This window comes from Thrips palmi, unplaced genomic scaffold (genome assembly GCF_012932325.1).
Source record: "Thrips palmi isolate BJ-2018 unplaced genomic scaffold, TpBJ-2018v1 HiC_scaffold_10, whole genome shotgun sequence".
Lineage (NCBI taxonomy): Eukaryota > Metazoa > Arthropoda > Insecta > Thysanoptera > Thripidae > Thrips > Thrips palmi.
Window position 1 is genome coordinate 2,974,865 of NW_023144621.1, and position 136,564 is coordinate 3,111,428.

At 53.3% G+C, this 136,564-nt stretch overlaps 11 protein-coding genes across 17 annotated transcripts in view; 8 read left to right on the forward strand and 3 right to left on the reverse strand.

The window, feature by feature from the left end:
• The first annotated feature begins 14,756 nt into the window (after window positions 1-14,756).
• LOC117654122 (cytochrome P450 4C1-like) lies at window positions 14,757-17,807 on the forward strand. Its single transcript, XM_034400315.1, has 2 exons — window positions 14,757-15,837; window positions 16,713-17,807. Exons 1-2 carry the CDS (start codon window positions 14,774-14,776, stop codon window positions 17,173-17,175), a joined length of 1,527 nt encoding a protein of 508 aa, XP_034256206.1. The 5' UTR covers window positions 14,757-14,773; the 3' UTR covers window positions 17,176-17,807.
• A 10,696-nt stretch (window positions 17,808-28,503) lies between these two features.
• LOC117654130 (troponin C-like) lies at window positions 28,504-36,325 on the forward strand. 3 transcript variants are annotated; one of them, XM_034400331.1, is made up of 7 exons: window positions 28,504-28,677; window positions 33,669-33,693; window positions 34,411-34,554; window positions 34,721-34,840; window positions 35,250-35,323; window positions 35,424-35,481; window positions 36,064-36,325. In XM_034400331.1, the coding sequence occupies exons 1-7, from the start codon at window positions 28,675-28,677 to the stop codon at window positions 36,090-36,092; spliced, it is 453 nt and encodes a 150-aa protein (XP_034256222.1). In that variant the 5' UTR covers window positions 28,504-28,674; the 3' UTR covers window positions 36,093-36,325. The 3 variants fall into 3 exon arrangements, with proteins under 3 accessions (XP_034256222.1, XP_034256221.1, XP_034256220.1); XM_034400330.1 differs by having other exon boundaries at window positions 28,505-28,677; window positions 35,250-35,316; window positions 35,417-35,481; XM_034400329.1 differs by having other exon boundaries at window positions 28,505-28,677; window positions 35,250-35,313; window positions 35,414-35,481.
• A 4,631-nt stretch (window positions 36,326-40,956) lies between these two features.
• On the forward strand, window positions 40,957-43,222 carry LOC117646004 (protein CNPPD1). Its single transcript, XM_034386613.1, has 6 exons — window positions 40,957-41,164; window positions 41,397-41,493; window positions 41,581-41,786; window positions 41,878-42,006; window positions 42,081-42,248; window positions 42,341-43,222. The coding sequence occupies exons 1-6, from the start codon at window positions 41,117-41,119 to the stop codon at window positions 42,914-42,916; spliced, it is 1,224 nt and encodes a 407-aa protein (XP_034242504.1). The 5' UTR covers window positions 40,957-41,116; the 3' UTR covers window positions 42,917-43,222.
• Window positions 43,187-47,209, reverse strand: LOC117646006. Of its 2 annotated transcripts, XM_034386627.1 has the most exons (8): window positions 46,754-47,209; window positions 46,411-46,536; window positions 46,293-46,304; window positions 46,165-46,176; window positions 45,884-45,925; window positions 45,726-45,793; window positions 45,413-45,616; window positions 43,187-45,325 (listed from the first exon to the last, which is right to left on the reverse strand). In XM_034386627.1, exons 1-8 carry the CDS (start codon window positions 47,040-47,042, stop codon window positions 45,191-45,193), a joined length of 888 nt encoding a protein of 295 aa, XP_034242518.1. In that variant the 5' UTR covers window positions 47,043-47,209; the 3' UTR covers window positions 43,187-45,190. The 2 variants fall into 2 exon arrangements, with proteins under 2 accessions (XP_034242518.1, XP_034242526.1); XM_034386635.1 differs by lacking the exons at window positions 46,165-46,176; window positions 46,293-46,304 and having other exon boundaries at window positions 46,754-47,205.
• Window positions 47,210-47,244: 35 nt separating this feature from the next.
• On the forward strand, window positions 47,245-52,868 carry LOC117645996 (DNA-directed RNA polymerase II subunit RPB2). The gene is made up of 19 exons (XM_034386599.1): window positions 47,245-47,440; window positions 47,638-47,861; window positions 47,944-48,148; window positions 48,238-48,365; window positions 48,447-48,605; window positions 48,684-48,848; window positions 48,931-49,127; window positions 49,213-49,332; window positions 49,416-49,602; window positions 49,681-49,795; window positions 49,891-50,090; window positions 50,292-50,527; window positions 50,615-50,837; window positions 50,912-51,373; window positions 51,457-51,675; window positions 51,764-51,871; window positions 51,954-52,228; window positions 52,325-52,520; window positions 52,608-52,868. The coding sequence occupies exons 1-19, from the start codon at window positions 47,422-47,424 to the stop codon at window positions 52,698-52,700; spliced, it is 3,531 nt and encodes a 1,176-aa protein (XP_034242490.1). The 5' UTR covers window positions 47,245-47,421; the 3' UTR covers window positions 52,701-52,868.
• An 829-nt stretch (window positions 52,869-53,697) lies between these two features.
• On the forward strand, window positions 53,698-80,554 carry LOC117654383 (sodium- and chloride-dependent GABA transporter ine-like). The gene is made up of 12 exons (XM_034400984.1): window positions 53,698-54,526; window positions 54,577-54,902; window positions 70,743-70,930; window positions 73,545-73,683; window positions 74,059-74,256; window positions 74,732-75,061; window positions 75,508-75,775; window positions 76,279-76,507; window positions 77,170-77,423; window positions 77,725-77,925; window positions 78,226-78,402; window positions 79,244-80,554. The coding sequence occupies exons 1-12, from the start codon at window positions 53,891-53,893 to the stop codon at window positions 79,418-79,420; spliced, it is 3,123 nt and encodes a 1,040-aa protein (XP_034256875.1). The 5' UTR covers window positions 53,698-53,890; the 3' UTR covers window positions 79,421-80,554.
• On the reverse strand, window positions 80,481-85,318 carry LOC117639084 (condensin-2 complex subunit D3). The gene is made up of 12 exons (XM_034374477.1): window positions 83,452-85,318; window positions 83,193-83,369; window positions 82,957-83,114; window positions 82,723-82,885; window positions 82,407-82,646; window positions 82,156-82,330; window positions 81,872-82,067; window positions 81,499-81,787; window positions 81,243-81,414; window positions 80,962-81,155; window positions 80,736-80,870; window positions 80,481-80,655 (listed from the first exon to the last, which is right to left on the reverse strand). The coding sequence occupies exons 1-12, from the start codon at window positions 85,075-85,077 to the stop codon at window positions 80,539-80,541; spliced, it is 3,642 nt and encodes a 1,213-aa protein (XP_034230368.1). The 5' UTR covers window positions 85,078-85,318; the 3' UTR covers window positions 80,481-80,538.
• A 28-nt stretch (window positions 85,319-85,346) lies between these two features.
• Window positions 85,347-92,588, forward strand: LOC117639085 (dyslexia-associated protein KIAA0319-like protein). The gene is made up of 18 exons (XM_034374478.1): window positions 85,347-85,488; window positions 86,247-86,560; window positions 86,640-86,791; window positions 87,099-87,378; window positions 87,521-87,704; window positions 87,787-87,978; window positions 88,066-88,294; window positions 88,377-88,602; window positions 88,693-88,837; window positions 88,926-89,037; window positions 89,124-89,281; window positions 89,372-89,562; window positions 89,683-89,782; window positions 89,863-90,005; window positions 90,129-90,306; window positions 90,392-90,493; window positions 90,593-90,766; window positions 90,845-92,588. Exons 2-18 carry the CDS (start codon window positions 86,255-86,257, stop codon window positions 90,994-90,996), a joined length of 3,024 nt encoding a protein of 1,007 aa, XP_034230369.1. The 5' UTR covers window positions 85,347-85,488; window positions 86,247-86,254; the 3' UTR covers window positions 90,997-92,588.
• Window positions 92,589-110,208: 17,620 nt separating this feature from the next.
• Window positions 110,209-130,901, forward strand: LOC117654384 (protein atonal homolog 8-like). Its single transcript, XM_034400985.1, has 3 exons — window positions 110,209-110,543; window positions 128,493-128,699; window positions 129,202-130,901. Exons 1-3 carry the CDS (start codon window positions 110,532-110,534, stop codon window positions 129,568-129,570), a joined length of 588 nt encoding a protein of 195 aa, XP_034256876.1. The 5' UTR covers window positions 110,209-110,531; the 3' UTR covers window positions 129,571-130,901.
• Window positions 130,902-131,046: 145 nt separating this feature from the next.
• LOC117639066 (E3 ubiquitin-protein ligase RNF34) lies at window positions 131,047-136,369 on the reverse strand. Of its 4 annotated transcripts, none has more exons than XM_034374443.1 (8): window positions 136,226-136,369; window positions 135,574-135,733; window positions 135,259-135,451; window positions 134,939-135,178; window positions 134,649-134,843; window positions 134,389-134,546; window positions 134,102-134,282; window positions 131,047-134,023 (listed from the first exon to the last, which is right to left on the reverse strand). In XM_034374443.1, exons 2-8 carry the CDS (start codon window positions 135,688-135,690, stop codon window positions 133,848-133,850), a joined length of 1,260 nt encoding a protein of 419 aa, XP_034230334.1. In that variant the 5' UTR covers window positions 135,691-135,733; window positions 136,226-136,369; the 3' UTR covers window positions 131,047-133,847. The 4 variants fall into 4 exon arrangements, with proteins under 4 accessions (XP_034230334.1, XP_034230331.1, XP_034230332.1 ...); XM_034374440.1 differs by having other exon boundaries at window positions 134,649-134,846; XM_034374441.1 differs by having other exon boundaries at window positions 134,649-134,846; window positions 136,208-136,343.
• The window catches only part of LOC117639065 (coatomer subunit gamma-2), a 4,717-nt gene continuing 4,514 nt past the window's right edge, over window positions 136,362-136,564 (forward strand). The window contains exon 1 of the mRNA XM_034374439.1: window positions 136,362-136,518. Within this exon, the coding sequence (XP_034230330.1) occupies window positions 136,482-136,518 (37 nt within the window). The 5' untranslated portion in view covers window positions 136,362-136,481. The remainder of the gene's footprint in view (window positions 136,519-136,564) is intronic.

Genomic DNA, 136,564 nt, shown 5'->3' on the forward strand with positions numbered 1-136,564 from the left:
CATTGCTCGCCCTAGCGAGGCCCACAGCGCAACGTTCAAAGCGCCGCGAGGTGCGCGGTTACAGGTGCTGGCGGGGTCGCGCATCCTGAGCCGGGAGCGTTGTTTGGCTCCCTCGCAACCGTCGCAACCGTCTGTCACAGTAGACTATCCCTACACTTAAAAATGGGAAAAGCACCTAATCTCTAGATTGTATGCGTGCATTTGAACCGTCTTTCGAACGGTTCGATCATCCACGCCACGGGCCCCAAGCCTTTGAACGCTGCTACTCGAGACCGGCCCTGTCTTCTCATTTATCGTCTCTGCGTCGGGAAATTATTTAGTCGTGTTCACCACCCAATACTATAGCATGGCGGTCAAAGAGAGGCCCGTCCTCGCCGTGTACCCGCAAGGCGCTAAAAAGTTGTGCGCTACACTGGAGTAAAATGTCCTGACGTGCAGTGGGAGACGTGACTTCAACGGCATTGCGCCGTGCAACCTCGAAGAAGCCGATGGCCGGCTTCTGGTATACACGTCGCGGACGCAGTGTCACGGGGCTGCAGCAAGGTGATGGTTCGGACAGTGGGCACCAAGGTCCTTGTGCTGGCAGTCCTCTTTCCGTCACATTCAGGGCATCGAGGAGCTGTGGGTGTCCATGGGAGCAGACAGCGCCACAAGATGATACCAACACAGGATTTTGCCCAGCTGTGCACATAGTTCTATCAAATATAATGTGACGGAAAGAGGACTGCCAGCACAAGGACTTCGGTTGTCCACTGTCCGAACCATCACCTGCTGCAGCCCCGTGACACTACGTCCGCGACGTGTATACCAGAAGCCGGCCATCCGCTTCTTCGCGGTTGCACGGCGCAATGCCGTTGAAGTCACGTCTCCCACTGCTCGTCAGGACATTTTACTCCAGTGTAGCGCACAACTTTTTAGCGCCTTGCGGGTACACGGCGAGGACGGGCCTCTCTTTGACCGCCATGCTATAGTATTGGGTGGTGAACACGACTAAATAATTTCCCGACGCAGAGACGATAAATGAGAAGACAGGGCCGGTCTCGAGTAGCAGCGTTCAAAGGCTTGGGGCCCGTGGCGTGGATGATCGAACCGTTCGAAAGACGGTTCAAATGCACGCATACAATCTAGAGATTAGGTGCTTTTCCTATTTTTAAGTGTAGGGATAGTCTACTATGACAGACGGTTGCGACGGTTGCGAGGGAGCCAAAGAACGCTCCCGGCTCAGGATGCGCGACCCCGCCAGCACCTGTAACCGCGCACCTCGCGGCGCTTTGAACGTTGCGCTGTGGGCCTCGCTAGGGCGAGCAATGCCGCAGACCACTCGATGGAAAGCTGATAAAACAGCGCACATTTTGGGTTTCCACTTGGTAGAAGGTTTTCCGAGGGAACAGCGGTCAAAATCGCCCATTTCCCGTTAAGTGCCCCTGGAAGTAGGCAACCCGCCTGGCAGCATGTCTCTATAGGCGACTCGATGGAGGAGTCAGTGAGTGACCCCCCTGCCAAATTTCAAATTGATATCTTAAAATTTAGGGTGTTTTTCCGGAGGAAAACCGTCGTGGCCGGTCCGCTCCATTGCAGCCGCCTGCCGCCACCGGCCGCGGCCGGCCAGGCGAGCGCGTCGGCAGAGCGGCGGAACTGCCGCCGCGCGGCACTAAAATCGCTGTAGATCGAGAACCACTGCTCCTATTTGCAATCCGAAACACTCCACGGACGGGCAAGAGAACAGCGCATCTGATGGTACAAAAATATTTGTACGGTGTGTAAGCAAAAAGTTCAAATAACTGCAATTATAGAAACTAGAAACACATTTTTTGCTGTGGACGCCACAATTCTCAAGATTTAAGCGCGCCAATTTAATTGAAGCTTCTCCCTGTGTGTCCGAACACTCCGCCGCTTGAACGGGTTCGATGCGACTTCTTGTTCCCAAATTATAAATGTTTCGCCTGTAGGTAGGCAACCCGTTTTTCACCCTGTTCCGGCGAGTTGGCGGAATGTCTCCATAGCCAGTTCTCATCAGGGCCGTCTAAACTACCGATTCCCGTTTGAAAATCGTTTCGATCATATTTTGAAGATAAACGCTCCTTATTGACGTTATTCCCCGCACTACTGCAGACTGATGCCGAGAGTCGTTTCCGTCGCTCTGTCTCTCTCGCACTCATAAGGCACTCCCTGTCCAGGTGCGAGAAAGACAGAGCGACGAAGACCACTCTCGGAACCAGTCTGCTGCGGCTGGCGGTGGTGGTCCCAGGGGACTTTGTGTCTTTCTGGAGCACCCACCATTCAGCGACCCAGGATTGAGCCCTCAGGAGCAAGGCTTGCATTGAACGATAAAGAATGAAAATATTTTCTCGTCCAGCATGTCAAAAATGTGACAAAAGGCAGTGAGCAAGAGGTTCTTTCGAGGGTGTTTCCCCCTAAATCAGTAACTGAGGCGCCAGATCACCGCATTAAAAGTCGAGGAGGGATAAATTCAGCGTTTAACGTCGACGGCCGAGCGTCTTTGTCCTTCGCTCCCAATTCACATTCCGAGTGGCGACAGGTCCATTTCTGTATCGGCCGACGAGGTCCTACGGGGACGAACGAGGCCGAACGAGGTCGAACGAGGTCGAACGAGGTCCAACGAGGTCCAACGAGGTCCAACGAGGTCGAACGAGGTCCAACGAGGTCCAACGAGGTCCAACGAGGTCCAACGAGGTCCAACGAGGTCCAACGAGGTCCAACGAGGTCCAACGAGGTCCAACGAGGTCCAACGAGGTCGTACATGGGTTGGGTGAGGTTTGGACAGGGCGACGTGAGTACGAGATCGTAGGAGGTTGGACAAGGTCTACGAGGTTAGACGATATTGCACGAGTTCGTCCAGCACGCTTAAAACCTTTACGAAGTATTTTGAACATACACACAGTACAAAATAATTTTGTTATACGAAGAAAGCTCGTCGTAAATTACGAAGTATTTTCTTTGCAAGCTTTTGTATGCTCAAAATACTTTGTTATAACAATCTGCTTTTCTTTGTAAGGCCTATGAAATAGTTTGTAAGGTTTTGAGAGTGATGGGTGAGAAATGGAGCGAGGAGCAATCACTGTCCTTGCGCGTCCTGCTCGGGGGAGGGGGTCTCGGCCTGCTGCGGGCCTCTGGTGCCGAGCTCGGCGCTGCGACGCCACGCGGTCTGGCCGGGGCCTCCGCCGCCGGGCCGCCGGGCCGCCGCCGGGTTGTCTGCTGCTTGCTTGACGGTACGGTTCGGTACGGAGCGGCGCTGCGGCGCTGAGGCGCTGCCCTGCATGTAGGACCGCCCAGCCCAGCGGGAGAGCGGTTGCCCCACGCCTTCGCAATTAAGGTCGATAACAATCAAAATCTATCTTTCCTGTGACTTGATGAGGAAGTATCTCCTCTGTAGGCGCGTGAAAAAAAAAAAAGAAGTTACGAACTGTGTGTGAATTCATTTTGCACGTGGCTCACGCGTCGTGTCGTCCTGGTGACTGCGGCGGGGGCGCAAGCTAATGCAATCCGCTCACCTGTCGTTTATCGTTTTGAAGGCACTACAAAAATAAACGACGCCGACAAAGCCTCTGTTGTGATCCGAATATCCCCCTTTCCTTTTTGTGTCTTACAGTGAGGTCGCAGGGAGGGACCGTCACTGGAATGTGCCTGGCAGCAGTGCCTAGCAGTGCCGCCGCGTCGCACCAGTCACAAGCAAGTGTGAGCCGAACACGTTCAGAATTTTAAATGTCCGCTGCGATCGGCCGTCGCCCGTTCCCCTTGCGGCACCGCGCGGCACCGCCCCGACGGCCTTCGCCGCCTCGGACGGGCGGGCCTGCTGGCGGCACCGTGGCGGCGAGGCGGCCACCCCAAAGCCAAGCAAAGCCAGGCCGGGGCGCCCCGCGGGCTTACATATGTCGGTCTGTCACCTGGGCGGTGCGCAGCGGTGCGGCCCGGGGACCACCTCCTAGACCGCATTAATATCGGGACTGGCCGCGGCGGGGTACCACGAACACGGCCAGCCAATCGCGCGGCCCCAGCGTCAGCGTGTGTGTGTGTGTGTGTGTGTGCGTGCGCGTGTGCGTGCGCTTGCGTGTGAGTATCCATCCATCCATCCATCCATCCATCCATCCATGCATCCATCCATCCATCCATTTATCTGTTTTTCTTTGTCTTTTCCGCCCTTTTTGCAAGTTAGGAGTCACTTGATGCTCAGTGACCCTTACTCGGCCACTCCCGGCTACAACAAAATACGAAAAATCCGGACCCCGATTTGGAATAACTGTAGCCCCACACTCCTCGTTTCAATCTGTCACACACACAGACACACCGGGAGAAAAACGGGTGCTCGCTGCGCAGGTATAAGCGGCTGCTCTTAGATCCGTACCGCTTCCATACAACCACGAAAAACGTGATGTTACCGAGCTAAAAGACTCGGACTATTTGAGATAATCCGACCTCGTGCCGCCCCGCCCCGCCCGGCCCACTGTCGGTTTGAGCTACTCCGCCACCAAAAGAAGCCGAAAAGTCACACGATACATATACCCTAACAGAAGAACGGAAAGCAGTTCCGAGCTTGGCCTAAAATATACAAATATACACCATTCGTGTCGCGATGAATTTCGGCTATTGTTGTCAACACAGGAGAGAAAAAATCTTTGTTGCGGTAATCGATTTTGATCAAGAGGCTGAATTCGATAGCTGGAATCGGAAATACGCGACCCACAACCAATACCTGGTTGCAAGGACTTGTGCGACACAATTGCTCTGCAAATTCAGGTGTAGGACAAGTATGCGCACCACACTCTCATTCCAGGAACGTGACATCACGTTGAAACGAACGTGACATTCTGTCACGTTCGTTTGAGCATTGTGTCACGTTCGTTTGAATGTGAACAAGCTAAATTTTGGCCGATTCACATCCAAACAAATGTGACACAACGCGCTCAAACGAACGTGACATTTTGTCATGACATTTTGTCACGTTCGTTTCAACGTGATGTCACGTTCCTGGAATGAGAGTGCATTTGGAGTGTACCAAAAAAGTCTCTTACTTCCAGGCATAGCCCTCTCTTATCCCACACTTGCATGCATAAGACACTGTGGTCTTGGCTTGGTAGAGCGGGACACAGTTTGTCCTACGCTTGTAATCATACGCCAACAACAGGATTGCGTTAGAACGCCAAAGTTTGTTCAAAATTACTATCCAAATCAAAGCAGTGTGTGAATTTATACTACAATCATAAAACAATTTGACTTATGAAACAAAGAGAGTGGGGTATGGTGGGGGGTGGGCGGGGGCAGGGCGGGAGCGTGGCGGGGCTGGGCCCTGGGCGGGACGGGGTAAACTGCCTGTTGACAGTCCGTCCGGGGCAGCAGGCTGATTCCGAAGAGTCGTTGTTCCGTCTTGTCCCTGTGTCACCCCGTCGGGGTGCGAGTGAGACAGAGCGACGGAGCACTGGGAACCAGCCCAGAGGAGCAGCCGCAGCATTTCAAGGCCTTCCCTCGCAACGATTCCAAATCCTGGAAACGCGCTGATTGCTCCAGGATCCTGCCGCAGCTGGTCGGAGCAGGCTGAAGCCTAAAGCGGGCTGGGCTTCCCTCCGCATCGAAGGGAAGTGGAGTGCTGCGGCAATCGCGTTGGTCTCGCGCTCGAAAGCCTCGTTAGCCGCGAGGCTGTGCCGCCGTCGGCCGTAATCCCGCGGCAGCGCGGCAGGCCTTCCGGGCTGCACACCGATTCCGGGAGTCGTCGCCCTGTCTCTCTCGCACCTGCACGGGGCCCCTCGTGAGCGCGAGAGAGACAGAGCGACGAAAACGACTCTCGGAATCGTCGGCCTGCCGGGCGGCTCGGCGGCGCGGTGCGTGCGGAATGGGATATGCACGACGTGCCGCCGAGACGAGCGAGGCATCAGAATGCGACTGTCAATCAGCGTTTTTCCGCGCGTGGCGCGACGCTTTTCTCCCGGTTTTGGTTCTTTTGCAGTGGAGCGCGCCCCCGATTTGCGTGCAGTGTCGTGGACAAGAGAAGGGGATGCACGCGGTGGCGGTGGTTGTGGAGGTCGCCGTTTGGCAGCCTTGAGCCAGCGCCCCGTGTGTTGGAGCACTCCATGTAGGGTCCAAGATAGGCCACCGACGCCGGCGGATCTTCCCCGTCGGTGCCCACTGCCCAGTGCACGTGAGTCATGCCTGTCCGTCGGGGTGCCCTTCTGGACTGCACACCGTTTCACCGCAGCGTTTCTCGTCGCTCTGTCTCTCTCCGCGGGACACCCCGTCAGTGCGAGGCAGACACAGAGGCGACACCGCCCCGCCCCCAGCGGTGTTTACACCCCGCGGCACTTGAGGCTGACGGGGCGGAGCGGGGCGGGGCGGGGCGGGGCCTACTGGAGTCCGCGTCGTCGGCGGCCTTTTGGCGTCGCCGGCGGCCCCTCTGTCCCAGTGTGCCCCCGTCACTCTGCGGCCGCGGCCTCCCTTGCGTTTCGCCTCAGGTGGTCGCCGCCGCACTGTAGGGCCCGGGGCCCGGGGCCCGGCCCCGCCCTGTCCACACATTGTAATCACAACCTTCCCTGTCGACATACTGTAACTACCGCCGGCCGGCCGGGCCCAGGCCGGGCACAATGCGACTGGGACACTGGGCCGGGACATACGTCACGGCGACCTCTGGCTCTGCCAGCTCTGCCAGGCTCTGCCACCGGCGGAGAAATCACGGGATGAATCGGAGCAGCGGGCTGATGCCGAACAGTCGTCGCATCGTCACTCTGTCCCTCTCGCACTCGTAGGGCGCCCCGCCTTGGCCCCGCCGGGGTGCGAGAGAGACAGAGCGCCGCTCAGACTGCGGCGCGGCCAGGGCGGCAGGGACACGCCGCCGTGCCGCCGCCCCCATGGACCCCACCTTTGTGGCCACTCAATGGGGCCACGCGGGAGGCCTCTGTCACCCTCGCCGCCCCGGGGCGTGGCGGGGCGTGGCGGGGCGTGGCGGGGCGTGGCGGGGCGTGGCGGGGCGTGGTGGGGCGTGGCGCGGCGACCCCACAACCGTCGGATGCCGCCGCCAACCCCTTCCGAAGATTAAAGGAACCCGAGCCCCGGCCGATGCAGCACTCGTCAGAGCGCCAATCAATGATTCAATCACGGGGAAATGGAAGAAAAATCGCTGTTTTCCACTCTAAGCCTCCTTGTACTAGCGCGGATTTATTGGGAGCAACAGGCCCTTCTCCCCTTCCCCTCCTTTCGCATTGGCCCTGCAGCCGCCTGAAAGTCAGGCTAAACGCAACACTTTGCCCATCGAGTCGCATCTGGCCGCATTTGTCGTCGAGGCCGCGCTCTTTTGGGTCCTTTGGGCGAACGTCTCTCGCGTGCAATTCTCCCGCTTTGAAACCAAAAATTGGCAAGCTTGGCCAGGAAATACCCCCAATTTGGCAAGCTAATGCTAATGGAGATTTTCGACCAAAGCTTGCCAAATTTTGGCATTCAAAACGGTTTGCCAAATTTGCAGGAAGCACACTCACCACTCCACTGTTATTCAACGAATGTGACGTCACGTTTCTTTGAATGTGAAAACTGTCACGTTCCTTTAAACGTGACAAGTCACACTCAAAGGAACGTGACAGGCTTGGTTCATTTGTCATATTAATTTAAGTGTGACACTAGCCAGCTGGAAAGCAGTCACGTTTCTTTCAACGAGACAAATGCAATGCTCATTTTGACGAGACAATTGTAATCAAATTGGGCGGCAAAGGCTAGACTCATCAGAGAAACCGTTCACGAGAACAGCAGTCTTCTTGGCTTACATAAAAACTGAGCGGTGAAACTTATCACCAGTATGTTGGTCATTTCCGCCCAACTCCGCTCTCACATGGACTGGTTTCTAATTTTAGTTCAAAGCCACCATCACTTCATACCCAGTCTTTTGTTTAAAATGTACTAACCTTATTAGGTACTCTGGGCAGCCCCTCTGCATCAATTTTTGGACAGGGTGACTGCTTCTGATGGTATCCAATGTTGAAAGCAAACCAAAACATTGCTTTCTGTAGTGGCAGACACATACTTGGTGTTCATAAACTTGTATGATTTTCACAGTACTCCAAGCAACAGGCGTTCCACTGGGTATTCAGATATTAACACACAAAAAGTCTCCAGCGCACCGACGATTCATGAAGAATCACCATCACACACCACAAGAAACAAACTTAATTTTATCATGACACACTGCTGTTCCCAAACAACGTGTGGCCATTTTGTCTCCACCACGCGACGCCCCGCCACGACTGCCCATAGTCAACCGACTGCCAATAACGACTGAAGGCGCTTTTTGAGCTTCTTTTGTTTTCCTCAAGGTATTTGCAGTTTTAAAATGGTCGCTTGCCTGTCTTGTTGTCAGCTGTTCGACGCAATTAAATTACAATTTTTCTTGTACTGTGTTACGACGACTCTTCGAGAACGATCTGTGCGTTGGAGACTTTTCGTGTGTCGTGGAGGGGGGCGGGGTAGAGCGAGGGTTAGTACGTGTACAGCTAGACATCCCTAGAGAGTCGGAAAGACTGCGCGCCGGATTGGCTGCCTACCTTCACGGAGCGTCTCAGCCGATTCGCGCGCACAGGTTCAGTAAAATTGAGAATTCTTGTGTTTAGAGGCCGAAACCCAACTTTTTCTATATACCAATTGAAAGCTTATGAAATTTTGCGTAAGTGAGACCACATTTGACAAGTTTAAATGCTGCCGTTTACTTATTTTCTCAATTGGAAAACATGAAGTGCAAATTTTGAGTTTCAGCGGCATTTTTTCGAAGTTTGGCATCCACTTACCCGAACGTGACTGCTTCCCAGCTAGCCTGTCACGTTCCTTTGAGTGTGACTTGTCACGTTTAAAGGAACGTGACAGTTTTCACATTCAAAGGAACGTGACGTCACATTCGTTGAATAACAGTATGGCTTTGGAGTGGTCCCTTGATAGCCACCTGAAGGGTGCGGAGGTGAAAAGACGCCACACGTTTGCCCTAGCAAGCAGGCAAAAAGAGGTACTTTCCCTCGGCCGGATCTGGATTCCGCCTCTGCCCAGGCCCAGTAATGAAACCCCGTACTGTTGTTGGCTCGGATGCCACTAGACTGCGATTCCGAGAGTCGCTTTCGTCGCTCTGTCTCTCTCCCACTCGCAGAGCATCCCCTTCAGGTGCGAGAGAGACAGAGCGACGGTGGCGACTCTCAGTCTGCTGGCTCGGCTTCCCGCAAAGGACTTCCTCGCCGCCGCGCTGTGGAGTCGGCCGGAAGGATTTGCCGCCCTTCTGCCTTCCGAATCCGGGACTTCCAGGATAAAGCAGTCGCTCCGCAGCAAACTGATTCCGAGAGTCGTTTTCGTCACTCTGACTCTCTCGCACCGATTGGGGACTTCCCTGTCGGTGCGAGAGAGACAGAGCGACGAAAACGGCCTTCCGAATCAGTCTGCATGCTGCGGCCTGACCCAGGGGGCCTTGGCCGGAAGTGGGAGCGGGACTGCTCGCTGCGAAAAGGGGGAGAAATAAAGAAATGCATAGAGACTTTACTAAGCGTCGCGTCGAGCTTCGTAAAAAAAGTGTTTCAACTTGCACCAGTTCCAGCCAGACCCGCCGCCCGCCGTGCAGGGAGGATTAAACGTATGTATAATTCTTCGATGAAACTTGCAGACATTTTCGTTGCTAAAATAAACAACCAGCTGAATTTCTGAGTGCGGTGCTGCACAATGGAATGCGATGTCGTGTTGGCGGCCGGGCCCACAGTGCCGGGCACAACGCCCCCGCCCTCCCCCTCCCCCAGGCCCGCCCCTGCCGCTTGTTTCTAGAGGAACAAACGCTCATCAAACAGGCTTATTGCGGTCGGGTCACGCGGTATGAGAATCTTGGCGCTCTCATTGTGCTGCCGTCCGTGCTTTATGGCAGGTGCGGATCCGGGGGGGGGGGCACAATTGATCACCCCCTACCCTTTAACCCCTAGCTAGCTGCCTGGAACGTAGGCGGAAAGCTATAACTTTGCCCCTGTAAGTGGGCAAAACGGGCTACATTGCCCCCTCCCCAGGCCGCGTCTGGATCCGCCACTGCTCTCTCTCCAGGTCGTCCTGGCGTCAACCAAACTACTTAGCAAACACTACATACTGTAGACGTCCAAATCTCCTTTCCAGGGCCCAAGAAAGTCTTGAAGCGTACGCTTGAATGAAGCGTATGAGTGCAGACAGAATACGTTCGTTTAGTTTCACGTACTACTTCGTAAACTTATAAATCGTAAGCCTCCTGCCGTCTTAAAATACTGCAAAACCAACTAAGTGTACGATTTGCAGTCGAAAAAGAGACAGGGAATTCCAGAAGTATAGTCCCCAGCATTGCGTCGCCCCGGCCGCGCCGCCGCTAGTTCAGCCACTCGCCGCCTGCAGAGCAGCACCGCCTGGTCCAGAGCGAGGAGCGCCTGCCATGGGCGGAGTAGGCAAACCCTTCAGCCCTCCTGCCAGATGGGCTGCCTACGCTGCAGGCGCTCGCTCACGGGTGCCGGATACCGGTCACTTACAGACGCCGGTGCGTTTTCGGCTGGATCTCCCAACACTCCATTAGTCACACGTGTTGCCCTACAGCTAACAGACTCAGACTCGGTCAAGCTGAGGATGGGTGTCGCAGTGGCCCGCATAAGCAAGCTTGACATCGGATTTTTCGACTTTTTAACATGTCAACATTGAGAGAACAGCGTTCCAAACTAGGCGGCGTGCAAATATTACGTCACCTCTTTGAGGCCTCTTTTTGACCCTTTCCCCCATGTCCATCGGTTTAACCTAACCTTCCCATGCACTTAAGATAGGACCGTCATCAGAGGCCGTACGCCCTCCCCCCCCCAAAAGTGATGACGTAATATTTGAACGCCACCTAAGTGCGGTCCAGGGGAGTCCAAGGCGGGGTTCCAACAAGTTGGGTCCCAAGAGCATCGGGCTGTTGTCTAAACTGGATGCAGTTGTCACCCAAAGACAGCGTATTTTTCAACTTTCTACCCGTCTTGTTCGCGGGGCCCTGACCACTGCACGAAGGTGTGCCTACCCACTCGGCGCTCGAAAAAGAGATCTCTAAAAGGCGATGGGTTAACACTTCGAGCATACAAGTACCGACTACTCGGTATCAGGCGGTATTACGGTGGTATTAGATGCGTATTACAGAATGAGAATGCTTTAATTTTGTCACATCTGACCCGAAAATGGTGCTCGGCATAAAACATAGTTAATAAGTTATAATGAAGCATACTAATCAGTGTGGACAATTATATAACTGACGAGCAAAGCCACCGTCCCGAGTGGGGCAAAAGAATGCGCGCGTGAGCTTCCGGACCGCCCAAACCACTCGGCCGCAGTTTTTTGCTGGGTGGACTGGGGTTCTGCGGTCGCGCGGAAACCACATGAAGAACACGTTCACCTTCAAGCAGAGGGAGTCTGGAGTCTAGGGCCCGGCGTCTGGTCCACGCATCATAGGATCATTCACCGGCCGGACGGATGAGCATAGTGCACTCTGAAAGAGGAATTCTTGTGGCAATCCTTTATGTATTCAAATATTTTGATCTGATTGATACATTCAAATCCTATTGAGATACGGTTTAAATTGATACGGTTTAAATTAAGACGTGTTTTTCTCACTTTCGAGCTAGAATTGATTTCGTGCTCAACTTAAAAAATGAACGTCCTATCAAAGGTGACGACATTTTAATAGCCACTGAATGGAAATGCCGCCGCTCGCCGGCCACGACTCCAATAGTGTCGCTGCGTTCGGTGGATGGGCCTTCCGGAGCCGACTCGAGCAGTCGAAGAAATTATGAGGTGGGGAACTCGCGACCCGTCATCAGCTGATGAAGCTGCAACGCTCTGCCGTAGCGTAACCGGTCAGAGGCTGCGGCGGCCGCCGCTCAGAGAAGGACCGAAGCCACCCAAAGCGAGCGGCCGGCCGGCTGGGTCTGCTTTGCGTTCGAAGCGCGGTCGTCTCTGTCGCACAGCGGCGCGCGGCTCAGACCTCTCTGTTCCAACCGGCTGTTCCGAGCGCATACCCGAAGGCGTCGTGCCGCCACCCGCGTCTGTCTGTCTTCTTCAGTGGCACATCCCGAGACAACCTTTGGTCCGGGGGAGGGGTAACAACGTAGCAAGCAGATGATACTTTTACACATTAAAACATACATACAGACTAGTGCAAGACACTGCTTTTTGCCTGCTTTCAGGGGCAAATCATGGCTTCCTCTACTTCTCAGTGGTGACCATCAAGGTATCATGGGAAAGGAAAAGGGGGGGGAGGGGGTCCTCTTTCCTTCCGTCCCCTCCCCTCCTGTATCCGCGCCTGTTCTTTCCTGCCCCCTGCCCCTGGCGTGCGGTGAGACTGACGCACAAACGAACCCGAGGCGTTGGGCACATGCGTTCGGCCACCCTCTATGACATTCAGCAATCGGTTTCCGGGCCAGGTTTGACTTTCTCGGACAAGGGGTCTGCCCTTGCACTCGTATGCGTCCAGCCTACACTCACTCCCACTCACTTGAAAATTGGCTGAACGGGTCAGACAGTGGCTTGTAACAGGCTTCGCGATGCTTTGCCAGTTCCGACAATCCACTCCTGGCGTTTGCACCCATCTTGGCCTGCGGCAGGCTCCTTTGCAACACATCGGCCCACATAGAGACTTGATCGCATGCCGAAACGGCATTTGCTTTTTGCATTTATGCTTGGGGGCCCGAGCCCAGACCCCACTTCAAGTACGGAGTGACAGTGTTCACTGGTCAAACCTTATGACATCTCTGGGTTGACACACTCGGAATTCTGGTGAAATAATTTCCTATGGGGGCAGCAAGCACCCTCTAAAACCAACGAAATGATGTAAAACTTGGAATGAGAACGTAAGTCATTGAAAAGTTGACTTTTTCTGCCGTCTTTTGTGCTTTTTTTAGCTCGAATGACCAAATGAATGGAGGTAGGAAGCTGAATTTCAGCATGTGAAATCTCAGCCAGATCGGTCCAGCCGTTCCGAATGAGTAGTGCTGACAGACAGACAGACAGACAGACAGACAGACAAAACTTTCTGACCCCGGCCAAGTAATGGGCTTCGCTATCGCTCAGCCAAAAATGCCTGTAAGTAGGCTATTGAGTGGAAACTAACACTGACACTGAATTCTTCATACACTGAAAATCAATCTGTTCTCAGTACACACTTCAGTGCTCTATGTGTGTACTCAGTACGAGGGGCAAACAACTATTGAATTTTGGTGTACATTCCCTTTGAAATAACGTGAAATAACGGTGAAATAACGCGAAATAACGTGAAATAACGCGAAGTAACTTTACAATATCCTTGAAATAACGTTGAAGTAACACTGAACTAACGTCAAATAACGTGAATTTGAAATAACGGTGTAGTTTTGAGGAAGTTGTCTGCCCCTTGACTCAGTACACACGTAAATGCTCCTGTGTGTACTCAGTACACTCTCAAGTTTTCAGTGTACTTTTAGTCAGAGGCAGACCTCGCGGACAACTCGCTCCCACAGTGGGCTTGTGACTCATCTCTAGCAGTCAAGCCGCTTTGCCCGGATCCGTGGCGACCGCCTGGCCGGTCTCTGGTATAGCGGTCTGTTCTGACGCTTTCAGCTGACGTGCTCTAAACTTGCGATTCCACTTATTTCGTTTGTTTGTTTGACGTCTTGACCCCGGTCCAGCACCCACCGACTGAAGATCCGAGTCCCGGCCCAGCAGCCATTCCGGCCAGGGGTCAAGACCTGCGTGACCCGTAAAAAACCATTGAAATTTACCACAACGGAAGTAAGCCCGGGGCGGTTGGACTAAGTAGAAGCCGTTCTCGTCATCAGTGCCCTCTTTAAATGGAAAACGGCGGAAAAGTAAGCATTAACGTGAAATCACCCAAAAAGGTTGTTGCTTTTCTTTCTTTAAAGTGCTTTTTCTATTGGTTTTAGATTAAATGTTACGTACAGTGTTCGAGTTTGGGACAAAATCGCGTATTAATTCGAACGTTAAGTTCACCTCAATCCACGATCACGATCCACAAATAACTGCAACGTCCGAGGGTTGAATCACTAGTGTACTATCATGTGTACAAATTGGCCCGTACTCAGTGGACTCATAAGTTTGAAAAGAGCAAAATTGGCGTTGTGTGTCGTCTCAACAGCTAAATGAAGCCGAAGAACGTTTCAAAATATGAGTATTGAAAGGTGTACGTACACCATACGTTGGTTGATTCACCCCACGCCAACGTCTCCAAGATTGGTTTGAAAAGAACATTTAGTGTGCAGACTATGCTCATGAAGAATTTTGTGCGTTTAACTTTGCACGCGTGGAATTTGCATAATATCATGCGTAAAATTTATACATTTATGCAAATTTAAGAACAATTTTAAGCAGGTGCGTGTTTTGTAGGCTCCGGAGGCCATACATTTTGACCTAGTTCGAAAAAAGATTGTCTTGAAGTTCTTTTTACCAAAAGCCATTTGACCACCACAATTTGAGCCAAAACAAAAAGTAGTCATTTTTGAGGGGTTTTCCTTTGATATGGAAACACTCCGATTTAAAATCATCCAACACCACTAACAAAATTGTTCGGAATTGTTCGGCGAGCGTAGTTTGGAGTAGCAGGACGCTGAGATGCCCGATATCTGCCGCGCGGCTACTGGACGGCGTGGGACAGCGCCGGGGTCCCCCCCTCCCTCCCTCCATGCCGCCCGGAGCCGCCCGGGGCCGCCCGGGCCCGGAGAGCCATCCTACAAATAGGAAAACGAGGCATCCTCTCGGATTAGTTTTCCGCGAGTGGACGAGGGTCGCAGACATGACTGTGGTGACTGAAGTGATGGTGCTGGCGGCGCTGGCCGGCGTCGCCGTGCTGCTGGTTCGATTCCTCAGCAGCTACCAACACTTCAGGAAGCTGGAGCTGGCTATCCCTGGGCGGCCGACGCTGCCGCTCCTGGGAAACGCTCTGGACTTCGCCACCGCCACCCCGGACACGGTGCTGCAGACCGTGCTGTGGGCAGTGGACGGCCGCAGGCAATTGACCCGGGCCTCCATCTTCAACAACCTGCTTGTGGCGATCCAAGACCCCGTGGAAATCGAGGAGGTGGTGCGACGCAAAGAGTTCAACGACAAGTCCTATTTCATTTACAACCACATTCGCTCCATTATCGGCGAGAGGGGCCTCATCCAGCTCGGCGGCCCCGAGTGGAAGGCGCACCGTAGGTGGCTTCAGCCCGGCTTCAACCAGAACGTTCTGGACCGCTTCGTGAGCGTCTTCAGCGAAGAGGCCAGGGGCTTTGTGGACCGCGTCGAGGACACTGAGAAGGCGGTGTGCGTGCAGGAGAACCTCAGGAGGACGGTTATGAGAGACTTCATCCGTACGTCCATGACCGCGGAGGGCTCGCAGTTCGACGACGAACTCATGGACGTGGTGGAGTTTGTGGAGGCGGCCGTGCGCACCATCAACAGCCGATCCTTCAACCCCATCCTGTGGTCGGACCGCGTCTTCGCGCTCACGCCACTGGGCAGGAAGTTGGCGAGCTTAAAGGGCAGTCTGGACTCGTTGAGCAAGAGGATGATCACGGCAAAGCGGGAACAACTGGCCGACAACAAGGAATTCGAGTACGAGCGGGCGCGCAAGACTCTCATGGACATCATGTTGGGGACCGAGGATGGCGACAAGCGCCACCACGTGGAGGAAGCCGCCGTCATTGAAGAGTTCAAGACCTTCTTGGGCGCGAACGTGGAGACGACGGTGTCCGGGCTCAGCTGGATGCTCAAGGTGCTGTCGATGCAGCCCGAAGTGCAGGACCGACTGCACGCCGAACTCGTTTCCGTGTTCGGGGACAGCGACCGGGACGTCACCCCGGAGGACCTTCTCGAGTGAGTACAGTGGCAACACTGAGAATGAAAAAGTTAGAACCGGACTAAAATTTTGAGCAACATTCATTGCATTACCTTAATGCAAGCTTTAATGCGGATGATGTAGTTTTCCTCACTAAAGTGCGGCTACATCTAGATTTACAGCTAGCGGATACAGCCCTTTTCACCCAAATTCGGGTGATGAAATAAACTTCACTGACACTTGTGATGAAGTTTACCTTGCCCAAAATATACTAGTGATCAGAACTCGTTCATTCTCAGTGAATGCGAGTTCCGTATTCGACTTCGTAGGAATCAATCTTATTCTCGTTGACCCCATACGCGAGATACTATTATACCAGCTTTGTTCTTCCTCTTTGATTTCTTCGGAGGCGGTGGCCTGAATGCACACTCCATTTGTTTATTTTTTTACGTGTTTCCACACCATTTTGAAAATGCGTGCTCTCAGTCCAAATTTGAGAAAAGTTGTGCACGACTTTGTACAATTTGACGCCCATGTTTGCATTAGACAATTCATCTTTTCAAAATTTTGAGGCCACGCACACAAAACTGTACAAAATGCAGCTCAAAATTTTAAGCACCACCCAATCGAGGAGCGGTGAAACTTCTGAGACAACATAGGAGGATGCAAAATGCATTTGAATTTGATAAACTCTGGGTACGCAGGAACTTCTTAAATTGGTCGATTGTACTACACTCTTTTGCATCCATTTGGGGATGTATTTTACATTTTCTGTGCCAAAGGTGATGGCATTCGTGCGTGCATTTCACTTTAGAAAAATACTCGAAAAATTAGTTTTTTCTCGGATAGTGCGAAAAAGAACGGTATTGACGGAATGACGCAGCCACGGTAATCTTTTTGTTCTTCCTTTCAGGCTCAAGTACCTCGACCGCGTGATCAAGGAGGTGATGCGCATGTTCCCGCCCATCCCCATCACCGCGCGCCAGTGCTACGAGGAGACCAAGCTGTGCGGCCACACCATCCCCGCCGGCACCACCATCGCGCTCAACATCTTCAGCGCGCACCGCGACCCGATGCACTGGGACAAGCCCGAGGTGTTCGACCCGGACCGCTTCCTGCCCGAGCGCAGCAAGGGCCGCCACCCCTGCGCCTACATCCCCTTCAGCACGGGCGCGAGGAACTGCATCGGCGGCAAGTACGCCCTGATGAACATGGCGTCCTTCCTCGCCACCACGCTGAGGGCCTTCAGGCTGCTGCCCGTCGACGACCACAAGGACCTGGAGAGCCTCGCCAAGAACATGACGTTCGACCTCTCGTCGCACCTGGTGGGCGGGACGCGGGTCAGGTTCCAGCGCAGGGGAGCTTTGGGTGCTTGAACACGACGTTCGATCTCTCGCAACACCTGGAGGGCGGGACGCCGGTCAGGCTCCAGTGCCTTGGGTGCTTGAACATTTTGCGCAGAACCAAAGTTTAGAAGCGAGCATGTTGCGTTCAAACGTAGAAAAAGGTGTGGGGACTTTTTTTTTGTCCACTCCTTTTTAGCCAGATATTACTCCCGTTTTGGAAGTGAATGAAGGATTGTTAAGTTATGTGATAGTAGTATTTATATAAATTATTGGAAGTTATGTGGTATAAGTCAGTCTGAGTCTGGGTGACACAGCCACCCTGAGGGCTTCCAGAGAGGTTTGGAGAAGTACATATGTGGCCGCAAACTTGTCAAATATTTCAGCGCTGGTGTCGGCCATATTAATATGTGTGCTGTATTTGTACATTTTCTACGGTTTAGTGAGAACTCTGATGCAATCTCCTTTCCGTAGATTGAGAAAATTGACTTAGTTGTGAGATAATTCAACGGATAATAACTTTCCGTAGCAGGGTTAGCTCCCAAATTTTGTCGTTCTCCTTATTTGTGAAGCACATTTGTACTTTAAACTAGTCCTCTAAGACCTCAAATCAAAGAAGCCTGTATGTATTATACTAATTATAATTAAAAAATCGTTAACTATAACAAATTGAGTTCATCACAGACTCTTTACCATGCCATTTCCTCATACTAATCCAAATAGCGGGCACACTTAAAGTCTGCCTGGCGTGGCCGTGCGGCTGCAGGGCTGCGGATTTTCCACTGGAGCGTGTGTGACGTAGCCAAATAGCGAATGGACAAGCAAAAAGCACAAGTCAAGGAACGAGTGGACGCCAGAGACAGGTCAAAGTTTTCGTGAGGTCCGGTTTCTTCCTAGCTGCCCAGCGGCACGGCGTGCCACGCGCAGCAAGAGCTAACACGGCAGGCTAGGCGCCGCGGCGCGCCGGTCACGCAACTCGGAAATGACGCTAATTTGGCTTTTGTTTTGGCTGCTCTTATTCGTCTAGCTGGGCCATCTGTCTGCAGCAGCTCCAACAGTCTCTCTCCCCTTTTTTGGAAACCTGTCGTAAATTTACGACTTTCTTTCAACACAGTGTTCATCTTTTTGGGTACTATCCCATGCTTCTGTTCTGACTTTTCAATCACCCATCTCAAATGCCATCCTATGAAAAACTTCTATTTTTTGTCTTATTGAGTCCACATTGACATTTCTTTACACTAACGGTTTGGTCTGAACAAAACAAGCAAAAAATGGCACATGCTAGGATCCAATCTGAAAGAGTTCATTAAGAAACTTAGTCGGGTTTAGTGGTATCGGATAAAATGACCCAGAGAAAGAGCGGCGGTAAGAAAACCCACAAAGAGGTCGTCGGTGTCTTTGTGAGGGCTCGTGCTTGTGTGTGTGTGTGTGAGAGAGAGAGAGAGAGAGAGAGAGAGAGGAGAGGAGAGAGAGAGAGGGAGGAGAGGGGGGGGGGGAGGAGAGAGGAGGGGGGGGAGAGAGGGGGCAGCAGATGCTGCTCGCGTCTCTCAAGGTTATTAAGTGGTTCCTTTTGGACCTTTTATCTCCAGCCCACCTTCCTTGTCTACTGGCTGATTCCGGACTCGTCGCTCTGATTCCTTTCGCACCCCTACCGAACGGCTCGTGAGAGCGAGAGAGAGAGGGCGACGAAGCGCGGCGCGGGCTCTGCCGTGCCTGCTCCTAACACTCCATCCGACAACCCGAGCTCCGACGAGAAGACGCGCGAGGAGCTAACTACGCCTTATCCACCTGCTGTGGGACTGCTACTGCAAAAAAGGGGATACACAGAAAAAAGAGAAGGGAGGGGGGGGGGTGCGGAGGAGGAAGGAGGAAGCAGTGTGTGAAGCCTGTACGCTTTTTTTGTGCAGATGGACTTTTTGTATCAATTCGTACGCAATAACGCACACTTTCGTGCTAACTCTGCAAACTCAACAGTGTACTCAGTACACTCTAGTTAGAGTGTACTCAGTACACTCTAGTTAGAGTGTGCTCATGAGTACACTCTAACTAGCGTGTGCTCGGATGAGTACACTCTAACTAGCGTGTACTCAGATGAGTACACACCAAATCACGCCTGGCAATTTATGCAGCTGAAAGTGTGTACTCATCTGAGTACACGCTAGTTAGAGTGTACTTATCCGAGAACACGCTAGTTAGAGTGTACTCATGAGCACACTCTAACTAGAGTGTACTGAGTACACTGTTGAGTTTGCAGAGAAGCTATGCACAAATTCGTGCATGTTCAAAACGCATGCATAATTTTGTGCAAAACTCATGCACAATTTTGTGAAAAGCTCGTGCACAAAAAGTACATAGTAATTTAGTGTGAAAATGAGGTCCTTATCTGATTTCGGAATGTTTCGATATGACATCAACATGTCATCCTCAGACCTGATTATGACTTCACTTTGACCTGCTGGAATTCGGTACGCGTCCGCAGAGAGCCGTTATTTCCCGCGGCAGGTTGCACACACTAAATGTTGGGTACAATTTTGTACGAGACATCACAGTATTTTGGGCACACGAACTTTTCGTACAATTTTTGTACGAAAAACTGCAGATGTTTCCTTGTTTTGGTACGAAACCGCGTACAAATTTGTACAAAAATTTCATGTGCACAAAAAATTGTGATGTATCGTTCAAAATTTGTACAAAAACATTTAGGGAGCACTGCACCTTGTCTGTAGGACGAGGGGAACAACGAAGTGGACCAGGATGCTCACGAGAATCTGAAGGACTACGACGATGAACAAGGTAAGCTGAAGTAAACCTGTATGCTTGAAATGAAGCATTCACTAGAAATTCTTCCATGCTTTTAGATAGGGGTCTGAGCCCGTTACGCTCCATCTCGAGCATAAACGGGCCACGCTTGGAACTAGAGGGCAATACCGCGCTTTAGTTTTACCTGTGGAGGATCGCATCTTGTGACGGTGGCGAGAAACCCCAACAATTCCCCCTCGTCTCTCCCCCTTTCCCCTTTCTCTGTCCACTCGCGGCATCCCAGGATGACTCTGGCTGCCAAACCGGTCTCCCTCTAATTTTCCCCTTCCAAATAACAGGAAAATTAGTGATACAAATCGACGACTTAGGCCCACCGTAACCTTTTTTTTTGTTCCTCGCTTCTCGTCGCTTCCTTGCTTCCATTTTCTTCCTGTTATCACGCATGTAGTAATCATTCACAAACTGTTTTCTTTTTTCTTCTTTTTTTGGCCCATCGCATAATATTTCTGAAGTAAATACGGGTGGACGGGCATTGCGTAGTGTGCGTCCGTCCGTCCGTCCGTCCGTCCGAGGGACATCTTGTGGTCCGATCTTCGCCAAATCTTGGCCTCCTAGAGTGCGAATCTTAGAACCACCCCATGACGGCTTTTACGATCGACGAAATGAGGTCAACGGTCCCGATCATGCCAATCCCAACCTTTGGACCCAAGTGATACATGGGTGTCTCACAACCGTGGCGGGTCAACCGTGGTTTACGAGACACGGCAAATGGTGTGAGACTGTCCCACACTTGGAATTGCAGTGTAGCTAAGGTGTTAGTTAAGCTATGGTTCATCCCCCAAATTACGTAAACTTTCTGTCTTTATTGCGCTCACTGGCTGTCCATAAGGAGTAACGACTTCGCTACGGAAAAATGTTACGTAATATGTGGACTGTGAGCGCTTTTCGTTGAGGGGCTGATAGGCCCGCAGTGCAGGTCGCTGTTAGGAGTCACGCACGCTTCGCGTACTCGTTGTGACTGCACGCTCATTCCTGCAGCTCTTTTCTTGTCAACCTCTCCTTCCTTCCTCCTTGGACGACAAAGAGGCCGGCAGGGCGGCCGGCAGGGCAGCAGGCAGACAGACACAAATAAATCGCCGCCTAGATTGTGTTTCTGTTTGGCCGGTAGCGCTGGCAGGGGGCGGGCAGGGGGCCAGGAGTATCGTTAGGCCGATATCACGAGGTAAGACAAGCGTGGCCAGGGGGCGTGGGCCAAACACCTGCCACACACACATTCACACACACATACACAGAGCTACACACACACACACACACACACACACACACACACAGGCCTTGCAGCGTCAGTCCGCCATTCTTTCACATTAGAGTGACACACGTTAGACCCGCGGGCCTCCGCGTTTCCACCTGAGGCAGAGCCTCCCCGCCCATCTTCACACCTGCGATCTAGGACCAAGCGTCCGTCACAACGCTGCGACCTTGACCTTGATAGGGAGAAAAGTACTGTCTGCTCAAAGACGTTTTTAAAAAATGAAATCCGATTGAGAAACATGGCCATTGCTGATTTCGTCCCCCTTTATCCCTCACGGTTCCAGGGAAAGCCTATGATATTGGGGTTCAGAAGCGTGTGGTTTAAACTCTATAAAGGATTTTCATGACACTCATGGCACCTCGGCACCTCACCCCACACAAGCTACGAAACGTGAAGAAGCCGCCTCCTTAACGCCTGCGAACTGGAAGGTAGGCACGCCCGCCACGCACTAATCCGTGGCTGGCTGCCAGCCCGCCATCATTACCATTACCATTACGGGCTAGACCTCGAGGCGCTCCCTGCACCATTCTCCCACAACTCCGAGAAGAGGGCCCCACCCATACGACCCAGCCTACAATTCCGTCCAACTGTAGCGTGAGTATAATCCGGGCGGAGTCCTTCGTGACTCCCGACGGACCGGACGGATTTGCGGAAAGAATCCTGCAAGAACACTTCCGCTAAATGCGATCGCTCCACCTCGTGACTGCAGTCACTTACGTCATGACGTAAGATATTTTTCGAAATAAAGGATGGAGATGGTTCCCACAAGGAAGTAATTCCTTTTTAGACTTATTGTCAACGCAATAAAAAGCACACACGCTCATGTATCAGAATATGTCAATGTCCAAAAACAACAAAAGTGGCTCGGAGACGCCGCGAGGAACGGTTGGCGATGTTTGTAGATCCTGAGCCGTTTTTTGAGGATGCTTGGGGGATAAATAAAAGTCTGGATCTATTTTCCTTCCCTGGATCGTCCGTTCTTACCAGCTACGGAAATTCCGTATTTGTTTTCCACACCCGTTTACATGACAATATGAAGCAAGTACAGTTCCTTACTTTTTGCCGTGTTTCCGTACCCGATTCTTGTGTACATTCTCCGTACCAGAGTACAGAATTTTTCACAGTGTGTCCCCTTTCAGTTTCTACCGAATGAGGTCTGAGTTTTGAAAACTATTACCGCTACATGGGACACCAAGTGAGTCTCCAAAGGCTCCCCGAGTCCGCTACTGGACGTCGCTTCAGAGCAGCCCCATGCCGACGATGCACTTCACAGGGAATATCTCATAGCGACCGGGACGCTGCCATATATCACGGTAAAACCATGTCCTGGCAATTGACCCCTGGATATTTTCCCGGGAATGGACTCCAGAGAATCTCAGAAGATTTCCCCGGGACTCGACTCCAGAGAATCCCTAGAGTTTTTCCTTAGAACTGACTCCAGAGAATCACAGGAGATCTTCCTAAAAGTTGACTTCAGAGGATCCCAGGAGATTTTCCTGGAAATTGGACAATATTCCTGAGAATCTCAGGAGATTTTCCGGGAATTGGCCGATATTCCTGAGAATCCCAGGAAATAGTTGAACCGTGTAGCGGCCAACCCGTTTCGAAGCTTTGCCGCGCAACCCTCATTGAACGTCCGAATTGGGCCATAATTACAACTTTTCCTTGTCCAATTCTGACAACCTTTGTCTCGCTTGTTGTTCTGTCATGGCATGGAATGTCCTTGTGACGCCGCGGCCGTTTTCGGCCCGTGATGTGCGTCACGTCGTCGCTAGACGCGCACCGCGGGCTACGCGCGCACCGCCGCCGAATTCGCAGACTCGGCCCGGCACTGCCCTTGGCATCTTTGGCGTCAGAGGATCCGCACGCAACATGACGCGGTCCACTGGAATAGTGACCGGCGGATCCTGCCGCCGTGACGTCACACACAGACGCCGTGACGCAGTGGAGTGAGCAGAAAATCTTCAAGTGGGTGTGCGTTCGTGTGTGAAGCCATAAGGCCACTATTTATGCCTTTCGTCGGGCCTCTTTATGCCTACCTTCGAGGTGTCTTTCCAGCTCAGAGAATGAAGGAGTCTAGGGAGGAGGAGTTAGACTAGAACTTTAGGCAAGGTATGATTGTCACACAAATTTTGAGATTTTTTTACCGCCGTGACGAGGCACCCGTGACTCATACGAAGCGTCTCGTCTGTAGTGTGAGCCACTGACACTGTGACACTGACCCTGTGACACTATGACACTGTGACACTGAACCTGTGACACTATGACACTGTGACACTGACCCTGTGACACGATGACACTGTTTCACTGACCCTGTGACACTGTAACACTGACACTGTGACACTGGACCATGTGACATTGTGATTTTGTGACACTAGGACACTGTGACACTGACCCTGTGACACTATGACACTGTGACACTGACCCTGTGACACTATGACACTGACTATGGCCCTCTGACACTGACCGTCCCTATGACGCTGACCATGTGACACTGACTCTATGACTCGGTGACACTGAACCTGTGACACTGAACTGTGACACTGTGGCCGTGACACTGTGACCCTTTGACTGGGGAGAGAATGCGAAGGTCGGATAGCCGCAGTCACCGTGATGGGAACGACGCGAGCTTCATTAAGCCTGCTTTCTTTCAGAGCCCCCTCCCCCTGTCATCCTGTCGTCTGCTTCCAATCTTGCCCCGTGTGTGTGTGTGTGTGTGTGTGTGTGTGTGTGAGAGAGAGAGAATGTGTGTGTGAATGTGTTGAGGTTTGTGTTGTGAATGTTGGTGTGTGTGTGTGTGTGTGTGTGTGGTGTGTGTGTGTTTGTGTGTGTGTGTGTGTGTTGTGCTGGGCGGGGGCAGGGGTTTCGGTCTGTGTGAGTGTTGGTGTGTGTATGTGACTGTGTGTGTGTGTGTTTGTGTGAGTGTTTTCTGCTGAGAGTGTGTCAGTGTGTCGGTGACAGTGGCCAGAATGACCGCGGCTGGGGGGCCGCGGGGCGTATCGCGGAAAGTCGTTAATTTACGGCATATTATTTGAGCTGAGACACTGTCGTAGTTTTTATAGCCCACCCGCGTAGATCTGGGACACTGGGGGCTAAGAGGCTCGCCGAAGGAAAAGTTGCAGTAGTAACTTCTGTCAAATATTCGTCAATCTTCGTTATAGATAATGAAAGTACAGTACGTATTCAGTAAAGAGAGTTTTGCTCATTGCTTTGGTAACTTCATGATAACCTTGCCGTCATGGCCGAAAAACTGGTCACGGGCTAAAGTACTTGAAGATGTCCTAAGACTTACCTGCAATGCCCAATTTGACCCATCGGACCTACTTCCACCCCGCGGGCGGGTCCAAAGTAGGGTCTGTGAGGCAAAACCGTCACTGTTTCACTTATAGCGGCCGAACCATGCATCATATCCAAGACGGCCACAGTCAGGAAGATGCGGAATATTTAATTACGAAGATAATGGTATCTGATTGAAAACTGTGGGACATCCTGCGCTTGGCCTGACGCAAGTGAAAAGCGACGAAATTTCAACGAAAATCCCACTTTGACCAGGCCGTATCTCAGTAATTATAGGTTCCCGACAAAAATGTTCAAAGTAAAACCTTCTTGCCTCGTCAAATTATACAGAAGGGTGTGATTTGGGACCACTGTGGGCTGATCTGGGTCTAAGAAAATGAATATTTTCGCTTAAAATCCGTCGCATTTTACTATAAATCGCGTTTGGCCAAGCGTAGGACACTGTGGCAAAAAGGTACGGAAAATTCTGTTAATTTTTTTGCCAGGATTCTCCGTAGCCCTCTTATCAATATTCTCCGTAGGCTCTTACAGTATTCTCCGTGGGCCGTCTATGCTCTGTAAGTCCGCACAGTCTTTCCGTAGGACCTGGAAGACTGTATAGTCTACGGACATCACGAAGGTCTTACGAGAACTGTGCGGTCCTACGGAAATACGTAAGAGCCTACGGAGAATATTGATCAGGGGGTACGGAGAATCACAAGTGTTACAGAATTTTCTGTAGCTTTTTGCCACAGTGGATGTTGTCGTACAGTTTTCAATCATATACCATTCTCTTCGTAATTAAATTCCGCATCTTCCTTACTCTGTCCGTCTTGGATATGATGCCTGGTTTGGCCGCTATAAGTGAAAAAGTTTCAACTTTGCCTCACAGACCCCACTTCGGATCCCCCCGGGGGGTGGAAGGAGGTCCGATTGGTCAAATTTGGCATTGCAGCTAGTCTTAGGACATCTTCAAGTGACTCGTGACCAGTTTTTCGATCCCAGATTTTCACTCCACCCTAATGGCCATTGAGGGCTGAGTTAGAAAACAATAAGAATTTCAGTTGAGTGATTTCCCTTCACGACCTTGTCCTACGACGTTCGGCATGTTTGCCAACACGGCTGGCGGGGCGTGGCGACGCGTGGCGATGCGTGGCGGTGGGGTGGGCCTCCACGCCCTCCACGCCCGCACGCCTAATTGGGGTGCTGACGCTTCGCTGACGCGTTGGCAAGCAGGCCGAGGCAGGCCCTGCGCTGCAGGCCGATTTCAAACAGTTATATTTCTTCTGTCTCCCTCGCACTTATGGAACACCCCTCATGTCAGCACTGTAAAAAATAAATCTTTGGAATTAACGAAGGCATCAGCTCTAAACAAATGTTGCCGTAAGAACTTTTGTAAAACGATGACTCTTGGTCATTAACGAAGATTCATCGAAAAAAATAAACATTCTTCGAAAATTTGTGCGTTAACAAAGGAACTTTTGGCAAAATAAAATCTTTGTAAATTTTCAATGTATTTCTTACAGAGAGAGGGAGAGAGAGAGAGAGAGAGAGAGAGAGAGAGAGAGAGAGAGAGAGAGAGAGAGAGAGAGAGAGAGAGAGAGACTCCGCTGACGGGCGGGGCCCGTTGACGACGGGAGTGATTACTTGGCGCGCACCACAGAAACACGGAGAATGAAGAACGGGAGGCGGTGTCACGCCAGTACACCTTGAATGTGCTAGTTCAAACTTTGTACGAGTTCTCACTTTTTAAAACATGCACACAAGGAATCCGTAAAAGATCGTCCACGAATTAGCATATTATTGTGCGATATGTCGTTAGAAAAATTGTTTGAAAAATTTCGTATGTTTAAGAAAACTAACACATGTCACACCTTATTGCGGTGAGCCATTATGCGACTTTCTTGGCGACACTTTCAGGTCAAACTGGACAAGACTTTTCGTCCCACCTCTGGAGTGACGAGAAGTCTGACCTTTGGATTTGTTGTGGGGAGCCAGATGGAGGATCAAACTGTCAAGATAAATGCTCCCTGACGCATCCCCCAAAATAAATGTAGTGTTCGTATGCGACCGCTGGAGTACCTCACCACATTTATCGCTTGGTTCATAATTCTTAATATTCAAGATGTTTTTTTTTTCAACGCTATGACGCGTGGTGTTTATAAAAATCACGGTTTCGCCCAGCACACCTCGGAAGCCGATTGAGAAAAATACTTAGGTGGATCCCGCTAATTGCATGCCAGCTTTGACTGTGAGGCATAGGATTCACCGTTCTTTTTTGACAGTCGCCTACGCATTTTGACGTGTGGCGATCCAAGGACATGTCTGCCACTGAAAATCAGAGCTCGAGACGGTGAAACACTTTGTGTGGCCACAGAAAGGGTGATGCCGTGAAAAATGTTTGTCTGACTGAAAAAAGGTGATACTAAAATGGACAATCGTAAGGGTCATACTTTCTTGTACCACCGAGAAAGGGTGAGAGCGGAATGCTAGGGCCAGTCTGACTTGCGTATTGTGTTTAACCTTCTTCCAGTGACCCTATTTTATCGACGAACATTGGCCAGGTGTCCCACCTATTGAATTGCAGTTATGACCCTGCAAAATAGCAGACGGATCGGACGAGCCATTCAAGAAGAATGGTGCTCACACACAAACACAAACACACACACACACACACACACACACACACCTCTACACAGACACACACACACGCGCGCGCGCGCGCGCGCACACACACACCTCTACACAGACACACACACACACACGCACCCAAGTAGACAGACGTACTCAAAGTTTATTGACCCCGCTCGAGTAACTGTATTCGCCATCGCTCTCGCTCAAACTAGGCCTCGATTCACATTCATGAACGTGACATGATTCACGTTCAAACGAATGGAATAAGAGTGTACAAGCCTGAGAGTCTGGACGCGTCTGGAAGAGGGAGCGGAGATGGCATGGCGCCCGGGGGAAACCGCGCTCAGAAGAAACCTTAGTTTAATTGACGAGTTTCTGGCGTTGTGGAAAAGAATAAAAATGAAGAGCCGGCGGCACGGCGCTGACAGAGGATAACGCGAGCGACGCACAAGTCCGTCCTCTGCGAGCCGAGCGGGTCGCGGAGCAGTAGGCCGATTCTGAGAGTCGTTTTCGCAGCACTGTCTCTCTCGCATCCATACGGGCCGCCCTGAGCGTGCGAGAGGGACAGGCCCGACTCGCGGGATCGGTCTGCTGGCCTGCGTCGAACAGAAACTGGTTGTGAGCACTTCGCCGGACGGACGCACACGACGCGTCCGTCGTACAGTAGGCACTACGGGTTCGATGTTCGGCGTGCCCAACGAACGCATGTCATCGTCGGAGGAGACACACACACACACACACACACACACGTTTTGTGAGGTAATATGGTAATAATGTGCTTCCCAATCGTCGAGATGGTTCTGAATGGTCGTGATAACTTCCACGCCTCACCGGTCGGGTCGGCCGCCCTAAAAATCGGAGGCCGGACCAGCCCGCAGCCCGGGCCGGCGGTGGCAGCGAGGCGGCGGCGTGAGTAACCAGCCAGTCCGTGGCTCGGCGCGCGGCGAGCCTTCTAGCCCGTTTGCGTCCGTGTAAATCCACCACACCCCGTCGTCGCCCCCCTGAAGGCTGAACCTTGCTCTCGTCTCTCATAGGGGTGTTCGGCGGGGTGAGGGAGGGGAGAGGGGGAGGGGTGAGAAAGGGGGAGGAGACACTTGTTCGGAATCAAACTTACCGCCCCTCCTTCGCGAGCCAGTCACTCTCACTAGCCCCTTTCTCCTCCCTCCGAACGCCCTTCCCCCCCCCCCTTTCTGTAGAACACATGGGTGCCGCCAAGCTTCACCATGATGCCTTCCAATGCGTTTCGGAGCTGGGGCCGGGCGGGGGGGGGGGGGGGGGGCCGGCCCACCCTCTGCTCGGCGGGGCGCGGGGTGGGCCGTGGCGGGCCGTGGTCCGCGGGGCGCAGGGATTGTAGCCGCTTGTCTAGCTCCCTCCGCTAGCTCGGCCGGCTCACTCCCCCTCGGGCCGCCGCCGCCGAGTCACCGACCGTGTTCGACGCGTGTCGCGTGTCGTGTCGCTGCCGTGTCGCTGCCGTGTCGCTCGCGTGTCCGCCGTGTCGCTGGACCGTCGCGAACCTCGAACATCGGGGATCCCCAACTCGAATAAGCACCATGGTAAGAGAATAATTGCACTCTGGTAAAGCAAAGGAATGTGTACTATACCCTCACAGGGTGTCAGGAATTCACGCCCCTGAACGGCTCAGATCGTCTGATGCCGGGGGAAGTGTGAATTGGAAAAGGACCTCCAGGCAAAATTTTAATACCCTTTCAAAGGCATTACCCTATTGGGTATGGAACTCGTAGCACTGAAAAACCTTACAAACTATTTTGGGCCTTACAGAGAAAGGTAGTTTGCCTAACAAAGTATTTTGAGCATATATAAGCTTACAAAGAAAATACTTCGTAATTTACAAACTATTTCCTGGTATAACAAAGTATATTAGTTTGTTTATGTATGCTCAAAATACTTCGTAAGGTTTTAAGGGTGGGATTTTCAAGATTGAAATCCAATACATTGATCTAGGATCGATCAACCCCCTTCTTCTGCTTTATCTATACCCACGCCTGCAGACCTTACGTCACATTCCACAAAATCCCGTACTTTTGTACGGAAAATGTACAGACGCGTCCGTACTTGCTCTATATGAACTCATGCAATCGGGTTCGGAAGAAAAGTACAGAAGCTCCATAGTTGGGCTGTAACGGACGGTCCAGGCAAATTATTGACCAGACATGTTCCGTACTTTTTCTGTACTTTTTTCTCGCAGTGTATCCACCTTCCCCCCCTCAAAACAAAAAAGGCATTTGGATAAGAGGAAAGAAGCGGAGAAGCTGATGTACGCTTTAGGAAGAGCGTTACTGACTGTGCGCCTCGCGAAAGGCTGCATATCACGCCTCAGTCTTAGTGCAGCAGAGCGCCTGGAGGGTAGGCTGTGCCGCCAAACACTGCAGCGCTGCAGTACGGCCTAGGCTGGCTCCAGCGGGCGTCAAGGCTCTTCGGCTCCCGGAGCGCCCAGCCAGCAGCCAGCCCAGCCGGGCTCACGTCGCCCACGTGTACACTTTAAATGCCTTAAATGACATAATGCCCCAAAAAACCGACAAGGTGCAAAAGAGTTTTCCAAACACTCTCAGCCTTTTACTGACTATTTCTCATTAGCAGACGTATTTCTGTAAGCAACCATAATACTTAGTATTAAGTTCTTAAATACGTAAAAATTTCTTTGTAATTTACTAAGAAAACGGTAATATCAGTACAGTAATTAGCAATTGCTAAGCAATACTGACAAAAAATACTAAGTATTATGGTTGCTTACAGAAATGCGTAAGCTGATGAGAAAAAGTCAGTAAAAGGCTGAGAGTGAAGTGCAATAAGTCAGCTGCGTCACTGCTAGGCGAAAACAGTGTCCGGGTTTCCCAGGCCCACCCTGGAAAAATGACCCAATAAGACTTTTGGAGTGTGGTGGTGCGGCCGGCTGCGTTTTTGGCTGCGTTCCGAAGTCACGGACTTGCCCGCGGGGCCGCGGCACTGTACGGCCGTGCTGCGTAGCGCCATGTTTGGCCCGCTGCACCTTAGCACCTGAGAATACCTGTGCGCCTCGGTGTCCGTCCTGGCGGTGCTGGCGGTGCTGGCGGACGCCATGCGGCACGCCTCAACGTGCCAACCCATCCGACACCCGTCGTTTCACTCGTTATTGGTAGCCGTCTCCTAGAGCCGCGGGGGGGAGGGGGGAGGGCAACGAGATGGACAGGGAGTGCCGCCGCCGTGGCGCGCCACCCCTCCAAGTAGAGCATGTGAATCTGGCGGGGAGCCACGCGCCCCGAGACAAACTTGCGTGCGAGAGAATAGATTAGTAGGGAAGTTTCTCTCTCGGCCAGAGGAGTCAAGGAGTCGTCATCGCCTGGCGGCCGGAAAAAAAATACAGGAAAAGGGGCGATGCGATCATTGGCAACTTTGGCCCGTCCCGTAAAACATTCGCGAATTTTGTTCGTATTTTACACCAATGTGATTCGATATCTCAGGCAAGGTCTGGATGGTCGACATCAGTCCTCATCAAAACGTTCGAAACTATGTCAAAGTCGAAATAAAATTTCGGTAGTAGGCCTATTTGCCTCTTTTGGGATTCAAACCTGAGTCTGGGCTCAAAACGGATGTCATTTTCATTATTAGCACCCTCGAAAACGTACAAAACGATACCAAACTCGATATTAAGATTTCGGTCGTCCGTATTCCTTGCCGGGATTCGAACCTACGTTCATACTTTTCCGATTAGCCCGAAGTTAGCACCGCTGACCGCGAATCGTTGCCCCGATTCCATAAATATACCCCTATTAGCTAAGCACTGTTGGCTCAGGGGATCCTCCTCGAGCCCATGTAGGCCCTGTTGTACCTGCAGCGACGGCCCCCGGGTCTCGGATCGGATTTACTGCCGCCGGGTGGTTCTTGGGGTGACCCAAAGAGGCTGCATGCCAAAGTCGGTGAAGATGGGAACACGAGGAACAAGTCCTCGCCCGGACGGATGGACGGACAGACGGACGGACGGACGCACAGCACGCGTCACACTCTATGTGCCCGTACTCCTTTTTTTGGGACGGACCAAAAAAACGGTCAAAGTGTTTGTTCGACACGAATGGCTTCGGCGGCCGGGCGGCACGCGTGGGTGAGGCAATTGCTGACCTTGTGAGGGGTTACCCACTTGTTGTTTTGGCGTTCACATTCCGGATGTCCGCGGACCCCGAACTCCACAGTCCTCTCCAGAAATACAGGTCAAACTGGAGCGTGACTACTCAAGCATACACTCTCAGCATGTTATTGACTTTTTGCTCATTTTGCCCGTGCTTACACAAGTAATTGTGCTACCATAATACGTGCTTTTCCTTTTCTAAATAACTATTTACGAAAGATTAAATAATGTGCTGACAATTTGGCTTTGTACATAATTTTACAAAGGAAATGAGTCATACTTACTTAGAAAATACTAAGTATTTGTTGCTTATACAAATACGAAATTAATTAGAAAAATATCAGTAACGTGCTGAGAGTGTAGAGTTACGCTTGAACACGTTACGCTTGAAATGAAGAATACACTGGGAATTTCTCCATGCATTTAGATAGGGGGAATCCTCGTGGATAAGCTTGATCAAGCTCATCTACGTATCCATACGCTCGCAAAGTGTAAACTGATTGAGCTTGAAAACAGAGAAGGTGATAAGCTTTATTTTTACCTGTGGAAGTTCAGACATTTGACGGATTGATGTCAACCACTCCTATTGATCAATCGAGAGACTTTTGATCCACATTTGCGTGAGTAACGCCATTAACACTTTACTTTTCCTTTTTGTGAGAGGCCTTGAGTTCGGAGAAAAGGGGGAAGTTTTCCTATTTTTCTTTAATCTTATTTCTGTGATCATAACTGACCCTACCCACTTTCAACCCCAACTGACCCTACACACTATTCCCCCAGTAGGTGCACGTGGACGAGACCCTTGTCGCCTGGGGCGTGCCACGGGCGTTCCACGGGCGTGCCAGAGGCGTGCCAGGGGCGTGCCAGGCACCCCCGCCACGCCTTTCCGCGCGGCTACACTGTTACACCGCGATCCACACCACAGAGGGCGCCACCCTTGCATAACGCCGCCAAGGAATAACTGTCGTCGGCTGCGGCGGGGCGTGGCATGGTGGGGGCGTGGCGGGGCGTGGCGGGGCGTGGCGGGCGGGGCGTGGCGGGGCGTGGCGGGGCGTGGCGGGGCGTGGCGGGGCTGCCAACAATAACACGCAGCGGGCCGTATTTCATCGAGTACCGCGACGCGCCGCCTCGTGCCGCCTGCCGTGGCTGCCGTGGCTGCGGCCGCAGGACAGACACTGCGAGTCGTACCACAAGGACCGGGCAGGGCAGGGCCGGGCAAACCGCGGGCCGGGCGCCACATACTTAAAATTAGCTTCTGATTCAAGATGCAAGCAGCTGGCCGAAGCGCCCTGGCATCCTCTCACCACAGCGCCTCCAAGCGACCGATGAATGGGCGTTCACAATGCGACTTTCCCCTCCCCCCCCCCTTTTCCAACACGGTTCTTTTCCCGCCGCCCCTTTTGAATGGGCTGCGGGAGGAGCAAATTGCAACACGTTGTGGCTCAGCGTGCTGCCAATTGTGTGTGTTCCCCTCTCTCTCTCTCTCTCTCTCTCTCTCTCTCTCTCTCTCTCTCTCTCTCTCTCTCTCTCTCTCTCTCTCTCTGAGCGTGTGTGAGCGCACCCCTGCCGGTGCTTTGGTGCTTCGGCATCCCTGAGGAGAGACAGTCGGCGAAGCTGCGCCGCGTTTCCGTGAACGTATGCACGTTTAATTTTAGCGGCAGGATGCCTGAAAAGAGTGTACACGCGCCGTGCCGTGCCGTGACGTGCCGTGCTGCGCCGTGTCGTGCCGCGCCATGCCGTGCCGTGCCGTGCCATGCCGCGCCGCGCCGTGCCGCCTCGAAGTGCCCGGTGGTGCCCGGCCCCCGGGCCGGCCGGCTGTCCGCTTCCTCCCCGACAGGACCGTCAGCCCTTTGACGCACTCGACTCGCCCGCTCCCCCGCCAGGCTGCAGACTGATTCCGAGAGTGGCTTTCGTCGCTCTGTCTCTCTCGCACTCGTGGGGCATTCCCCTGTTGGTGCGAGAGAGCCAGAGCGACGAAAACTGCTCTTGGAGCCAGTCTGCCGCCTGCCTGGCCGCGTGCAGTCCCGCGTGGCTTCCGAGGAACGCAGCGAATGTCGCGCCCCGAGTGCAGTGTCCCAGTATCCCAGTGTCCCAGTGCCCCGGTTTCCCTTTTCTTCTCACCCGCCCTTCCTTGGTCATTGGGAAAACTACTCGGAGAGAAAAGAGCACAAAAAGTATGGAGCAAGCCATCGGTGAATGTCCATTCAAGCATGAAGCTATACGCTTGAAGACTCTACCTGCGCTTGACATGCAGCTTACGCCTCATGTCGAGCACCGAGAAGAAATTCTCCCGTTCACTTAGTGGGATAGGGGCCAAACTAAGAACTACGCTTGCGTCAAATCACGCTTCCGTTCTACCAAGGGGCCTTTCTTATAAAAACAGATTTTGAACCACTAACATTTTGCCTCTTTGTTTCGTTTCAGGATGACGACGAACAGAAAATGGCAAGTAAGTTACACGTCACACCGTCTCTGATTCACTGTTTAAAAGAATCTTGGAAACTCACTGGTAAAACTAAAGAGTAACTCTATGCTTGAGTCAAGCATAAAGTTACGCTTAAAGACATTACGCTTGAAATGAAGCATAGACTAGAAATTCCCCCATGCATTTATGGGGAAACTTGGCGGATGAGCCTGTCACGCTTGATTTCAAGCGATTACACACTAAATGTCATGGGACTTTTTTTGTCCCACGATTTATGCAATTCTAAGCACATCCGACGCTGATACAATTTTGTTCCCGTCTGGCGACACATTTTGTCCGACGCCTGCTGCAAATTGTACTATTACTAGACAATTTGTCCCGCCTGGCGGACACAAAATTGCATCACCACCGGATGTGCTTAAAATTGCATAATTCATGGGACAAAAAAGTCCCATGACATTTAGTGTGTACGCTTGAAAACAGAGGGTAATACTACGCTTTAGTTTTACCAGTGTTCCCGGAGAACTTGCGGGGAAAACAACTGCCTCCTATCCTCGGAAAATTTTGAATGAAATTCCAGCAGGTGTAATTTCAAAAAATCTTTTTGAAACACGAAGCTTTACGGAAATTTCCAAAGAAGCTTCCGAACGCACTTTCGGGCTCTTTCAATTTAATTTTAGCTGTGTTTTGCGGCAGTCCTCTAGCAGTGCCCCTTCTGACGCTCTGCCTTTGCTTGCCCAGTGCTGCGCAAAGCCTTCCAGATGTTCGACACCACCAAGTGCGGCTCCATCGAGACCATCAAGATCTCCACCATCCTCAACACCCTGGGGCTGCTGTTCGACGACGGCGAGCTGCAGAACATCATCGCGGAGGTGGACTCGGACAGTGAGTGCTCGTGAGAGTGCAATCTTGAGAGTGTAGACCGCCTGAAAGTTGGGCAAAAATCCATACTCCGCCCGTCAGTGGGCAAAAAGTATTAGTGGCCCCAACGAACGCCTCTGGACCCACCACTGTGTTCCCCCTCCCCCTTAAATCCACATTTGGTCCGCAGGCGCCGGCAAAGTAAACTTCGATGGGTTCTGCGAGATTGCCGCCAACTTCCTGGAGGAGGAGGACAGCGAGGCGATGCAGGAGGAGCTCAAGGAGGCCTTCAGGCTGTACGACAGAGAAGGTGAGGCCCGGCATTCTTGGCAGCGTCGTTCGAGATTAGTCAACCTTTTGACGACGAAGACAAAGTAATGGGAGCCTCTGTTGGCATGCGGCGGCCGCCCGGCGCCAGCGCCTTACCTACCCTGCACGTTCAGCTCCAATTCGTCACCCGCGCCCCTTCCTCTCCCACTGTCTCCGAGCCAAGTCTACCTACGCACTTGTTTATATACTCTCACTGCGCATAAATCTTGACAGATTCGTACACATGTAAGCTATGTAAACTTTAATACACATAAATTAGGGTCCGCGTGATGCTTTAAAAATTGTACCCGAGGCATGTACATAACTTACACTTGCTCACGTCCATACTTATGTACCAAAAGTCCATGAGCATTTTGTGTGTGTTGTCTGCATGCTTCACGATGTTGCAGGCAACGGATACATCACCACCAAGACGCTGAAGGAGATCCTCGCGGCGCTGGACGACAAGCTGGGCAATGACGACCTCGACGGCTCATCCACGAATCGCAGGAAACGGATACGGTCACCACGAAGACGTGGTAGGCGCCCTAAGCGGGCTCCAAAATGCGGGGCCCAATGACGACCTCGACGGCATCATCCAAGAAATCGACACGGACGGATCGGGGACGGTCGACTTCGACGGTAAATAACGTGGTTCAGACGTCTAAGAACTGTCTACTTCGTGCTTCACTGCGTCATTGGCCCTGTGGCTCCATGCCGCGCCAATGCGCTCAGTACTTGCCTTAACTTGCACATGTAAGTGTGTACAGTACTCAGTAGACAAGTTTGTTGTGTCATCGCAGCCAGAAGTAGGCTCTGTGATGCATGCATCGATGGACAACGGATTCAACGTAAAATTCTCACTCAAATCGGCGTAATATGGAGTAGAGAATCGATTTCTGGCAGAGTAGAAACTGGGGGGGGGGGGGGGTTATGCACTCGCGTAATGGTCGGGTCACTCAGTCTACAATATTACGCGTCATAGCTCGCGCAATAGTGGCGTAATAGTCGGAATTCACGAATTTTTACCTATTTTTGAGGGTGTTTTCAGCTAAATCACGATTATTTTGAGGCGTAATAGAGCGAAATAGCTGGTAATAGCGTAATAGTTGGGTCACAGGTTTTAAGAGTGCATACCCCCTCGGTAGAAACACACAAAAAAAAAACAACTGTAAATATTTTTCTAATTTTTTTCTGTTTATTTTTTTCTTTTTCCGAGTTTAGAGTTCATGGAGATGATGACGGGAGAATAGTTGGACTAGGCCGCCGATCATTCCCGCAGCCGTTGCATGCCGCGTTGATCAAGACGCGGAGAAGACAAACTACGAAAAGAGGGAAGACAGACCAAAGACCGCCAGAGGTGGCTTGAAGAGACGTGAGCCGTGGGAGCCTCCCAACCAACTGACCAAATGAACTAATTGCAAATGCATTTTGTACGTAAGAGCACGACTGTTCGAAAATAAATTAAAGCTATTTTCGTAATTAAGTCTTGTTTTTAGTACTCCTTTCATTCCTTGGCTGTCATTCCAGTTCAGTTTGCACGTGTCTATGGACACGTGCACACAAACTACACGCAAGTACACCGGAAAAAGGGTCTTTAATTGGCTGCTCCGACCGGCTCGGAGAAAAAACAGTCCGGCCCGGGGGCATCGGCTTGTGTGTGGCTAACTATTTCCTGCCGGGACAGCAGTGTTTTTGTGATGCCAGTGGTTCACCTGGTGTGCGGACATGTCCGCCAAATCTCCAGGAGCCTGTCAAGTTGCGTTGGAGTCAGTCGCGGATCCAGGGGAGGGGGGACGTCCCCCCCTTTTTTTTCTCCTGAAGGCGGCGAAGGGAGGGCAATAGTATGATGCATCTTGCGAATCCTTCGTTCGTACCGGCGTCCGAGGACTTCCCGCGATCTTGACCAACATCTTGCGTATGCAGCACTCCGGGTGACCCTAAGAACGCACCGGTGGCAGCAAATCCATCCGACCCGGGGCGTTGCAGGTGATCATGTTACATGGGGTCGAGAGATCTCGGCAACATACGCTAGCAACATGTAGGGGTATCATCTGAACGTCGTGTGGCGACAGCCAGACTTAAAACCAATGTGCCAATTTCAACAAATCGAAGGTTGGACCGGTTCAAATTCAAGTGAGAATTTTGCCACACGCGAATCATTGAGATCACAAATCCACGCCAAATCCTATGTCAGGCAGAATGGGCAAAACAGACTGAAAACGCCACACTACGTCTCTGAACGTCAAATTCAGCTGTATTTGCCATTCTCGAATCCCATGCGTCAAGTTTTGCAAAATCACGCAAATTATTCAAAATCACGTGAATTACGCGAATCATTGCGTTTTCCGAATCATGTGTACACGAAAATCTCGAGTTTTTGCCCCCTCGGTTGCTGGGCGTACTCAGGCGTGCTTGCGGACGGCAGCGGGGCTTCCACGGATTTCACTCGCTCGATTCTGTGCCGCCCTTATTGAATTGCCACTGCGGGCTCAAATTAGTGCCATCACTGCCAATCCAAGTGTGAGACAGTCTCACACTTGTAGGTGTGGGACATTTTGTCTCACGCTTACAAGTGTGAGCCACGTTCGTCTCACGCTTGCAAGTGTGGGACAACGAAGTCTCACATTTGCAAGAGTGTGAGACACAGCTTGTTCCACACTTGCTGCCCATGCTAGCTCTGTGGTTCATGCCACGGGTCCTACGCCTACAGTGTAGGACAAACCGTGTCTCACACTTACAAGTGTGAGACATCGATTTCTCACACTTCCTAGCGTGAGACAAAATGTCCCACATCTACAAGTGTGAGACTGTCCGACACTTGGATTGGCGGTGATTCTTTTGCCAATAGTTGCACCACCACCGTCAACGGGGGTAACTTGGGACACCAGGGGTAACTTGGGACAGTCTGTCCTGTACAGCTTGTTGGTGCTGCCATTCAGCGACGGGGGTTCCTAGCGTCAAACCCGCGGCAGGGTTTTGTTTCAGAGGCCTCAGGGCACGCGCGGAAAGGTAGAAAAGGTGCATAACATCACAATTAGTATTTGAGAAACGGGAAACTAAATAATAGGGTTTTTAACAGTCAAACATTGACACTTTGACCCTAGTGCAAGGAGTGAAATTCAGATTTGGCCGATTAGTCTCTCTGGATTGTAAGATCATACGCAGACAATAACGTTCACAAAAGGGCGTTGATTATAGTTTTCCCATCTTCGGTCCAGACTTCAATTTATCAAAAATCGAAATTTTACGGGGTAACTTGGGACAGTCTTTTCCTCATGTTTCCAGCAGTCCTAGCCTTCTAGGAGTTGACTGACCCGGTCCCTGACATAACTTACACTTCGGATTTTACGCTGATGATGGAAAGAGATGCCTTGCTCTGCAGTTTTGTCTTCTGGTAATCCATATTTTGAAATTTCCAGATAATGCTTGGATAATACCAGTAGAAAAGAGAGTTCCACGTAGAGCCCTAGATATAGTCTCATATCGGTCCTACAATAGTTCCTAGGCCTGAATTCTTGGTCTACATGATGTGACTTAAATTTATTACATCCATTAACATCATTAGATGCATGGGAATGTAGCTAATTACCTACTGTCCCAAGTTACCCCCGGTCATGGGGTAACTTGGGACACTCTTTCGAGACCGCTGGGAAACGATATAATCGAGGCAAATGAACCAGACAAGCATGAAATCATGGGGAAAGGGTCAAACTTTAACATAGTTGGGATCCATTTGTCTGGGTTGAGAATCTTGCCTCTGGCGTTCAAAAAACGTGAAAAAGTGTCCCAAGTTACCCCCGTTGACGGCACTGACTTGTGTGAATCCCGGTCAATAACGGCACAGAATCGTCCAGAAGCGTAATCTGTGGAAGCCCCGTTCTGGCGTGCGTACGCTGGGCCCGCTGGGCCCGGTAGGCTGGCCGGCCCACCCGGCGCTGGACCGGCCGGACACGGCGGCTACGCGGCTAGGGTCGAGGCTGGGCCGGATGAGGCCCGCACGAGCCGCCAGTCTCCGACGCCAGAATTAAGGAAAAAACATCCAAATAAAAATAGATGCTTTTATTGGCTCGATGGGTGGACATTTTGGATCTTGTCGGCATACTACTCGATGTACACTCTCTTCAGCGTGTACTCTCGCGAGGAGAGTGCACTTTACACTACACTCCCGGACAAGTATATTGAGTACTACTGTTAATCAGTTTGCTGAATTTCCAGAAGTTTCAAACACTGTTGAGTTCCCAGCACACTGGTAAAACAAAGGCATAAAAATTACGCCCTTTAGGGCATAAATACTCTTTAACGCCCTTGCAAGGGCATAAATCGTTTATGCCCTTGGGACGGGCGTCAATGGTATAGGAATTTCAAGCAAAATTTTAATGCCCTTCTCCAAGGCTTTAACGATTTATGCCCTTTAAGGGCGTAAATCGTTTACGCCCTTAAAGGGCATAATTTTAATGCCTTTGTTTCACCAGTGCAGTGTTGAGTTTGCTGCGTATCCAAGACTTTTGCTGAGTTTCCAGAAACATCCACATTTTGGCGCGAACACGCCCACGAGAACGATCCGGCAGGCTTGACACGCTTGACTTGTCCGCGGGCAAAAACTTGTTTTTGGAATGAGAAGGTCCAGCTAACTATCCACAATCACGGACAAAAAAATGGCTCAGGGTCCATGCGTCCACTACACTGCTCGAGACAAGTTAATTACGCCCATCGATTTTGCCAACTACCCAGCCAGAATTAGGTGTTCGAAACGACGTCGATTCGAACACCCAATTCTGGCTGGGCCTAATTCTAGTGGTTTTAAGAAGCATTACAAATAAAGATACAAAGTAGTAGTAACTTGTGTGTACTGCATTCAACTTTGCCGCCGTTACCAATGTGTGTGTATGCGTGCGTGTGTTAAGGGGGGGACAGTCCCTCATAATTCGCCGAATATTCACGATGATTTCGGAGTTATTTTGCTTTATTTTGAAGGTTTTTTCGGACTCTTTCGGAGTTATTGCGTTGGTGGGCGTACAAATCCGAGTTATTCCGCGAGTAAAATAACGCTGCTCGATTCCGAGGGTAAATTTTGCCCTCCCAGTAACCCGATCCTTCCAAGATCATCGAGCTTGGGTAGGGTCTGGTGACGTCATCATAGAACGTCAGAGCCTGCCGGTCTACCAATAGGGTATTTTCCTTCGCGAAAGACGCTATTTCCTTTCCAGGTGAGTGACCGATTGACGTCATCTCCTAGCTGGGCCCTGTCTCCCGATAAATAGGCCATTCCTTTGCTCGAAAAGAGGAAGAAAAGAAGAACACACTTCCGTCCGCCCGGGACTGCGGGGCAGGTGCGGATTCAGAGAGAAAAAAAGGGGGGGCAATTGAGGCGTCATCCCCTGCCTGCCAAGTGGGCGAAGTGTCGCACTTTGCTCCCATAGGTAGTCAACTTTTGCGATATGCCCCTCCCCCCCTTTCCCCCAAACCAGTCTCTGCCTGCCGCACCTGCTAGGGGAGACGAACTAAGGGGACTTCCGCTGACTCTCTTTGCCCCCGCCAGCGGTATGACCTACAATGGGTGCTATTTTTTACATCGAAATAAAAAGGAAACAATTTGTCTTAATGGTGACGGGGACGAAATACTATCAGTTTCAAAAAAAGCCCAGCCTCTCGCTCGAGTTATCTCGAGAAGAGCACCTCGTGCCAAAGCCAACGCCTGTGGCACTGCGAGGTAGGCAACCCATTTGACACGCCTGCACGAAGGGTGGCCTAAGTTGCCTACGTTGTCGCGGGGGGGACGAAGACGAAACGTTCTTCCTACCACACGAAACCGTTTAGATCCTGTGATTTGATGACCGTCGACATCCTTAGACATCCAATGGCTTTCCTTCCAATTTCCTTCCAGTGGAACATTTGACTTCACATTCCATTTCCAAACATTCCCGCGAATCATTTTCTGTGTTTGTATTTTCGCGGTGAATCCGACCCGTCTCGCTGCTAGAAGGCCGTGATCGAGTTACCGCCTTTCAAGAGTTCTGAAAACTGCCTGGATCCCCACCAGCCAAGGAGGCTTGATAGTAGGAGTGCCAATAGGATTCGACCAATCACAGAAGAGAAAGCCCCTTATCGCGGTTGCGCTTCCACCGATCCAGTAATCCTCCTTCTTTTCAACCTTTCGGCCGTCTGTTCTGTTTGCAGTCTGTTTGGGTGGTTCTGCCCTTTAGGCCCTTGAGCTGGGCGGGTCGGTAAACTTTGTTTACATGCTGCAATTCTCGTGAACATTTTCTGGGAGAAAATGGGTTGTGCGGAGTTTTGCAGAAAGAGGCGCAGAAGTCAGTTTACGGTGAGCGTCTTGTCTTCCGTGGGGCTGGGGCCCCGATGGGGGCCCACTGCCCACCACTGTGTGAATCATCCCATGCTTCCACTGTGTGGTGCTGTGTACTTGCTTCCTTGTTTTGATGTTTTGCGGTAGAGGTCACTCTATCTGCCTTACCACTATCTAGTCTTTCAGAGCATTCAATGCAACGCTGAAGCGCATTGACTTCAAATTCATGATATTTGTTTGCTGGTTACAGAGCATGGGGGATCACAATAAATTCTCTTCGAGAATCAAGAAGAGTTTGTACTATGGTCAACTGCCTAGCTCTGATCGATTGAGTCTTCCTGTAACAGGTAAGGCGAACGAACTATTCATAGGATGCATTTTAAACTTCATTTGGACCTAGAAGTAACTCTATTGTGTATGTTTGACCTTCAAAGAACTAGCTACGGAAATATTCTCTGCTGCTCAACGGAACCATAGTCTTCAGCGCTTGGAACTGCAAGAGGCATCTGATGTCTCTCGTAGTGCTTGCGTGTCTCCATGCTCATTGGTACTGGCCATGTTATACCTGGAAAGATTGCAGACGTCTCGCCCCAGCTACTTACGTGAAACCTCCCCTTCAGAGTTGTACCTAGTGTCTTTGGTATGTGTTCTGATGTTAACATTTTTAACTTTTACCTCTGTAATATTTTATTATCTCACAGGTTCTCATTTGATTTTGTTGACATTTTCAGATGGTTGCTACCAAATTTCTGCAAGATGATGGTGAGGAAGACGGAGTTATCAATGAAGAATGGGCCACATCGGCAGGAATCACTACAAGTCAGCTTAATCAGCTTGAAAGAGACTTCCTCGATGCAATTGCAAGTATTCCCTCTCTATGTTCAGACTGTTTTTGAACATTCTTTGAAAAATAACATTTTGCATCTGTTTTTAGGAGTGGGAAGTTTATGTTAGTGAAGAAACATTTTGGACACGGCTCAGAGGCTTAGAAAGAGATGTTGCACTCAATGAAGGTGTTAGAAGAGGGTGGTTTTCATATGCTGATTTGGACTGTCTTTTGGAAAAGGTTGATCTTGCATCTTTGGCTCACTCTGTTCTCACTGTAAGTCTTGTTTTACCTCTACCCTATATAACTGTATTGTATTTACACTTTCAGTGTTTGTTTCTCCCCTAATCCATTTTTATTGTACCCAGGTATCTGCTGTCTGCCTTACAAGTTACACTGCAAGTGTGTTGACCCTTATTGCTTCAACTCTGCTCGTCAGTCATCTTCAACCTCTCATCCATGGATTAAGCGGTCTGAGTCAAACCAGCCTCAACTCGTCAACTATGCCAATTCAAGCTGATCAAGTGCCCTCTGATTCTACTATGGATCCTAGCTTCTCCCCTCCTAACTACCAGTCGCCATTAGATGTCCTGACTACAAGCTTTATATTAGCTTCAATCAGCTCATGCCAAGGACGTCTTGCTAATGATTCCACTAATTGCTTGGATGATTCTAAACCCTCTGGCGACACCCTAAGGCATGCCCTCCTTGGAAATTTTGAAGAATTATCAATGCAGGACAATGTGGAACCGAATTTTAAGTTTTCTTCCTGGAGTGACCCTGGATCCATTTCTTGGTTCAAGTGGATTAAAGACCTCAAGAGATGGTTCAGGACCCCAATAGTTGAAAGTTTTGACACTCCCCCAGATTGGGCCGCATCTTTAAGTTATCGCATTGATAGAGGATCTTCTCAGTCCCGTCTGATTCCCCTTCAAGTTTATTAATTATACCTTCTGTACCTAGCAAGAGCTAAAGGCTGAACCAAGCATTCAAAATGTTTTTTTTTTTTAATCCCTTTCTAATGTGTTATGACAATTTTTTTTCATTTTTCTGAAAGTTTTTTTGGGTGCTATTTTGTTAAAGGAGAGATGTGTGTGATATTCTCTTGAGCCAAATAACTACGCTTTTCATTTTGTAAGGTGAAACCATTTTCTTCTATTTAATATTATGTTTATTTTGAAGGTTGTGTACAAGATCAATTAAAGGATACGGCATTAATCGTAACAATAAACTATGTATTTAAAAAGAAATTATTTCAGGGGACTCATTGACTTCACCCTCTTTAAAAAGACAGCAAATTTTATTATAAGGACAGACACATGTTTTACCATATTATGTAACACAAGATGGTGACAAACAGTTTATTCTCAAAAGAGAATACCAAGTAAACATTTCAAAGTTCAAAAATCTTATTGCCTGCAAGAAAATTAATGGTCCAAGAAAATACCCACTTCTTAACATGGACGAACTTGGTTTCAATGAAAGCAGTACTGCTATCCTTCCTAGTATTACCAGCACCCTCACATAGATATGGCACAAGATCCAGTGCAGTGCTGACTTTCAAACCCTGCTGACTCCTTCAAGAGAGCACATGGCAAGTAAAAATGTATCAGCATACACCAAAAAAAAAAAAAGAGGACAGTACAGAGTAACTGCACCATTCAGATAGTTTGAAAATTATTTCTATGGACAGGACAAGTTCAAGGTTTATAAGTCAACAATATCACTACAGGAATATTCTTGAAACTGACAACAGGGCAGCTAATTATTAGTTTTCTTCTACAAAGTGATATGACATCAGCTTGATTAACAAATTGACTGTGATGTGACAACAAGTATGGTCACTTCCCTTACAGTCAAAATTGCCCAAGTCAACTGGTTAAAAACCCTGAAAGTGTAAAGGACACGCTAAGACTGAACATTAAATCTCTAGTAAACATAAGTCTACATCCCTATTAACGAGATAGACGCCAAATAACATGAGACAAGAACGTAACAAAATAATCAAAGCAAGCTGCTCTTTTTTTTTAGATTCACTCCCACACTCTCACCGCAAATTAGCTGTAACAAGGTATAAAAATAATAAAATGTTTAAAAAAGGGCAAGTAACATGAAGCACCAATCATGAAGCATCAGACTAGAATTGATGTAACATTAACAGTTGATATTAAATTATTACAAGTTAATAAAACAAGAAATAAAAGAACATTACAGTCACTGTGAGACATTAATTGCAGCTTCAAGCATACTTTGAAAGTACGTAGAGTAATATGTACAGTACACAAATAATAAAAACACCCAAGAGTCTAACAGTATTTGAGATGTTAACAAACAGGAGAAACGTTGGTAATAATGACATAAAACCAAGAAAATTTGGTTGAATAAACTATTTTTGAAACTAAAACAAGCATGTACACCAAAATTTGAGAAATTGACCCTTAACAAATTCGTATGATGAGAGAATTTTCGGGCAGGTTAACATGTGGCAGTACATGATTGCAAAACAAGCCAATAATGATTTTGATGGAAATTAGCTAACCACAACACACAAAATTTGGAGTTTTCCAGTCATTCACAGACAACAGCATTATCAATAAGAATTAGAGTTCTATAAAACTTAAGCCAACAAGAGACAACAATAACTTTTAAGGAACAGTCAATAAATTTTAGAAGTGAAAGACAAACTGTTCAAGTCTTCACGCCTTACAGACTGTCACAGTCCTTAAACCTTAAAATTTTAATCTTTTTTGTACCATAGATGGTTGTGATCTAAATCTATCAATGAAGTAGTCTTTAAAAGAAGTGCAAAGGTTGCACTTTTACCAAGTTGCCAAAAAGTTCACAATGGCAAGAGATTGGTCCAAGGCAATAGATAGCAGAAAATAAATAACTTCTATGTAGCAATGGGTTCTAGAAAGCACCTCATAGTAGAATAAAGGCAATCTACATTTTTTATACTTAAGTTAATCACACAGCCTTACCAAGGAGAAAATTAACTATAAATATATATTTATTTGACATGTTACCTAATGGACCTTGTAAGATGCAACGAATAGAGCTCAGTTGCAGCTAAAATAGAGTTTACAGACAGAGCTAAGAAGTACTTAGGATGGCCCCAGACCATAGATAAGAAGACAAAAATTTGAAGTCAGAAGTTAAATATTAGTTTCAGAAATATGAAACTCAAAAAGTAATTGTTTGCCAAACAAATTCATGCTTCATACAGCAGCAATAGTCTCTTGCTTAGTTTCTTTTGTAGCTTCAGCGTCATTCTCTTTGTCTTTGTCTTTATTCATAAACAGAAGAGGTAACATTCCCAAGAGACAGCCAATAGTCACACCACCGCACCGACCCTAGGAAAAATACAAAGATAAAGAAAGGTGACCGAGGTGTTTATGTAGTCAAATTATTATCAAGACATTATGACTCGGATCACATACCATATTAGCAGCCCAGCGACTCCTATTCATGGTGAGCTGTATAGGTGAGAGGTTTGGAGGTTTGATACCAATTTTGGTAGCCAATGACTCCACATACCATGCTGAGCCAATGCCCATAATGTCAGAAAAGGTATTGCCCAGCGCAGCAGCAGCCATTGTGGATATAGTGATGACTGATCCTAACATGAGCTCAATATAATCCCCCTGAAATATATTAATCATTCAATTTTCATCATTTTGTAAAAGACAAGATAATAAGATAAAGATAACAGTTATAATTTATTTGATAAGGGCAAGACAAAAATCAACTCACAGCTATGATCATAATGGCGTTGTCCAAAAACCCAAAACCAACAAATGGGATAGCATTGTGTACTCCAACTGTAAAAATAAGTTAACATGGTTAATATTTATCATTCTTGAAAATATCCTTCCATCCTCCTTCAACCCATTTTTCTAAAAACAGCTCACCTGAAAAAAGTTGCTTTGAAGTAGGTTTTGGAACAGTTTCAGCTAGAACAGAGAGTGATTAAGGTGGATTCAGTCACACAATCAATGGCAATAGAAAAGCTAAGAAATACCAATGGACAAAAAGACTTAGTGGCAATAGTCGGAGTGGTTCTACAGAGGTTGATAAAGGAAAACAAATAATACAGAACTGAAAGATTTCACTGAATTAGGGAGCACTAGCACTTTCCTATGAGAGAAGACTCAAACATGTTCTCCCCTAAACAACACTTATGTATACTCACGATTTTCCTCCACTATGAAAAAGTAGCAGCAGAAGGGAAATATTTAAACAGGTGTTAAATAACTACATTTGAGTGACAGATTTGAGAATAATCAGCTTCTACCAGAAAAAATTACACAAGAGACTTACTTTGTTTTTCCACTGTCAAATGCAGCAAAGGATAATATTTTTTTAAGTCAAAAGGAAACTGGGTAGAGATGGTTGATGATAAATTTTTCTCTTGAAAATAATTAAAATAACTACTTACCATATTTTCGCATCAGCCAATCCTCAGGAACTGGACAAAATGTGCCAGTTGGATCGACGTCACCAACATTCGGAACCTTGGAGGGCCTGCCAAATTTAGACCTCCAGCGTATAGCAGCAAGCTGACCTGAAGAAAATTATACACATAAATTTTAATGTGACTAAATGTGTAGGAAAAGGAACAAATTGCTGTTGAGCTCAAAGAAAAATTAACATGAATAATTTAACCAAATAAAAATGACAACCAAAAACTACCAGAAAATGCTATAATTTGAATTGAAAATGACAGGTACAGTGGGTGATAAGCAGATCAGAAAAACAGAAAATTGGAAAATCCTTCTCACCCTCATACTCAGATTTGACCTTCTTGGCCTGATAATTCTGCAGAGCAGACAACAAAATGGTTCTCTCCTCTTCAGTGAACCGCAGTACTAGTTCGTCGGCCTTCTCGAGATCCAAGTGCTCCACACTCTGTCCGCTCGCGCTCCTTGCACTGGCACTGCTAAAAGCTATCCTATTCTTTTGGAGTCCCGACGGGGTTAGGGGGCGACATTTGAGCAGCCGAAAAAGGGTCGGCCGCGGGGCGACACAGGCCACTGCGGCCCCGAGAGGCATGACCGTGGAAAAGTGCATTTAGTTCGAGTCAAGCTTCCGTCAAAATGGGAATTTATCGTCTAAAACCGGGGCTCTAACTCATGACTTAACAGGACAGGCAGTACCGCAACTAGAACATCCCTCCCACAAGAATTCAAGGGGGAGGTGAGGTTTGGCCACGAACCGCGGCCGGAGCGGACGACACGACGGACAAGCAAAACAAACAGTTGAGCGGCGTTCAGGCGCACCGAAGCGGTGCGAACTGACAACGGAAAGACAGGCAGTCTGTTTATTCCAATTTTCTCTGAACGCAACCTTAGTTCTTAGCCAAGCAGTTGTTTCAACTGCATGGCTTGGATTTTTTAACTGCATCGAGCTATTATTTTGTTTATTTGAGTGGTATTTCAAAGGCAACATCATGTACGAAGTGGATGACGGTAAGCGGCTTGGTTATGAATCTCTTGTTTAAGCTAAATAAATTGTACATTACTTTTGTTTGTCGTCTCACGATTCAAAAAGTAATCTATCTCATCATGTACTTATTTTTACACGTATCCTCTTAACGATTTTTCTTTGTCTAAACTCTTTATGAATGTACCACGTAGGTTATGTTGTTGTGTTGCTTTCTTTGCAGATAATTTTGAAGATGAGGAGATGGAAGAAATTTCGTCGGAGCTGTGGCAAGAAGCTTGTTGGATTGTCATCAACGCCTACTTTGACGAAAAGGGCTTGGTCCGGCAGCAGTTGGATTCTTTCGATGAATTCATTCAGATGTCCGTTCAGCGTATAGTTGAAGATTCACCACAGATTGATCTTCAAGCAGAAGCACAGCATACATCTGGAGAGATTGAAACACCGGTAAAAACCTTCTACTTCATCCGAGACTTTTCTTCTTAAATTGTGGCTGTCACTAATACTAAAACTTTTCTTTTGTTTTTAGCCCCGATACCTTCTGAAGTTTGAGCAGATCTACCTTTCTAAACCAACTCATTGGGAGAAAGATGGTGCTCCCTCTCCTATGATGCCCAATGAAGCAAGGTTGAGAAATCTCACCTATTCTGCACCGTTGTATGTCGATATCACTAAGACTATTGTAAAAGAAGGAGAGGAACCTATTGAAACTCAACACTCTAAAACTTTCATTGGTATGTTTTCTTTGCTTCTTGTGTTCTTTTTTATTTAGGAGTTCATGAGTACGCATTGTAACTAACTCTACTTGTCATGATTACTTCAGGTAAAATTCCTATTATGCTTCGGTCAACATATTGCCTGCTAAATGGACTGACTGATCGTGATTTGACTGAATTAAATGAATGTCCGTTGGACCCTGGTGGCTACTTTATTATTAACGGATCAGAGAAGGTATATTTCTAGCACTGTAGTACAGTTGTAGTACTTTCCACTGTTAAAGGTGCTGATCTTAAAGGTTTTTGTATCTTTCAGGTTCTAATTGCTCAGGAAAAAATGGCTACAAATACTGTCTATGTGTTCTCAATGAAAGATGGAAAGTTTGCCTACAAATGTGAAATTCGTTCATGCCTGGAACATTCCTCTCGACCAACGTCCACACTTTGGGTCAACATGATGGCCAGAGGTGGACAGGTATGTTGTTTCAATTTCATCTAAGATTTTTCCTTTATAGTTATCACCTGTCTTACACATTTTTAACAATTTCAACAGAGCATCAAAAAGTCTGCCATCGGTCAACGTATCATTGCTATCCTTCCATACATCAAGCAAGAAATTCCTATCATGATTGTTTTTCGTGCCCTTGGGTTTGTCGCAGATCGTGATATTCTAGAACACATTATCTATGATTTCGATGACCCTGAAATGATGGAAATGGTAAGGAATCATAAATTAGTGCTCAATAATGTTGATGTAATCATTGTAATGTTTCACATTTTTATACTGGATTGTTTTGTAGGTGAAACCATCCCTAGATGAGGCTTTTGTCATTCAAGAACAAAATGTTGCCTTGAACTTCATTGGTGCTCGTGGTGCAAGGCCTGGTGTCACCAAAGAAAAACGTATCAAGTATGCTAAGGAAATCTTGCAAAAGGAAATGTTACCTCATGTTGGTGTGTCTGATTTCTGTGAAACAAAGAAAGCTTATTTCTTAGGGTAGGTTTGGATTCTTCATGTAGTAGCATCTTTGGCTTTTGCAACTCCTTAACTCTAATTTCTGAATTATTTGTTTTTGTTTCAGGTACATGGTGCACAGATTGCTCCTTGCAGCGCTGGGTCGCCGCGAGTTAGATGACCGGGATCATTATGGCAACAAACGGCTTGATCTTGCTGGTCCCTTGCTAGCCTTTCTTTTCAGAGCGTGAGTTTTTTTTCTTTTTTCATCTTACTCATTTCTTTTCAATAGTATTATTTCCAATAACATTTTTGATACATTAAATACAGACTTTTCAAGAATCTCATGAAAGAAGTGCGCATGTACGCCCAGAAATTTATTGATCGAGGAAAAGATTTCAATCTTGAGCTGGCTATCAAAACAAAGATCATTACTGATGGTTTACGTTATTCCCTTGCCACTGGCAACTGGGGTGATCAGAAGAAAGCCCATTTGGCAAGAGCTGGTGTCTCTCAGGTATGTGATGGTCTAAATGAGCATGCTACTGTTCTGAAATCTACAATGTGATTTACAATACCCTCTGTGCTCTTGCAGGTGTTGAACAGACTCACTTTTGCTTCAACTTTATCACATCTTCGGCGTGTCAATTCCCCCATTGGTCGAGATGGTAAACTTGCCAAACCTCGTCAGTTGCACAATACACTGTGGGGTGAGTACCATCATTATTTTTAATTTTTTTGGTCTTTGTGGCTGTTGTTTAGTTTTCTTACTCTCTAACTATTATCCTTTCTTCTTTCTGTGTAGGAATGGTGTGCCCTGCTGAGACACCTGAGGGTGCTGCTGTAGGACTTGTGAAAAATCTTGCTCTTATGGCATATATTTCTGTCGGATCTCAGCCATCTCCTATTTTGGAGTTCTTGGAAGAGTGGAGTATGGAAAATTTGGAAGAAATTGCACCATCTGCCATAGCAGATGCCACAAAAATATTTGTAAATGGGTGCTGGGTAAGTTGTTTTTTTTTTGTTTTTTTGTTTCAAAATTGAATGAGCCATTATTGGCTGAGTTAGCAACTTGAGATACCGTAGAAATCCTTTTCTGTCTGTTTATTTTTCTGATGGTACCTTTCTTTCCAAATTGTTTCGCTGAAAACTTGGGCTTGTGTCTGTTTTCTTCCAAGCTAACTTTTTACTTTTGGGTTTGTACAGGTTGGTATTCACAGAGATCCTGAACAGCTCATGGCCACCTTGAGAAAACTTCGTCGACAGATGGACATTATTGTATCAGAAGTGTCGATGATCCGAGATATTCGAGACCGTGAAATCCGAATTTACACTGATGCTGGCCGAATTTGTAGACCTTTGTTGATTGTGGAGAACAGTCAGTTGTTGCTCAAAAAGAGAAACATTGACCAGTTAAAAGAAAGAGATTACAATAATTATGGGTTAGTATTTCTACAGTTTATCACCAACCTATGTTATTACCTCAAGAAATATTCCTATTTTACATTATTTCACTTCCCAATTTTCAGGTGGCAAATGCTGGTTGCTAGTGGAGTGGTGGAGTACATTGATACTCTTGAAGAAGAAACTGTAATGATTGCAATGTCTCCTGATGATCTAAGGCAAGACAAGGAATATGCCTACTGTACAACTTACACCCATTGTGAAATCCACCCTGCCATGATTTTGGGTGTTTGTGCATCCATTATTCCTTTCCCTGATCACAACCAAAGTCCCCGTAATACATATCAGGTATGCCTTTAACCTTTAGACTTATGATGTGTGTATCTTGTGATTGTTGTTCATTTTCTATGAAACTGTTTCAGAGTGCCATGGGTAAACAAGCTATGGGAGTGTACATTACAAATTACCATGTCCGGATGGACACCCTAGCTCATGTACTCTACTACCCACACAAGCCCTTGGTCACAACTCGTTCTATGGAATACCTTCGGTTCCGAGAACTTCCTGCTGGAATCAATTCGGTTGTTGCCATTCTGTGCTATACTGGCTACAACCAAGAAGACAGTGTCATTTTGAATGCTACTGCCGTTGAACGAGGCTTTTTCCGATCTGTTTTCTACCGATCATACAAAGATGCTGAGTCTAAAAGAATTGGTGACCAAGAGGAACAATTTGAGAAACCTAATCGCAACAATTGTCAGGGCATGCGTAATGCCATCTATGACAAGTTGGATGACGATGGTATCATTGCTCCTGGACTTCGAGTATCTGGTGATGACGTAGTCATTGGAAAAACAATTACGCTCCCTGAAACAGATGATGATGTAAGTCAAGAGTTTACTTCAGTTTTGTTTATGTAGTTTGATTTTTGTGGCAAGTTATTTACTGATAATTTTCTCTTTTTCAGTTGGAGGGCACCACTCGGCGTCACACCAAGCGAGATGCCAGTACCTTCTTACGTAACAGTGAAACTGGTATTGTAGATCAAGTTATGCTCACATTAAACTCTGAAGGCTACAAATTCTGTAAAATCCGAGTGAGGTCTGTTCGTATTCCTCAAATTGGTGACAAGTTCGCTTCTCGGCATGGGCAAAAGGGAACATGTGGTGTGCAGTACCGTCAGGAGGTAAATTGACTTGTGTTGTTTTGCTCATTCCATAATTATTCATAATCAAAGTTATCATGTTTCCCCCTTTTTTCCTCTTCTATTTTAGGACATGCCTTTTACATGTGAAGGACTTACACCTGATATTATCATCAATCCCCATGCTATCCCATCAAGAATGACAATTGGTCACTTGATTGAGTGCCTCCAAGGAAAGGTAATTGTTTTCAAAAGTTGACTCAAGTTGTGTTTGTTTTCTATTTTCTTTCTCCTCATGTTTGTTTTCTCATTTTTTAAAGGTGTCATCCAACAAGGGAGAAATTGGTGATGCAACACCTTTCAATGATGCTGTTAACGTACAAAAAATTTCACAGCTTCTGCAAGATTATGGATATCACTTGAGAGGCAATGAAGTTATGTACAATGGACACACTGGGCGCAAAATTAATGCCCAAGTCTTCTTGGGACCCACATATTATCAACGTTTGAAGCACATGGTGGATGACAAAATTCACTCAAGGGCTCGTGGACCTGTTCAAATTTTAGTTCGACAACCTATGGAAGGCAGAGCTCGGTTAGTAATATTAATTATTTTTTTTTTTAAATTAGGCAATTTTTAACCGAACATTTGTTTAAATATTGAAATATTTTTTAATTTTTCTTTTTACAGTGATGGAGGACTTCGATTTGGAGAGATGGAACGAGATTGTCAAATTGCCCATGGTGCCGCGCAGTTCCTTCGTGAGCGCTTGTTTGAAGTATCAGATCCCTACCGCATTCATGTCTGCAACTTCTGTGGTTTAATAGCCATAGCTAATCTGCGAAACAACACATTTGAGTGCAAAGGGTGTAAAAATAAGACTCAGGTAAGGCACATACACATGTACTTTTGAGTAACAAAAATTATTAAGTAGATCTATCCTCTTCAATATATCAAATTTTATTTTTTCTAGATCTCTCAAATTCGCCTTCCTTATGCTGCTAAATTATTATTCCAAGAACTGATGTCCATGAATATAGCACCTCGTCTCCTGGTCACTCAATAGGATTTTCTCTTGTAACCTGACAAAACCCTTCTTGGGTTCAAAATCATTTATTAATAATAAGAATTGTAGGATTATTTCCCGCCAATCGTTCATTCATTGATTTTATGCATTCATTCTGTACAAAGTCCATTGCCACAAAACTGAAAATAAATGGAACATCTGTAAATACATCTGGTTTCTTTCCCTTCAACCTGTTCCCTAATGAAAACAAGTTTCAAAGAAGATATTTGAGTGCACATTGGAGTCAATTGATGTACTTGTAATCAGAGGGGTGGATCCGTCCCGGAGTCACTTTGTCAGGAAGTCGTTACTGGACGCCTCAGTGATGGGTTCTGGAGCCGGGGCTCAAGGCTGCAGACCAGTAGGGCCTGGCGCGGGTCCGCGTCGTCGTCGTCTCATCGCGCTGCAGACCGATTCGGAGAGTCGTTTTCGTCGCTCTGTCTCTCTCGCACTCAAGGGGCGTCCCTATGAGCGAGAAGAACAGACCGACGAAAACGACTCCCTGATTCAGCGTACAGGTCGCCGCTCACCGGCCGTGCCCCGTGCCTCCGTGCTCTCGAGCGGGAACAGGAACAGGGAAAGTGGCGGGGCTGGGTTCGCGAGGTTCGCGGCGTGGACATGGACGTGGATGCAGGGCGAGGGGCGGCGGGGACGGAGGCCGCCCGGCTAGCACGCACCCACGCAGCAGGCACGGGTACCTTCCTTCATGTCCACGCGGGTGGGTTGGGTCGGGTTCGGCGGCCAGGCTTTGCACAGGCGGGGCCCAGCCCAGCCCGGGCCCACCTGGCGGGGCAGGCTGCATGGCGCGGACTGGCCGTGCCTGTGCCTTGCCCGTGTCGGCGCGGTGGGGCCCATGCCCATGGGCCATCCACGCCACGGTGGGGCTAAGGCTCGGCTCGGCGCGGCTCGGCTCGGCTCGGCGGATCTGCTGAGCAGAGAGTCAGGCCCCACCGCACAGCACAGGCCTGGGCCCCACCAGGCAGCAGGCACAGAGTCGTGTCGTGTCGGCTGGTCTCGTCAAGTCGCGTCAAACCTCGTCTCGTCTCAGTCTCTCAGTGTCCCGCGAAGCCCATCGCGCATCGCGCCGCGGAGTGGAGCGGCCCGAAGCACGGCGGTCGACGGTCGTGTGGGAGGGCCTCCAGGCCGAGGGCCTCCAGGCCTCGCGCGGGCCCGGCCCGGGTCGTGCGGCCATGGACGGCAGCGCCGTGCCTAGCTCCACGGCGACGGTGACGCCGGCGCCGCCGTCGTCGCAAACGGTGCGCAGCCTGCCCGCGTCGCCGCGCGTCAAGGCCAAGAACGAGAAGAACAGCAACCTGCAGCAGAACATCCAGGCCAGCCTCCAGGCGGGGCTGGGCCTCCTGTTCAAGTCGAGCGGCCAGCTCGACGAGGTCGCCAAGGGCAAGGACCACGAGGACGTCAAGAGGAAGCTGCTGCTGCCCGGCCCCACCGGCACCACGTCGGCGGGCAAGAAGATCGTGATCGTGCCGGCGGCCTCCGCGGCCGTGCCACCCGTTGCCGCTGACTCGGTCGTCAGCTCGAAAAAGGCCGCCGTCGAGCCGCCGTCGCCCGCGCTCAGCATACGGAGGCCCGTGGCGGCGGCGGGTCCAGGTTCGAGTCCCGCGCCGGTCGCGGCCTCGCAGCATGACAGCCCGCGGAAGCAGCGGCCCGCCACCGCGCCGACGCCGACGCCGCACGGCGGGCCGCACAGCCCCTTGGCGTTGAGCCGGTGCCCAAGCAATGACGGCGTGCGGACGCCGCCCAGGACGCCGGCCAATGGCCTCGCCAACGGCCCCGTCAACGGCGCGGCCAACGGCGCCGCGACCCCGGCCCTGCAGCCCGCGTTGTCACCGGCGTCGCGCAGGCCGGCGTCGCGCAGGCCGGCGGCCAAGGCGCGCTCAAGGCGCACGTGGACGCCTTCACGCCGGGCTCCGGCCACCGGTTCCGCTCCATGCGCTGCCTCCGGGACGACGGGGCCGTGCCGCCGTCGTCGTGCGCCTCGTGGGCGTCCATGCACCTGCCCGCACTGCCGCCGCACGACGTGCACCTCCCCGGCCACGACCGCCACCTGCTGTCCGACGCCGCCTCCGTGCGCTCCCTGGCGTCCATCGGCATGGGCTCCACGGACGGCCGCAAGCTCACCATCCGCCGCGTGCCCACGTCCCCCACCGAGCTGCTCAACTACTCCATGAACGGCGCCAGGATGTGAGTAATGCCAAGACGGTCACGGCCCGCCGGGGCACGCCAGGGCACGCCACGGCCACCGCGCCGATTTGAGGGCATGGACGCGACACGGCCAGGCGCAGCGCAGCGCTGCGGCCAGGTGGGTCAGGTCACAAATGCGCGCGCGAACACTCACACACGCACACGCACACAAATACACACACTCAAACACACTCCCGCGCGCGGATGCACAGCCGCTGCAGCGCCAGCGCGTCGCGAATCGCGGGCCGACCCGACAGCTGTTTGAGCCGGTTTGACGCACGGCTTATCGCTTTTTGCTCTTCCTCTCCTCCCGTTTCCACTCCTTTCCGAAAAAGACAAGAGCCCCCTCCGCCGCCCCGCCTCCCCGCGGGTCGGATCACGGCATCGTGCCGCTCCTTGCCGCTCCCCGCCCAGCCTTCTCCCTGGCCTAGAGCGTGGCCGCGTGGCCCGTCTCCGGCGAGGCCGTGCCGGTCCTCTTGGAGGTCCGTTCGCATCGCCGTCGTCCACGCCGCGCCGCACAGTGGGCGGGCCAGAAGACCGGAGGGGGCGGCCAAAATTCCGTACGTGTTTTGAGCTCTAGAGTCGCTGAATGGGACTCGAACCGAACGTGTGACCCCACCAATGGATTGCTCTCCGAACGAGGAATCCATTGGTGGGGTCACGCGTTCGGTATGGGTCCAGCCGGCGCCGCGGTCTTCCGGCAAATCCACTGTGCGCCGGCCTCTGCGGCCGCTAATGCCGTCGTCCTCGTGCCTCCGCCCCGCTCCGCCCTGACGTCGACGTCGCACTGTCGCACCCACACCAGGATGTCGAGGGAGTCGCGCCGCGCCGCGAGCACGGCGTATCGCACGTCAGATCAAAATCCTCCGCCACACTGGCAGAAATACGCGTCACACTGCACGCGATACACTTGGCGACGCGGGCGCAGGGCGGCATGTCTCGGGCGCCCGGTTTGCATTTCGGCCCGCTCGTCCGATGTGGCGCCGAAGTGCCTCCGTAAGCACAACAAGCAGCGCACCTAGCAGCCCGTTTGCCGTTCGGCGCGCAGGTGACACCCACGCGTCGCTCTGTCTCTGTCGCACTCACGGGGCGTGTCGTACGGGCGCGAGAGAGACAGAGCGACGAGGGCGCATTTTGGAATCAGCCTACAGAGAGCGCGGGCCACACAGGCCGAGCTGGGCCGCCGCGCGTTGCATATGGCCAAAAGAATAATTACACCTTTTGTCGCCTCGCTGGCCTGTTTGGCCTTCGGGCCTGCCGTACGTGTGCATGCCACCGTGCCACGCGCTGCCACGCCAGCAGACTCATTCCGAGAGTCGGTTTCGTCGCTCTGTCCCTCTCGCACCCATGCGGGACGCCCCGCGAGTGCAAGAGAGACAGCGAGGAACACGACTCTCGGAATCAGTCTGCAGTCGGCGCCGCGCTGTGCTGCAGACTGATTCTGGACGCCGATTTCGTCGCTCTGTCTCTCTCGCACTCGTGGGGCGTCCCGTATAGGAGCGAGAGAGGCAGAGTCGCTGTGCTGCTCGCGGACCACGCGGTACCTGCCGCCTGCTGCCCGCCAGATGCCGAATCCATATGCACGGCCACGCACGCCCTCGCGTATCACGCGCTGCTCCACGGAGTCAATCGGCAGACGAGCTGTCCACACAGACAGACAGACAGACAGACAGACAGACAGACAGACAGACAGACAGACAGACAGACAGACAGACAGACAGACGGACAGACAGACAGGCAGGCAGACAGGCATGCAGGCAGGCAGGCAGACAGACAGACAGACAGGCAGACTGACAGACAGGCAGACAGGCAGACAGACAGACACACAGACAGACAGACGGACGGACAGACAGACAGACAGACAGACAGATGACAGAAAGACAGGCGGGCGGGCGGGCAGGCAGACGGGTGGACGCACGAACAGACTCGGTTACCGTAGCGGCCCCTGTTATACGCTCCAAGCCGGAGCGCCTGCGGAAGTCGAGGTAGGCCGCACCGCAAAGCAGCCCTGTGCCGCGGCGCGGCCTACCCTGGGGATTGCAGGCGCTTTGAGCGGCAGCGGATGGGCGGGCTCCCGACTCTCGCTTCTGAACCATGGAAGTTGGGAGAGTTTACGGACTCCTGGAGATGTCCATGCCCGTGTCATTCATGGACGGCACCACCATGGCTGCACAAGGGAGGCTGCACCATGGAGGCTAGGCTGCGCCATGGAGGGTGCAGCGTGGAGGCTGCACCATGGAGGCAGCGGCATGGACGCACAGGACGTTCAAGGAGCGCCTCGGTGATGTCCACCGGGCATTCCAACAGGGCGGGCGGCAAGACGGACGGACGGACGGGCACGCGGTCGATCTGGAAGACAGGCAGAGCCAGAGAGGCAGAGTCACTTCGCACACACACGCCCGCACACACGCGCAACACTCACACAGAGACTCAGACACGCAACACACAGACACACATTCGCGCACACACACACGCACAGCATTCCCGGTCCGCGGATTCAGGCGCGTCGTCGTCCGTCCGTCCGTCCGCGCGCTGAACTCCAATGAACCTCCGGTCCGGTCCGCTACGACGGCGCGTTCATCAGCGCCGCCAAGCGCCAAGCAGTCAAGCAGTGCCCCGGGCTGCGGGCGGATTCCGAACAGGGGCTTCGTCGCTCTGTCTCTCTCGCACTCACGGGACGGCCCGGCGGCCCGCCGGAGTGCGAGAGAGACAGAGCGACGAAGCACTGTACGACGGCGGCACGGCTCAGCTGGACACGACCCGGCGCGCACCTTGCCCTGCCTTGCCCTGCCCTGCCTTGCCCTGCCTTGCCCTGCCCTGAACTGCCCTGCCCTGCCCTGCCCTGCCCTGCCCTGCCCTGCCCTGCCCTGCCCTGCCCGCCCTGCCCTGCCCTGCCCTGCCCTGCCCTGCCCTGCCCTGCCCGCCCTGCCCTGCCCTGCCCTGCCCTGCCCTGCCCTGCCCTGCCCTGCCCTGCCCTGCCCTGCCCTGCCCTGCCCTGCCCTGCCCGCCCTGCCCTGCCCTGCCCTGCCCTGCCCTGCCCTGACTGCCCTGCCCTGCCCTGCCTGCCCTGCCCTGCCCTGCCTGCCCCGCCCTGCCCTGCCTGCCCTGACTGCCCTGCCCTGCCCTGCCCTGCCCTGCCCTGCCCTGCCCTGCCCTGCCTGCCCTGCCCTGCCCTGACTGCCCTGCCGCCTGCCTGCCCTGCCCTGCCTGCCCTGCCCTGCCTGCCCTGCCTGCCCTGCTCCTGCCCTGACTGCCCTGCCCCGCCCTGCCCGCCTGCCCTGCCCTGCCCTGCCCTGCCCGCATTCTGAAGTAACGGCCTGTGCGAGCGACGCGCGAGGCACGCCGTGCGGCCCATCAGGATCAGCCCCGCCTCCGATAGCGCTGCTCCGATCTGCCGTGGCAGCAATTCGGAAGACTGTCTCTCGCGCTCCTGGGGCTCTCCGGCAGGGTGCGAGAGAGACAGATCGAGAAACCGATCTTCTGAATCGCTCGACTGGCTGACTCTCCTCCGCGCTAGCCGGCCGGCTTCGCTTCGGAATATCGCACGCGAGCGCGGCGCGGCGCGACGCTCGATCGGCAGCCAGATAGACCGACGGCCAAACAACACCATGCGATACGCTTGTTGCTCGTTGCTTCACGGCGGCGCGCGGCGCACCGGGCAGCGCGGCCGGGCCGTGGCGACTCTGTGGATCACTCAGGACTGCTCGGGGCTTCTCGCGGGACTCGTGCAGGCGAGCCCTCAGTCTTGTCCGAGATCCGAGCTCTCGGCAACCTTGCCGACGTCAAGCCCGGCCGTCCCTGACATTGGGACGCTGGCGCCCTAGCGGCCCCGCGGGGGCGCGGCAGGGCGCGGCACGGCAGGGCACGGCACGGCACGGAGCGGAGTCTGCCGCTCGCTAGGCCTACCTTGATAATAGCGTGCCAACCTTAGCATCATCAGTTATCTTTAGTTGATCCCCGCACAGTGGGCTAAAACGCCCTTTTAGGCGCTCAAAACCTACATTTCAGCCATTTTCGATCGTATATGTCCCAAATTTGGTACAGACCCTCTTTTGGTCTTACTTCAAAAAATTTTGAACAAGCGGCGGCAAGTGTGACCTTATCTCAGCCGTGGTTCCCGAAAATTGATTTAATATCGTATTTTATGTGTATTTTTCTGAGTCTGCGGGAGCAGTCTCTCTTTCCACTAGATCAATGCAAAACATATTGTTGTTTTTAAATGTAAATTTCAGACGAAACAATTGAAAACTGCTGAAAGGAGTCAAAAAGGAGTCGAAAACATCACTTAAATTAAACCATGAGACAAGGGGTAATGGACTCGCAACGAAGCTGGCCGGAATCTCTGCCTTGCGAATTGTAGTCCACTATTTCTCCGACTAAATGTGCGATTTTTTAGATGGCTCGGGCATTTTCAGAAAGAAGATACCTTAAAGTATGCCCAAAATTCAAAAGAGTTTCGATTTTTCCACCAGGGCTTGAACAAGAACAGTTTCACCGTTGCGCTTCTCAAATGCGCAGGGCGACGGCCATGGTGCCAGCGGCGACGCAGGGGGGACGCATCTTCAACTTGCGATAAACGCTTCCGGATGCCGCAAAAGTGATGGGACAAGTTGTGCACTTGATATATGTCGAAGACAACTATGTCCGGTCACTTTGCGGCATCGAAGCTTCTATCGCAAGTGAAGATGCGTCCCCCTGCGTCGCCCTGGCACCATGGCCGTCGCCCTGCGCATTTGAGAAGCGCAACGGTAACCTGTTCCTGTTTGGGCCCTGTGGGAAAGAAACTTTTTTGAATTTGGGCATACTTCAAGTGTCTTCTTTCCAAATGCCCGAGCCATCTCAAAATCGCACATTTAGTCGGAGAAATAGTGAACTACAATTCGGAAGCAGAGATTCCGGCCAGCTCCGTTGCGAGTCCATTACCCCTTGTCTCATGATTAAACTGTAAAAAATCATGGCTACAGATTTTATAACAACTGTCAAACTCCAATTTCCTAAAATCAATTTTTAAATGATATATCATTTAACTCTTCATGGAACAATAACATGGCAGGCTCATTAGCCTGGTCATCAAAGGGGTCAACTAAAAGTGAAAGAACTGTGGCACACAGTTTTTAAGATTGGCTTAGGTTTTTTTTCTGAAAGAGCTGATCACAGATCAATGAAACAACATGGAAGTCAGAAGATCAGCATTCCCATCAATTCTGTTGCACTTCCGGGTGGCCTTTTCTTGAGTGTTAGTTCAAGAGAAGGGGCAGGGGGGCTGACGGTTGGGGTGGAGACACGGTTGCCTGGATTCTTTCTTCGTTGGGACGAATTTTCTATCAAAAAGGGGAAAATTGCCAATTTTTTAATGTTTCACAGCCGCGTATTACTGTTTGCGCAAATATGCGCAGTTTTCTCTGTTGATCCTTTCAATTGACACTTAGGTTGATAATTTCCCCGCGCTGAACCTGCCCTTTCCTGTGCCCCTTTCCTTCTCTGTGCCTCTCAACTTTTGCTTGCCCTTAAGAAACATTCTGAAGTAACGGCCTGTGCGAGCGACGCGCGAGGCACGCCGCGCGCCCATCAGGATCAGCCCCGCCTCCGATAGCGCTGCTCCGATCTGCCGTGGCGAGCGGTTCGGAAGACTGTCTCTCGCGCTCCTGGGGCTCTCCGGCAGGGTGCGAGAGAGACAGAGCGAGAAACCGATCTCTGAATCGCTCGCTGGCTGACTCTCCTCCGCGCTCCGGCCGGCTTCGCTTCGGAATATCGCACGCGAGCGCGGCGCGCGCGAGCTCGATCGGCAGCCAGATAGACCGACGGCCAAACAACACATGCGATACGCTTGTTGCTGTTGCTTCACGGCGGCGCGCGGCGCACCGGGCAGCGCGCGGCCGTGGCGACTCTGTGGATCACTCACTGCTCGGGGCTTCTCGCGGGACTCGTGCAGTCGAGCCCTCAGTTGTCCGAGATCCGAGCTCTCGGCAACCTTGCCGACGTCAAGCCCGGCCGTCCCTGACATTGGACGCTGACGCTCCTAGGGCCGCGGGGGCGCGGTTAAACGGCAGTGGCACGGCACGGCACGGCACGGCACGGAGCGGAGTCTGCCGCTCGCTAGGCCTGCCTTGATAATAGCGTGCCAACCTTAGCATCATCTGTTATCTTTAGTTGATCCCCGCCGCGGCGCGCCGCCCTGCCATGTGCAAATGCAGCGCCCTCTTCTCCGCATTCTCCTCCGCCGCCCTGCCGCTGTCTCTCTCGCACCCGAACGGGACGCGCCGTGAGTGCGAGAGAGACAGAGTGGCCGCTGCACCGCGCCGTCGTGCCTTCCTTCCGCCGTCGTGCTCGTGACTGACAATAATGTGCGGCGCGTGTGAGCGGCATGCTCCTGCAGACTGAGAGTCGATTTCGTCGCGCTGTCTCTCTCGCTCTCGCGGGTGGGTGGTGTGGGTGCGAGAGAGACAGAGCGACGGGAGCGACGCTCGGAATCAGTGTGCAGGAGCGTGCCGCGGTGCATGGCGCCAGCGCGAGCGGAGCGCGGCGAGGCGAGGCGAGGCGCCGGGAAGCCGATCGGCTGCGCTTGACGGCGTGACGGCTTGACCCGGCCGGCCGGGGCGTCGTCGCCGCCATCGCCGCCGTCGCCACCGCGCGAACCGTGGAACCCGAGCCGCGATGGCCGCGGACGGCCGTGACACTCCGGGCCACGCCGCAACGCCGCGTCAACGCACCACGACACTAAGTCCTTTCGTCTTTTCTACACTCACTCTAGAAACTCAAGAGAGTGCATGGCATGCTGCACCTAGGAGTCAACCACAAAGCACGCTTCACCCAAGAGAGTGCTTGCAAGCATGCTCTTCCTTGGAGTGTGCTTGCCATGCATGCTTCAGGTAAGAGTGTGCTTGCAAGTACTTTTCTTGGGTGAAGCGTGCTTTGTGGTAGAATCCTAGGTGCGGCATGCCGTGCACTCTCTTGAGTTTCTAGAGCATGCTTTAGTTTGTGCCCCCACTTTTAGGCTGTGTAGAGGAGGAGGAAACCACTCCAGATCCGGCACTTCCACTGTTGAAGACCGCGCTACAGCTCGATTTCCGAACAGTGGGCGCCCCTGGGTCACCCTGTCTCCCCATGAGGGCGAGGGGGGTAAATTGGGAATTGACGTGAAGACTCTTTCATTCTCAGTGATCATGCAGAGGAAAAGAAGCGATGGGGAAAACACAACCAAACCGGCCGCCGGGCCGGGGGCCACGGTGACCGAACGGTGACCCGCTCCGAGTCTCTCCGAGTGTTTCTGGGAATGGAGCGCCAATGAGTGAATCACGGGGCATTTATTCGTCATCGCGCGCAAATAAAAACCAATGCATAACACCCACCTGCCTGCGTGTAGTGGTGGTGTGTGATACGGGCGTGTCTGTGTGAGTGGGCGGGCGAGTGAGTGACAGTGACTCACCTGCGTCTTACCTGCCCCTTATCATACCTTGTTTCGAGGAAGGGCAATTAAGGGACCCTATCTCGACAGGGGACGTCACACGAGAAAGGGGGGGGGGGGTATGGTGAACACGCCGTGAACACGCCGCGGTGAACGCGGCTCGGCGCAGCGCGTTGCAGAGCTTGACCTTTGCGGGTGGTCCTGTGTGGTCCACTGTGTGGTCCCGGCCCGGCCGTCTGCTGCAGACTGATTCCCAGAGTCTTTTCGGTCGCTGCGTCTCCCTCGCACTCAGGGGGCTTCCCCCGTAGGTGCGAGAGAGACGGAGCGACGACAACGTCTCTCGGAATCAGTCTGCAGGTTGCTTTGCTTTCCCCGCCCGCTCCAGCGCTCCGTGCACGGCCGGCACGTGATGGCCGGCAACCGCCGGCAACGCCAGGGCGGCCCAGGCCCGGGGCCCGGCCCACAGTGGGCCAGAAGACCGGTGGAGGCGGACAAAACTCCTGACGCGTTTTGAGCTCCAGAGTCGCTAAACAGCACCCAGCCGAACGTGTGACCCCACCAATGGATTGCTCTCCGAACGAGCAATCCATCGGTGGGGTCACACGTTCTATTAGAGGCCTGTTTAGCGACTCTGGAGCTCAAAACGCGTCCAGAGTTTTGTCCACCTCCACCGGTCTTCTGGCCCACTGTGGGCCGGCCCGGCCCGCCGCCCGCCCAGAACCCTGACCTATGCAACTCGGCCGTGGTTTCGCCGTGGCGAGTCGGTCGTCGCGGCGCACAGCGCAGCACACTGAGAGTCGCTTTCGTCCCTCTGTCTCTCTCGCACTCCAGGGGCGTCCCGTTTAGGTGCGACGAAAACGACTCTCGGAATCGGTGTGCAGAAGGAGGGGGGTCTCCGTGGCGATGCGGGCGGCTCGAACACTCGAAGCGAGCGGCGAAGCACTCCCCTTCATTGTGTTAACATGGTGGCTGGTTGCCGTTGACTTTGTTGCGATTTCCGTACTGATTTCCCAGTGAACCAGCGTGGTTAGGTTTAGGTTAGGTTAGGTTTCCCAGTGAACCTGCGCCCTTAGTGGCGATGGAAGGCCGTCCGGCTGCGTCGCGCTGGAAGTCGCTTTGCCTGGCCGGGCTGCGGCCCTGGTGTCTCCGCTGTCACTCCAGTCGCCCCTCTCGCAAAACGGAACAACGAATGCATATGAATGCCACTGTAATATACGCCCCGCTCGGCCCTGCTCGGCCCCACACTCCACGCGCCAGGGACCAGCGAGCCCCACTGCCCCAGTGAGTGCCCCCCCTTCCCCTCCAGGCGTTTTAAATGGTGATGAGGGGAGAGAGGTGTGTTTGGCCAGTGATATAGAGCCGCTGGTAATGACGGCGGCGTGGCGTGGCGTGGTGTCGGAGTGTGTTTGCAATCCGCCAAATGGCTGCAGCGGCTGCAGCGCTGGTTGCGGCAGTCGCGGCCGGCGGGGCGGGGCGTGGCGGAGCACGGCGGGGCGCGTGCAGGGCGTGGCAGGGCGTGGCAGGGCGTGGCGTTGCCTGGCGTGGCGCGGCGTGGCGTGGCGCGGCGGAGCGGGGAGGTGGGTCAATCAGCTCCTTCCTGCCGCCAAAGCAGAGCGGCGGCAGCGGCCCGGCAGCGGTCTCTCGGTGTCCGAGGGGCGGGAGGGGCCGTGGGGGCTCGGCCACGTGGTCGCAAAGTGGCGGTGGCGGCGGCAGGCATGGGCATTCGCCAGGTGCCCCCCTCCCCCACTCCGCCTTTCCCCGCTCAATCCCGTCGCCACGCGTTCCACCAGAGTTAGCCGCGGCGCAGATTCAATGCCACCATTCCTTGTTTCCCCCCAATTTTTTTTTAAAACTCTTTCGCAATGCGCTATGCTTACTGCCAAGGCGAAGTCACTCGAGGACTTACCCCGCATGATCCTCTTCTTCGTTCTTCGTATCCTGATGAGCGGAAGTACGTTGGCGTTATCACCTGCACACACACACACACACACACACACACACACACTCGCACTCACTCACACACACACACACACACACACGCCGCCAGTGCAACGCACGTGCAGCGTGCGTGAATCACAATCCCGTGTACTTGTGCGAGGGAGAAGTGGAAACGCCCTGGAAAGCCCCACCTCACCGTATGATGCTTCCGGAGAGTCGTTTCGTGGTTCTGTCTCTGTCGCACTCACACGGCGCAAAGGGTTGCGTGAGAGACAAGATAGACAAAACGGTTCTTCAGAGTAAACACCTCGCCAGCCACCTCGCTCTGAAAATGTGTTGTCACTGTAGTGCCAATTTCATCGCTTTGAAATGATGAAAATTTTATCAGAAATTGCATTGAATGCATGGGCGTGACAGTGCGTAACAATGTCATCGACTGGATTGATGACACACTTGTAGGGAAAACTGGCCTTGAAGTCATCAGTATGTGGCCCCCCAAATTTTCCCAGTGCAATGGCTTTTATTCCGAGCAATGCTGCGACGTCGCTCTGTCTCTCTCGCACCCCCGCGGAACGCTCCATGTTCGTTGACAACGTTCGGAATCAGCCTGTCGCAGGGCCACTCGGCGCTCCTAAGAGCTCCAAGAATGAAGGGATTTTGCAGGAAGCGCTCTTTTGGACAGTTTGGCTTCGTTAAAAAGCAGTGCCGTAAACTACCCTCGTGGTCTGCGGCCTGCCTGCCGCCGGCTCGGCCCTGGCCTGGCACCACTCTGGCACGTCGTCGCGGTGGTCGTGGTGGAGAGCGTGACTTTCATAACCCGGCCCTCGTTGGCCTGTTGGCCGGCCCGGCCGTGTTGGTGTGCTTTGTGTTCGTCGGCCTAACTCGGCCCGCGCCGTCGCGCAGTGGGCCAGAAGGCCGGTGGAGGCGGCCAAAATCCCGGACGCGTTTTGAACTCCAGTCCAGAGTCGCTAAACGGAACTCGAACCGAACGTGTGACCACACCAACGGATTGCTCTCCGAACGGGGAATCCATTGGTGGGGTCACGCGCTCGGTTCGGGTCCTGTTTAGCGACTCTGGAGCTCAAAACGCGACCCAACGAATGGGTCGAGCCGACGAACGGGTCGAGAGCCGAGGAATGGATCGAGGCGCCGAGGTACAAAAGCGCTTTCCGCAGATTAGCGCCCCGCGGCTCTCGAGACGAATGGGGGGATTTGGCGGCCGATTTCCGTCTCGAGATAACGCGCCGAGCAACGCGCCGACGACGAGGAGTAAACGCGTTCGGCCAAAGGCCTCGCCAAAGGCGCGGGCCGACGGCGCCTCACAGTCTCCGTCGTTGTCGCCGCACCTGCGAGAAACGCCCTCGCCTTCCACACCACCCGCGCCACACCACCAAGCAGCGGCCAATTTCCCATCCGGCTCCATTCTCCACTCCGCTAGTGTATACACGACGGCGACGGCCGTCGTCTCGTCCAGGAGCACCCCCGCGTTCGATCCTCGAACCGGATATACCGCCAGCGGGGCCAGGACCGGTTCGAACCGGCTGGTACACCGCGGGTAGTCGCGATGCCCGCCGCGGTCCTCGCCGCGCCTCGACGCGGTCCTCGCCGCGCCTCGACGCGGTCCGTGGGGACAGGAGGGCGACTCATTCTGATTCCGGCCGGCGCGGCGGCGGCACTAGATGCAGATGCCCTCGGCGTGGACGGCGCGGGGCCTCGCGCTGCCGGAATGCCAACGCGGTGCTGGCGGCCCTGCTCCACCGCGGCCAGCCCAGGCCGGCCGGCCGGCTGCTTGTTTTCGGCGAGTTTGCGCACTTTGGTGCTTTCGGGCGGCATCGGGCGGCCCGCTTGGTGGGGGTGCGAGTGGCCGCCAGGTGCCAACGAGCTCTAAATGCGCGGCTTAGCGATCGCGGCGAGGCGAGGCACGGCGGCCGCACTACCTGTGACGCCCTGGCGCCGCCGGCCCGCCGCCCGCAGACTCATTCCGAGAGTCGTCTTCGTCGCTCTGTCTTTCTCGCACTCGAGGGGCATGCTGAGTGGGTGGGAGAGACACGGGGCGACGAAAGCGACTCTCGGAATCGGTCAGCTGGTCCTGAGGGCGCTAAAGTACCGGGGCAGCGCGCATCTCGCGTACCCAGCGCCAGTGGTCCAAGACCCTCGCCGCGGTCGCGACGCCGCCAGCGCCGCGCGCCCCGCCCCGCCCGCCCCGCGTGGCCATGGACAGCGACACCGACCCGCTCACGACCGCGGAGGTGTACTTCTCGGACTGCGTCGGCAGCGCCGAGAAGCTGAACCAGGCCGCGGCGGACAACCCGAACCGCTACGGCGCCATCCGCAAGGTGTACCCCGCCCGCGACTACAGCTCCTCCGCCGCCTCCGCCGCCTCCACCCGCGACACTGGCGGCAGCTCGGACAGCAGCGACGAGTCGGACAGCCGGTAGGGCAGTGTGGGTGCAAGGAGAGCGGGCAGTAGGCTGACTCCGAGAGACCTCTCCGTCGCTCTGTCTCTCTCGCACCTATACGGGATGCCCTACGAGTGCGAGAGAGACAGAGCGACGAAAAGGGCTCTCGGAATAGGTCTGCAGGAACACCCCAGCCGGTACCCGGCCGGCGGCCGCAGTTGCGCTCCAACTGACGGAGGGGTGTTCGGCCCCTCTCTTTGGTACCCACACTGACGCGGCTGCCTGACCTTGGCCCTGGCCTCCAGCGAGAGCGCGGCGGCGCGGCGTCGCCGGGATGGCATGTGGCGCGCGGACAGCTTCGCCGACGCGGACGGCTACGTGGAGTCCGTGCGGCGGTGCTCCTCCGCCAGCTCCACCTCCACGACGACCAGCAGCTGCGGCTACTTCGAGGACAGCCTGCAGCTGGAGCCGCCGGGCTTCACGCTGTACGCGGGGTGGCGGCGCCCGTCGCAGGGCGTGCAGGGCGTGCTGCAGCCGCCGCCGGGCTTCGGCCCCGGGCGCACGGTGCGCCGCATGAGCGAGGCCGTGGCCGGCGCCGTGGCCAACACGCGCAAGGCGTCCGTCGGCCTCGTCGAGCTCGGCGGCATGGCGTCGCGCAAGGCCTCCATCGCCTTCCACGACGTCGTCGACTTCGCCGCGGCCGCGGCCGCCCTCTCGCGCAAGGCGTCGGCGCACGTCATCGAGGTCCTGGAGCTGGAGCTGCAGGAGCTGCCCGGCATGCGGTGCCTGCAGAACCAGGGCCAGGGCCCCGGCCAGGGCGTCGCCTTCCAGCGGTTCTCTTACGCCGGTTCGTCGCTGCGGCGTCCGTGAGTAATGCGTCGCCCTTCCGGGGGTGGGGGTGGGTCCGGGTGGAAAGCCGCCTGGAAAGGAGGCACGAAGTCGCACTTTATGCCTTTGAAGGGAGCAACTTAGCGATATCACATCCACCCCCTCCTCCCTACACACGTCTCCGGATCCATCCTTGGCGCCCTTCCCGCCACCTCGATGTCCTCGACGTGCCCGACGTCCCGGTCGTTCTCGACTTCCCCGACGACGTCCCCGACGTCCTCGACTTCCTCGGGGTCCTCGACGTCCCCGTCGTCCTCGGCGTCCTCGGCGTCCTCGACGTCCTCGACGTCCCCGACGTCCCCGTCGTCCTCGACGTCCCCGTCGTCCTCGACGTCCCCGACGTCCCCCGTCCCCGAGGTCCCGGGGCCCGACCCGTGGCGCCTAGGAAGGCCCCGGGCTGTCCTCGGCGTCCTCGACGTCCCCGACGTCCCCGACGTCCCCCGTCCCCGAGGTCCCGGGGCCCGACCCGTGGCGCCTAGGAAGGCCCCGGGCTGTCCTCGGCGTCCTCGACGTCCCCGAGGTCCCCGACGTCCCCGACCTCCCCGAGGTCCCGGTGCCCGACCCGTGGCGCCTAGGAAGGCCCCGGGCTGTACTCGGCCTATTTCGGGCGGCGGGCGGGGCGTGCTCGGCATGCACGCCGGCCTGGACGGAAGGACGGACGGACGGACAAACTGCAAAGTCACAGCAATTAGGTAAACTGGACCGCTCTGCCTGGGATGCAGCATGCAGCCGCTGGTTGCCGCGCAAGTGGAAATGCCGCAATGCCGCGGACCGCCGCGGACGGCGACAACAAAGACCGCAGTCCGCCACGTGCTGTTCGCAGTGCAGCAGACTGATCCCGAGAATCGTTTTCGTCGCTCTGTCTCTCTCGTACCTACACGGCACGCCCCATGAGTGCGAAAGACACAGAGCGAAGAAAACCACTCTCATAATCAGTCTGCTGCTCCCGAAGCACCTGCACTGCAACCCCTCCCCCCATTTTCCATCTTCTCCCTCACCATGCGCAGACCCCAGGATTTTCTTAGGAAGCGGTTAAAGGAGTGCTTTTGCCCACGTGCAGGGAGGGAAGTGGTGCTTGTTGCCTACCATCTCGGTGGCGATTTACCCTCATCCCCATTACCCTGGCCCCAGATCCGTGCCTGACAGTAACACATGGACCAGCGTTTCGTTGCCGACTCTGACCACGGCCGCGCGGAGCCCTGGGGGACCCCGGAGGACTTAGAGACATGATCGGCTCTCCGCGGTTTGCGCAATACCTCGTGTTGCGCGTTGCAGCACCGGCCGGACCGAAACCGACACAGAGCCTCGGTCGCTCTGTCTCCGTCGCACTCATGGGGCGTTCCAGCGGTGCGAGAGAGACAGCGCGACGGAGATGGGATCGCTCTGCTGGCGGCCATGCGGCGCGATGCGGCGCCTCCCCCGACCTTTGCCTCGTCCTTTGCATGGTCACGCATGGGCATCGCGTGCGTCGCGTGCGGCACTACAATTGGCCGCACGGCACGCGGCCAGCAGGCCGCCGCACAGTGGGCCAGAGAACCGGTGGGGCGCCCAAAACTAGAGACGCGTTTTGAGCTCCAGAGTCGCTAAGTGGGACTCGAACCGAACGTGTGACCCCACCAATAGATTCCTCGTTCGGAGAGCAATCCATTGATGGGGTCACACGTTCGGTTCGAGTCCTGTTTTTAGCGACTCTGGAGCTCAAAACGCGTCTGGAGTTTGGGCCGCCTCTACCGGTCTTCTGGCCCACTGTGCACCGTCGCTCTGTCTCTCTCGCGTTCATGGAGCGGTCCAGCATAGGTGCGAGAGAGACGGACAGGGCGACGACGAGAGCGACTCTCGGAGTCAGTCTGCAGTCGGCCGACGTCCGCGCACGCGGCCGGGAGGGCGCCACACGCGGCGGCCGGCCCGGCGCCCGGACCGCCCAGACCCAGCAGCCCGCCAGCCGGCCAGCCCGCCCCCGCGCGGCGCGGCGCAGCATCTGTCCGAGCCCAGCCAGCTGGGACGCGCTGCGCGAGGCTGTGCGCCGCGACGCCGGCATGGCGGCCCATCCCGGTGACAGTATTGGTCCCGACATGCACGCGCGCGTGGCGAGCGCCACAGAGCGCCATGGAGGCTCGCGAGCGTGGCGACCTTGGACTCCGGTTACCAAGGGCGCCGTCGGGCCGCGGCGCGCTCCGCTCGGGGACGCGCGCCGCGCCGCGCCATGTCCCATCCCATGCGCCGTCCCATGTCCTGCAGCAGACTCATTCCGAGAGCCGTCTTCGTCGCTCTGTCTCTCTCGCACCCATACGGGACGCCCCGCGAGTGCGAGAGAGACAGAGCGATGAAACCGACTCTCGGAATGAGTGGGCACTACAGGCTGAGGCGCAGGCCGGGCAGGTCGGCCGGCCCCGGCGTGGATCGCGTGGCGTGTGGCCGCGAGCGGCGCGGTGTCCAGGGCCGCGCTTATCAGCGGGCCGAGGCCCGGCCCTCCTGATGAGCATCCTGCATCCTGCTCGTGTAATTGACCGCATTGTCCGACAGACGCACTGCCGCAGCGCCGCGTCGCCACGCTCCGCGTGCAAGTCTCCGCGCGCCCAGTCGCCCCGTCTCGCTCGCACTCATGGGGCGCCCCGTGGGGGTGCGAGAGAGACAGAGCCTCAGCCTCGGTTTGGGAAATCACAGTTGACGGATCCGGAAAGACGGCGAGCTATGATTGCCTATTTACACAGACGGTCGGTCCATGAGTGACTTTCTGCGTCTTCGAGGCGGTGCGGTGCAGCGTGCAGGCCTTGCGGTGCGGCGGTGCCTTGGGGGCTGTTGCCCGTCGCCTTGGACGACGCTTTCACACCGCCGCTCCCCCTTGTATCTCTCTGCCCAAGTCTCCCGAAATTGACCTGTCATGTCGCTGTCTTTCTGTCTGTCTGTCTGTCTGTCTGTCTGTCTGTCTGTCTGTCTGTCTGTCTGTCTGTCTGTCTGTCTGTCTGTCTGTCTGTCTGTCTGTCTGTCTGTCTGTCTGTCTGTCTGCGTCTGTCTGTCTGTCTGTCTGTCTGTCTGTCTGCTCTGTCTCTGTCTTGTCTGTCTGTCTGTCGTCTGTCTGTCTGTCTGTCTGTCTCGCTTCTGTCTGTCTGCTCTCTGTCTCGTCTTGTCTGTCTGTCGTCTGCGTCCTGTCTGTCGCCGTGTCTGTCTACCGCAGCCTGTCCGTTCTGACCGTGTGTCCGTGTGTTGCAGCCACGCCGAGTACGACTCGTCCTCCAGGAGCTCGTCGTGCAGCTCGGTGTCGGAGGGCGCGGCGCACCGGCCGACGCGGCGCGGCCACTGGGCCAACCGCGCCCAGTTCATCCTGGCCTGCGTCGGGTACTGCGTGGGCCTCGGCACCGTCTGGCGCTTCCCGTACCTGTGCTACCGCAGCGGCGGCGGTGAGTACCGGCAGCGCACTCTCTCGCACTCGCGGTGCGTCCCGTGAGGCAGCGAGAGAGACAGCGTGGAAAAGCAGTGCTCGGAATCGGCCAGCAGGGGCGGAACAAGAGGCAGTTCCAGGGGTCAGAGTTGCCGACTTGACTTACAGGTGCAATGGAGTGTATTTGCCAACCCTTGGCGCCTTCCGTCCCCCTCTGGCTCCGTGCTTGAGCAGCGCAGTGTTTACCGTGTCTCTCGCACCCCTGTGGAACGCCCTGAGAGTGCGAGAGGACGACGGAATCGGTGCTCGGAATCGGCTTGAGAAGTGGAGCAGGCTCCGAGCCCCGGATCAGGCTTCTGTCTCTGCCTCCTTTTTGCTGCAGACTGCAGTCCTGCTGCGAGGCATGCAGGGCGTCCTTGAATCACGGGGGCAGCAGGGCGAAGCAGGGCCGAGGGAATGGATGTGACACCCAAGACGCTCGCGGCCTCAGCCTGGAGCGGGCGAAGCCGGGCGAAGCTGCTTACATTAGCCGGCCAGCAGACTGATTCCGCGAGACGTTTTCGTCGCTCTGTCTCTCTCCCACTCACGGGGCGTCCCGGGCAGGTGCGAGGGAGACAGAGCGACGAAAGCGACTCTCGGAATGGGTCTGCTGCGCCTGGCAGGCGAGTTGGAGGGGCCCCGGGCCTGCATGGTGACAGTCCGACGGTCCGACAGTCCGCGGATGGCCGCGCACACTCGTAAAGACGCAAAGACGCAGACCTGTTAAGATAAAGACCCGATCGCCTCGGAGCGGAGCGAAGCGAAGCCAAGCAAAGCGGAGCGGCAAGGGAGCGGCGCAACCCGTCCCCCAATGTCACACTGTGGCGGGGCGGGGCGGGGCGGGGCGGGGCGGGGCGGGGCGGGGCGGGCGGGGCGGCGGGCGGGGCGGTATGGCCCGCGGCGGTGCCGGCTGCCGGCCGAGGCGTGGCAGGCAAAGCACTGCGACAACGCGAAGCAAGGCGCGAGGGCGTCGCATCTCGACGACGGCGAGCTTCCCCGGACGCCCAGCCTGGTCCTCCGAACGGCCGCCTACCGCGTACTCCGCCAAGCAGCCGCCAAGGGTCTCGGTGTCCTGCCCGCCGCGTCATGCCATGGAGACGTTCGCCACTTGCAGCCTGCCCGAAGGCTCACTCCAAGCACTGCATTCGACGATGCCCCTTTCGCTGCCTCACGGTGCGCCCCATGGGTGCCAGGGAGACAGAGAATGAGCCTGCTGCAGCGCGGCGGGCCGGACCGCATTGATAAACGCGCAAGTGGAGCAAGGGCACACCGAGGTGAGGCGGCGGCCAAGGCGCGGAACGCCGCGGGCTCTCACTCTCCCTCTCTCACTCTCTCGAGCTAATCCTAATCGGTTCTCCTCAAGATAGCGGCAATAAAGCGGCGCGGCGGCGATCGGGAAGTCACGGCGGGCAAGGCGGCCGTCTGGCGGGCCGCCGCGGCGCGACGCCAGCAAGTGGATGATCACCGAGAGCTCAATGCACCCCGCAAACCCGTCGCACAAGGCGGCGGCGTCCTGGGCCGCCTGCAGGGTAGGCAGGCCGCAGCACACGCCTGCTCGACGGCACGGCCTACCTGGGCCGCCTGCAGGGTAGGCAGGCCGCAGCACACGCCTGCTCGACGGCACGGCCTACCTGGGCCAGGGTAGGCAGGCCGCAGCACACGCCTGCTCGACGGCACGGCCTACCTGGGCCAGGGTAGCAGGCCGCAGCACACGCCTGCTCGACGGCACGGCCTACCTGGGCCGCCTGCAGGGTAGGCAGGCCGCAGCACACGCCTGCTCGACGGCACGGCCTACCTGGGCCAGGGTAGGCAGGCCGCAGCACACGCCTGCTCGACGGCACGGCCTACCTGGGCCAGGGTAGGCAGGCCGCAGCACACGCCTGCTCGACGGCACGGCCTACCTGGGCCGCCTGCAGGGTAGGCAGGCCGCAGCACACGCCTGCTCGACGGCACGGCCTACCTGGGCCGGGTAGGCAGGCCGCAGCACACGCCTGCTCGACGGCACGGCCTACCTGGGCCGCGAGGGTAGGCAGGCCGCAGCACACGCCTGCTCGACGGCACGGCCTACCTGGGCCGCCTGCAGGGTAGGCAGGCCGCAGCACACGCCTGCTCGACGGCACGGCCTACCTGGGCCGCCTGCAGGGGCGTCGGGGAAAGTGTCCCGCCACTGCAAGCGGCATGCAGCCGACTGTACTTCTACGGCACGGCGTGGCGCGGCGCGGCGCGGCGCTCCTCGCAATCAGACATTCGCCCGCCTCCTCCTCGTGGACCGCGGCGTCGCTGCCGTCGTCGCGTCAGCTGGAGTGCATCGCCCTGCCGCCGGGACGCCCCCCACCCCCGCCACGCCGCCTTCCCTTCCGCGACGGCGATTAACTTTGAACCAAATTTGCGGGCCACAACACTGCAAAGGAGAGATCAAAATGTTTCGGAAACTTTCAGCTGAATTTGCGACTTCTTCGGATTCAATCGGCATGGTGGCAGATGATCGTTGAGGCAAGGTGCCACTTGCGTGCAGTGGGCAGGAATGGGGAGGGCGATTCGAACCGCATTCTTCTTGTGTGCTAGTCCGTGACATGCCGCCTTTGGCTTTGCAGGCGTGTTCCTCATCCCGTACTTCGTGACGCTGCTGCTGCTCGGCATCCCCATGCTGTACATGGAGATGTCCATGGGCCAGTTCACCCGCAGAGGGCCCATTGGCGCGCTCTCCATGCTGTGCCCGCTTTTCAAAGGTACGCCTCGAGGTGCGCCCCGCCAGCCCCGCCAGCGCCGCACAGTGGATTTGCAAGAAGACCGGTGGAGGCGGACCGGGGTTTTGGCCCGGCCAAAATTCAAAGATGGGCCCCGTTTTGGAGCCCCAAAGCGGTCGCTAATGGACTCAAACCGTCGTGTGGCCCCCACCCTGAATGTGCGTTGCTCTCCGAACGAGGAATCCAATGGTGGGGGTTACACGTTCATCATCCTTTTTAGCGCCCTCTAGCAGCTCAAAACGCGTCTACTGTTTGGCCTCCTCCGAGCGCCCTGAACTCGTGCCCCCCTCTCCCTGGGGCTTGGTTGGGTACGTATTCTTTATTGTTTATCCACAGGTCATATTCGAATGTCCGGGGGAAGATGCGGGCTGTCGAGCGTCATCATCTCCTTTATCATGAGCACCTTCTACAACGTGCTCATCGCCTACTCGCTGTACTACCTGTTCTCGGCCTTCCGGTCCGAGCTGCCCTGGAACTCGTGCGGCCACCGCTGGAACTCTCCGGTCTGCTGGTCGGGCCAGGGCGGCCAGCTGCACGGCGTCAACGACTCCCGCCCCGGGTAGATTGGCCCTCCAATGTCTTCTGGCCCCGTGCGTGGGGCCAGAGACTTTTCTTGCGCGTGAGCTCTCGCTACCAGGCTCAGTCGTGCCCGTGTGAAGCCCGTTGGCGACCACTCACCTGTGCTTCTAGAGCCCACTTTGGCCCGCGCCGCTAACTTCTTTGCGCTTTCATGGCCCGAGCGTGTGCTTCGGTGAATAGACCCCTGTGCCACCACTGGATTCCTCTTCCGGAGAGCAATCCATTGATGGGGTCACACGTTCGGTTCGAGTCCTGGTTAGCGACTCTGGAGCTCAAAACGCGGGTAGAATTTTGGCCACCTCCACCTGTCTTCTGGCCCACTGTGCGTGGCCGCGCCAGCTCAACTTTTCTTTGCGCGTCTTCTCGGCCGCGGCGTCGTCGTGTCCGCGTGAATAGAAGCCCCCGATTGGCTAATGGTGCCCAGAGTGACGGACAAAAGCCGATCCCGCAGACTGATTCCAAACCAAGTCGCTCCGTCTCTCTCGCACCGACACGGAGCGGCCCACGAGTGCGAGGGAGAGGGAGCGCGCAGTTTCGGAATCAGCGTGTCGGACAACACGCGGCGCGATGGCGTTGAGGGTCGCCTGGAGGTTTGGCCGCCGGCGAGGCCCTGGGCCTGGGCCTGGGCCCTGGGCCTGGACCCTGGCCTTCCAGACGCAAAGAGGGCCCTTAACAACCCCCTGCCCCCTCCCCCCTCCGCGCGCCTGTCCGCGCCATCCCGTCCTGGCCAATCAAAATCGGTGGTTCGCTCCGGAAATGCCCGGCCTTTGCGGGCTGGTCGGAAGGTTTCTTTCGAGCGAGGCGAGGGGCGTTCCTCGACCCACGTCTGCAGACTGCTTGGTCGCTCTGTCTCCATCGCACCGACAAAGTGAGCGAGAGTGCGAGAGAGACAGAGCGACGAGAGCGGCTCTGAGTCTGCTGGCTGTGCGGCGGCGCTGCACAGTGGATTTGCCAGAAGACCGGTGGATGCGGCCAAAGCTCCAGACGCGTGTTGAGCTCCGGGGTCGCTAAATGGGACTCGAACCGAACGTGTGACCCCACCAATGGATTCCTCGTGCTGAGAGCAATCCATTGGTGGGGGTCACACGTTCGGTTTGCGTCGTGTGTAGCGACTCTGGTGCTCAGAACGCGTCGAGAGTTTTGGCCGCCTCCGCCGGTCTTCTGGCCCACTGTGCGCTGTGCGGCGCTGTGCGGCGTGTGAGTCCCGGCCCGGCCGTCTTTGCTGTTCCAGGAACAAGGTGCTGCACATGTCCCAGGGGCTGGACCAGCCGCTGTCGCTGCGCTGGGAACTGGTGGCCTGCCTGCTCGTGGCCTGGGTGCTGGTCTACTTCGCCGTCTGGAAGTCGGTGCGCTCCTCGGGCCGCATGCTGTACCTCACGGCCACGCTGCCCTTCGTGCTGGTGCTCGTCTTCCTGGGCAGGGCGCTCACCCTGGACGGCGCCGACGAGGGCCTGCGCTACTTCTTCAAGCCCGTCTGGCACAAGCTCGGCGACGCCAAGGTAACAGCCCCGCCTTTCGCCTTTTTCAGGCGCGGACTTTGGAGGGGAAGGAGGGTGGCTGAGGGTTTTCTGCCCAACCATGGCCCAACATGGGTGTGGGGCACCTTGATCAAGGTGCGTAGAAACGGTATGCCTTAGTCGCATCGTTTCGATACGCTCAAAGCGTTCCGTTTTCTGTGGCGTACGCCCAAGGCGTATACCGTTTCGGGCACCCAGAGTGGCAGTGTAGGCAACCGCCTGAAAGGTACGCAAAATGCCATACTTTGCCGCTGAGAAAGAAAAAGCAGTGGTGAATCCAGAGCCAGCCAGGGAGGGGCGAGGTAGCCAATCTTTTCTACTCATCAAGGCCAAAGTGTGACTTTTTGCCTACTTATCAGGCGGCTACCAAGGGGTGAAAGGAGGGGGAGGGGGTCAATTGTTCTTTTGACCCCTCCCCTTCCCCTCCCTTCTACACTTCTCGAACATGCGCGGTACACTGCACGGTCTGCCTCGTCGCCCCGCAGGTTTGGGTGAACGCGCTGTCGCAGAACTTCAACTCGCTGGGCGTGGCGCTGGGCTCGGTGGTGTCGCTCAGCAGCTACAACCGGTACGACAACCCCATCCTGGTGGACACACTGGCAGTGTCCTTCATCTCCGTGGTGTCGTCCATGCTCGTGGGGCTGTTCGCCTTCGCCACTATCGGCAACATCGCGCACGAGCTCAACACCACCGTGGAGGACGTCATCTCGGACGGTGAGTGGCGCTGCTGGCGCTGCTTTCCGCCCGCCTCGCGGCCGCACAGCTGATTTGCCAGAAGACCGGTGGAGGCGGCCAAAACTACAGACCTAGACGCATTTTGAGCTCCAGAGTCGCTAAATGGGACTCGAACCGAACGTGTGACCCCACCAATGAATTCCTCGTTCGGAGAGCAATCCATTGGTGGGGTCTCACGTCCCAAGTCTCAAGTCCCGTTTAGCAAATCTGGAGCTACGCCTCTAGAGTTTTGGCCTCCTCCACCGGTACCGGTCTTCTGGCCCACTGTGGGGCGCCTCCCTGCCCGCACTGCCGCAGTGTCACATTCGCGGTGTAGGGGCAGTCACTCCGTCGCCCCCATGCATCCACCGGTCTTGTTTCGCGGCAAAGCAAGTGGTGGTTCTACACGGTTAAGGGGGCAAAAGTGGGGGGGGGGGGAGATCATGACCTGTTGCTTCATTGCATGGGTTGGGGACTAAATGCAGCATGCTCCCCCTAGTGCATGAATTTGTGCCTTTCCGGCGACTTTCGTCCCTGATGTGCGCGTGCAACGAGTTTGCCAGCCAACCACGCGAGCCTAAAGTAATGCACTCGTAGACGAGCCGCCTCGCGTTTCTTTGACTGTGGCTTCACAGACGGTCCCCTGGTTCCCCTGCACGCAGGCCCGGGGCTGGTGTTCGTCCTGTACCCGCAGACCATGGCCAAGATGCCGGCGGCGCAGTTCTGGTCCGTGTGCTTCTTCTTCATGATGCTGTGCCTGGGCCTCAACACGCAGTTCGCCATGGTGGAGGTGGTGGCCACGTCGCTGCAGGACGGCTTCTCTGGCTGGATCAAGCGCCACCTCAGCAACCACGAGATGCTGGTGCTCGTCATCTGCGGCATCTCCTTCTTCTTCGGCTTGCCCTGCGTCACCCGGGTAGGGAGTGGGGACAGGGCGGCACCGCTCGACCGGTCGAGGCGGCCGAAACTCTAGACGCGTTTTGAGCTCCCTAGTCGCTAAGCAGGACTCGAACCGAACGTGTGACCCCACCAATGGACTCCTCGTTCGGAGAGCAATCCATTGGTGGCGTCACACGTTCGGTTCGAGTCCTGCTAAGCGACTCCGGAGCTCCAAACGCGTCTACAATTCTGGCCGCCTCCACCGGTCATCTGGCCCACTGTGTGCTCTGCAAGGGCGGAGGGTGCCAAAGCTAATCGTGTTTCCATTTGGCTCGCAGGGGGGCATCTACTTCTTCCAGCTGGTGGACCACTACACGGCGTCCATCAGCATCATGTACCTGGCCTTCTTCGAGGTGGTGGGCGTGGCCTGGCTGTACGGCGCGGGTCGCCTGGCTAGGAACGTCCGCGACATGACGGGCCACATGCCCGGCCTGTACATGCGCGCCTGCTGGTGGGTCGTCTCCCCCGCCACGCTGCTGGTGAGTCCTCGCCTTTCCGCCCTTGCCGTTCACCCGAGGGCTCATTCCGAGCTCTAGTCGTTTTCGTCGGTTTGTCCGTCTCGCGCCTCTACGAGACGCCCGAGGAGACGCCCCACGACAGTCGAAAACGACTCGCGGAATCGGTCTGCCACTTTCGAACCCCAGAAGACTGATTCTGCGCTTTGCGTCCTTGCTCTGTCTCTCTCGCACCCGTATGGGACGCCCTATGAGTGCGAGAGAGATAGATCAACGACGGCCATGTGCGAAATCAGTCGGGCTGATGCTTACTTGTCTTTGCAGGCGGTGTGGGTGTTCTTCCTGATCGACTACGAGCCGCCCACGTACAACAACGGCCACTACCACTACCCCTGGTGGGCCGAGGCGCTGGGCTGGGGCATCGCGTCGCTTTCGCTGGCCGCCATCCCCGTCATGGCCGTGCTGGCCGTGGTCAAAGCGGAGGGCGCCTCGCTCAAGGAGGTAGGGTAGGGCCAAGTCGGCCCTCAGTGTTTTCCCGCTTCTTGCCTGTGCTCCACTAACTGACCAGTGTGCCGACACACTCCACCTGGTGCGAGCTGGTGCATGCACATGCAAGAGCGCTCCAGGTTGCGAGTGTGCACAGTGGCGGCGGTAGTGACTCGGTTTCCTTTGCAGTGTGCCGACACACTCCACCTGGTGCATGCACATGCAAGAGCGCTCCAGGTTGAGTGTGCACAGTGGCGACGGTAGTGACTCGGTTTCCTTTGCAGTGTGCCGACACACTCCACCTGGTGCATGCACATGCAAGAGCGCTCCAGGTTGAGTGTGCACAGTGGCGACGGTAGTGACTCGGTTTCCTTTGCAGTGTGCCGACACACTCCACCTGGTGCATGCACATGCAAGAGCGCTCCAGGTTGAGTGTGCACAGTGGTGACGGTAGTGACTCGGTTTCCTTTGCAGTGTGCCGACACACTCCACCTGGTGCATGCACATGCAAGAGCGCTCCAGGTTGAGTGTGCACAGTGGCGGCGGTAGTGACTCGGTTTCCTTTGCAGTGTGCCGACACACTCCACCTGGTGCATGCACATGCAAGAGCGCTCCAGGTTGAGTGTGCACAGTGGCGGCGGTAGTGACTCGGTTTCCTTTGCAGTGTGCCGACACACTCCACCTGGTGCATGCACATGCAAGAGCGCTCCAGGTTGCGAGTGTGCACAGTGGCGGCGGTAGTGACTCGGTTTCCTTTGCAGTGTGCCGACACACTCCACCTGGTGCATGCACATGCAAGAGCGCTCCAGGTTGAGTGTGCACAGTGGCGGCGGTAGTGACTCGGTTTCCTTTGCAGAAATTGCTGGTGGCGACGAGGCCGCGCGTCCCGGAGAGCAAGCAGGGCTCCCCCCGCGGCGGCTCGCCCCTCCACGGCGTCAAGCCCGGCCAGGGAGGCGCGACCCTGCCCGAGGCCGCCACCCTCTTGGCGCACACCTCGCCCGGCATCAACATGGCCAACCCCGAGAAGGCCTGAGCGCGCCGTGGCGCGCCGCCAGTTGGTGTCCTCCAGTGTAGGACTGTGTGGCTGCCTACCTCAGACTCCGCAGGCGCTTGGCCTTGGACTAGAGTCCCAAGTCCCCACTGTAGGACTCTATTGCCGACCAAGTCGCTCCGAGGGAAGTCCGCCCGTTGTTTAGCCGCGGCAGTGGCTGGCTTGTCGATGAGGTGCGAGGATGTGTGCGTGTGTCTGTGTGCTCGTGTGTGTGCGCGCGTGTCTGTGTGTGTGTGGATAAACCAATGGCTGTGAAAAGGCAAATGTCTCAGTTTGCCGCTTCGGGTGGGCCGGGCCGTCGGCGCCGTCGGCCGGGCCAAGACGGGGCGCAGCAGGGACAGCAGACGAGGGGAGGGGCACTGCCAATGGGCACCGCCCTGGGGCAGTGACACGGATTCTCCCGACAGGGAAAACTAACGTCAAACGAAACTACCAGCAGATCTGCTGTGACCAGTGAGCCTTTGTCAACCTGTCGAATCATTTATATCCGAACCACGAACCATCAAGTTCCATTCCATGGTCTTTTACAGGACATTTCCACGACTAGCATTAATTTAGAGTAAGCTTCATTTTCTAGTCCGTCACTCTGAAGAAAGATAATTACTACCTATTACTTAAGGCAACCCTGTATGTTTAGTTACTCCGAGAGCACAGGCTAAAGGTGTGTTCTTTGCGTGTTTTACTGGGTACCTGCAGAGTACACCACGCTTTTCTTGCTCAACTCATTGTAATGTTTTCTGTAGACTTAGTTGAAAATGATAAAAAATAATAGGTTTTAGCCAGATGCATGACAAATATATTTAATGAAACCTTACAGAGACCTATACTTTGAAGTGATGTTGTTTTATGGAAAGTAATGTATTGATTTACTAACTGGCAGTTCTTACTGCTTAGAAATGACGCATCTATGGGGAATATCACACAATGCTGAACAGGCATCATAGCAAGTGCCCTGTATCCATATTTATTTTCAGGAGGGGGGGATAAACGGCAGTGGCTTGGCCTCTGTCTAGTGACAATTAGAAATGAGGAAGAAAAATAATCATAAGAATAAAAATAATGTATTGTATCAAAGTACAAGAATAATAATCGAGCTATGTTCAGTCATCTTTATCAGACGGTGAATCTGATGATTCTTCTGATGAACTTGCTTCATCGTCCCCACTCCCTATTCGTTTCAGTTCTTTGGCTATTTGTGAGTCTTTTATCTCTGCAGGCTGGAAAGCAAATAAGTATAAATGGCTATGTGTCCTACATAATACATAAATTCAGTAAAAGAACACAAAATATTCCTTACATCAATTTTATAATTCCTAATCCAACTTTTCAGCACCCGCATCACATCATTGGCAAGGGGGGAATGCATGTTGCTTAGTTTTCTTCTCAATTTACCTAAATGTGGCATTGCTTCATACAAATGTTTTTTCACCAACTGAAATCACAAATTGAATTCAAAACATTAGGTGAGATACACTTGTACAATAATAATGGGAAATGAATGATGCCTTGTAAATGATGCTCACTTCCGAAATCATTTTCTTCTTCAAACCAGTTATGACCAACTCTGAGGCATCCTCCTCATCAGCAGGTGTATCATCCTCATCCATATCTTTGCCATCGGTTATATGAATCTCATCACAATCCATCACATATAGGCAATCTCCTAAAACCTCCTGACCCTTATCATCCAAACTCAGTTTGCCATCTAAAATTTTCTCTGCAACAGTAAATCAAAATTAAAAACTATGCTCATTAAAGAATTTATGAAGTTTGTCTTATGGCAGTAGAAAAAAAAATCACTTACGGCATATTTCTATGTAAGAATGCTGAGAAATTCTAAAACGATCTTCATCACTGGAATGACTTAACATAAAACGGTAAATATTATGCCGTTTCTGTATGTTTTGAGGACCACTAATATCAAAGACTTCTTTTTCTTTTGGAGTAAGAGCAGTTTTTGAGGATTTCCTGTGATGCTGCAAAGAAAATAACAAAATAATACTTTTTTACACTTATTCCTATCCAAATTAATGTATATTGTCAAGGACATTTATTCTTACATCATGTCCATTGAAATGAAATATGGATGCAATAAAAGAAGTTGCAAAATAATTGCTTTTCTTGCGTAACACTGTGTCTACAAAGAACACTCGAGTCATGGACACAATGGTGTAGTCCTCATCATTAAGCATGCTCAAAAGGTGAAAAGCTAGATTGTCCCGCATTTTGATATAGTCCTCTTGCACAAGCTGAACTAAAAGCTTTAATGTGTTTTGTCTCACAGACTGTAAACTGTCTTTCAAACATACACACATGTCAGGAAGAAGTTCATCTCCAAGAGATGTATGCCTAGAACAAAAGAATATAGTATCATCACAGAGTACAAGAGGACTCTCATCATGTAAAGTTGAAAAAAAAATAACAAAGTCTTACCTAACACACAGATCAGTAAGACAAATCAATGTGTTGTTTTTCAACAAAGATTCCTTCGTCTCAGATAATAATAAACCCAATATTTCAATCAATCTTTTAGCAACAGGTTCATTTTGAAGTCCTATTTTTCCTAATGTAACAATCAATCCACCTTTCAATTCCACTCCACAAGAACCAGACCAGAGTTCAGCATTTTCTATACAAAAGAGAAAATGTACATGAGATACATGTTTGGTGAAAATAATAGACATTGGTTTGTGTTGTGCCTTATTGGATGATCCTACCTTCTTGAGATTGAGAAAGCATTTGAAGAAGTTGTTTTGTTGTCCGATTTTCCACTCTTCCTGGATAATAAAGACATGCATTTCCTAAAGTGATAATGTAGCGTTTCATTGCCTCCTCATCATGAACTACTCCTGAATTCAACTTCAAAATTTCAAAAATGCTGTCTTCACATCTCTACAAGAAGAAAATAAGATCAGCCCACTTGTTTGTCATTAACTTCTCTTTCAAGAAAATACCAATCATTACTTACCTTAATTAAATTCTGAGCCCATTCTGGAGGATTAGCTGCATCATTACTTTTTATATTCTCTAGGTGTAAATGCAGCCCATACCTAATATCCACTGCCCTAGAAATGAGGGGTACTGGTACTTTAAACAAATATAAATCTGTATTGAGTTCTTGTTCAAGGCTCTTCTTTTCAGAAACAGGTAGTTGCCTCCAAGAATACCACAAGACATCCATGACTAGCTGGCTGATGAAAGTGCTCACCTGAAACAGAAGAAGATGAGTACCAGAATTTGGTGAAGATATAATAATCAAGAAATCAGAAGTATACTGTACTTACATTAGGAATGTTGTAAACTTCATTGTGATAAAAGTCCAGAACAAATTGTGGATCTTTAATTGTAACAACTTCTGTAAGGCATGAGAGAGTGACCCATGCGCAGTCATTATAAGGTTTCTCCATTCCGATATGTGACTTTAGAATAGGAATGAGCTTTTTGGATCTAGATAATGCATCAAGTCATTAGAATAATAGCAAAGTGAACAAAATATATTTTAATTAAGTTGCAACTACCTTATATTTTCCTCTTTCCACAGACTGCAAGCCTTAAGGAAAGCCTTCTTAAGTTGAAGCTGTGACAGAAGCTTTATTAAGGCCCATGGCAGATGATGCTTTGGAAGCAGCATTTCTGTATCTGGGACCATGTTTCTTAAGATAGCCCTTTCAAAGCTCTGAAAAATTATTAAAAGATTAAATACTAAAAATTATATTGAAAAAAAATTTAAGTAACAGGCACATAACAACAATACCTCTAATACTTTCTCCACAACAGTGATTTCAGAATCAAAAATTAAAGGCACAATATCTACAGTCCACTGCTTCAAGAGTTGTTGGTGGGAGGGATACTCCAAGAGCAGGTCGGTGAATTCTTGAACCATCATTTTTCTAACAAGAACTGCCTCATCTCGGCAATGAGCACCTATCTCCTGCAGACAAGAAATACAAATTAATACAGCCCTACCAAGAACATCATGAGCAAATTGATAAAGGAAGGAACATATAACTCACTGAGAGGCAATGCTCATCCATGAATTTCACATTTAAGTAGAGTATGCGCAGAAGCAGCTGTAGTGCAGCTTTGCGCACAATTACTTTGTCATCGTTACAGAACTCTGATAGCTCTTCAATAATCGCTCTAGCACAAGGCAGAGGGATATCAACAGAAATGGTCTCTTTTTGAAGATCTTTTGCAACATCATTGAAGTTCTTGAATTTTTTCTTCAGCACCTGCTGGATGGAATGACATTCAGCATATGGAGTGACAAACATCTCCATCATGAGGTATCGACTGGCTCGATTGTCTGAGCATTCTTTCAAGTGAGAGGCTAATTTGGACATTGCTCGTGAACGCACTGAAGCAGACATGTCCTGTATTCTAGCTAATACTCCAGCGAACATGAGTTTGTGCAGCATATATTCATTTTCTTGAGGCTTGTCATCAACAAAGTTAACTTTCATTGAACTTAAAATTTTCTCCATTACTTCTACACAAAATAATCGAACAGAAGCTTTGTCATGGCAAGACATTACTACAACAACGCTGGTCAGTTTGAAAAGAAAGTTGTCTGGTAGCTTTGAAAGCAGGCGAACAGTAGTATCTATCAATTTGGTGCGTGAATCTGCTTGGTCAGGAGCATGTAAACAAAGATGTTGAAACAAAATGACAAGACCGGTGTATGCACTTTGACCAGTGACACCGCAGACATGGTACACAAATATCATAAAAGTCTCCTTTACAGCACTTAGATAGCTTGAGGAATATCCTTTGGAGTCTTTTTGGAATCCAAGTATGAGGACTTCAAACACATATCTCATTATTAAGCGTACATTTTCTTCAACATCTCCATATCTGTCAGAACATAATGTTAGCAAACCAAAAAAAGCATTCATAGCTAAAGAACTGGAACTGTATCCAAAGGATTCGTCGATTCCTTGAGAAAGCAGGTCTGCCCGTAAAGTTTCTTGGGTGGCAATACTTGACAAAGCCTCTACTGTCAAGTGCACAGCATCTGTTTCTTGTCCTAAATCGCCGACACGGAGAGCTGTGATTAAGTCATGCTGGGCATCAACCAACTTAGCTTTTAAAGCGTCTGCTTCATGCCTTGGCAGAGACACACAAGGGGAGGTGGGCGGTTGCAGATCATCAGAGTTCTGTCGTGCACCTCGTCCTCGACCTCGCGCAGGTGACTGGATCTCTGGTTTCTTGACCAGATCTCCACATTTCAACATACGAAGAGACTTCATATACAAGTTAGATTGGTATATGAGGAATGGTCCACCATCAGGAACTGCTAGGAACAAAAAATAAAGACGAGCAGCACAGATTCCGTTTGTGCGATGATGCTCCTCTCCTAACTTCGCAATTGATGTGCACAGAAGATAATGGATAAAAAAGAGATATCTCTTAAAGTCGAAGCCTTCTTCTACTAGGCTGGGCCAATTTGTGCGATTCCGAATCCTCAGGCATATGTCTGAGCGTAATTCCTGTAGAATGTCCACAATCTGGACAGACTCCAAGTGCTCTTCCAGTTCTGTGGGTAGCTCAGCCTCATCACTAAAGTACCCTTCTTTCCAAAGAGCATGTACTGTAGAATCAGGCATTAGAGACAATCGCAGTCTATCCATTAAATCCATCTTGCGATTATGGATGAGCAAATCTTCTCAGGTTATGTAGTATCTGAACAATTTGGAGTAATTTTGTGGAAATGCATAACATGATGTTAAAACAAGTTCATCAGATTTCGATTTTCAGACGAGAACGCCCGACATAGCTGTCATCTTACTATAGTCCCCTGCAATCTAACCCAGCAGTAGTAAATAAACAATTTCAAACAAACTCAACAGCGGACCGCCAAAAAAACAAAACAAAACATCTGTGGAAATACGAGCCTTCAATTTCTCATACACTTCATAGTGTAAATAATCGATGGCACAACTGCAAATAATCGGCATTGTTATCATTGTGGAGGGGGGGCGTTCGGTCAGTCAAGAAGCAGACATGATTGAATGTGTTACTGTAATTGATCCCTTAACGTTATAGCCAAGGTAGGCTACAATGTTATTTTCTAACAATCAAGGACTCATTGTTAGAATGCGTGCTTTCAAAACAGTTGTTATTCGTGGTGTTCATATCTTTGCTAGAGACCAGAGGTTAGACGAACTGTTTGACAGATCATCAGGTTTCAACACTTTCCTACCCTTGAGTACTTCTAATCAATTTATTTTGATTTTTAAGTTCAAATTTTGGTTTTAGCATGTTACAACGGTTTTGATGGTAACAGTCCTTTCTTTAAAATGAATATTTTGCAACCAAACCAGGTTTTCACCTTAGTTCTGGTGTAAGGTGTAATTAAAATTTTTAATTTCATTAATGGGTTGCTGAAGATTATTTTGTTCTAGCACAAAATCTTTGATTGAATATTAGAGTGTTCCATGCGGAGTCAGCACCTTTACAGCTATGTGCTTTTCCTGTCCAGCAAGGTCCATCCCACAAGTGTCTTTTGTAATTATGGTGCCACCTGACGGCACATGATGTATGTGTAGCAGCTGTGTGTTGACTCACTCATTATCCCCTCCTGTCCTTTTTAGGGTGGTGTAGGTGTTGAAAGTAAAAGAGCGCATTGTCAGGGCAAAAAATATATTCATTGTCACGGGATTAAATTGATTTCATTCTATTCTAAGATTTAAAAAGTAGATATTCTTGTTGCATTCAAGAAATGCATTTTTTTGCTGTGTGTTTGATGTGAGTTTCTTCCAAATAAATTCAAGTGTGTCTCGCAGTAAACATTTCTTTTTTTTTTCAGGTTGAAACATGGCTGCAAATGAACGATGGCAGCCAACTGTGCAAAGCGTATTTTTACTAGTTGTACTTTTTTTAAATTTCTTTGAAGACCATGCTCATGAAATCAACAGAGATGTGTGTCCTCAGCTGTATCCTGATACATTTGATGAATGTATTCCCAAGGATGGTAAAGCTGCGGGGGTTTACAAAGAGTACTATAACGAAGACGGAAGCACACCTTCTATTGAAGATTGTGTTGTAGCTTGCTGCAAGCAAAGTGACTGCAACATCATAATGTATGTCACAAAAAAGGAGGAGGAGCCCACTTGTTATCATGTGAGTGGATTCATTTTCAACGCATTCAACATAACTTAAAGATTTGATTCACATTAATTTAATTTTGTCTGGCTCACAGGTGGCATGCAACTCCAGCGCCCAATGTCTTCCCACAGTCAGGAAACAAGAATCAGTTTTCACACGTATAGCATTAATTCGTCCAGTTGAAAAAGAGTATGGTTCCTGGTCAAGTGTGCTACCAGCAACGCAGTCCAACAGTGACTCTTATCTGTGAGTAGGCATTTTTGGAGCGGGCTGTGTTGCTTTTGTGGGACAGATAGCCTTATCTAAGGAAGTGCTGTAGGAGGTGGATTTGCCAATGAGGAAGGGTGGGGGTGGAGTGGAGGAGGCATTCTCTTCTTTCACTGACTTTTTTCCGCCTGGAATATATTTTGTGATAGTGTTATCTGAGCTCTGAAGGAGTCTGGTATTTAGAGACCTAACAATGATCATCTGAGAAAAATGTGTCTCGTACGGACTTTACGTTTTGATCAAATAAAATTTGGTGTAACTAAACAGCTGATTTTTTTTCTTTCAGGTCTGATTCTTTTGGTGCTGCAGCAAATGAAGATAAATCTATGTATGATAATGACTCTCCCACATCGTGTGAAGTTGGTCTTGTTAACTGTGGGGACAATGAGGTGTGCGTCCCTCTTCATAAATTTTCCAGAAATGGTTATTGCACGTGTATGCGAGGCTTCAGTCGCAATCAGGCTGGTTATTGCACTGTTGCTGCTTCCAATAATGTACTGTCTCGCGTCTCACCCCTTAATGCACAGTTCCGTGATGCTCAAGATGGAGTTGAACCATCTATGAAGGTTGGTCATTTATTTTCCTTTGTGCTCGGCCCATTCTTTAAGACTCCTGCATTATGGAATATCTTTGTTTTAGGTTCTATTCTATTTGCTTCTCCACTGGTTGCTAATTTATTAACATTTTTCTTAATATGTTTTTTAATAGCGAATGTTTTTGGAGGGTGGATCATCTCCGTTCCAGGCATCAGATGATGAAGAACACCCTCCAGCGTCATCATCATCATCATCCTCTCCTCAGCAGATGCGCACTATCACTGTGTCTGCTGTTAATAAAACGGTTCAGCTGCCAGAAAACAAAGTTAAACTTTCAGCTTATACAGTTCCCTATGGTAAACCATTCTGGATAATTTTCATTTTGTAAAAGTTGAGTAAAATTGTTTTCATAAAGTTGTTTTCTTATACATTTTTTAGGAGAGAATTATAATTACGAGTGGGTACTTCTATCCAAACCTGGAGGAGAGGATAATGCTGGCACCATGAATAATAAAAATGGAGCAACTGTGGAACTCAGTAACTTAATTGAAGGGTTATATATTTTTAATGTTAGTGTGAGAGCACAAGATGCATTTGCTTCTACACTAGTAAATGTCACTGTTTTACCTCGTAAGTATTTGATGAGACTTCTTGAAAATTTCTGCTATTACTTAAAGTGCTGCTGTTTAGGTGGAATTTTCTCTTTCCATTTTCAAGCTAAACGGTTTAATCAGTCACCAGTCGTCATTGTGACTCCCGTGTCACAAATTGTCAAGTCTCCTAATCATGGTGCAGTTTTAGACGGTTCCTCAAGCACAGATGATGAAAAGATTGTGAAATGGCACTGGGAGTTACAGCAAGGCCCGCTTGACTATAAGGCAGAGCTGCAAGACATGCCAACTTTACAGTTAAATAACTTGTACCAACCAGGAAATTACACTTTTAAGTAATGCTTTCACATTATTATTTGTGTTGTCTAAATTTTTCCAAAGTTAACACTTTTTATTGAGTACAATGTTTGTTTTTAGGCTAACTGTGACTGACTCTGATGGTGCTATGAACTCGACCACCGCTAACATAACAGTTGTTGCGAGTAAGGACTACCCTCCTGAAGCAAATGCTGGTGCAGACATCATAGTTCATTTGCCCCAAAATAATGTTACGCTTAATGGAAATTTAAGTAGTGATGACCATGGTATTACAAGTTGGGAGTGGACTAAAGATGGTCAACAGAACAAGGCTGTAGATATGCAGGTGAGTGTTTAAAAAGATGTATTCTGTGTCACTAACTGATTACTAATTTCATACCACATTCTGCATCTTTTATCTTGCTTTATTGTCTAGAACACTAGAACTCCATATCTTCAATTGTCCAACTTGGAATTAGGAATGTATACATTTACTTTGAAAGTGATGGATACCTCTAATCAGTCATCTCAAGCTGTTGTACATGTATTTGTAAAACCTCCCACCAGCAATCCACCTGTTGGTAAGTATATCTCATTCATTGTATGTGTTGGCTGCGGGGTCCAAAGTCCAGGCTTACCTGAGATTAATTATGATCCATCTTTCTGTAGTCATAGCTGGACCTAATCAAACTATATCGCTGCCACAAAATTGGTCTCCCCTTGATGCTTCTAAAAGCACTGATGACAACAAAATTGTTGGATGGAAATGGGAAGAAGTGAAGTAAGAACCCATTTGATACTGTTCAAAATTGTTTCCTTTTGGATTGAACTACTTTTTTTCTTACTTTGTGCTCTTTTGTTTTAAAGGCGCCCAGCTGGATCAAATCCAGTTGCATTTACTACACCAAATATGTCTCATACTAATGCAACTGATCTAACAAAGGGGGATTATGAATTCCGTATCACAGTAACTGATGAAAACAATAACACAGCCAGTGGATCAGTTTTTGTAACGGTTACTCAAAGTGAGTATATACAGAGCTGCTATATTGAAGAGAAAGGAAAGAAAGAATCATTCGTAATTTTTCAAACTAATGTCGTTTTCCCCACTTCAGATCAAAATGCGCCTCCCAAGGCAAATGCTGGAGGAGATCAGACTGTCATTTTGCCTGCAAGTGTAATAATGCTGAACGGCTCTCAGTCTAGTGATGACTTGGGGATAGTCAGCTGGAAGTGGACACGAGAACCTGACAGTCTGGCAATTGGGAGAGTCCTCGGCTCAACAGACACATCATCTGTACTAATGGTGCGGGGGAAATTATACTTTTGATTTTTATTAGTATTTAAGTGTTTACGCTTGCATAATGATCTGAACCCTTTGATTTTCATCTATTTCTACAACTACATCGGCTCTTGATTTTATTAGCTTACGGATGTAGTACCCGGACGCTATGTGTTCAGGCTGAAAGTTTCTGATGAACAGGGTTCCTCCTCTGAGGATACTGTGTCTGTTATTGTAAAATCTGGTAGGTCAATTTTTTATTTATGTAACTCATTTATTTCCTTGTACACATTATGCCAATGTGAGTTACTGGTTTCTTTGCAGATCCTCTCCGCTTCCAACTGGTGGAGTTAACCCTTAACATAGTTGGGGAGCAGCTAACAAAATCTCAAGAAGATTCATTAAGACTTAAGCTGTCCCTGCTTCTCAAAGATAACCCTGTTGTCCGAATTAGAGAATTGCGAGAGGTGACTAATTATCAATTATAAATTACATATTATGTAACTTCTCTCTGTTGAACCTTAAACCATTTTACCTCTTCTTAAAGTTTCGCTTCGTTCTTTTAGTATTTTGTGAATTTTGTGTTACAGGAGCACTATTCAGGACGCGCCCAGATGGTTTTTTATGTGGAAGATAAAACTGACAAATCCATTATCCCTGGTCCCATTGTTGTGTCCACTTTAAAAACAAAGCTTGAACAGGATGTAGGATTGCTTGAATTGTCAGTGGCTAACATTCAAACCGAAATATGTCAAAATAATTGCTCGGGTGAGTACATAAATTTTATATATGAGGAGTTACTGAAGGATAAATTGAATTAGTTGTTTATTTGATGCTATTTCTTATGCTTTAGGTCATGGGGTTTGTGATAAAGTTACTAGACTTTGTCTCTGTGAAGCTTTTTGGATGCAAAACCTATGGAGGAAATATTTTGGAGACAAAGAATCAAACTGTGGTGAGATTTTGGTTTCTAGAGCTGCATCTATCTCCATTTTAAACTGATTTCCGTTTTTTTTTCCTGCCTTGTGTTAACTTGAGTTTTTTTTGTTTTCAGAATGGAGCATTTTGTATGTGATCATCGGATTGTTTTTGAGCACATTAATTCTACTGAGTATGGTGTGGGGTCTCATCTGCTTATGCCAGAAGGCCCTATCTCCCCGTAAACTCAAGATTCGTAAGCGTTATGTGCCTGTTGATTCAGCAGAAGAGGACTCAATGATTCCTAAATGTTAGTAGATTTTATATTTATTTCATTTTGGAAGTACTGTTCTTAGTTTCAACAAGTTTCTTTTCTCATCCTTTTCAGACTCTCAAGGACCAATGTTTACAGATTCTGACACAGATTCTGATGTCGTATTTGAAAATCAACGTGGGAAAATAAATGGTGACGTCTTGAACGGGTACCATCAGAAATCCTCTAAAAATGGAATTAAAATGGGTCGACGTATCAAAACTTAAATTTTGTGTTAGTGGAATCTCATCATATGATCCGTGCAACTGTTTTTTTGACTGTGTGACAATATCTTTCATGTATTGTGGGACTTTGTACAACTTTGATCTGTATGAAGTGATTCAAAATTGTGTGTGTACTTACAAATGGGATGTGCAGAACCTTTTTATTCCCTTGATTATGTTGTAAGTTAGTTTTTCTTTGTTGTTTTGAAACATTCCAATATGCAGTGAAACCTGTTATTGTAAGGAAAATGTTATAAGCAGGTCTACTGTATGTGTTGTGTTTAGGTCCTATACATACTGATTTCGGGAAAACTTATTTTTATATGTTTTGTTTTATTTGCTTGTTGCTGATGGATTTCAATTTGCTTTTACACATAGGTAGGTTTATAATTATTATGCCAAGCAGGTTGGTTTTTGTGAATTTCCGCTTTATTGGATTAAGTACTGTATTGCTGACTGTTGTGTTAATATTGCAACATGTCCAATCATTGAATGTTTTTTATCGGTCTTAGTGATTTTTAATTAAATTTTTTAAACCTTCTTTTGATTCTAAAATTTTTACTATTGTTGATAGTTTTGTTGTTTAGATCAAATGTTTGTTACCTTTTGTATTAAATCGATTCAGTGAGTTGTTTACACTTTGTGTACTGTGTGGAAAGTGAAACTTTTGCACCATGCTGGGGCCTAAGATAAAGTGTCTTCTTTGTTTGGTATTATTTTGTACATGCGAAGATATACTTCCACTGTTAAGAAGACTGAAATTTAAAGTTGCAGTATCCACCTCAGATGTTAAATGTGAATCCTTCAGTATTTAATTTAGGACTCTTAAACCCTCAAACAATAGTATTACTTTTTGTTAGTTTGAACAAATATTTACCCATTTACCACTAGCTCTACCCACTCCTGTAGTTAAAGTAGGCAAAAGCATTGAATAATGCAAGGGTGATCTTTGTGTTGTGTATTTTATTTTTTTACATATTGTGTGTAATCTTCACTAAGCAACAGAAAGGTCTTGTACTTAAAAGACTATTGAGTACACAATCTTAATTTTAGTTTCATAAAATGAAACAGTAAATGAAAGACGAGAAGTGATGTACCTAGCACCTAGTGCTGCTGACCCAAAGATCTATGTATGATTATACTGTGCCAATGGTGTTTTGGACTCATTTCTACCTGGCATGCTTAATGAACATCTGAAGAATATTGTCAGGGACACTTCACGATGCAGTAATAAGTAATCGTGTGATATATCATATTCCTACCCCATTGTTTTTAAAGATAAAAATATCTGCAATTGTTCCTGATGTGTGTTTAGTTTTGGCTTAGTTTGATAACTGACTTAAACAGTTTAGTAAACAATCAATATGTACTTTTTTTCCCATTTTCACAAGATTTTAAAATTTCCTCTCATGAGGGAAAGAGCCTGTGATTTTTTCATGAACATCATTCCTCCTATTAAATTTTAAGATCGCATCAGAGGCAAGTGACAAGTGTGTATTATGTTTTTAAATAAATATATATCTAGTCATTTTAAGTCATCGAATCACTGACAATGTGAGTGTTATTGATTTTGGAAAATAAAAGTTTTAAACTGAGATAAAGATAGTTTTGAATTACACCACGCCAGCAAATCTTCCGGCACGACGTAGGTAAATGACAGTATTTTCTACACTGTGACTTCGTGCCTCGGTCAGAAACTGTTCTTGGAAACGAAGTCAAATCGACGATCATCGGCGAACCATCTCTGGGATTTAGCCTTGTGCATGGCTAGTTTCTAAGGGCTCACGCTTGACAGAGCCGTTTGTTGGAAGTCCAGCCAAACTAACGGACCACCGAACACCTAAACTGGCACCGCCCGATACACCTCCATTCCATTCTCACATGCAGTGCATCTCTTCCTAGTCTAGGTATCATGTAGATATGGAGAAATCACAGCGGATTGGAAACCCTCCGACCAAACTCTAGAAGAGCATGGCGACGACGCCTCTCAGCAAAAGAGGCATTCTTTTCCCCCATTTTCTGGGAGGCGTCAATGTGCTCTTTGTAAAATTGTGGGGGACCATCTCGGGAACCCTGGCAGTGAGTGCAGTGAAGTCGCGCGGCGTCGCGGGGGCGCCGCGGGCAGGGGCAGGGCCTTCACGGCCACCACGGCGTGGGGCGGTGCGGTGGCAGCGGCGCGCGGCGCGGACCACACCCGCACCCGGGCTGGGAGGGCCGGCCCAAGTAGGGCCCAAGAGGGCCCCGGGTTGGGAGGGGATAGGGCTGCTGGCTGCTGGGCGAGCAGAGTTATCGATTGCCTGATGAGAGCAGCTTGTTGCCTAGGTATCCGGAACCCCGTAAACAAGCTTGGCGCCGTGGCTCGACGCCGAGGGCCGGGGGCCGAGGCTGCGCGGCCTGGCGCCACTCTGTCCCGGAGCCACCGGGCCGGCGGGGCAGTGGCGGGGCAGTGGCGGGGCGGCGCGGCGCGGGGCCACACCGACCCAGCGACGCCAGGCGCCGCCGACTGGCGCCGCGACGCCCTGACCACCCCCGCGACGCCGACGCCCCGCGCCTCCCCGCCGCGCGCCGCGCCAGCCGCGCCGGCATGCAGGCTCATGCCGAACAGCGCCGTGTTTCTCTCCCACCCCAGGGCACGCCCCACGAGGGCGAGAGAGACACAGCGGCCACACTGTTCGGAATCGGCCTGCTGGCTCGGCCGCGCCGCCGTGCCACGCCGCTCCAGGCAGCTCGGGCAGCTCCAGCGTCCCCTGGTTTGGAGCGCGCGCGTCGAGTTGGTCCACGCCACTCGAAACTGGAGCGGGCAAACACGGCAGAGTGGGCCAGAAGACCGGCGCTGGCGACCAAAACTCGAGTAGCCAAGTACTCTACAAATCAAAGAGTGTACATAGTATGCTCTAACTGGAGCATGCCTGTAAGCACGCTCTAGCTAGCGCATGCCTGCCAAGCATGCACCAACTAGTGCATACATGCCATGTACACGCTTCCTGATGCAGAAAACTCCCTATCCCTTATGCAGTAGGGCTCAAACCGAACGTGTGACCCCACCGATGGGTTCCTCGTTCTGAGAGCAATCCATTGGTGGGATCACACGTTCGGTTTGAGTCCCATTCAGCTACTCTGAAGCTCAAACCGCGTCCGAAGTTCGGTCACCTCCACCGCTCTTCTGGTGTAAGTTTTCACGACCCATTCGAGTGGGCAATCGGTTCCCTATCGCATAGCCTCAGTATTCGTCGATTATTGTGCTCGCTGAGATAGGCTGCACGAATGAATCATGTTTGATTTCGCCTACTTACGTGGCAACGCTCACCGCGAGCATTTCCCAGAAAAGCGCGGACTCCCCAGCGAGAGGAAGCGCCGTGGGGGTAGGCAGCCCAACCAGCGGCACTTCCCCGCGCGTGTGGTGGGTTGCCTCCCCACGCCTGGTAGCAGGTAGCAGTGCTTTGCAAGCCTTCTTTCTGCGTTTGAGGCGTTCTTTTCTTTCCAGGGATCCTCAACTTACCTCATAAAGGCATCATAACGTTATCATAAGAGTTAAAGTTATTACCCTTAACTTCTAACATCTTTTCAAAAGGGTAAGTTATTTCTTTATGTCTCGAATTTGTGCGGATATACTTTTGCAAGTACTTTCATAAGTCCGTACCCTTAACCTATAGCGAACATTGTCTTAAGTTACGTTATGACAGCAGTGTTAGTTAAATGTTGAGTTAAGTTAAGGATCCCTGTTTCTTTCTAGTTTCGAACCTGGGTGCAGGGTGGCAGTCTTCATCTCGAGCATGGCTCTGCTTTCGCATTGGCACCTGCTACCCGCCCCGCCGCGCCACGCCACTGCAGGGCGACACAACAGCTTCCTTGTCGGGCCGCTCGGCCGCCTCGCCGCCTGGCCGCGCGACGTGTCATTCGCACATCCGAGGTGCCAAGTCCGAGTCCGAGTCCGCGTCCGCCGATGTGGCGCCGGAGGGCGTCGCGTCGCGCCGCTCGGCCGATAGAGTCCCTTCTGTTCTGTCTCAGCGGCGCACCGAACGCGACAACGCGACAACGGCACCGAGCACAACCAGCAGACTGATGCCGAGAGGCGTTTTCTTCGCCCCGTCTCGCGCGCACCTACACGGGGCGCCCCATGGGTGCGCGAGGGAGACAGAACGACGCCAGCGGCTCTCGGAATCAGCCTGCTGGCTTACGGTTTCTCCCTCTGCGAAATTCCACACCGCCGCAGTTTGGCGCGGACTTCCCCCTCGCGCGACGACGCGATGGCGAGTCTCCAACGGCGCGGTGGCATTTAGGCAGTTTTCGGCCAGGTAAAAGAGCGGGATGGGCGGCATGAGGGAGCGGATACACCGGGGGTGGGGGGGTGGGGGGATGTACGTACCTGGATAGAGCCACCCAAAGAGATACGTAGGATGAAAGCCTTACTTCACCGTACTTCACCCCTGTAAGTACGTACAGTATGCAAACAGTGACACATCTGGATCTGCCACTGTGGCATAGGTCTATTTTCAGTGGAACGATGGAGTGAAATCGATGCGAATGTATATGTAATTCGTTTTCGCTTTGACCGAATGAAATGTGCACTGCGCTGCACCCCCAGACGATGGTCCGTTCGTCCACTGCTGGACAGACTAGACGTGACTAGACGGCAGGCCGGCAGTGGGCGCGGGGCGTGGTTGGGCGTGGGGCGCGGGGCGTGGGGCGTGGGGCGTGGGGCGTGGGGCGCGGGGCGTGCGGGGTGCGGGGCGTGGGGCGCGGGGCGTGCGGGGTGCGGGGCGTGGGGCGCGGGCGTGGGGCGTGGGGCGTGGGGCGTGGGGCGCGGGGCGCGGGACGTGCGGGGTGCGGGGCTGCTGGAAAGCTGGCTGGAAGGCTGGAAGAATGGAAGGGCGGACAAAACAGTAAAACCAGCGAAGCAAGCGAAGCAGGCATCGTGCCGGAAAAGAAGGGGGAGACGGGGCACTTTTTGGCGCCAGGGTTGGGCCGGGGGGAGGGGAGGGGGCAAGGGGAGGGACGCAAGTGGGGCAAGCGTCCTATTCGGAGATGACAAAGTGAAAGCGGTAGCAGGGAAGCTGCCGACGATCAGAGGCGGATCCAGAGCCGGCTCGAGGGGGGGGGGGGGCAAAAGTGGCGCCGTTTTGCCTACTTGCAGTGGCAGTGTCACTTTTTGTCTACGATTCAGGTCTACGCGCAGGGGTCAATTTTCCTTTTGCCCAACACCCTCCCCCTTCCCCCCACGCCTCTTAACGATGCTGTTAGAACACTGGTAAAACTAAAGCGTAACTCTATGGTTGAGTCAAGCATAAAGTTGGACATTACGCTTGAAATGAGCAGACTGGAAATTCCCCCATGCATTTAGATACGGGGAAACTTGGCGGATGAGCCTGTTACGCTTGAAACCAGAGGGTAATACTACGCTTTGGTTTTACCAGTGAAGCCATGGCGTCCCCTCCAAGGCGTTTCCTCCCTATGCACAGACCTACAGTGTACAGAAGCCACCCACAGAGAACTCTCGAAAGTATGGATTCTGGCGGGGTGCGTTCAGGATTGACTTTGTAGATCGACTTTGTGAACGCATCTTTACCACACCAAAAGAGCCTCTCAAGCACTGAAAATCCAAACGTGGTCTACATCGCTCGAGTGGTGCGGACAATGACTTAGACCGCATCACACACGTAAAAGCGTAAAAGGGTAGGAGCTGGACCGCGTTTGTGATTTGGTGTACTATGACGACGGGCAAATGGCACCCATTTGACCGCATCACAGTTGGTGTGGTCTACACCACAATTAATTGGGTTCGAATACCTTTTCCAGTGTTCAAATGTTTAGATTGGAGGAGAGAGAGATGATGGGGGAAGGGACGGGGGTTTTTAGGGGTAGTTTGTAGTCTGCACCATATTTTCCATCTCATTATGGGAGCTGGTTTCCGGAGACCAATGACGTTGGCGGCTGTTCGTGGTCCATGTCCATGTCGACTCTGCTGATTGGCATGAGGGAGCTGGAGGGTCCATGGACGTGTCCATGGACGAGTCCATGGCGGCTGGAGGAGGCCTCTGCCTCGGCAACACGTTTCGCCGTTTGGCGCAATGCCGGCTAATGGTTGCCCCTGGGGCCCGGCAGTCAGACAGCACCAATCAGTCCTTCCCACTATCTTTTTTTATAAACATTGTTACTGGCATTTGCTTGACTTTAACAGGTAACAAACGGCACGAAATATGAGGAATTTTGCCTTCTAAGTTTTACAGAAGTTTGACGATTTGCCTGCCGCTCCCACGCGATCGGCTCCCTCCCGAAGTTGGACACCGGGACCCCAGAACGAGGACTCCAGAACATCAGGACTGCAGGCGAGCTCGACCATAGGACTCCAGGACTCTTGCTGAAATCCAGGACTCCTTGGAGTCCAGGACGCCTGCTGAACCCCAGGACTCCTGTTGAAGTCCAGGACTCCTGTTGAAGTCCAGGACTCCTCTTGAAGTCCAGGACGCCTGCTGAGCTCCAGTATCCTGCTGAACTTCAGAATTCCTGATGAACTCCAGGACTCCTGCTGAACGACTGGACTCGTGTTGAACTCAGGACTCCTGTTGAACTCCAGGACGCCTGCTGAACTCCAGGACGCCTGCTGAACGACAGGACTCGTGTTGAACTCAGGACTCCTGCTGAACTCCAGGACGCCTGCTGAACTCCAGGACTCCTGCTGAACTCCAGGACACCAGAACTCCAGGACTCCAGCGGTTGAGTGCCGCCTTGGGCTGTGGGCGGGCAGAGGCACGACCCGGAATCGGCTGGAACGGAGTGAACGAGTATGCACGCCGGCCGGGCCGCCGGGCCGCCGGGCCAGCAGGCTGATGCCGAACACGTTGTTGTCTTTCTCGCACTCGTGGGTCGTCCAGCACCGATGCGACAGAGAAGGCGCGACGGAGCTCTGTTCGGAATGAACCTGCTGGCCACGCCCCTGATTGGGGTGCCGCTGGACTCGGCGCTGGCGCTGTGGCCTCTCGAGGTGCCTTTCGCCTGACATGAGTAGCACTGCGGGCAGACGGCGGGCCCGGACCGACCGGCACCCCCCGGGGTGCTGGCTGGTTGGGTCCCCGCAGTCCCCGCGCGGTGCGTACACCGTAGTCGGTAGCAGGGGCCGCATTACAGCGTAGCAGTTCCAGCAGTTCCCACGGCGGCCGATCGCGTGCGCGGGACGCCCTCCCGGCCCGGCCCGGCCGGCACAGGCCCTGGGGACACTCCCAGCCCGGCAGGCGGACTCCGAGCGGGAGGCTTCTCTCTCGCTCTCATCGGGTGGCCCGTTTGGGTGCGAGAGAGACAGGCTGACGAGGCTCCCTGCTCGGAATGAGCCTGCAGCGCCGCGTGCTTCCAGCGTGCTTCCAGCGTGTGTAACGCGCATTCCGCGGCGGGGCGGCATGCCGACGGCATGCTGGCGTGGCGACGCGGGGACGCGGATACACTGTTTCCCACTGTCTCCCTCACGATCCTGGGGTGTTACGCACAGGTGCGAGAATGACAGGGCGACGACATAGAACGAATCCGAATCAGCCTACGTGCCGGCCGCCGCCAAGAAGGCCCTGAGCCAGCCAGGAGCGCCGTTGTCCTCGTTGTCTTCTCCCTTGCCATCCTTGTCATCCTCCTCCTCGTCGTCGTCGTCGTCGTCCCCGTCGTCGTCGTCGTCCTCGTCGTCCTCGTCCTCGTCCTTGTCGTCCTCGTCCTCGTCGTCGTCGTCCTCGTCCTTGTCGTCCTCGTCCTCGTCGTCGTCGTCCTCGTCCTCGTCGTCGTCGTCCTCGTCCTTGTCGTCCTCGTCGTCCTCGTCGTCGTCGTCGTCGTCCTCGTCGTCCTCGTCGTCCTCGTCCTTGTCGTCGTCGTCCTCGTCCTTGTCGTCCTCGTCGTCCTCGTCGTCCTCGTCGTCCTCGTCGTCGTCGTCCTCGTCGTCCTCGTCGTCCTCGTCGTCCTCGTCGTCCTCATCATCCTCGTCGTCCTCGTCGTCCCGTCGTCCTCGTCGTCCCCGTCGTCTTCGTCATCCCCGTCGTCCCCGTCGTCCTGGTCGACGCCGTCGACGGCGTGGTGGTCGCGTGCTGGCGGTCGTGGAAAAGGCAGATGGGAGAACAAGGGCGTTCCCGTCGACGACCCCTAACTATGTCGACTGCTTACGATAAAAAGTACGGCCCTTGGGTGACAGGCCTCTTGTCGAAACTGGAGCTGGTGATCTAGTACTAGCAAATGGGACTTGAACTTGGGAGCTGATTCGAGTCCCGCCCCGCCGCGTCCCGCGGACGTGCGCCTGCTTGCGCTCATTCGCGCGCACTGCCGTAAGGGAAGTCCACCACCTTGTAAGTCCACCGGGCCCGCCACACTGCAGGAAATAACCACAACAAAAGTACACAAATTTCTGGCAAATTTTTTATCAGGAATTTAGTGTACTTTTCAAGTACAACAACTGTTGTACAAAGTACAATGACACCGGCATAAGAAGTGCTGTGCAGTCCAGGGCTCGTTGTGGTTTGTACAATTCTCGTTGTACTTTCTACAATCCCTGTTGTACTTTTATTGTACAGTTTTTGTTGTACTTTTGTTGTACTATCCACACTTTTTCTTGCAGTGCAGAACAGTGCTGCCTCCTCGGCTGCCTCCTGCAGGGAAATAGGCAAGGCTACCTGAAAGGTTGGCAAAAAGCACTACTTTGCCCCTGCAAATAGGCAAACAACTACTTTAGCCCGCCTCCCCCCTCCCCCTTTTGCCAAATCGCGCGCCTGAAGCTCAAGTCACCCCCACGCCCTCCATCCCCTGCATGCTGGCTCTGACCAGAAAACTAGAGCCCTGGGTCCTCACGCGGTCGAGGGCTACCTGCAATGCTAGCCAAGGCGGCAGATGCCATAAACCGCGAGAACTCAGGGCTCTTCGTTTTCTGGTCAGAGTAGTATAGGGGCATATGCGTGCTACGTGAGCGAGAGGCAGTATGTACTGCGCAGTGTGGAGTGCACCGCTGGCGTCCTGTGTCTCGCCACGGCTTGCCACGGCTTGCCACGGCTTGCCGGCCGCCAGGCGCGAGCATGGGGCGCGAGCGGCCCGCGTCGTGGGCCAGCCACTCGACAAATTTGTCTGTCATCGAGCGGTGTTCAGGGCTTCAGGGTTCGAGGAACTGAAACCCATCCGCCGAGCGTATGCGAACATCCCATACTCACACAAATACACACACATTCACACACATACACACTCACACAACCACACACGCACACAAACACCTGCACCGGGCCCGCAAGGCCCTGATAACGTTGGAGATTGCTCGTCCGGTGAGTCGTCCCACATGTACTTGACCACTACACGTGTGCTTCGCGGTCAAGAGGGGCGGGGTGACCGTGCCGTGTGGCGGGGCGGGGCGTGGCGGGGCGTGGCGGGGCGTGGCGGGGCGTGGCGGGACGTGGCGTGGTGGAGCGGGGCGCGGCGGAGCCCCACGGAATCGTCCAGTGGCCGGGTCGCCTCACTGCGAGCAAGGCGGGGCAAGGCGGGGCAAGGCAGGGCGAGGCAGGGCGAGGCGGGGCGACCCCCTCCAAGAGCCTGCAAGACTCCGCCCCGCGGTGTTCGGCCCCTACCAGTACCGCCCAGCGGAGGGGGGCTGTTAGTTGAATCAAATCCCAGCTTTACCGCATATCCAACTTACCTGGACCTTATCGGGCCCGATGAAGCGCTCTGTTCGAATTTCGTTGCACCAGGTGCAACTACTGGGGAGAAAGACTTACTTGATTCATCCAGTTCGACTTATCTCGCCCCACTCTCGGTCTCTCACCCGATGAAAGGCGGGTGCCAGCCTAGTGCCTGCCTAGTGGCCTGCAGTGGCCTGCCTAGTGCCTGCCTGGTGCCTGCCTAGTTCCCGCCTAGTGCCTGCCTAGTGCCTGTCTAGTGCCTGTCTAGTGCCTGCCCTGCCTAGTGCCTGCCTAGTGCCTGCCTAGTGCCTGCCTAGTTCCCGCCTAGTGCCTGCCTAGTGCCTGCCTAGTGCCTGTCTAGTGCCTGTCTAGTGCCTGCCCTGTCTAGTGCCTGCCCTGCCTAGTGCCTGCCCTGCCTAGTGCCTGCCTAGTGCCTGCCTAGTTCCCGCCTAGTGCCTGCCTAGTGCCTGCCTAGTGCCTGCCTAGTGCCTGCCTAGTGCCTGCCTAGTGCCTGCCTAGTGCCTGCCTAGTGCCTGCCTAGTTCCCGCCTAGTGCCTGCCTAGTGCCTGTCTAGTGTCTGCCTAGTGCCTGCCTAGTGCCAGCCTAGTGCCTGCCTAGTGCCTGCCTAGTTCCCGCCTAGTGCCCGCCTAGTTCCCGCCTAGTTCCCGCCTAGATCCCGCCTAGTGCCTGCCTAGTGCCTGCCTAGTGCCTGCCTAGTTCCCGCCTAGTGCCTGCCGAGTGCCTGCCGAGTCGCGGGGCGGGCCGAGGCGGGCGCGGGCCCCGACGGCGCCACAAGTAAGGCCCCCATTGTTCCAGATGAACACTACAAATCCAAAGGTCAGACTTTACGCCTCTGGAGAGGCGAGACAAAAAGTCTCGCCACATTTTGGCGATACTTTCATGTCTCGCCACAATATGGTCAGATTCAAATGTCTCGCCAATTTATGGCGAGACTTTTTTTTCTCGCCAAAATATGACCCAAAATTATTGAATAGAGAATAGGCAATGCATGGATTCATGGCAAAATACATAACTACTGCATTATTCACAAAATTCATAAGAAAACATTTCTGATCACCACTGATAGTTGTTTGACCCACTGGGGACTCTCAAGAGTAACGCTGTTTGTTTCGCTCATAAACCAAGAGGTGCGTCTTCACATAACAGGGCCGCTCACATTCAGTTTCATTGAAATCAGATTGTACTCACAATAATCACAGTAGCACTGTGGCTATGAAGAAATTTGCAGGCAGGTTGAGAGTTGATTCATCCAATAAAGATTGTGTACAAACATGTAGCTGTGAGTACTGTACAACTTGGTCCAGAGCACAGATGGTGTAGACTGTTGATGAACTAAACATTTTGACAATTATCCTTTTCCACACGCAGTTTGACAATAGCTCGAACGATAAAAAGACATCTTCGCGAACAGATAACCCAGTTGGCAACAGTCGTCATCGCTCCAAACTAAAAAAAACTTAATTTTATTGATGCAAAGTCGGGAGGAAAACATGATAACCAGCGGCCATTTCCTCATGTTACTTTTGTTTACGAGATGTGAGGATGTGACTGCGAATACTGGTTTGGTCATGCGTATAATTTCCCAACCCGAATCTGAATCTAAATCGTCACGCCCATAACTGCCCATAACCTCTTCTGTCCAAAAACAAAAACATAGCCTCTAAAATGGCTGCCAGCCTCTGAGCGATTGTTTGACTTGCAACGATATAATTTAGTTTTTCTAGTTTCGAGCAATGACGACTGTTGCCAACTGGGTTATCTGTTTGCGAAGATGTCTTTTAATCGTTCGAGCTATTGTCAAACTGCGTGTGAAAAAGGAGAACTGTCAAAATGTTAAGTTCATCAACAGTCTGCACCATCTGTTCTCTGGGCTAAGTTGTACAGTACTCAAAGCTACATGTTTGTAGACAATCTTTATTGGATGAATCAACTCTCAACCTGCCTGCAAATTTCTTCATAGCCACAGTGCTACTGTGATTATTGTGAGTACAATCTGATTTCAATGAAACTGAATGTGAGCGGCCCTGTTATGTGAAGACGCACCTCTTGGTTTATGAGCGAAACAAACAGCGTTACTCTTGAGAGTCCCCAGTGGGTCAAACAACTATCAGTGGTGATCAGAAATGATTTCTCGTGAATTTTGTGAATAATGCAGTAGTTTATGTATTTTGCTATGAATCCATGCATTGCCTACCCTATTTAAATAATTTTGGGCCATATTTTGGCGAGACAAAAAAGTCTCGCCATAAATTGGCGAGACATTTGAATCTGACCATATTGTGGCGAGACATGAAAGTATCGCCAAAATGTGGCGAGACTTTTTGTCTCGCCACATTTTGGCGTAATGTCTTTCCATTCAGTTTGCAGTGAACCACTTTCTGGACGTTCCGTTTGCTCGGCAAAGTTTGCCCGCGCGGCTAGACTCCGCGGCACGGGACGCATAGTGCAGGGCCACACGGCGCCTCTATAGGCGCCGCCACCGCGCACGGCACGGCACGGCGCGGCACGGCGCGGCACGGCAGACAGACGCCGCGCGGCGCACGACGCATTTGCAAAATGAGACAATAGAGTCCAGGGAAGCGGCGAGTATTGCGCAACGCCACGCGGCGCCCCGCACTGCGTGGGTCAGCACTGCATTCGTTCCATTGACGAATAATGTCGATGGTTCGCAGCGTTCGCAGCCTAGGTTTAGATGTCTCGCACCGCATCGATCAGCTCGTTTGGCGTACCACTGACTGGCACTTTTTGCATACTTGTTCCTCGTTCATTCATCCGTGCGACAAGCCATTCATCGACACGCCCGATCGTCTGCTTATCTCCGCTTGTCTGGTAATGCCGTCATGTTTAAATCGGTCCTTTATGTCATGGACCGCTTGTAATCGTTGAAGCGCGTGCTCTCGAAGGAAGCAGGTGAACAAACAGAATGCAAACAGCTTCGAGTGGCCTTCTTCGCATTTGACGGGCCTTCTGTTTGAATTCCGTTACAAAAATACCGACGCGACGCTGCCGAGCTTCACCACTTGACTGAGTCAAATGGGTTGCCTGCCACACCCCTTCGGGCCTTCGGGCCCTTCGCGCTTGTGCAGGGAAATGACTTGCCTGCAACCGTTTGGCCGATCGCAAGATGCGCCTCGTACAGACGAATCTATTCAGAAATGTGAAAAATCGTCTGAAAAATTATGTGTTTTCTGCGTCAGATCAGAAAATGTGGAAATTAATTACTATTTGGCGTGAGGGTCGCCACGAGCCCCGCCGAGAATCAGAAAATGTGGAAATTAATTACTATTTGGCGTGAGGGTCGCCACGAGCCCCACCGAGACAGTGTAAGTACATGCAGGCCGGTCCGGATGACGGTACGTACTACTCCGGTCGGGAGTTCTGATAACAGCACTGTGAAAAAAAAGCGCGGGCTTGCACTTTAGAATACCGATGGACCCTTCCAAATGCACTCGAGTTCGTACACGCTGAGAAAACAAATAGTTTGGCAATGAGTTGATTCTAAACTTAGAGTGAGTCACGCGATTGACTCGCCGTGAATCACACCGTAGGTGAGTAAACCGTTTAGTGGCCGATGTTTCAAGGACGCCCTTTATCATGGTTTCAATATTGCCTCATCCACCAAGGTGAGTCCTTTGGATGTCAGATCCAAAGTTCAGTACACGGACACCTGGACTTGCACAAACACACACACACACACACAATCACTACTCATCGGGCCAGCAATGGCGTTCGGTTCGGAGATGGAGAAAGGGGTCACGACCCCCTCCACTGCAAATTGGATGAAAAGACTTCGCGCCAGTTTTGGTCAGACCCGAAAGTCTCGCCAAAATTTGGTCAGACAAAAAAGTCTCGTCACAAAACGGTCAGACACAAAAGTCTCACCACAAAATGGCGAGGCTTTTGTGTCTGTCCGGAGCATTACGGCCTTCAGGTGGCGGTCAGACACCGAAGTCTCGCCATTTTGTGGTGAGACTTTTGTGTCTGACCGTTTTGTGGCGAGACCTTTTTGTCTGACCAAATTTTGGCGAGACTTTTAGATCTGACCAAAACTTGGCGAGACTTTTATGTCTCGCCTCTGGAGTGGCGAGAAGCCTGACCTTTGGATTTGTAGTGTCCCCCCACCCCTTTTGGCACAGTCGCCTAGAAGGTAGGCAAAAAGCGTAACTTGCCCGACGCCACTGGTGACAAGGCAAAATATCGCGCAGCTGTTGACCGTTTCAGCCAATCACCTTGCACGATGGATCTGTTCCCTTTTTCCTAGAACGGCAGGGTGGTGCGGTGCGGTGCGGGGGCGTGCGCACAAGGACGCGAGCAGCGTGGAGTGCGGCACATAATCTGGGGCTTGATCGGCTTGATTGTGCCGACGGCCTGCCGACGGCCTGCCGACGGTGCGGCCTGCACACCTGACAACGTCCGGCCACAAGCCGACAAGTAGCATGCATGATGGCCCTGCCTCTTGACGGCGCGGAGGCTCTCTCACTCTTTCTCTCTCGCCCGCTCTCCGTGCTGCTGTCCTCAGGAGGTCCCATGCCGGCACGCGTTACTTACGCGACCAAACCAGGCGGTCAAGCAAAGCGGTGCGCCACGGGGAGCTCAAGTACCTATGTGTTTTAATTCGTGCAAAACCGTCAGAAATTATTTCACCCGTATCGACGTCGAGAAGGGTGATTTGCTTTGAATTTTGACTCTTCGTAGTCCAAGTTCAATACTTAGGTTCCGCTGAATTTTCTACTGAAAAATGCTGAGCAGTCAAAATGCTGAGCTATTTCTTAGCACTGCACAATACAAAAGCATCATAATCCTCGGAAATTTACTCGTAATTATGAAGTGGTCATGTAAGTTATTGAGGAACTTCCTCCACAAGTTACGAACTCTGCTGTGCTGTCCTAATACTATAATCTTTTTGTTCTTATTACGAAGAAAAGACTCAGTAGAACTCGCGTAACTGCCTTGGGTCCGTGGAATTGGATCCCATTCGCGGAACTTCCTCCCAGCTCCGCGTCTCGCTTCAACACGTGCTTCGGTCGTGGGGTGGACGTCGAGGACTTGCCTGATAAAAATGAAGTGTTTATGTGTGTGTGGAGGATCTTGGGATGGCCAGTGTTATTTGGGACACGAACTTCCGTCTCGGAATGGAGTGGTCGAATCGAGATCAATTCAGCATCGATTCGGCGCTGACGACAAATCTGGAAATTTGGAGTTGGGGTCATGAAAATCAAACAGAGACTGATTGTGATCGTCGCTAGAATGTCTATCGCCATTAGCAGCATCAGGATTCAGGAGGGCCTTCGGAAGGGCCCCACCGGGACAGAAGCTTATCACTCCTGCCGCGCGCTGCCGCGCCAGCCCCAGCCAAAGCCGGCACTCCGACACCTGGCACCTGAGCGTGCCGCGGCTCCAAACGGTGCTCTGTCTCTCTCGCACGCATCGTGCACGCCCTCCGAGTGCGAGAGAGACACAGTGAGAGCGCTCCCCGGACGCAGCCCGCGGCTGCGCCTTGGAGTGGCTGTGGCGTGGTTGGCGTTCGCCGGTTGGTTGGTTACACGGGTGGAGAGGACCGCAGGTGTTCCGCCGGATTCACCAGTAATTACGGAAAAATAATGGAGATCAGCTGGCGATTGATTCAACACACTGCAAACAATGGCAACGCAATCGTGTCAAGTCAAAAATGCCCCTGGGGCGTAAAAACTCTTAACGCCAGAGTTGTCCTGTTCAAAAGCCCGGTTGCACACACCGTAGTACACATACGTGTTGGGAATCGACTTTTCAATTGCAACTACTATGTGCTGTGCATCGAATTCAGCTTATCGAACAAAGTTAGTTGATCAGCACACTCAAGTATTTTTCATTTCGTGTATTGGCATACCGAGGGCCACAAAATTTCTACGAAGCCATACGGCCGAGGGCGGACGGGGCCGAGGACTGGCTGTGCATGCCTTGTGCCTCCTGCCCGTGTGGAACGCAATCGCAGATTGGGGTCTGAACAGTGTCATAATGGCACTACCCCACGACGACGTCAGTACGACCTCAGTCTGACGCCTCTCGTACGCCAGCGTGGCGATCGGGGCTAGTCTTTGTGGTCAGAGTCGGCGTCCAACTGGCGTCGTAATGCCGTCGTGCTGCCGCCGTCTTTGGGTCGCAAAAAAGTTCGTTTTTGGGACGCCAGTCGGACACCAGTACGACGTCGCTTTTTCAGCGCGAAAAGTGCTGGGTGACCGACAAAACAAACAGAAGCGGCCGGGCGTGAGTCGGACCCAGAACTCTCACGTCGAATGTTGGTGCCCGAACCCGCTGGGCCAGAGCGACTTCGTTGAGGGCGGCGGGACCGCTGACCTAGTCTACTTGACTCGACCCACCATGGCACGGGCGACAGAGCTTCCATCTTTTTCTTTCCAGCCATCACATGCGCCGCACGAGATGAACCGACATCAAATACACGTTTAACCTAGTTGTCATGCATTGTAAATCTGTTGGCCGTCGGCTATCTGCAGTTGCTCGTGGCGAAAGAAACATAGCAAAAGAGACACTCTGTCGCCCGTGCCATGGTGGGTCGAGTCAAGTAGACTAGGTCAGCGGTCCCGCCGCCTTCAACGAAATCGCTCTGGCCCAGCGGGTTCGGGCACCGACATTCGACGTGAGAGTTCTGGGTTCGACTCACGCCCGGCCGCGGCATACAGGACATGAGCCCCGTCCCGTTTGAGCCCCGATGGTCTGAGCCCCGACCTGAGCCCCAACCTGAGCCCGGGTTGAGCCCCGACTTGAGCCCCGACCCAAGCCCCAATTTCCAGAGCCCGGATTGAGACCCGACCTGAGCCCCGTTTGAGCCCCGTTTGAGCCCCACTTGAGCCCCACTTGAGCCCCGCGACCTGAAATCACGCATTTTTGCATAATTTATTGTTATGGGGCTCAAGTGGGGCTCAAATGGGGCTCAAACGGGGCTCAGGTCGGGGCTCAATCCGGGCTCTGGAAATTGGGGCTTGGGTCGGGGCTCAAGTCGGGGCTCAATCCGGGCTCAGGTTGGGGCTCGGGTCGGGGCTCAGACCATCGGGGCTCAAACGGGACGGGGCTCATGTCCTGTATGCCCCGGCCGCTCCTGTTTGTTTTGACTGGCGTCCCAAAAACGAACTTTTTTGCGACCCAAAGACGGCGGCAGCACGACGGCATTACGACGCCAGTTGGACGCCGACTCTGACCACAAAGACTAGCCCCGATCGCCACACTGGCGTACGAGAGGCGTCAGACTGAGGTCGTACTGACGTCGTCGTGGGGTAGTGCCATTATGACACTGTTCAGACACCGGATTACAGAGTAATCCGGTGTTCAGACCCCAATCTGCGATCGCGTTCCACACGGGTGGTGTCGCCCCGCCGCCCCGGTCCGCGGGGGCGCTGGCTAGCGCTGGCTAGCGCTGGCGCGGCGTGGCGCCGTGGCGCCTCCGCGGCGAGGGGGTGCTTGGGCGGGGCGGGGCGGGGCGGGGCGGGGCGGGGTGGTGGCCGGCGCCAGCAGCTGTGGGCGGCAAGGCGGGGCGGGGCAGTGGCTCCGGCGTGGACAGCGACTCCGGGCGCCGGGCCGCGGCGAGGCCAGGCAGCCCCGTGCACCAGGTCCCGGAGTCCCGGAGGCCCGGGCACCCCGGTCCGGAGTGCGGCAGCGCGGCGCGGGCCCTGGCTGCCCTCCGCGGGGCACAGAGACGCACCCCTTCCGAGCGGGGCGGCGGGAAGGGAAGGGAAGGGGCCGCCGCTGCGCCGCCACGCCGCCGGCCCGCTTGGGGACTGGGGCAGTTTTTAGTACGTACTCGGAAGTGTCAACGTGCACCGGACATGAACCCCCCTCCCCCACCGTGGATTTTCGTGGATTTTTCGGACATCCCCCCCTCCCTCAAAATGGTCAACGTGGTTTGTGTACGGCCCCTAAGTTATTGAGGAACTTCCTCCAAGTTACGAACTCTGCTGTGCTGTCCTAATACTATAATTTTTTTGTTCTTATTACGAAAAAAACCAGTAGAACTCGCGTAACTGCCTTGGGTCCGGGGAATGGGATCCCTTTCGCGGAACTTCCTCCCAGCTCCGCGTCTCGCTTCAACACGTGCTTCGGTCGTGGGGTGGACGTCGAGGACTTGCCTGATAAAAATGAAGTGTTTATGTGTGTGTGGAGGATCTTGGGATGGCCAGTGTTATTTGGGACACGAACTTCCGTCTCGGAATGGAGTGGTCGAATCGAGATCAATTCGGCATCGATTCGGCGCTGACGACAAATCTGGAAATTTGGAGTTGGGGTCATGAAAATCAAACAGAGGCTGATTGTGGTCGTCGCTAGAATGTCATTCGCCATTAGCAGCATCAGGATTCAGGAGGGCCTTCGGAAGGGCCCCACCGGGACAGAAGCTTATCACTCCTGCCGCGCGCTGCCGCGCCAGCCCCAGCCAAAGCCGGCACTCCGACACCTGGCACCTGAGCGTGCCGCGGCTCCAAACGGTGCTCTGTCTCTCCCGCACGCATCGTGCACGCCCTCCGAGTGCGAGAGAGACACAGTGAGAGCGCTCCCCGGACGCAGCCCGCGGCTGCGCCTTGGAGTGGCTGTGGCGTGGTTGGCGTTCGCCGGTTGGTTGGTTACACGGGTGGAGAGGACCGCAGGTGTTCCGCCGGATTCACCAGTAATTACGGAAAAATAATGGAGATCAGCTGGCGATTGATTCAACACACTGCAAACAATGGCAACGCAATCGTGGCAAGTCAAAAATCTTAACGCCAGAGTCGTCCTGTTCAAAAGCCCGGTTGCACACACCGTACGTGTTGGGAATCGACTTTTCAATTGCATCGAATTCAGCTTATCGAACAAAGTTGATCAGCACACTCAAGTATTTCAGCGGCCGTTGGGCATAAGGACGTAAGTCACATGGGAAACCCATTGAAAATTAGGTTGTTCTGTCCGATGACCACTCATTTCATTTCGTGTATTGCCATACCGAGGGCCACAAAATTTTTACGAAGTCATACGGCCGAGGGCGGACGGGGCCCAGGACTGGCTGCGCCTTGTGCCTCCTGGTGTCGCCCCCCCGCCCCGGTCCCCGGGGGCGCTGGCTAGGGTGGCTAGCGCTGGCGCGGGGTGGCGCCGTGGCGCCTCCGCGGCGAGGGGGGGCTGGGGCGGGGCGGGGGGGCGGGGCGGGGGGGTGGCCGGCGCCAGCAGCTGTGGGCGGCAAGGCGGGGCGGGGCAGTGGCTCCGGCGTGGGCAGCGACTCCGGCGCCGGGCCGCGGCGAGGCCAGGCAGCCCCGTGCACCATCCTGGAGGCCCGGAGGCCCGGGGCCCGAGGCCCCCGGTCCGGAGTGCGGCAGCGCGGCGCGGGGGCCCTGGCTGCCCTCCGCGGGGCACAGAGACGCACCCCTTCCGAGAGCGGGGGGCGGGGGGGAAGGGAAGGGAAGGGGCCGCCGCTGCGCCGCCACGCCGCCGGCCCGCTGGTGGGGGCACTGGCGGCAGAAGCAGAAGCCTCGTGCCTTCGGTGCTTCGCTGCCTTCCCCGCGCCGCCGTGCGCCGCGCCGCCGGCCTCTCCCTCCTCCTCCTCCGCCCCGACTGCCTCCTCGTCTTGGACTTGTCTTCACACTCCACTCTCCGCCGCCACCGCACTACCGCGCCTCTCGCCACTTCACTCGCCGCTGGTCCTGCCGCGCGGAAGGACGCTCCGTCGCGTCGTCGCGTTGCACTGTCCGTCCGCGAGACGAGCTTCGCGTCGGCACCCCCGCGGACAGCACGTGTGTGTGTGTGTATGTGTGTGTGCACGCAGTGACGCGACCAACAGCCTTGAAGCGCTGTGCAACAGTGTGTGTGCCCGTTTTGGATAACACCGCCGAAGCCGAATCACCTGCTGCAGTATGAGATAATCTGCCCCGGCTTTCAACGCTCATGCTGGCAAAGGTAAACTATATGTTTTGGTGGACATTTTTCCTGTTTTCGTTGCCGAGGCCCGTCGGAGCCCTAGCCCAGCCGATAGACAAACCTAGATGTTTGAATTGAAGGGTGGGTAGTCATTGTTAGGTTGACAAAACACCACTGAACAGATAGCTCGGCGACAGACAGACGTGTCTGCGATGCCACTCACTAAAATTATGTGCAATTGAGTGTGAGTGAAGTGAGTTTTCATTCAATTCAGCCGTGCTTTTTGCCTACTTGCAGGCGTTTGTCTCACAATTTGCCTACGTACAGGCGTTTTTTCAGCCCAAATCGAAGTGAGTGGGAGAGAGTGCAAGCTGGTTTAGGTTTAAGGATGGACGTTCAACAACGGCTCCGTCAAGCATGAGCCTCTCACTTTTACTTAGTGAGGTTGATGGGTAACACAGGGGGCCCTTAGTCCGCAGAATGCGGCTGGCTGCGCGTATACAATGAGTGCAAGAAGTGGTAGACCCCTCGCGACCGACCGTGTTCGCCCGTCCACCCGTCCAGCCACGCAAGTGAACCAAACTGAACTGAACCACCTGAACTCAGGGAACCCGTCGTCGCGTTTTCCCCCGCTTCCCGTCGTTGCGTCGGGGTGATGGACTCGGCCGATGCAGATATTTTCACGTTGCGTGGGATTTGTGTGACACACTGTCGGGACCGCGCTGCCGCGCTGCGTGCAGAGAGCGTGCCCGACGTAACCTGGCGCCACTTTGCGGAGGAGAGACTTGGCCCCGAATGCGCTCGAGTGCGTCGGGGTGCACACTGTAGTGCGGGCGCGCTGCTAAATGCAGTAAGAGTGGCCGGTCTGTCTCCGCGAGTGTGTCCGCCGCAGAGGTTCGCGACGCGGACGGGTGCGCCTCACGTCAACACACCGCCGGGAACCTGTCCGCCCGCCCCGCCCCGCCCCGCCCCGCCCCGCCACGGGCCGTGTGACAGCGCGCGGACAGGTGCACGGATCTCTGCCGGCCACGCCTCGTTGAATGGTATGTCGCCGTCTGTGTACCGAGAAGCTACCTGCGTACACTTGATGCTGCCGCCGCTCCGAACGCCCCCCTCCCCCTCGCCGTCACTCCTCCGCCCCGCGCCGCGACGCCGCGACACCGCCGCCGCCGAGCCACGACGACGCAACGCGCCGAGGCAGTGCGAGGCAGCCAGGCAGGCATAGCCGCCGCCAGCGCCGCGCTTTTTGCCGCGGTTGGCGCTCACCGTCTCGTCGAGCGCGAGCAGCGAACAGTGGCGCTGGTGGCGCTCTGTCTCAGTCGCACCCACGCGGCACGCGCGGCACGCACCGATGAGTGCGAGAGAGACAGAGCGGCGAAGGCTGCGCCGACTCTTTGAACGAGAAAGAGCCCTACCACGTGGTATGCCTCCTCCACAGTGCAACCCCCTTGCACGCCGGCCCCGAAATGGCACTCGATGAACTGTGGTGGAGCCTGTCACGTTATTCAAGTTCGAGCACGGCAGGCGCAGGGTAGGCAACCCAACTGACACGGACGCCGCGTAGCGCGTACCTGCAGACTGATTCCGAGAGTCGATTTCGTCGCCCTGCCTCTCTCGCTCTCGTGGGGCGTTCCACGGTGCGAGAGAGGCAGCGGGCGACGACGAAAACGACTCTCGGAATCAGTATACGTACTGCAGGGGGTGTTGTCACGCAGATCTAGCATAGGACGGGCGGTTCTAGGAGTTCAGGGCGTTCTTGTAGTTCGTGCAAGGTGCCCGCGGCCCCCTGAAGGGCGACGTCGAAGAGCATGGGGGCGATTGTCCTCAAGATGTAGGCAGCCCGCAGTACACTCCGCGTGTTTGCAAAAAGTCAAAAAGTGCGGCAGACCCCTCCTGCCCTCTCGATGAAGGCGAATCCCGGGTACGCGTCTGCTCGCCCCGCCCGAACACACCTCCACCTCTCAGTGCGTTTAGGTCCCGCCGCACTGCCGCCGCACTCGCCTTGAGGTGAGGCACGACCACAGTGATCAGTGGCCAGTAGTAAACGGCTGGCCTCCCATTTCACGCGAATTCCAACACCGAGCGCGGCGCAGCGCGGCGCAGCGCGCGTAAAACCAAAACGCCAAAACGCACGCGCGGCGGTCGGCTGCCATTCTCTCACACGTTGGCCAAGGCGTTTGAAGTTTGCTCGCATTTGCGAGACGACGAGGGGGCCTCTGACCGTGGCCTTACACTGTGCCCATGCAGACTGATTCCGAGGGTCGTTTTCGTCGCTCTGTCTCTCTCGCACCTATACGGGACGCCTCATGAGGGAGAAAAGAGGCAGAGCGACGAAAACGACCCTCGGAATCAGTCTCCTGTCCACAAAATGAAATCGAAATCACTTCCCCGCCAGTGGCGTGGCAAGGCGAACGTGATATCGTAATCCCCAAAATAGGACCGCGGCCCTGGCGGGGACGCGGCCGACACGGCAGGGGTGGCGGAGGCGTGGCGCCGGCGTCGCGGCCCAGGTGTTGCTGCCCGACTCGCAGACGAGCTAATCCCCGGGCTGCGTCCGCGTCGCCGCGTCGCCGCGTCGTCCGAGGGCGTCACCCAGCCACGCCCTTCTGTCGCCCCACACGCGACGCCCCATGGGTGCGAGAGAGACAGCGTCGAAAACGAGACTCGGAATCAGTCTGCCGTCCCCGTCACTGCACTGGTACTGCCGCCGGCCCCCGGCAAGTGTGAGGTAAAGGGCGTGAAGGCGAAGGGGCTCTCGATCTCGAATCTCCAACTCTCGAACGCAGCGCGGCGGGGCACTTTCCCCCGGCACCACCAGACTTATTCCGAGCGAAGCGGCCCGTCGGGCTGTCTCTCTCGCACCCATACCCACCGCGCATTGCACCGGGACAGGGCGACAGGGCGGTTGAACGCTGAGGGAGAGAGAAAAGACGAGCAGGTTGACACAGCTGGGTGCGAACCAGTGCGACGCAGTGCTGCAGACGGATTCCGAGAGTCGTTTTGGTAGTTCTGTCTCTATCGCACCTATACGGCACGCTCCTTGAGTGCGAGAGAGACAGAGCGGCGAAAGCGACTCTCGGCATCAGTCTGCTGGCGGGCCGGCGAGGCTGTGCTGCTGTGCATCGCGCCGTTTGCCGCTTTGTGCGCTTTGGCCGAGGCGCGAGGCGCCAACAAGGTGCATGCCTCAGTTAGTGGCGCATGGCGCACGGCCTGTCGGGCCGGGCTGTCGCATACCAAGGTGTCTGCCGGGAGGTACAGTATAAACAAACGCCGGCCGGCGTGGCGCGGCGCGGCGGTGGCGTCCCAGGCCCCGCCGAGGTGCCGTCCTGCCTGCCGCCGTCCTGTCCCCGGTCCAGGGTGCGGCCATGCCGGCCCGCAGGACACCTCGAAGGCACCTCGAGGACAGCGGCCGGCACACTGATTCCGGGAGTCCTTTTCGTCACTCTGTCTCTCTCGTGCTCACGGGGCGTCCGTCACAGGTGCGAGAGAGACAGAGCGAATGAATCAGTGTGCAGTGGGGGGCCTCGGCTCCTCGCCACCGGGGGCCACGCAGCCGGCGCTGCACGCTAGAGACGCTGCACAGTGGCGCGGCAAGGCGAATCGTCCCCGTTGGCGCCTGGCGCCACCCCACCGGGACCGTGCCGGGACCGGGCGCCACGCCTCGCCACTCTCGCCTTTGACATTCTGGGATCGGCCTGGCCACACGGCCTGGCCGGCCAGACAAGACGGGGTAGAGCACCGGGTGGAGCGGCACCGGCACCGTCTCTGGGCGCAGTCAAAAGAGCCATCAAACCGTCCTTTTTGACAGCACCCTCGGCCACTCCCTGCAGTGCCTTGCACCCGCGGGGATAGTAATCCGGTACCCGAGGCCGCTGCTCCAGTGGCGCCACTGGCCGCCAAGGCTTCCATCCATCACCCTTCGCGCCCTTTGCGCTCGCTCGGTCCCTGCCCTCCTTGTGTCTATTGCCCTTCTTGCGCTGCTGTTGGAATACTAACACACCTCCATGACTTTCACCCAGCCCATCGGGACGGTAAAACATGCAGTACTCGTCGGACACTGTGCCATCTGTTGGTGCACAGGGGCTCTGCGGCGATGCCGCTTATGAGAGGTTAAACGGTCGTTGAGTGCGTGGCGTGCCGTTCCGTGCCGTGCCGTGGCGGCTCAGGCCGTGGCACGACGCCAGACAGCGGCGTCGCGGCGCCGCGCTCGCTCTGCATCGCCCGTCTGCGCCCATCCGGACACCTCGCCGACGTCCTCAGACACCTCCCCGCCCCGCCCCGCCCCGCCCCGCCCCGCGCCTGTCTCTCGCCTCGACGGCGAGGTCCGCAGCATCCCGACGGCAGTCCCGGCCAACACACCTGTACACTTCTGCACGTGTTTGTGGCTCAGGCGTGGCGCCGCCGGCTGGGGCGGGACGGGGCGGGGCGGGGCCGCGGGGGCCGAGCGGGGGCGGCATGCAGAGCAGGAAGCAGGAAAGTAGCGGAGACGGCGAGCAAGTGCTCCTTTCGCAATGCCGTCGCGATCTAGACCAGCAGGCTCGTCGTCGCCGCGGCGCGCTCGGCTCGGAGGTGATCGGCCTCGGAAAATGGTTGCGTTCGCTGCGGCGGCGACGGAACGGCGCTGGACGGTAAAAGTGGGGTCTAGGACTCTAGGTAAAAGCACAGCCTCTGACTGAATGCAACGCATCAACTGCCTTCCGTCACCTCCGGCGCGCCTGCAAACAATTTGCATGACGGATCGTTCACGGCTTGGATAGCTAGATGTTTTTTTTTCTGTCGTGGTTGACCCGGCCAGCAGACTGATTGCTCTACTACAGCGTTTTCTTTGCCGTCTCTCCCGCTCACTCTTGCTCCTGAGCGGGACGCGTCCGGAGAATCAGTCTGCTTGTGTCCGCAGAGCACACTGTGGGGCTCAATGGGCGCGGCGAGCGGGGCTAGCGCGGCCGGACATCTTGCAGCCTTTCAGCGCTTTCCGTCGCCGCGGCGCGACGTCGCGTCTAGTCGGCGCGGGCCTGGGCCTCTACTCGGCCTGGGCCGCCCCGGGGTCGGGTTTGGGCCCGCATAGCTAATATTGGATAGGACAACATTTGATGAGAGGCGTGCGTCGGGCCGCCCCCTCCCCCTTCCCCCTTCCCCCTCCCCCCTTCCCCCTCCCCCCTTCCCCCCCCCCCCTTTCCCCCCTCCCCCCTTCCCCCTTCCCCCTTCCCCTCCCCCTCCCCCTTCCCCTTCCCCTCCCCTGTCCCCCCGTAGAGCCGGCCTCTCACCACCTCTTCCCTGTGTGTCTACCCGGGCGCCAGGAGGAAGGTGTGTGTGTGTGTGTGTGTGTGTGTGTGTGTGTGTGTGTGTGTGTGTCCATGTGTCTATGTGTGTCTGCGTCTGTGCGCGCGGTGCACGGCGACGCGCTGCTGGGGCGTCTAAAACGGTTGCAGGCGCGTGGCGTGCCGGGGTGCCCCTTCCCATTTCTCCTCCCCTCCCCCGCGACTTGCAGCGTCGCTTTATTTACGCCCCTCTGGGCGTCGCGACGCTGCCGGCCGCGGGGCGGGGCCGGGCCGGGCCGGGCCAGGCACACTGAACGGTCGGTCTGTCCGCGCGCAGTCAAAGCCCCGCCGAGACCGGGGTGTCAATAACACCGGCAAGGCAGGCAAGGCAGGTGCGACAGTGACTCGGCTACTTTTGTGCGTTTCGGCGAAGCTTCCGATAAAGGATACGGCCCTTCCGCGGCAGCGCGAGGCAATTCGCGTTATGCAACGCCGCGGGGGAAATCACTTGCGTAATAGTCGGGTCACCGATTCCTAGTATTACGCGTAATAGTAATAGCGTAATTTCCCCTATTTAGGGTCCGATTTTAGCCTAAATCTGGATATTTTTGAGCGTAATAAGCCTTCTGTAATAGCGTAATAGAACGTAATAGGGAGTAGTCGGGTCACAGTTTTTAAGAGTGATTTCCCCCTCGTGCAACGCGGCACTTTTTCACACTGCACTCTGTACCGGTACACTTCGCTGCTCGCTATACAGAAAGCAATTGTGCTGTAGAGTACTGTATTTTCCAGAACTTGACAAAATTAGCGATGAAACGCGGGACTCTTGGCTTATGCTGCTGGAACCAACCCGTGAATCGATTCACGATTTTCTGACTAAAGAGAATTGTTTTCGAAGAAGATAATTTTCTTTGAAACATCCAAATCATACGATGCAAGATGATTGTCTTATTTGTAAAACAAGTTTGTTATATTATGTATTTTAAACCTCTTTGGCGAGAATCAGACATTATAAGAATCTGTTGTGACTGGTCGGTCGCGGTGGCGTTTCGAGCAGACGTCCACAGACCTTCCGACCAAGCCTAACTTAACCTTCCCCCTCGAATGCGCGCGAAGGCCTGCAGGAGGCACTGGACGCGTGCTGCACTGTCTTGTGCACTGTCCACGTCGCGTCACGTCACGCGTGGCTTGGCGTAGAGTCTCGGCGTCGCGTGGGTGGACGGGGTGGGCCGGCTCCCATTCATAAGGCCGGCCGAGAGTGCAGCGGTGGCGCGTGGCGCGTGGCGGCACGGCACGGCGTGGCGGCGCGTGGCTCGGCGCGTGGCGGTGGCCAGCGGCGCGGAACGCGACGGAAGGAAGGAAGCTCGCCGCCGGGCCCTTTGCCTCTGCCTTTGCCTCGCCCAGCCCTCGGCCCTCACATCTCAATAGGGCTGGCAGACTGATTCCGAGGAGACTCGTTTTCGTATCGCTCTGTCTCTCTCGCACCTATACGCAACGCCCTGTGAGTGTGTGAGAGAGAGCGATGAAGACGACTCACGGAATCAGGCTGCTGGGCCACGGTGGCGGACTCAAAGGCGGCCTTATTGGGGCAGGCAATAGCTCTTTATGGAGGAAAGTAAGGCGTTTTGCCTACCTTTCAGGCGGCGATCTAGGTGCTATGACGAGGGTAGGTGGGGGTGGGGGGCTTCGATTCCCCTTGATCCGCGCCTGCTGGGTCGCCCCTCTCCGTCTAGAAGGGCCGTGCACTCTAGGAATAGGAACAGGCTTCGGAGGGCGCGGCGGGCGGCGTTGAGTCCCGGACACGGCAGCGTCAAGCTGAACAGTGTCTCGTCGGTCTGTCTCTCTCGCACCCATTCGGAACGGTCCGCGGCTCTGTCTCGCCGCCAAGCGAAGATGAGCCCCGATCAGAGCAGGATAGAAGGCGGTGAGGATTGAACCGGATTGAACGGTCAACTTTACAAAGGCCACGCGAGGGGGACGCCGCGGCCGGGGATTGATTCCGAGAGTCATTTTCGTTTCTGTCCCTCCCTCACCTGTGCGGAACCCCCAACCCCCCATAAGAGCGAGGGCGACACTCTCGGAAGCAGTCTGCTGTAGTACCTGTGGTTAGCCAGTGAGAGGCCACCGCCGCTGCTGCTGCTTGTCTACTCGCTGCTCCTTGTGAGGGGGAATGAGGGCCTTCTCGAGCGTGACCGTGAATCACGGCCCAGGCCACGCCAGGCTGCGCGTCGCCGCGTGCCGGACTGTTGGCCGCGTGTCCCGCACGAGTCCCGTCCGCCCGGCCAAGCCCCGGCCCGCCCCTCGAGCGCGTCGTCTTCTCGCATCGCCGTGCACCGCCTGGCCGGCCGCGCCACGCGTACGAACCCCGCCGCTGGCCCGCCGGCCGGCCTGCACTTCCGCCGGAAGTCGAGTGCTGTCTGTTGTTGCTTCTCCGCCTTGCCCCTCGGTCGCTCTGTCTCTCTCGCGCACTTATGGGACGCTCCAGAGAGACGGAGCGATGAGGACGACTCTCGGAATCAGCCTGCTGGCCGCCTGGCCGTGCCGCCTGGCCGTGCCGCCTCGGGGAGCAAACGCGCCGCGCGCCGCCACCGCCATTCATTTACAAAGACGCTTCTGGAGCTTCTCTGTGGACTGATTCCGAGAGTCGTTTTCGTCGCCCTGTCTCTCTCGCGCTCATGGAGCGTCCGGTAAGGGTGCAAGAGAGACAGAGAGACGAACACGACTCTCGGAATCAGTCGGCTGCAGGCTGATTTTGGAGGTCCCGTCGGTCTGCCCTGCCTCTCCTGCACCCACACGGGTACGGGACCCCCCGTGAGTGCGAGAGAGACACCACTCACTCTGGCCACTCGCCGCACCACCCGGCGCTGCACTGTGCGCAGCAAGCTGGCCGGGGTGTTTACTGGAGTCTGACGTTGGGGAGCCGGGCAGGGCAGCCGCGGAGAAGGGAAGGGAAGGCAGCCGATGCCGCCGGGATTGCGTAGGGGCATGTGCTGCTCGCTTCCGGCGTCGCTCTGTCTCCCTCGCACCCGTGCAGGACTTGCAGGACGCCCCGTGAGCGAGGAGCCAGCGCCATGGGGCGAATGACTGACTCTTCGGTCGGAATCAGTGTGCTGGTGGCCCAGCTGGTACTTGGAGGAGGAGGGACAGACACGGCGCAGGGGCGGAGTAACCATTTTCTCCAGCGGCAAGTGTGGCTTTTCGCCTACCTTGCAGGCGCTTGTCTTGGTGTAAAAACCCCTTTGCGGTCGGAGCCCCTTTCCCAGTGGCGTGCGCAGAAATTTTGAAAAAGGGGGGCGGGCGGGGTCAGGCCATGCTTTTTGCCTACCTACAAGGGGAAAGTGGCGCAATTTGCCTACCTCCCCCCCCCCCCCCCCCGTGTCACTGCCCTTTCCCTCTAGTGTTCGCGCCGCTCAGTGGATTTGCCAGAAGACCGGCGCAGGCGGCCAAAACTCCAGACGCGTTTTGAGCTCGGTTTGAGTCGCAGGAGCTCAAAACCCATCCGGGATTTTGACCGCCTCCTCCGGTTCTCTGGCCCACTGTGCGCACAGATGTGGGACCAGACCAGGCCAGACGTCCAGGCCAGACGTCCAGGCCAGACGTCCAGGCCAGACGTCCAGGCCAGACGTCCAGGCCAGACGTCCAGGCCAGACGTCCAGGCCAGACGTCCAGGCCAGACGTCCAGGCCAGACGTCCAGGCCAGACGTCCAGGCCAGACGTCCAGGCCAGACGTCCAGGCCAGACGTCCAGGCCAGACGTCCAGGCCAGACGTCCAGGCCAGACGTCCAGGCCAGACGTCCAGGCCAGACGTCCAGGCCAGACGTCCAGGCCAGACGTCCAGGCCAGACGTCCAGGCCAGACGTCCAGGCCAGACGTCCAGGCCAGACGTCCAGGCCAGACGTCCAGGCCAGACGTCCAGGCCAGACGTCCAGGCCAGACGTCCAGGCCAGACGTCCAGGCCAGACGTCCAGGCCAGACGTCCAGGCCAGACGTCCAGGCCAGACGTCCAGGCCAGACGTCCAGGCCAGACGTCCAGGCCAGACGTCCAGGCCAGACGTCCAGGCCAGACGTCCAGGCCAGACGTCCAGGCCAGACGTCCAGGCCAGACGTCCAGGCCAGACGTCCAGGCCAGACGTCCAGGCCAGACGTCCAGGCCAGACGTCCAGGCCAGACGTCCAGGCCAGACGTCCAGGCCAGACGTCCAGGCCAGACGTCCAGGCCAGACGTCCAGGCCAGACGTCCAGGCCAGACGTCCAGGCCAGACGTCCAGGCCAGACCGAGGGGCCACCACCTCATCAGGCGACACAAGTCGGGTCGGGATTTACCACGGATACGCGTGAAATTTTCGAAAATTGGTTCGAAAACGTTGAAAAGCTCGAAAACGAGGAAAAGACTCAAAAACGTTGAAAAATGCAGATTGTCAAGGATACGTGTTACGCCATGGATTACCAGAGATTACCAGCAAACTTGTACACAGGATTACGGGGGTGGTGGCCCCCTCGGGCCAGACGTCCAGGCCAGACGTCCAGGCCAGACGTCCAGGCCAGACGTCCAGGCCAGACGTCCAGGCCAGACGTCCAGGCCAGACGTCCAGGCCAGACGTCCAGGCCAGACGTCCAGGCCAGACGTCCAGGCCAGACGTCCAGGCCAGACGTCCAGGCCAGACGTCCAGGCCAGACGTCCAGGCCAGACGTCCAGGCCAGACGTCCAGGCCAGACGTCCAGGCCAGACGTCCAGGCCAGACGTCCAGGCCAGACGTCCAGGCCGGCGAGGCGACAGCGGAGGTCGAATCAGCGCGGGCGGCCGGTGCAGGCACACTGTGCAGGCAGGGTGGAGGCCTCGGCGTGGACAGTGTACAGTCGCCGGCGAGGCCGCGCTGCTGCGCGACTCAGCGACTCCCATCGCCAAGGAGAACGACTCCTTGGTGGGGCCGTGCCGCCGTGCCGTGCCGCCGGGCCGGGCTCGGCTTGTCATGTTTGTCATGTTCGGACGTCCGAGAACACGCGGGAAAACAGGTGGCTATATTTAGGTCCGCCCGCGGCCGAAACGCTCCCTGCCAAAGTCCTTATTTCGCGTCGGGAAATTTTGCGCTTTGATTGAACCCCATAACAGTGCAGGCCCGTGACGAATCGGGAGCCGGCGGCGGCGCGCCGGATGGGGAGCGATTACGGACAGCGTTTTGTCTCTCTCGCACACACGGCACGCCCCACGAGTGCGAGAGAGACAGAGCGACGAAAGGACGGTTTGGAATGAGCCTGCAGTGAGTGAGTGACGCCGCATCTTTCTAACGACCCCCCGATCTCATGGCCATCATTCTCCGATTAATTAAAAACGAGTGCCATCACTCGCCGTTGGTGGATTCGTGAGGGCGAGCGGGCAGCCGGCTGAGCAGTGCTTTCGTCGTGCCGTCTCTCTCGCGCTCGTGCGTCCCACAGTGGGCCAGACGACCGGTGGAGGCGGCCAAAACTCTAGACGCGTTTTGAGGTCCAGAGTCGCTATAATTGGGTCGCGAACCAACGTGACGCCACCAATGGATTGCTCTCCGAACGAGGAATCCATTGGTGGGGTCACACGTTCGGTTCGAGTCCTGCTTAGCGACTCTGGAGCTCAAAACGCGTCCAGGCCGCCTCCACCGGTCGTCTGGCCCACTGTGCGTGCCGGGGGCCGAAAGGGTGCGAGGGAGACGGGGCGACGAGACGCCGCTCGGAATCAGCGTCTAGGCCGGTGCGGCCGGCTGCTCCCCGCTTCGCCGCTGCAGCAGGTGCAGTCGCATTCATTCCACGCGGTGCAGCGGGCTGCGTCGCTCTGTCTCTGTCGCACTCAGGGGGCGCCGCGTCAGGGCGCGAGAGAGACAGAGCCCTGTTCGGAATCGGCCTGCCGTGCACGCAGTGCGGGTTGTTCTGGGTGTTTGGGCTGCGCGTCCGCCACCCGGCAGTCGTGCCGGGTCGCTCTGTCTCTGTCGCACTCATGGAGCTCTCCGAGGGTGCGAGGGAGACGGAGGTACAAACCGCTCCTCCGAATCGCTCGGTAGTCGGCACACGTGGCGTAGAGCCCTACAGTCGGCGAGCGCCCCAGCCAGGGCACAGCGGCCCCCGCGCCCCGGACCCACCCTTTGCGTCGGATCCGATTCCCGGGGGACACCGAGCAACCCCTGTCCGCGACCGGGCTGGCTAGAGCAACAAGTGCAGGCGTGGATCAACGGGGGGAAGGGGTGAAGGGGTGTCTCCTCCCTGAAGGCGCGACGAAGCCGCCTGAAAGGTGGGCAAAAGGTTGAGCTTTGTCCCTCTAGGTGGGCAACTTATACGCGTCGGAAAGGTAGGCAACATTTCGCTTTCTGTCCCTGTAGGTAGGCCACTTTTGCACACCTGAAAGATAGGCAAAAGTTCACACTCTGTTCCTGTGGGTAGGCAATACTTTTGCGACATCCCCCTGAGCCCGTCTCTGGATCCGTCCTTGACAAGTGGCGTGGCACTTGCACGAAGGACGAAGGACGAGGGCGGTGAGGGCCGGGGCGACGCGGCCAGACGAGCGAGGCACACCGCCAACCGGTTTGCGCGGCGCAGCGCGGCGCAGCGTAGCGCAGCGTGGCGCGTCCAGCGGACCGATTCCGCACACTGTTTCGCGGCGTCGCTCTGTATCTCTCGCACCCCTGCGGCAGGCCCCGCGGGTGCGAGAGAGACAGAGCGACGCCGCAGAGTTCGGCATCACTCTGCACCGGCAAGCGGAGCAAGCGGGCAAGCGGCACCGGCGAGTGGACGCAAGTGGACGTGAGGCGGGCCGGGCACGCCTTGTTGGGCGCGTCGCCGCGTCGCGGAGCCTGCAGACTGCAGACTGATTCCGAGCAGTGCTTTCATCGCTCTGTCTCTCTCGCACTCATGGGGCGGTCCGTAGGGGTGCGAGAGAGACAGAGCGACGAAGCAGTGTTCGGAATCAGACGACTGAGGGTCGTTCTGTCTCTCTCGCTCTCATAGGGCATCCCGTTGAGGTGCGAGAAAGAACGAGCGACGAAAAGACGAAAATGACTCTTGGAATCAGTCGCTGACAGCCTCGTTGGAGCATGGAGCTGCCGCGGAGTGCACACTAGTAGAACTCGAGCGTACTTCTACGCCTTTCTTCAAGCGTAGTAGAACTACTCTAGGCTTCAAGCGTCGTTCTCCATTTCGCCCCTCTCCCGCCCATCTAAATGCATGGGAGGATTTCTTCTCTACGCTTGACGTCAAGTGTAAAGTCTTCAAGCGTAGTTGTATGCTTGAATGAAGCATATAACTACGCTCCAGTTTTACCAGTGCAGACTTTTGTCCCAGCGGACCGCGGCGCCCGGAGCCTCCCGCCGTCGCTCTGTCTCTCTCGCACCGATGGGGCGTCAGTAAGGGTGCGAGAGAGAGGGCATCTATCGCATGCTTTCGGAACTAGATCAGCTGTGACTTCGTTTCCGAAGATACCGCTCTGCGCCGCATGCATGCAATTTTGCAGTTTGGCCAAAACACTGCGGAAGGAGTGGAAAAATCTTGTCTGTTTTGTGAACCGACGGAAGTGGAAAGGTAGGAGGAAGAGGAAAAATGGAAAAGGGCGGAACGCGAGTCCTCCTAATGGCGAGGAATCATTAATTACGTGGCGTAACGATGTTTGGCGTATTTTCGACCCTCTGCCCAACGGCCTAACGATGTGTCATCGCCGCGGACGGCCGCCCCAGGGACATGCCCCAGGGACATGCCCCAGGGACATGCCCCAGGCCCCAGGCACCGAGGCGGTCCGGCCGGTAGTCGCACCCCTCGCTCTGTCTCTCTCGCACTCGCGGAGCGTGCCTTTGGAGCCGCAGGGGTGCGAGAGAGACAGAGCGACGAGTCCGGGCGGCGGATCGCTCGACAGGGACAGGGTACGTAACTGCCAAAATGTGTGGGGGCGCCACAGGCAAGGGCCGCCGCAGCGGCGGGGAGAGGAATCGTAAGCACGGCATGCCACGGCGCGGCACGGCACGGCACGGCACGGCACGACGTGCCACGGCACGTATGCCCTGCAGCCCAGTCGAGTGGCCCGGCCGGCCCATCATTGCGGTATGATAGCACTCCCGGCGCCACGCCACGCCACGCCGTGCTCGGGGCTTTGGGGCAGGTGCGAGCAGGTGTGTGCCCTCAACAAGCCGCCCCGCCCCGCCCCGCCCCGCCCCTCGCTGGCCGAAGCACCTGGCTGAAGGCTGGCAGAACGCCGCCGTGGCTGCCAACACCGGGACGGCGTCGCCACGGCCGCCACGGCGTCGTCGTCTTGGTCGCGGCTGGGACACTGGGAAGCAGCCGCCCGATTCCGAAGAGTCGTGGCGCTCGGGGGGAGGGCGAGAGAGACAGAGCGACCAGACACGACCCCTCGGGATCAGGCGTCCTCGCCGCGGCGTCGCGGGCGCAAGTGCGGGGGACACCTACAGGTAGTGGGCCAAGTACCGCACTGTGGGAAAAAAATTATCAGGATTACAACGTCCAATGCGGTTGTCATGATCCCGGCAAAGTCAAGTACTTACGGTGGTCGCGCCGTCGCGGTCGGATTCTGGTGGCGCGGGGGAGGGGAGGGGAAGGGAGAGGGGGCGTCCTTGGCGGGGGGGGGGGGAGGGGGAGACGCCGTGATGTGGTGCCCAGGTGGCAGAGTTCAATTGCTTGGCGCGGAGCTCCTCTTGTTTTGGGTCTGACGACATACACTCACACACACTCACTCACACATGCTCACACTCTCACACACACATGCATACACATACACTCACGCTCTTACACTTTCACACACACACACACACACATCACACACACACAAGCCTTCACATTAGTACTTACGCACAGGTGCGCGCGTTTGCTGTACCTGACGCGGCGTTTCTGCTGCAACTCCTCCAGAAGCCCTTCCTGGCCCTGCACGGCCCACGTTGCTGCAGACTGATTCCGACGGCCGTTTTCGTCGCTCCGTCTCTCTCGCACCAATGGAGGACGCCCCCCGAGTGCGAGAGGGACGGAAACCGACCGACTCTCGGAATCAGTCTGCCGCCAGCAAGTCCACCGACTCGCACCGGCCAACGTTTTCGCACTCGAGGCGGATTAATTTATTCCGATCGGCGCGGGCAAGCCAAGCCGCTGGCAGGCCGCTCAAAATTCGAGGGAAATGTGAAATAAAAACAAGGATGGAGAGGTGGGGGAGGGGAGAGGGGGGACGGAGGATGAAGTGGATGAAGTAGCGAGCAGGTACAACACCTGCACACGGACACGCACACACATCAACACTCACACCGGGGACCGAGGCCTCGTCGGGGCCTCGTCGGGCAGGGGAGGGGGCGGGGGGCTCCGTGTCAGGAGCCACCACCTGACCAGTTGAAGGAAAGGGATCGGGGTTTGGTTGGGGGGGGGGGGCTTGCTGATGCCAATTAGCTGGGCAAATCCTGGGCGGGGCAGTGCAGTGCGTGCCACAGCCCTTCCCCTCGCGATTACGATCACAGCGGCACGGCGGCACGGCGGGCAGCGGGTCCATGTCGGCGGCACGGCGCACCGTGTACCAACGACCTTCGGGTCCCTTCGGTCCGTTCCGGCCCTGTGTTCCGGCATTCAGGCTGCCGAAAATGACATGCGGAGGATTCGACGCGGCGACGCGGCTCTGTGCGATGAATGACATCTGCATATGTAAACTAAGAGTGTATACGGACGGTACACGGTTGACTCTTACATGTCTTATAAGAGCATAGACAACATATGTTGTCAGACATGTGCTCTCTTCAGTTTGCACAAAAGATGGCGGTCGAGACGGTCGAGACGGCGCAACAACCGCCCTCCGCGCGTCGTTCAATGTTGCCGATGAAGATGATGGAGCCGGCGAAACAGGTCGCCTCGCGGGGCCGCGCACGCGGCTCGCGGGCCCCTTGAGCCAGCAAGCTGATTCTGAACTACGCTAATCGTCACCATTCCGTTGCCCTGTCCCTCTCGCGCCCCTACGGGGGGACATATGCGTCGCCCCGAGTGCGAGAGACGTGATAGCACGTCCGATGAATGGCGCGCCGGCGGCACCGCGGCACCCAGGGCGGGGCGGCGGGGCAGAGCGACTTTGTGCTCTTCATTGAGGAGACCGCCCCACCATCTGGCCATCTGGCGGGGCGGGGCGGGGCGGGGCGGAGGGTAGTCAGTGAGTGCAGCTGCGGCTCGCAGATGATAACCCTTGGCTAAACATAGCACCGCGGCGGCCTGCCGGCGGCCTGCGTGTTATCGGCGTCCCGGAATAAACAAGAAGCATCGGCGGCCTCCGCCACCTCTGACTCTCTGACCCCACGCGACATGACGGCGACCTGGCCGATGGGCATCCGGGAGCAGCGCGAGCAGCGCGCCATCTGTCGAGGCGGGCCGGCCGAGGGACAAGTGGCCAGGCCGGCCAGCCGCTTCGGCCACTCCTGGTGTGATAAGGGAGATTCGGGAGATCTTTTCCGATTTGTATAAAGCACTGCTCGCCCGGCGCGTCCCGAAACTCCCTAGAAACGATTTGTGTTTTCTTCATAGTTCATGGGAATCGACTTCCCTCCTCTGCTGCGAGGTGCTCATTGACCAGATTCGACGAATAACGTGGCGGATCGTTTCCGGCCCGGTTTTGGCAGTGCAGGCGCAAACACATGTGCTGGCCATTCTTTCCCGAAGTGCCTCCTCGTCAGAAATGGAAATGAGCTGCGAGCAATGAGCCCTGTGTTGTTGCACGGAGTGCCGCCCCTGCCCCGCCAGTGTGTGCCGCCCCTGCCACCCGCCTTTGAGGCCTTCCGCTGAAAGACAGTGCGGCAGCAGCAGCGGCAGCCGTGGAATGGCCATTACAAAGCGATGCGCAGCGTGCCGTCACAGAGACATCGCCTTCTAGTGTATGCACCGGAATTCGCTCACAGGCGCGTACAAAAATCGGAAAGGGGGGGGGGGTAGGGGGCTCATGACTTCCCCCTCTAGACCGGCTAAAAGGTGGCCAAATTGTGATACATCCTGGAGGCAGGCAAAAGGTGTAGCATGACCCCGCCCCTTCTAAAATTCCTGCGCACGCCAGGCGGCCAGTCGCGAGGCAACAGGTGGGTCCTGGTTGTGCCGGTTGTGCCCTCGGTCGTCCGCGTCGCGGGGCGCTACGGCACCGCCGGGCACCGCGCGTGGCGGCTGGCGAGGTGTCGCAGATCTGCGTGTCCGTCCCCCCCCCCTCGTGCTCCACCTCGTGCTCCTCCTCGTGCTCCTCCTCGTGCTCCACCTCGTGCTCCTCCTCGTGCTCCACCTCGTGCTCCACCTCGTGCTCCACCTCGTGCTCCACCTCGTGCCCCTCGTGCTCCCCTCTGCTCCCCTCTGCTCCTCCTCCCTCCTCCCCTCTTCCCCGCTCCACTCGTTCACGGCTCCACCCGGCCCTGGCCCTGAAAGGTAGACAAAGTCGCACATTACCCATGTAGGTAGGCAACTTTTGCCCCCCCCCCTCCCCCCGGTTTCTGGATCCGCGCCTGACCTCGTGAACCTCCTCCTCCTCGTGCTCCTCAACCTGCCCCTCTTCGTCTGATTGACACTCTTCGTTTGCCGGCCAAGAGGTCAAGCGGTCAAGCGACGACATAATCGCGACAGAACGACGGCCTGGCACGGCACGGCACGGCACGGCACGGCACGGCGCACGGCACGACACGGGCGAGTCGAATGCTTCGGGTCGGGTTCCGCGACCTTCCGGGGCAGCAGGCCGATTCCGAGAGTGGTTCCCGTCCGTCGCTCTGTCTCTCTCGCACCCATCGCACCCATACGGAACGCCACGTGAGTGAGAGAGAGACAGAGCGACGGAAACCACTCGGAATGAGTGTGCAGAGCACTCGATTGTCGCATCGACGACGTCGCGGTTGTCAGTCGGCCGCACAATGAAACAATCCGGATTTGCACGCGCGAGCCCTGTGTGCTTGTTTTACGCATGTCGCGCATGTGTGCGTGCGTTTCGGTGCGTTTAGAGCGAATCCGCGTCAAGCTGCAGTGCCGCCTGAAGAAGATGGCAATAAGTGGATTGATGTCGTTGCTTTCGGTCCGTGACTCCAAGGTCCGTGCTCTCGATTTCAGTTTCGGCTTCGCGACGTGCTCCTCCTGGGCTCCTGGGCGGCGAGAGCGACGGCCAAGCAGGCGAAGGCTCTCCCCCTCCCCTACCCCTTCCCCCTCGCACTTTCGGACGCCTTGCGGCCTGGGCCGCACCGCGGGGCTCTCGGACAATCACTTGGCGTCCCTCGAGCTTGTTTGCCGATATTTATGACTTCCCCGCCCCGTTCCCCGTTGGCAGCATTGGCAGTCGTTTTCGTCGCTCTGTCTCTCTCGCACCTATGCGGGACGCCCCATGAGTGCAAGAGAGACAGACTGACGAAGACGACTCTCGGAATCAGTCTGCAGCATTGGCAGAGCGTCTCGAAGGACTGCAAGGACGAGTCGAGCATGTCTCTTGACGCTTTGCACGTCCCAGAGGGGCCAGCCGGCCAGGGACTCCAGACGCGGTCCGGACTCCAGACGTGGCTGACGAGGCGAGTGACGAGTGCAGCAAGCATCCAATGCATGATGCCGAGACCGCGCTAGAGACCCTGATGCCGCGGCGGCTGGCCGGTTGCCTCGCCGCGCTGGACCACTGTAGGACTCCAGTCCGCCTACATGCCGACGCCCTACCCACCCTAAAAGTAGAGTCACGTCAAGGACTCCACCGGAAAGTAGCTCCAATGCGGTGACTCACTATTCGCCCCTTTCTGTCGCAGATGTCGCTGTGTTCGGCCGAGGAGGACGGCGGCTCCCTGGACGTGGAGGACCACGACGACCTGCACTCGCCGACGGACGTGAGCGAGGACTCGGTGGAGGTGCGCGTCAAGCCGATCGTGATCCCCGCCGCGAAGGCGTCCGCCAAGGCGGCCCTGGCCGCGGCCAAGCGCAAGCAGCCGGCGCAGGACGGCCGCGGCGCCGAGAAGGCCGAGAAGCGCGGCCCGCAGTCGCCGTGCCCGTCGCCGTGCCCGTCGCCCAAGCGTGCCTGCCGGCGGCCCTCCTCGCCGCTGTCGCCGTTCCGGCCGTGGAGCGTGCCCACCTCGACGCCGGCACCCGCCGCCGTCGCCCCCGCCCCCTTCGCCCCCTTCGTCGTCGCGCCGGTGCCGACGCACGCGGCCAGCGCGGCCGCGCCGCAGGAGGAGCCCCTGGCGCTCGTCAAGACGAGGGTGTCCACGGCCACGCCCACCGTGCTGGTCGTGCCCCGCAGCCCGCGCGGCGCTCGGCGCGAGCACGCCGCGGCGCGGAGGCCGCCGCCAGCGCCAGCGGCCGCGACCGCCAAAAACGACCTCCTCGGCGTCGCGGTTCAGCGTCGAGTCCATCATCGGGGACGTGATGGCGGCGTCCGCGTCCGCGCCCCCCAGGCCGCCGTGTCCGCCGTGTCCGCCGCCAGACCCCGCGGAGGGCGGCAGCAGCTCGCGGCCCGCTGCTGGCTTTTCTGGCGCCCCCAGCGGGCCGAGCGGGGCCGGCCAGCACAGCCAGCACAGCCAGCAGCGGAACTACAAGAACATGACGCGCGAGAGGCGCATCGAGGCGAACGCCCGCGAGCGCACCCGGGTGCACACCATCAGCGCGGCCTTCGACACGCTGCGCCGCTCCGTGCCCGCCTACTCGCACAGCCAGAAGCTGTCCAAGCTGTCCGTGCTGCGCATCGCCTGCTCCTACATCCTCACCCTGTCCAGGGTGGCCGGCATGGACTACTCGGAGGACCAGAGCAGCCCTGCGGTCGAGGAGTGCGTAGACCAGGTGACCAGGACCATCCAGACTGAAGGCAAACTGCGGAGGAAGCGCGACGAGTAGGTCTTGCGTCTTGCGGGCCAGCCCTGCGTCCAGGACCGTCACTAGTGCGCACCCAAGTTTGCCGCCAACTATTTGTTAAGACTGCTAGCGTAGTCGCACTCTGATAGTGGGGCGCGGTTGTCTGGTTCTCACCGCTGCTCTTGCAGAGGGAACTTGAAGTCTCTCCGACACCTCACGTGAGTGTCAAATAGAGAGTACTACAACTTGTTTCCAACTACAGCTTGAAGCATTTTTATAGTATTTATATGCTGAGAACAATATTTATTGCTCATAGTAGTTTCCACCAGAATGCTCAAATGTTTCACTAGGGGAAGCAAATTTAGTGTTTACACCATTAGAATAATAATGGTACAAAAAACTTCTTGCAAACAAAGTACTGTACCAGAAATGCCTGACGCGGTCCTTTCAGATACGGTGTGGACAAGTTTTTCAAAACATTGAAATCAAAATTATGTTAGTTTATTTTACCTCATAATTACTCATTAGTATATGAATTCTAGGTCAAAATGAAATGCTCATGACAGCAATTAGTGCAGCTCATTCTCCATTGTGACTAGAATACAGCTTTTTTAAGCAGACTGACTGGAGTCTTAATTACAACATTGTGATTTGTTCTTGTTTCTCAATGCTAATTCGTGTAGGTTTAGCAGCCATTGCATGCATGACATTTAGGTGTTAAAATGTATTGTTTAAAACAATAATTTTACCTAGTAGGAGCATTACATTTGTGTCTAGATTCTGATATCTCTCTCTTTATCTCGTTTTGTTTCAAGGAGGAGGAGGAGTTGAGGGAATGGGAATTATTATTATTTGGATTGAACCATAAATATTAAAATTTTGTCTTGTATTGGAACAAACCAAAAATATTATTGGTTGCATAAGAATGTATCTTGTTTTCAAATTGAAAAATCAGTGTCCCTAAGCTCTCTTTGCCAAGTACTGAGGAAGGTACAGTGCCTATGTCTATCATGGTTCAATGGCTATATTTGTCTCATTGTTTGTGTGGTGACGCATTCTGGATAACAAATTTTAACCACATTTGCCTACCGTTAGACAATTATAGTGGAGGAGCCACTGAGGATGTGGGGACTAGTATGATGAGACCCTCCTATACTAGGTAATACGTTTGTTTCTCTTTGTTGTATGCTGTGATTAGATTGTAATCCTGATGTACAAAATAAAAAATAATGGAAGCCTTGCTAAATTGTTAAAGCATGGATTTCGCACATTGTTTCAAAAGTTAAATGTTGTTGTATAATGTGAGACATTCACGCTTCCTTTAGAACCTGGCTATGACATGTTGTGATATTTATTCCAAATATATGAGTTTATATAATGTTGCCTTTATTTCTCGACTTTTTTTTTGCCTTGTTGTCAGCTTTGCCCATATAAATTTCTGCACAAGATATTAATATAACCCGCTGTAGCTAACAGAATGTGTGTCCAGCCTTTGGTTCAAGCCACAGCAATGACTAATGCAATGCAACACATTTATTAAAGCAGAATGTAGAATATTTCTTATCCTTAACATTAATGTTCCATCAATAGGAGCTCATCTCATATTAGTGTACACTTTCACAAAAAGTAATGTAAATGCCATGATGTCTATTAAGGCTTGAAGCTAAAAAGTAAATGTTGGCTCTTGTAAAAGAAGGGGCCGTTTGACAAGGGCCAAACACAGAACAAGGATTTTTAAAACCTATTTCCATTTTTAATAAAAAATTTCTTTGAGATTCAAGCTGCTGTTCAGAAGTAGCTTTCACTTTGAAAGAAGTCCCTGAGAACAATGGAATGATGATTGAAAACTGCATTGCATATTGGCTATAGGTGTGAATCAGATTTTCAAACAAAAAGATAACAAGACTCTTTCCGTAATTATAAAGTAAGAAGAAAAAAATTGGTGTGTGAGTTTTACACAGAACTCCACAAAGATGCCAATTCAACCATAACAAAGGTAATTTGACACCTAGCATGCACACACTTTTTATTTCTCAACTTTAAAGGGCTTATATGTGTCCCCTTTATTTTTTGAACACGACAAAAACCTTAACAGTCACACATATATCATAGAAGTTAAAAATTCAATATGTGATATGTCACCTAGAACATAACTACCTACTAAAAGAAACACCGCACATCACTCAAAATAAGTTTTGTATTTGGCTTTAAACTACAACTCATTTGACGTTGGTCAATGTGTAAATGTGAGTTGTAAATGAACACCCTTCTTGACAGTTCATTGTGGCTCTCTCACTTAGAAATATTAATTTCACTGGAATCACAATAATCCAGCCTCAGTTTTTCCTTATTTCATGAATGGTCTAAATGGTAGCACCCGAAGAATAAGAGAGAAAAAACATTTAAAAACAAACTCAGCACATACAGCACAAAGAGAGTCAATAAACAACAGTCCAACTTATATAAAAACATGAAATCCCCAAAACAAGGCACAAACAAAGCAACTTAACAATAACAATAAGGTATTCTTTTCACTACTCAATCTACCTGGAACATACTGCTGCAGCCAATCACACTAGTTAATATACTACACTTGTTCACCATTTCCAATGTTATGACTGCTTAACCTTTCTTAAACTAACTCAGTCTTCCAGATGTTGAGCTTACCTGTATGAAGCAATAAAGGAACCTCAATCTTTCAATTGGAAAAAAAAATCAACCTCGTCATTTAAAATACTGCTGGCAATTAGGTTGAGAGGGGAGAGGAGATGATTAGGAATAAAACAAAAACTATTGCAGTTAATGTAAAAAAAAAATAAATTTAAAAAGTTACAAAGGATTGCTCCTACAAATCATTTTTAAAGGACGCAACATTTAAAATACCAGGTCAGGTTGTACAAAGTACTTTATCACAGTCAAACACGTTGACAAGGAATAATAAATGACTGAACTAGAACTAATCCATATTTGATGGACAACTAGCTAATTATGAACTCTCAGATGCTGGTCTCAAGTGGATTTCTCATTCCTCTTACATGAAGTTAAGGTCCTTTGTATCTATTCCTTGAGAGCTTTTGCGGGGCGATATGAACATTTAGTATGTGTCTAAGAATGACACAAGTGCTAAGTACATTTTCTAAAATGCAAAAAACTTGGGAGCAAAGCAGTCTGGAACAAAATCAGACACCATTGTTTAAAACTACTGGTGCGCTAAGATCTTGCGCACAAACTTGAAAATTACAAACCCAACATAGTCGTGCTCCCAATTCATAATTTCCCTTTCAATAAGTTCAGTGCTCTGATACTTTTTGAAATGGAAAGGAACAAGGTTCTGACTAAAAGCTAGTTTTCTGCGGGAAAATCATACCTATTTTTTTTTTTCAATTTTTGGTGATAACCTCCCCCATTAGATACACATCTTTGACCCAACAAGGACTTCTTATTTTCAAAATCACTCATGAAAGAATGAGGGTTCTAAAACCTACATAGGATTTACAAGAAACCTGCTAAGGACCAGCAATAAGTAAGTCAGGTTTATGTTTATCACTCAATGCTAAAGTAAATTTCAAACAAATGGAAAAAAGGGGGAAAAAACAGTAGAAGAGGTATTCAATATAGTTGTTTGTTTCTAACAATGTCAATAGAACTAACTTTCCATTGGAACACCTAGCACAACCACACACCTTTCTTCTTTGACATGAAGGATAAAAATAGCTGCACGAACCATTGATATACTAAGGAGAGGATTGATAAATATTTTTTCATATCTGCCCACATTCAGCATAACACACACTGAAGCAACCATAAAGAAGAACCAGCTTCCTGGTATCCTACATAAAATGGAACATTCATTCCAAGAAATAATTATATTAATGCCCAGAGGCCATCCTATCATTGTACCTAACAGACCGTAATCTCAAATATTTGAGCTCAAACAAAAACATACTTGCTTTAACTCTTTAGACAGCACAGTTGTGCTTGAGCTATACTTTCTAATTTGCTCAATCTCTTTTGCATCCCTCTTTTTCAACACACCAATCAAGAGCAGCAGAGTACGGTAGGAATTAAGCTAACACTTGTTCAATCACAAGATGTGAGATCACAAGATTTGCTTCTGATTTTACATTCAAAAAAAGAAAAAAATCTTTATCAAGAGTTGTGTGTTATTATTAATATTATCACAAATTTTAAGATTAATGGCAACACATATGGCACAAATGAAATAGGAGCCATACCTAATGAAAACAGCTTGCTTAGGATCATCACACACCATTCACGCGCGACACCAGTGTCGACACTGGTCTCACTCATATACTTAACTATGCTTTGAAAGTACGCACAATTCGAACAACAAACTGACGGCAAATTGGGCATTCACTTAGTTGTCGCCCGCAATCGGTGCATGTAGCCATATGGCCACATTCTAACATGACGCATTCCACAGGAGCGTCCATGCAGATTTTGCAGAGAGCATCTAAATCAAGCTTTTCTAGTTCTGTAATGAAAATGATAATTTACAATCAAGTTTACGAAATAAAAACAACTAATTGCTGTTCAAAAGTTGATTAAATACCTGCTCTTGATGCCAAGTAGTCTCGATAAAGCCTTTTAGCCCTTTCTACCAATTCTGCCTTTTCACAGCATCCATGGTAATTGACACGATGACGATGAAGAATATCTTTTAATTGTTTGACAGAAAGCGCTTCAAAGTCAGTCTCAGATGTAATAGATGACATGGTACCCCGAATTAAATTCTAAAACAGGAAGAAAAAATGAGAGAAAAAAGTCACAGCTGTGTGTGTTGATGAGCTAAATAAATAAATTAGAAGCCACAAGAGGAAAGATGTTTCAATGGCTTACCGGAGAATTATTGGACGAACTGGACTGTGAAATGGACTGCTGTGGATTTACTTCTAGAGTCTCAAGATGTGTTTCATTGTGTCTTTCAGATCCCTGTGCAGCCTCAGAGGCTCCCGCAGCACTATTCAAAGGAGACTCAGCAGACAAGGACGCCAAATCTAATGGAAACAAAGAATAGTTACAAATCTCAATGCTGCCAACATAATACCAAACTTGCAGCTAAAAACCATGACAAGAATGATGTATACAACCAAACTTACTTAAGGCAGCATTTGGATTTTCTTCTTGAGGTTGTGCTGGTACATCCACAGTTATTCCTGGTTCAGTGTCTGAAACTGGTGAAGGTGAAGAAGAGGATGTGGATGTAGATGACGAATGGGCCCCAGCGATGTTCTCATTAGAACTGGGTCTTGGAACCATCTCAAAGCTAGTATCACTACTACTGGAGTCAGAATCTGCTGCAATACAATAAAAAAAAAAATCAGCATAATCAGAAGGAAACAGGAGCAGCCTTTAGCAGTGACTAGGGAAAAAAATATCCCTTTAATACCTGGTTGAGGTCTTGAATGTTCTTCTCCAGGTGCTGATGAGAGTGGAGTAGTGTTGGATGGCCCAGAACTACTAGCAGGATAACTAGCAGGAGGGCTTGTGGCATTCTCATGCTGAATATTTCTTGAATTCCCAGCTGGAGCATAACTTGAGCTTCCTGAGGGAAATCCAGGGTTCCCCGAGTTTGGATTTCCAGGATTACTAGCATATCGAAGTACTACATTTACCAAATCTTCCTTTTCTAAAGGCATTATTTAAAGAAAATATTAACAGGTTCACATCAAACAGACCTCTTGTAAGAAAAAGACAAAGTCGACATACCCAAGCAGCCTCTGGTTGAAACATTATGCTGATTCAAGTAATGCTGCAGATCTTTTATCCGCAAGTTCAGAAGAGCTGAACGAAGGGGTGGTCTCATGCAGAGGATGTAACAATTTTTACAGTGCAGGGTACGATCTCTACCACGGAGCAGGCACTGGGAGCAGAACTGCTTCTTGCATTCAAGACATGGTTTCTGAAAACAAGAGTGAATGTTGTCAGCTTTCAAATGTTAAACAATGCAGCTGCAGACAGACCCAAACAAACCAATAACTTGACACAAAATGGTACATTCATAGAGAGGCAAAAATTACTTACTTTCTTTCTGAACACACTTAGTTTAGTGCCACAAATTTCGCAAACTAAAGTTGAAACAGTAGAAGATGACGAGGTTTTAAAGAGATCAATAAGAGATGAAAAAGTCTCTTTAGCCATGTTTCCAAAAAGATATTTTGCAGCCAAACTCTGTAGAAATTGCCTGGAATGAAAATATAAAATGAAATGACAAACAAAGGTCCACAGGTAAATGAAAAGCCGCATTGGCAGGCATCGGGAGCACTGCTAACAGGAGTAAAAAAAATACTACATTGAACAATGTGTAACGCAAAACAGCTTATGTTGATTTCAAAATATTTGACCGATCACATTTGAATGGCAAATAAAATACAAACAAAATGAATGGATTTGAAGATAGTGAAGGGCCTTTTTGAAACAGACGGCTATCATGTTTCATGTGGAATAGACTTAAGAGAGTGGTACTGTGCATAACATGAGGAAAAAAGTCTGAGGAATACACCAAAATTTAGGGATTTACTGCGCATTTCAAGGAAATATGATAAGCAGAATGACGATGACAATGAGTCACCACGACCGAGGGGAATGGTCTTCGGATTTGTTCTAAAATGGAAAACCCCCACGACTGGAACGAAATGCAAAGAAAATAAACACATACGTTGGATGATGACGCTACCTTTTCACAACAGTCTAAGGCTTATCTCTGTTAAATCAAACGCCATAAATTGGCGACACAGGCCACAGGCCACTTGCTCGTGTAAACAAAACACTCGGATAGCCACCGCCTGTTCCTTCCTTTCTTCTCCGTCGCCAGCAGACACATTTCTCTCTACAAGGCGGTGCACAGTTGACGTGTTAACGCCGAGTGTTTTTGGGTTAGACGGGACTAATCTGTCTGCTTCGGCCGTGGCAATTTTCAGCTAAACGTAACAATGGCCTTCAAAAGAGACAAGAAGGAAGAGGAAGATGGTACGTGTTTCTTTCATTCAATTTGCTTTTACATAATCAAGGGCCA

Bases quoted from the DNA above. Each gene is read 5' to 3' on its own strand.
- LOC117654122 (XM_034400315.1), top strand. From the start codon at position 14,774: ATGACTGTGGTGACTGAAGTGATGGTGCTGGCGGCGCTGGCCGGCGTC. The intron at 15,838-16,712 runs GTGAGTACAGTG...TCTTCCTTTCAG, and splicing joins ACCCCGGAGGACCTTCTCGA to GCTCAAGTACCTCGACCGCG.
- LOC117645996 (XM_034386599.1), top strand. The intron at 49,128-49,212 runs GTAGGTTTGGAT...TTTTTGTTTCAG, and splicing joins AAGAAAGCTTATTTCTTAGG to GTACATGGTGCACAGATTGC. The intron at 49,603-49,680 runs GTATGTGATGGT...GTGCTCTTGCAG, and splicing joins CAAGAGCTGGTGTCTCTCAG to GTGTTGAACAGACTCACTTT.
- LOC117654130 (XM_034400331.1), top strand. The intron at 33,694-34,410 runs GTAAGTTACACG...TTGCTTGCCCAG, and splicing joins CGACGAACAGAAAATGGCAA to TGCTGCGCAAAGCCTTCCAG. The intron at 35,482-36,063 runs GTAAATAACGTG...TTCCGAGTTTAG, and splicing joins GGGGACGGTCGACTTCGACG to AGTTCATGGAGATGATGACG.
- LOC117654384 (XM_034400985.1), top strand. The intron at 128,700-129,201 runs GCCGAGAAGCGC...CGGCCCGCTGCT, and splicing joins ACGGCCGCGGCGCCGAGAAG to GGCTTTTCTGGCGCCCCCAG.
- LOC117646004 (XM_034386613.1), top strand. From the start codon at position 41,117: ATGGGTTGTGCGGAGTTTTGCAGAAAGAGGCGCAGAAGTCAGTTTACG. The intron at 41,165-41,396 runs GTGAGCGTCTTG...TGCTGGTTACAG, and splicing joins GGCGCAGAAGTCAGTTTACG to AGCATGGGGGATCACAATAA. The intron at 42,249-42,340 runs GTAAGTCTTGTT...TATTGTACCCAG, and splicing joins TGGCTCACTCTGTTCTCACT to GTATCTGCTGTCTGCCTTAC.
- LOC117639085 (XM_034374478.1), top strand. From the start codon at position 86,255: ATGGCTGCAAATGAACGATGGCAGCCAACTGTGCAAAGCGTATTTTTA. The intron at 88,603-88,692 runs GTGAGTGTTTAA...TTTATTGTCTAG, and splicing joins ACAAGGCTGTAGATATGCAG to AACACTAGAACTCCATATCT. The intron at 89,563-89,682 runs GTGCGGGGGAAA...TGATTTTATTAG, and splicing joins ACACATCATCTGTACTAATG to CTTACGGATGTAGTACCCGG.
- LOC117639066 (XM_034374440.1), bottom strand. From the start codon at position 135,690: ATGGCTAAAGAGACTTTTTCATCTCTTATTGATCTCTTTAAAACCTCG. The intron at 134,547-134,648 runs GTAAGTTTGGTT...TGTTTCCATTAG, and splicing joins AAATCCAAATGCTGCCTTAA to ATTTGGCGTCCTTGTCTGCT. The intron at 134,283-134,388 runs GTAAGCCATTGA...TTCCTGTTTTAG, and splicing joins GTTCGTCCAATAATTCTCCG to AATTTAATTCGGGGTACCAT.
- LOC117639084 (XM_034374477.1), bottom strand. From the start codon at position 85,077: ATGGATTTAATGGATAGACTGCGATTGTCTCTAATGCCTGATTCTACA. The intron at 82,886-82,956 runs GTAGTTGCAACT...TGCATTATCTAG, and splicing joins TGGAAAGAGGAAAATATAAG to ATCCAAAAAGCTCATTCCTA. The intron at 80,656-80,735 runs GTAAGGAATATT...TTTGCTTTCCAG, and splicing joins TTAGGAATTATAAAATTGAT to CCTGCAGAGATAAAAGACTC.
- LOC117654383 (XM_034400984.1), top strand. From the start codon at position 53,891: ATGGACGGCAGCGCCGTGCCTAGCTCCACGGCGACGGTGACGCCGGCG. The intron at 74,257-74,731 runs GTAGATTGGCCC...TCCCGCAGACTG, and splicing joins GTCAACGACTCCCGCCCCGG to ATTCCAAACCAAGTCGCTCC. The intron at 76,508-77,169 runs GTGAGTGGCGCT...CCCTGCACGCAG, and splicing joins GGAGGACGTCATCTCGGACG to GCCCGGGGCTGGTGTTCGTC.
- LOC117646006 (XM_034386627.1), bottom strand. From the start codon at position 47,042: ATGCACTTTTCCACGGTCATGCCTCTCGGGGCCGCAGTGGCCTGTGTC. The intron at 46,537-46,753 runs GTGAGAAGGATT...AATTTTCTTCAG, and splicing joins GGTCAAATCTGAGTATGAGG to GTCAGCTTGCTGCTATACGC. The intron at 45,617-45,725 runs GTGAGTTGATTT...AATATATTTCAG, and splicing joins ACGCCATTATGATCATAGCT to GGGGATTATATTGAGCTCAT.